The following is a 142,956-nucleotide window of genomic DNA, read 5'->3' on the forward strand; positions in this document are numbered from 1 at the left end:
AAAAAATAAAATGAAGGTGAACATTGAATTTAACCAGCTGAAAGTCATTCCTGGTTTCTTATCTGCCCATGGCAGCAGGAACAGTCACTCAGAGCATGCCTCATGTTCTCCAAGTCCGCCCACTACCAACGTTTTCCCGCACACGGTGTCATAGCTTTGCACAGTACTTGAGGGCCTACACGCTTTTCAGGGGCCATAAAAAAAGTTTGGGCCGTGAAAAAAAACCCTCAATATCGCAAAAAGATACTACAGAATCTAAGTTAACATATACCATAAAAACCACTTGAAAGCAATTTGTAGATTTTCTTGCTTCCTAATAATTCTCAGAGATGCCAAAAAATAAAAATCACAGCCAACAGGAATTTAAATGACTTCCTTATAGTCAAAAAATCCAAAAGTAAAATAAATATTCCTTCAAATGCAATTTTATAGCAAAAAAAAAAAAAAGATCCTTTGTGCAGAGGGGGGTGATTTGCTGTGTTTGGCGGCCCCCCAATAAACGTGCAGCCGAGGTCTGCAGAGGGTCCTTACAGGCCCTGGGCGCAGGGCTGCTTTCTGCAAGGGCCTCGCCTTCAGGCTATCTGCGTTCTCCAGGCGGGCAAGCCCCTTATCAGACCCGCAGGAGCCAGGTTTCTGCCCAAAGCGTGCCCTGAAACAGCCGACTCCCGACCTTGGCTTACTTGGCAGAGTCAAGGTTTGCGTGGGCGAGCCCCTGCCTGACTCTGCCCAAGTGCTCTGCAGGCTGAGCTGGGTGCTACAGGCTGGATGCCAGGTGCTTGGTGGGTGCTGGGTGCCAGGTGCTGGGTGCCAGATGCTGGGTGCCCAGTGCCGGGCATTAACCGGCGGGGCGGTAAACGATGAACTCCGGTGGGGAACTGAGCGCCCACAACGGGGCGGGCGCACCTGCACCGCCCGGAGCCCGCAGGAGGGGAACAGCCTCCGCGCACCCGCCGCAGCTGCGCTCACCCTGCTCCGCGCCGCCTCCGCCCTGGGGGCGTGGCCTCAAGCTCCGGCTCCGCCCACCCCGCCCTCAGCCTCAGGCCCCGCCCCCGACCCGCCCCTCGCGCGCGGTCCCCTCCCCTCAGGCCCCGCCCCCTGCTCCAAGCACACGGTCCCTTCCGCCTCAGGCCCCGCCCACCCCGCCCTCTGCCTCAGGCCCCGCCCACTCCCCGCCCCTCGCGCACGGTCCCCTCCGCCTCAGGCCCCGCCCCTCGTGCTCCGTCCCCTCCGCCTCAGGCCAGGCCGACTCCCGGGCGCGCTCCTCTGACGCGCGGCGCCTGTCAGTGACGTCACCCCGCCCCGGCCCCGCCCCGGACGCGCAGCGCCCGCCCTCCAGCCGAGCGGCGGCTCCTGAGGCGGCCGGGCGAGCGGTTCTTCCCGAGGCGGCGCTGAAGCGGCGGCCGTGGTCGCGGTCGCGGTCGCGGTCGCGGTCCCTGCCCGGCCGGCTGTCGCCCTCTGTGGTCCCGGCTCCGCGCGGCGGCCGCCCAGCCCCTCGGGCCGCCGGGCGATGGTGCGGCGGGGCGCGCGGACGCGGGCATGAGGCAGGATGGAGGCGCAGGACGAGGTGTCGGCGCGGGAGCAGCACTTCCACAGCCAAGTGCGGGAGTCCACGGTGAGCCGGCGCGGGCTCTGCTGCGGCCCCCCGCGCCCCTGCCCCCCGCGTTCCGGGCCCCCCCCGGCCCCGTCCGCTCCCCTCAGGCCCTGCCCCCTCCCAGCCGGGTCCCCCCACCCTCCGCCCCCAGCGTTCCAGGCGCCCCCGACCCCGCTGACCCCCCGCGCTGTCCCCTCCCCTCAGGCCCTGTCCCCTCCCAGCCCGGGCCCCCACCCTGCGCCCCCAGCGTTTCTGGCCCCGCCGACCCCACCGATCCCCCGCCCTCACTGACCCCCCGCCCTCACTGACCCCCGCCCTGTCCCCTCTCCTCAGGCCCTGTCCCCTCCCAGCCCGGTCCCCCCACCCTTCGCCCCCAGCGTTTCTGGCCCCGCCGACCCCACCGACCCCCCGCCCTCACTGACCCCCCGCCCTCACTGACCCCCCGCCCTCACTGACCCCCGCCCTGTCCCCTCCCCTCAGGCCCTGCCCCCTCCCAGCCGGGTCCCCCCACCTTCCGCCCCCAGCGTTCCAGGCGCCCCCGACCCCGCTGACCCCCCGCGCTGTCCCCTCCCCTCAGGCCCTGTCCCCTCCCAGCCCGGTCCCCCCACCCTGCGCCCCCAGCGTTTCTGGCCCCGCCCTCACTGACCCCCCGCCCTCACTGACCCCCGCCCTGTCCCCTCCCCTCAGGCCCTGTCCCCTCCCAGCCCGGTCCCCCCACCCTGCGCCCTCAGAGTTCCTGGCCCTGCCGCCCCCCGCCCCCCGGCCGCCCCCCTTTGCCACCTGCGCCGCCTTCCGCCCCGCCCCGGCCCCGCCGCTCGCCCACCAGCCTCCCTCGCTCCCAGTGCTCGGGGCTCCGTCGAGTCACCGGTCGTCCCACGGGACGTGCCGCGGGGCCGCCTGCGCCCGCGCGGTCCCCGCTCCTCCGGGCCCGGCGGTGGGCAGGTGCGCGCGCAGGTCCGTCGGGGCCGGGCGCTCGCAGCCCAGCTGCCGCCCCTCAGCCGGCGGCCTCCAGCGCCGCGCGTGTTACGGCCGAGACCTGCTGCCGCGGGTGGGACCACCGGCCATCGGCGGGACCGCGTCCCCTGCGCTCTGGAGGCGGCGTCCCCGGGAAGCCACCGTTTCCCGTCCCGCGTTTGGTCTGCGCTGCCGCCGGGGCCAGGCGCCGGGGCGGCCTCGGGAATCTGCCCCGATGCTTTGACCTTTTCACGACGCGGAAAACAAGGCGCAGTGGCGCTTCTTTGTGTCTGCAAAACGGCGGAAAACACCCGGACTTGATGCGTTTGCATTGACCCCTCCTTGTAACCTCGCTCAGATTCCCTGGGGCTCGGGTGAGGCGGGACGTCGCGGCCGACGGAGGCCTCACGCGGGCAGCCCTTGGTCTCGAAAACTGAGACTCACTTTCCCAGGTCACGCGCTGGAACCAAGGAGATACAACGTCTCAGCGGCTGGAATTCGATACAGCACGTTTGGTTTAATTTTTAAGTTGAAGCTACAATTACAGACAGGAGTGCCCCGCTGTGCGTGCACAGCTTGAAGCATTTCAGTGGGATCTGGAGCCCAGGCCGAGAAAGCCTGTGAGGGCACCCCAGAGGCTCATGCCGGCACCCCAGAGGCTCCCCCGCCCCTTTCCAGTTACCCTCGCTCCTGGACAGTAACCCGTCCCGGCTCTAATAGGTTGGTCTGCTCAGTTGTGCGTTTTTGGTACAAACGGGCCCTGAGGTGTGCACTCTTGCGCCTGCTTTCTTTCCTGTGGAATTCCTCCAGGTTGTGTGCGGCTGTAATTCATTCTCCTGCTGTAGGTGTAGCTGTGTGATTGTAGCACAGCCCATGTTTGTTTCACGGTCGGTGGGCGCTCCAGGAGTTTCCAGGCTTTGGCTACGAATGTTCTTGGACATGTCTTTTGGTGAACATGTGCGTGCGTTCCTGTTGGGTAGGTAGGTACCTAGGAATGGGACCACTGGGTTATGGGCTGTGCATTTAGTAGGTGCTTTTATTTATTCATTTTATTTTTTTAGAGAGAGAGGAAGGGAGAGGGAGAGATAGAAACATCCAGGAGAGGGAAACATCGTCCATCGGCTGCCGCCTCCTGCTCGCCCCCTACTGGGGAACTGGCGGCAACCCAGCGTGTGCCCTGACAGGGGATCCAACCGTGACCTCTTGGTTCCTAGGTGGAATCACTGAGCCACACTGGCCAGGGCTTCTGCCCTTTTAAAATTTTAGCTACTCTAGTGCGTCATAGTAATTACTGCATGAAAAATGTTACTTGCATGATGATTAATGCATTTGATCACCTTTTCATATGCTTATTGGTCATTTGGAAATCTTTTGTGAAGTGTCTTCAAGGCTTTTCCCCATTTTAAAATTAGTTTGTTTATCTTTTAAATAATGATTTGCAAGATTCCTTTATTCAAGATATACCTTGGTCAGATATATATATGATATCTATTTTTTCCATTGTGTGGGTGCCTTCTCACTTATTTAATGATATCTTCTGATAAGCAGACATTTTTAATTTTAATATAGTTCATTTTATCAAAATTTTTTCTTTTATGATCAGTGCTTTTATTTTTTGTTTTGTTTTGTTTTTTTAATCCTTATGTGAGGATATTTTTTCCATTGCTTTTCAGAGAAAGTGGAAGGGGGGAGAGAGAGAGAGAGAGATGTGTTGATTGGTTGCATCCCGCATGTGCCCTGACTGGGGCCGGGGATCGAGCCTGCAGTCGAGGTATGTGCCCCCTTGGCTGTAACCAAACCTGGGACCTTTCAGTCCTCCGGCCGATGCTCTAAACACGATGCCAAACCAGCTAGGACTGATCAGTGCTTTTTTGATCAATCCAAGGTTATGAAGATGTTCTCTCGTGCTTTTCCCTAAATGCTTCATGGATTTCCTCTTGCTGTTGAGATCTGAGTTTACCTGCAGTTTATTTCTCATGTGTGCTATGAAGTCGGAGTCATACATGTTTCTTCACGTGGATGTCTAATTGCTTAAGCACCATTGTGACCTTTGTCACAAATTAGGTAACTATATTTGTGGAGCTTAAGTTTGGACTCTATGCTGTTCCATTGGTCTGCTTGTTTTTGGCTTTATTTTTAATTAATTAGATATTCTGTCATTTGGATTGAGATCCCTTGACGTAGTAGCCAGGAGCTTTATTACTTTGCCCTCAGCCACCCCTTAATGACCATATCAGGCAGGGTTTTGTATAATAATAACAAGGAATTACAGTCAGACTCTATTTAAGAAGGAGTCTCTAGAGAAAACCAAAGGCAATGGGGGTGGTGGGAACAAGGACACTAGCGGAAATTCTAGCCTCTGACACGCACAATGACATCAAGTAGTAAACACGGCCTAACTCACAACCGGATACATAAAGTCTCACACTGAAGGTGTATCCACCTCACTTCTTTTTACCCTACACATAATGTCTGACTTTCAACAAAAACAGTACAAAGTACAACAAGGGCAAAAAACACAGTCTCAAGAGACAAAGCCAGCATCAGAACCAGACTCAGGTATGACAGAGATTTGGGAATTATAAAGGCAGACTTTAAAATAACTGATTAATATACTAAGGGCTCTAATGGAAAAAATGCATGACATGCAAGAACAGATGTGTAATATAAGCAAAGAGATGGAAACTCAAAAGGAATGGTAGAAGTTGAATAAACTGTAATAGAAATGAAGATGGGTTTATTGGTTGACTACACAGGACCAAGCAAAGAATGGGTGAGCTGGGAGGTATGTCAATAGAAACTGTCCCAACTGAAAAGCAAAGAGGAAAAAAGATTTAAAAAAGGAACAGAACAGCCAAGAATTGTAGGACAATTACAAAAGATGTAACGTACATGTATTCATGTATTGGGAATGCCAGAAAGAGGTACATGCAGAAAGGAACAGGAGAAATATTTGAAGCAATAATGGCTGAGAATTTTCCAAAAATTAATATAGACACCAGGCCATAGATCCAGCAAGTTCAGAGACCACTAAGCAGAACAAATACAAAAATAAAAATAAAAATCTACATCTAGGTACGTCCTCCTCAGACTGCAGAAAATTAGATACAAAGAGAACAGAGGAAAGGAGCAGGGCAGTAAAAGCAAACAGAGGACCAAGAGTAATATGTCAGATTTCCCTTCAGAAACCACGCAGGCAAGAAGAGAGGTGTGAAATATTTAAAATGGTGATAGAAAAAACACAAACAAATCCAGCATCCTAGAATTCTGTATCTAGCAAAATTATCATTTAAATGTAAAGGAGAAATGAAAACTTTCTCAGGCAAACAAACACTGAAGGAAGCTGTTGCTAGTAGAGCGGATGCTAAAACAAAGACATGGCAACAAAGAAAAACTGCAGACTGGTATCTCTCATGAATGTAGATGCACAGTTCTGCAAGAAAATACTAGCAAGTGGAATGCAACAGTGTATGACAGGAGTTACACATATACCAGGGGGATGTATCCCAGGTGTGCAAGGCTGGCTCAACATTTGAAAATCACTTAATGCAATCTGTCACATTAACAGTACCTCTTTATTTGTACGTACTTGTGGGGGTGTGCACATATATCTGAGAGGAGTGCGTTCAGCCACTAGCAACTCAGTATCATGTGTTTTATTTAAATCAAATAGGGGCTTGTTTTTCCTGTAGAACTCTGGAGCAATGAAGTACTGACACATGCTGCAACACGATGGTTCTTGAAAACGTGATGCTAAATGAAAGAAGCTAGACACAAAGGGCCGCATTCTGTATGATTCATTTATATGAAATATTCAGAATAGGCAAATCCATAGAAACAAAGCAAATTAGTGGTTGTGAGGGACTGGGGCAGTGGGGTGGCAGGATATGGGATATATAGGGGCATAGAGCGTTGAGTATGAGAAACACACTTATTTACTAGAGGAATATCGTTACTTTTAAAAATGCATATTTATTGCTTTGGCCAATTTTCCTCAGTGGTTGGAGCATCAGCTTGTGGACTGAAGGGTCCCGGGTTCGATTCTGGCCAAGGGCATGTACATCGGTTGCAGGCTCGATCCCTGGCCTGGTCGGGCATGTGGGAGAGGCAACCAATAAATGTGTCTCTCTCAAATCGATGTTTCTCTTTTTCTCTCTCTCCCTTCCACTCTCTCTGAAAAGCAATGGAAAAAATATCCTTGGGTGAGAATTAAAAAAAAAAGTCTTTTATTCATTTTGAGTTTATTTTTGTGTATGGTGTAAGTTGGTGGTCTAGTTTCATTTTTTTTTGTGTGTGTACCTGTCCAATTTTCCCAGCACCATTTATTGAAGAGACTGTCTTTACTCCACTGAATGCTCTTGCCTCCTTTGTCAGATATTAACTGACCATAATGGCATGTGTCTATTTCTGGGTTCTCTGTTCTGTTCTACTGATCTAAATGTTTGTTGTTGTACCAATTCCAGGCTGTTTTGATTACAATGGCTTTGTAGCATAGTTTGATATCCAATAAAGTGATCCCTCCAACTCTGTTTTTCTTTCTCAAGATGGCTTCAGCTATTCAGGGTCTTTTTTGGTTCCATATAAATTTTTGGAATATTTGTTCTAGCTCCATGAAATATGCTGTTGGTATTTTAAGAGGAATTGCATTGAATCTATAGATTGCTTTGGGCAGTGTGGAATTTTAATGATGTTAATTCTTCCAATCCATGAACATGGTATATTCTTCCACTTGTTTGTATCTTTCTCTATTTTTTCAGTATCCTGTAGTTTTCCGAGTACAGGTCTTTTACATTCTTGGTTAAGTTTATTCCTAGGCATCTTATTTTTTTAGTTGCAATGGTAAATGGTATTTTTTTTTTTTTTTTTTTTTTTTTAGTTTCTCTTTCTGAGAGTTCATTGTTGGTGTATAAGAATGTCATTGATTTCCAGATGTTGATTTTGTATCCAGCTACCTTGCCGAATTCATTTATCAAATTGAGTAGTACTTTGGTGGAGTCTTTAGGGTTTTCTATGTACAATATCATGTCATCTGCGAATAATGACAGTTTTACTTCCTCCTTTCCAGTTTGTATACCTTTTATGTTTTCTTCCTGTCTGATGGCTGTGGCAAGGACTTCCAGTACTATGTTGAATAAGAGTGGTGATAGCAGACACCTGTCTTGTTCCTGTCTTTAAGGGAAATGGTTTTAGTTTTTGACCACTGAGTATGATGTTGACTGTAGGTTTGTCATATATGGCCTTTATTATGTTGAGGTATGTTCCCTCTATTCTGACTTTGCTGAGAGTTTTTATCAGAAATGGGTGCTGGATTTTGTCGAATGCTTTTTCTGCATCTATTGATATGATCATATGATTTCTGTCTGTAATTTTGTTTGTGATGTATCACATTTATTGATTTGCGGATGTTGTACCATCCTTGCATCGCCGGAATAAATCCCACTTGGTCGTGGTGTCTGATCTTTTTAATGTATTGCTGGATCGGGTTTGCTAGTATTTTAGTGAGGATTTTAGCATCTATGTTCATCAAGGATATTGGCCTGTACTTTTCTTTCTTTGTAGTGTCTTTATCTGGTTTGGGGATTAGGATCATCAAAAGAGTTTGGGAGTCTTTCCTCCTCTTGAATTTTCTGGGATAGTTTGAGGAGAATAGGTGTTAATTCTTCTGTAAATGTTTGGTAAAACTCGCCTGTAAATCCATCTGGTCCTGGACTTTGGTTTGCTGGGAGTTTTTTGATTACTGCTTCAATTTCATTTGTTGTTATTGGCCTATTCAGGTTTTCTGATTCTTCCTGATTCAGTAAGTGGTGAAACCATAAAAATCCTGGAAGAAAACATAGGTAGTAAAGTCACAGACATCTCACGTAGTGAAATTTTCACTGATACATCTCCTGGCACAAGAGAAACAAAGGAAAAAAAATAAACAAATGGGGTTGCCCAGCAAAAGAAATCACCCTCAAAATACAAAGGAACCCCACGGTCTGGGAGAACATGTTTGCCAAGGACGCATCTGATAGGGGGCTAATTTCCAAAGTGTACAAAGAACTCGTACAACTCAACGAGAGGAAGACAAACAATCCAATTTAAAAATGGGCAAAGGACCCAAATAGATACTTCACCAAAGAGGACATACAGATGGCCAAGAGACACATGCGAAAATGCTCAACGTCGCTAATCCTCAGAGAGATGCAAATTAAAACCACAATGACATATCACTTCACACTTGTCAGAATGGCTACCATCAACAAATCAATAAATGACATGTGCTGGCGAGGGTGTGGAGAAAGGGGAGCCCTAGTGCACTGCTGGTGGGAATGCAGACTGGTGCAGACACTATGGAAAACAGTATGGAGGTTCCTCAAAAAATTAAAACTGGAGCTGCCTTTTGACCCAGTGATCCCACTCCCAGGAATATATCCTAAGAAACCCGAAATGCCAATCAGGAAGAATACATGCACCCCTATGTTCATAGCGCAATTTACAGGAGCCAAGATCTGGAAACAGCCCAAGTGCCCATCAGTAGATGAGTGGATAAAAAAGCTGTGGGACATTCACACCATGGAATACTATGCAGCTGTAAAGGAGGATCTATTACTCTTTGGCATAGCATGGAGGGACCTGGAGAGTATTGCACTAAGTGAAATAAGCCAGTCAGAGAAAGACAAGTATCACATGATCTCACTCATATGTGGAATCTAAAGAACTTAGTAAACTGATGAACAGAATAGATTCAATGACATGGAAGCATGGATCAGACTGACGAATCTCAGAGGGAAGGTGGGGGTGGGTGGGGGGAGATTAACCAAAGAACTTATATGCATATGTGCAGAACCCATGGACACAGACAATAGTGTGGGGAAGGCCTAGGGTGAGGGTGGGTGTGGGGTGGAAGGGTCAATGAGGCTAAAAGGAGGGCATCTAACACTTTCAACAATAAAGATCAATCTAAAAAAACTTCCAAAACATTAAAAATGCATATTTACCTTTATTATGCATTTGCTTTGGGTTTACTTTTTCCTTTGTGGTGAATTAGAATCTCCCATCTAAAGCTGTGTTTTATTTTTCCTTGCATAGTCAGTTTAAAACAGTGTCTTTTGGTGCATGAAAGCTCTTTCCTCAGTGTGGGTTACACCATGTTCCTAAAGTGCCCGACTTCTTACGTCACACCGTTTGCCTTAAACTCAGCCTCGCCTGAGAGAAGAAATAAGCGGACGCTGAACTTTCCCTCTGTTATCATCTGCCTTCTAATAGTTTGTCTCATTCACGTTATGATTTTAATATATTTCATTTCTCATGTTTTTGTGTTTTCCTGTCTTTTACTACATAGATTTTCTTTTATATTTATTTTCCTGGTCCTTAGGGTAATTTGAAAGAATTACAATTAATTTTTTTTAAAAAAATATATCTTTATTAATTTCAGAGAGAGGAAGGGAAAGGGAGAGAGAGAGATAGAAACATCAATGATGAGAGAGTCATTGATCGGCTGCCTCCTGCACGCTCCTGACTGGGGATCGAACCCGCAACCCGAGCATGTGCCCTGACCGGGAATCGAACCCTGATTGCCTGGATCCTAGGTCGATGCTCAACTGCTGAGCCACGCCCGGCTGGGCTAAATTTTTAAAAAAATTTAATTTAAAAATTACAATGGACATGCAATATTAGATTAGTTCAGGTGTACAACATAGTGCTTAGACATGTGTAGACCTTATGAAGTGCTCATCCTGATAAGTGTAGTACCCACCTGGCACTATCCTTAGTTTTGCAATATTACTGACTATGTTTTTTTTCAGTTTATGACATAGTGTTTATTTACTTATTTGAACTTTTTTCACCATCACCATTTATCCCCCCATGCCCTCTATATACCGTATATATACCTGACTATGTTTTCTATGCTGGACTTTACAGCCCTGTGACTATTCTGTAACTGCCAATCCCTTCACTTTTTTCACTCATCCCCCAACCCCTGCCCTCTGGCAGCTCTTAGTTTGTTCTCTATGAGTTTGTTGAAAGAATTATAATTTTAATTTCAGTTATTTTAGTGGTTAGCTTGTAACTTTTAAAGGATATTCAACATCAGTCTCTATTTTTTTGATTTAGCAACTTTAAAATAAAGCTTCATCTCTTGGCTGTACTGCAGGATGAGGTTATTGGCTGACTTATAGCTCCCGTGTCTTCTTCTAGGATTTTGTTAGAAATTTGTTGGTGGTTGCAGTTCTTGAGCCCATTGACACCTGTCACTCTTTTATGTTACTTAATCCTTTCAGTCACCCTAAATGCGTTGAAGCCCATAGGCCTTAAATGAAGAGCTGAGAGCACAGCTTGATTATAATGCACTAGCTTGAATTTAGGTTCAAGTCTTAACACCTGGAATTTACAGATATTACCTTTTAACAACATGTTGTTTTTTTTAATCCTCACCTGGGGATGTGTTTATTGATTTTAGTGAGAGGAAGGGAGAGAGAGACACACACGTTGATGTGCGAGAGAAACATCGATTGGTTGCTTTTAGTACTTGCCCCGACTGGGGATTGAACCTGCAACTTAGGTATGTGCCCGGACCGGGAATCAAACCTGCAACCTTTTGGTGTATGGGATGACACTCCAACCACTTGAGCCACCTGGCCAGGGCCACAGCATATCTTAAATGTATTGTTAGGCTCATCCGGCGTGGCTCAGTGGTTGAGCATTGACCTAGGAACCAGGAGATCTCGGTTCGATTCCCTGTCGGCACATGTCTGGGTTGTGGGCTCGATCCCCAGTGTGGGGTGTGCAGGAAGCAGCCGATCAATGACTTTCTCATCATTGATGTTTCTCTCTGTCTCTCCCTGTCCCTTCCTCTCTCTGAAATCAATAAAGATATATTTAAAAAAATTTCTCTAAATGTATTGTTAGGTTACTTGTGACTGGGTAACTCAGTTCCGAAATGCTTAGGAGCCTGTGATCAGCATCAAGAGTAACGGGGCCCCAGAGAAAACCTAGTCACCTGTCCTCTGGTCGGCTGGCACAGATGGCACGCTCCCCGTATGGCTTCTGCTGGTGAGCTCCCGTCGCCTCCATTTTCCCTCCCCGATCAAGAGAGAAACCCAGGCTCCTCCAGAACCACAAGGGGCCCTCCTCTCCCTCCTCATGATTTTCTCCCTTCCGTGGTTAGAGATTTCCTTTTGTCCCACCGGACGTAGGAGGACAGGAGGTGTCATTACAGCTTGCTTTCACGTCATGCACCTTGTGGATCTGTCTCTGCTAAAGATGCTCATTTAGGGAACTGAGAAAACAGTCCAGCCAGGCCTGTGACTTTTGTTCCAGTCTGCCACAGTTGTCCTTTTATTTCCAAGTGGGTAATACATTTGCTTCTGTAATTGCTAATCTTCCTTCTGCTCTTGAACGGCTTGCTTTCCACTACTATTTTCATTCCATGCCGTGCATTTTGGTTCCTTGATTTCCTCCTGTTCATTAACTTTCATGCCTCCTCACCCACCACTTGTGCACCAACTCCCCGGAATCCCTGAAACTCCTGCTCTCCATCTGTAAGTACTAATTTGAAAAACCCTGAAACATCCTGAAGCCCAGCCTTCTGTTTGTCCTGCTTCCTTGGGCAAGTTTGATTGCAGCTGCTTTTCCACCGGGAGCCTCTGTTCCCCTCCACCACTGGTCCTGGTTTCACTTGTCTCCCCATGTACTTAGGATTCATGGCCAGTCATTTCACTCACTCTTGCTAACTCTCTAAACCAGTGTTTTTCAAACAGCGGTCCAGGGATTTCTGGGTGGTGGTGATTAAATCCCTGGGGCAGAGGAGGTCACCTGTGAAGAGCTTGTGGAATGAGAATAGATTTCTGGCTCAGCCCAGGAATCATAGAGAAGGATCAGTTTAAAGGCTGGCAAGAGAGGGAAGCCAGTGACATTGCCTGGGAGAACAGTCAGATATGGAGAAAGCAGGCAGGGCTGGGAGAACAGTCGGAGGAGGAGGGAGCAGGCAGGGCCTGGAGAACAGTCGGAGGAGGAGGGAGCACGCAGGGCCTGGAGAACAGTCGGAGGAGGAGGGAGCAGACAGGGCCTGGAGAACAGTCGGAGGAGGAGGGAGCAGGCAGGGCCAGGAGAACAGTCGGAGGAGGAGGGAGCACATTGCATGTGAGTTGCTGTGTGGAGGTCAAGTGAACTTGTGAAAGTGTAGCTGGGCTGTTGGGCCCTGCTGACCCCTGCCAGGGCATGCGGAGCTGGATGGTGGGTGTGAAGTCAGACTAGTGGTGGGCAGAGTGAGCTGAGGTGGAGTGTGGAGTCGCGAGGTATAGGCTGTGAAGGGCAGGAGAGAGTAGGGTGTCTGGTAGAACCAGGCCTTGATGTTTCCTGGGGACTCTACCTGCTGGGCTGCAGCATCGGAGAACCAGACTGTGTTGTGCAGCACCTTTGGGCCCCCGGTGCTGCTGGGAGTTCTGGACTGGGTTGGCCTGGACTTTAAGGCTGTGTCTCTCACCTTGCCACTCTTGTCCCTTTTCTCTCTGCTCCACTTAATCCCCCACTCTCCATGAACTTGCCTCCATTTCGTTTCCTTGACAACACAGAAGCCATTAAAAGAGAATGTCTTGGCCTCCACCCCTCCTCTGCTTACCCACCTGCAGCGACATTCAGCTGTCTGACTTCGGCTCCTCTGGCTCCTCCGGCTCCTCCTGCTGCTCCTTCTCACAGGTGGATTTGGTACCTGGCCCTCAGTGTGGGCACATTTCTCAGCAATTCTGTTTTCTCTCTTGCGTCAGCAGTCCTCTCTGCTGGGTGTTCCTGTAACCACTGTGCTTGTTCGTGACTGCACATTCCCCTCAAGCCTCCTCTGCTTCCCGTTATTGTAAAACTCCTGGAAAGTTCTGCTGCTTATATTTGTTTCCATTTCTTTCTTAATGCACTTCGGTCAGGGTTTTGCCTCCACCCCTCTGGATATCTGCCTGTCTTGCTTCCTCTTCTCCCATGACCTCCCTCAGATGTCACCTTGTTGGTGAGGCTTGCCCCTCACCCCGTTGGCACCCTGTTCCCCCACCCAGCCCTCGGCATCATCTGTCACACTGTAGGTTTATGTATTTATTATCTGTCTTGTTATTGGGGTGGAAGCTCAGTGAGGCCTGAACCTGGTTGTGTTTCTGCTGTGTTCTCGGTTCTGAGAAGAGCGCCTGGGGTGTAGTAGCCCACAGTGGGTACCTACTGAGTGAGTGACTTCTAATCACCTTGTCACAGATGTTAATTCCCTCGGGCATCTGATCTGCCCAGTCTGACTTCCACCTCACCCTTCACGGTGTTTTTGCCCAGTCGGTGTTTTTGCCCAGTCGTTCTCTCTGCGCTGCTCTCCCACCTTCTGGGACTTCTGTTCCATTGTAAACAGTGTCCCCTGACTCCCTTTATTTAAATCTTTTCACCAATAACTGCTTTTCCTTCCTGAGCCACCTCCCTCCCTGGAGAGGATTAGGGAGAAGGAGGTGATGGTGTTAACCTCTTACCTGTCAGGGTTCCCGTGGGCTCCAGCAGCAGGCCATCTTCCATGCCTTGATTCCGCTCCTTTGAGTAACTGTCAGGTTTGTCTCCTGTTCCTGTCCCACATGTGTCAGGAGAACTCTGACAGGAGGCTCATTGTCGTCTGCTCCACCCTCAGCCTCTCAATCCCTAGATGACACTGTACAGTGGGCGTCCAAGGCCGTTCTCAGTCACGTGCTGTCCACCCTCTCTCAGAAATCCACTAGTGAGTGCTCTGTGGACTTGACTATCACCTGGAATGCTCTTATGTGAGAGTCTTCAGAATCTTTCACTGAGGTCCACAGCACTTATAAGCCGCTATTTCCACCATACCTGGGCTTTGACTGCAATGAGATCTCTTCCTTGACCCCCTCCTTTTTGCCTGTCATGCCCTCAATTTGATAGAAATTAAATAGAATTTAATATTATAGTTTCTTGTTCAACTGGTGTTTATTTTGATAAGTGGTATGTTTATTGAATAATTATTATCACATTAATTAGTGATGCCTCTTGTATGTCTAACCATGTTACATACATTTTCATACAATAGACTGTTTTATCCATCCATCCGGTATTGCGGCGAGCACCCTCTTTCCATGTGATTGAAGCTTCATGTATGTTTTAATATGTGGTGGGGATGGTGGCCTCACACTGACTTTACTTTTCAGAATCGTTGGTGATGTTCTGTTCTGGTTTTTACACTTCCATATGATTTTAGAAACAATTTGGTCAAATTATGAAAAAAAATCTCCCATCGGGCTTTTTTTCCTCCCTCGGGAATGGTATTAAAACTAGTTCATATAAATTAATATTTCACCCAAACTTTGTATTAGCAAATTATTTAAAATGTTTTTAATAGATTAAGTCCTTTTTTTCTGTAAATACCAAGGATGTATCTTCTATTAAAAAAAAGATATGCAAAAAATGTGACCATTTGTTTTGTTTCAGATATGTTTCCTTCTGTTTGCCATTCTCTACATCGTGTCCTACTTCATCATCACAAGATACAAGAGGAAGTCAGGCAAGTAGAAACTAATGAAAACTTTGACTCTCATGCCCAGTGGTTTTGGCCTGGTGCATGGGCTCCTCAGGCCGTCCATGTGGCGGTGTATTCAGTGTGCCTGTGACTGAGGCAAGCAGTTGCCCAGTACTAAGAGCACTAAAAATAACCTCTGAGGAACCTGACTACTGTAGAGCCATCCTCTCAAACCTGAGCCCTTGTCCGTCACATTCTTAAGCCCAACTAAGAATAGTGCGGGCTCTTCAGTATCTGGGAAATTCCCGAGTTTGTGAGGATATTTGGTTACCTGTGCCTGGCTCTGAATTTGAACATACTCCCCCCCATCCCATCCTTGGCCTGACTGCCAGAACATCTCTCTCTCTCTCAGGTGATACAGAATGTGGAGTCTCCCTAACACCCTATCTTCCAGCATTTCATATATGAAATATATCCTGTCTTGCCAAAGGGACCCACTATGGCTTTATTCTTTTTAAAGAGAACTTTGTGCTGATTAATCAATTCACAGATTTTGTGGCAGGGTTTTCTAAGCACCTAAGCAGTCACCTCACTGCCTTCTGTTAAATGTCAACTGTTTTCTGAAATCAGGATTTCCTACCTATGATGTTGGGCTAACACTAGGTGCCATATGAATTCTTAGGGATTCTGTATATTAAAGATTCCTTATGTTGTGCTAGCACATCACAGTTGTCAGACTTTTGAAAGCAGTCAGGAAGTCCTCTGCTCCAGTGCATGACTTTAGTGCTCTTCCTTGGCTCTGTGGCTGCCCTGAGATACTCCTTGGGTTCTGTACTCTCAGAAATTTTGCAGACCTGGATCCAAGACAGTATCTTAGCTAGTTTAAAAGATGTTTTGACATCAGGTTTCATAAATTATGGATATAGAAGGAGGAGAGAGGGAGAGAGGCAGGCAGGATGACTGAATGAATGTAAAGCATCGTTTTGGGGGAAATTAGGATGAAGAGCAGGAAAATTGGTGATTTATTAGGTGCTTTTAGAGTAGTCACAGGGAGTGGCGATGGGGGTCTGGATGGAGCTGGTAGAGTGTTGAGATAGAATCGAATAGAGCACTCTCTAAGGTTTGATGGTTGATTGGATGTGGGCACAATGGAATAAAAGTTCATTCTGACTATGTTATTTTGTGTCCCTTTGGTTGTAAAGCAATTCTGAGCAGCCTCTAATTAAGAATGGAGAGTAGACTGAGAATGGTCCAAGTGCAGCATTGGCAGCGAGGCAGGTGGGGACCTACAGAGAGAGCCTTTGAGGACAAGCCCAGTTAGGCACTGGGGGGGGGGAGTATTGTGCAATGTCCTTGTAATTGGGTCAGAGTTTCTTTGGCTGGTAAGTTTACGTGGGAGGACAGGAGGTGGCTGACAGCCAGGAGAGAGGGGTAGGGGCTGAGTGAGCACCAGAAACAACACTTTCTTGTCTGCACTTCAACAGTGATGATAAAGTGTGGTGCAGGTGGGACCCAAGGTGGTCAGGGTGGTCCAGGAGCATCCTCATCACTACCACTGCTAATGACAAACTCAGATTACAGAAAAGTACACGAGTCCTAAGATTCTCAGTTTTAATTTTATAACAAACATTTCATTCGCTTTTATCAACCAGAAAATTTCAGTCACTAGCAACTTCATTTACATTGTGTTACAATAAACTTGATAGAGGCCCTAAGGGCCTATTAAGTTTTATTCTCTTGAGCACTGAATCTTTGGAATATTTTAATTTACATGTGGTCATTTTGTTAATAAGGATTTTCAGTTAATCAAAACACTATTCTCTAACCATATGCTATCCTATCTGACTTAATGAAATTTAAACTTAGATCTGTGCTGAAATAATCACAGTGCTGTTTAAAAATTATTTCCATTCAATAATTGCTTCTTTAAATTTATGTATTTGTTTTTCATAAATTAATAAAATGTTTTTTGGAAGATAAAATAACATTACTACCTTAAACATTTTTGCAGATGAGCAAGAAGATGAAGATGCCGTAGTCAACAGGATTTCGTATGTATTTTAAAGCTTCATTATTTTGTTTTTAATTCTGGAGTCATAAATTCTCAAAATTCAATTCTACCCTTTGGGCAGAAATATGGAAAACATTTACCTAAAGTGTTGCAGCACCTTCATCAATATTACTCCTATCCTCAGAAAGCACACATAGGCTTGGGTAATGGCAGGGCAATCACCTCCTGTTACGATTGGCTTACGAAGGATCCAATGGGTTTTATCTTCAGAAGATTTAACCAGGATACGGGGTTCATTCTGGGAAGTGGCTGGGCCCTGAGAAAGCCTCTGGCTGTCTGGGTGGTCTGCTGGGGAGCCTGGGTGCCAGTTTTGGAGGAGGGAGTAGACGTCTACTCTGGTTAACTGATCTCCTGTGAGCAGGGAGGTGGTCCTTTCAGGGCCCCAGAACTCTTTTCCTGCTTATGGACACTGATGGTACAGGGTGGAAATACCCTTAATTTTTCTGAGGAATCCAGCGAGATGGAGAGTAGTGGGTTCCTTTATACCAGATTTAGCTCGATGGGAATTTGAAGTCTCGCAGCCATGCCCACTGTGTAGGAGAGAGTCTCTTCCAGGGCCGTTTCCATTGACACTTTGAGCTGTTTTAGAATAGTCCCAAATGTACAGGGAAGTTAGAAATAGGATACAGATTATCTCACGGGGCCCTCGGGGAGAAGTTGTGGACTGGCTGCTCCATTTCCGCTGGGTACCCTTATATCTAATTCCTATAAACTGTGTGTTCTGCGAATCCACTGTACAGCCATCCGCATCATGGTCAGCACCGCTGCAGTCCCAGCTGTGCTGCCTCTAGTTCGCTAGTTGTCCCATTAATGCCCCTTGTAACCAAAGGGTCTAGCTCAGAACCCCTCACATCAGGGAGCAGCGGTGTCCCTGTAGTCACCCACAGACTGAACTCGGCTTCAGTATTTCCATGACTCCCTGACCTTGTCAACACTTCTGCACATTGCAGGCCGGTCATGTGGATTTGTCTGTTGTCCCTTTATGATTAGTGTCCGATTACCCAGCTTCTGCTGAGGTGCTGGGAAGAAGAGAAGAGGGGGAGGAGGGAGAGAGACGGCACATACACAACTCACACACACACACACACACACACACACGCACACACATAGCCATGGAGGGGAATGCAGACACCTCCTACCACTGCATGAACCCCAAAATGATGCAGAGTGAGAGGAGCCAGTCACCACAGGTCACACAGTGTCTGATTCCATGCATCAGAAATATTCAGAATAGGTAAATTCAGCGAAAGCAGGTGGGTGTTCACCAGGGGCCAAGGGGAGGGGAATGGGCGGCTGCTTACTGGGCTTGGGGTTTCACTTTGGGTGACGAGGTTCTGGTTGCACAGCACTGACTCGTTCACATGCAGTGGTTGATTATATGTGAATTCACCTCAGTAAGACAATGGCTTCAACTCACAAATGACTTGATTTGTAACTGAGAAGTGAGTGTGGCAGGACCCTGCTGTCCTGGATTCAGATCTAAATTATTTAAATGCCCAGGGAGCAGCTGTATCTCCACACTGGGCACTCTCCGTATGGCTTTAAAACTTAGGCTCAAACTTTATGGTTTAGCTGGGCAGGATTAGGGATCTTGTGTCTTAGTCCCAGCAGAGTGATGTTTGGGAACATTCTCTGTCTCAGTTACTGCCCCTGGGGAAACACATCATACATGTCACTTACTTTAGAGACACAGTGGATCCCAGGCCGACCACAGTGCAGACGGGTTTCCAGCAGAACCCTTGGGTCGAGGTTCCTGTGAGAGGTGTGCTCTCTCCTGTGCACCTTGTCTCTAGTCCCCTTCAGTGGTACAGTTACTGAGGTGCATCTGTACATCAATAACTTATAAATAAACAAGAACACGTCACTTTTTTTTTTTTTTAAAATATATCTTTATTGATTTCAGAGAGAGGAAAGGAGAGGGAGAGAGAGATAGAAACATCAATGATGAGAGAGTCATTGGTGAAGCCCGCAACCCGGGTATGTGCCCTGACCGGGAATCGAACCCTGATCGCCTGGATCCTAGGTTGATGCTCAACCGCTGAGCCACGCCCGGCCAGGCTAAGAACACGTCACTTTGGCCATTACCCTTGCAGTATGTTTTAGGAAAATGTGCCGTTTCCTGGTGATGAGGCTCAGGAGCGGCCCCTCCTCTACCTGCTTCAGCCAGGCAGCGCATCCGAGGGGTTGGGTCTTGCCCCCTCCCTTCCTGAGGGAGATGGCTGTGCACTCACTGCAAAGTCAGGGGGGCAGCATGGAGGAGGAGGCCACCCAGTCTGTCCCCCTGGTCCCACCACCCACTGTTCTCTTTGCCTTTCACTGTCTTTTCTTCCTCCCATGATGGACTGAGTGAGAACTCAACCTGGTTCAAATTCTGAACCAAGATTAACCTGAGTCCAGGAGAGATGGAGAAGCAGACTCGTGTTCTCCACATGGGAGCTGATCTGCGCCTGCTGTGTGGTGCTGCTGTTTGGATAAATCTCAATGTACAGAGGCTGTGGTCTCAGGGTCATGTCTTCCTTCCTCCCTCTGCAGGGAGCTCTGTGGCACTGAGGGGGGAGAGGCAGGGCGAAAGGCTGAGCTTGAGGAGGACATGTAGAGGTGGTCAGTGTTCTGAAAATTCAGGCAGCTCTCTAGTGTGGGTGACCACAGCCCCACCTGCATGGAGCCCTCTGCGTCTCCCACCTCGCTCTAGAGCCCACCTTCCCCACCTTCAGTTTCTTGTTCGCTTCTCAGGGGCCTTCGTTCTGCCCTGTCTGTGTCTGTCTCCTCGAGGCCCCAGATTCTCTCTCTCTGCTTTCCCGACCACAATTACACTTCCTGACAGCGACTCTTCGTAGTCACTGGGTTTGAATTGAAGTGTTAATGTGAAAATCAGGGCCTCCTTGGGGAAACTGCCTGTGAGGAGGCCGCTGAGCCCACGCAGGGGAGGAAGCTTCCTTGCAGGACAGGGCCTGGCATGGTGTCCGAACCCCGGAGGGTGACCTGATGGGGGCTCTCAGGATTTGAGGGGAAGAAGGGACGTCCCCCTGCAGAGGGAAATCCCAGCATGGGGTGAAGAGGGACACCTCCACGGTTTGGGGGGTGCTATGTCACAGGAAGTCAGAGCCCATGCAGGGTGGGGAGGGCCTCTGTGCAGGACGGCGGAGCCCAAGAAGGATGGCCTGGTGTGGGTGAGAACTCAGGTGGGGAGGGAGGGTGTCCACGAGGCAGGGCAGTCCAAAATGGGGGTCGCCTTATCAGCTGGCATCTCTGCATAGGGTGGGGTGTCAGCATGATGAGAGACTGATCACACACGGGGGTCAGTCCACTAAAGATGATGGGAACCAGTCCCAGACGGGAGGGAGACGCGCAAGAGAACACCAGGTTGTCGCAGTGGAGTGGAGGTGTCATGTGGACTCATGGTTTCAGTACAGAGAAAGTTACCAGACCCACGACAGCTGTGAGTGTGGGTGTATGCGTGTACACACAGTGCACATAGGCACCCCTGGGTGGGCCTGGCACTGAGTTCTGGGAGCACACCACCACCAAGAGCAGTGAGTGTCATCAGCACCCAGATCTTTACTTCTGAGCATAGCTTCCCCCTAAAGGGAGCCAGGACTCCTGAGGAAACTGGCTGCAGGGCTGGGTACGAGCGTTCCAGGCTCGTTTCCTCACCTTGTGCTGGGACGTAAGGAATGCTAGAAGATTGAGGGGTGTCAGGAAGGCTCAGCCCTTCCAGGGCTTTCTTGCCAACCAGGAGCAGTCTGAACATCACAGTAATGGTTGTGATGGATGCCACACAGCATGAAGCAGGAGAGCCTGGTCCCATACTGAAGGCAGTCATTGGATGAGCAAATTGTTTGACAAGGAACAGGATATTCTCGCAGTTTCACACTTAGCTTCCCCACAGTACATACTTATGATTAAAGGGAAGTGTGACTTAGATTGGAGGCCCTGGCAGACCACCTTGACCAGGGATCAGAGAGAACGTGACCAATGGGGCAGACAGAGTCCAGGCTACCTGGAGAGATTGCTTCTGTGACGCACAACTGGATGTGGCGGCTGCACGTGTCCAGAGCTGACTCATTTCGCTCTGGCTGCAGCCTCCACCACAGCTGAGCAAGCTCATCATCTGCATCCTCAGGGTAAACACTTGGAGTCGTCCTTGACCCCTCTTATCCCACAGTGGGAATCCTGTGGTTCTGTCTAGAAGGGGGCATTTCTGAACTGTCTTCAGCTTCGAGGGCACTTTTCTGTGGTTATAGAAGCAGCCACCACTCTGTCCTTTGCCCTGCCACTCAGGGCCTTACCTTAGGGACCCAGTTCCAGCCCTTACCTCCTCCCCATCAGCTTTTTAGGGGCACTCTCCTCATAGCCACCCCAAGGCAGTCAGGGAGGATGTGTGTCTTTTTTGTGTCTCCAGGGCCAGTCACAACACTGAAGATCCAGTAGGTTGTAGAGTCTTGTTGAAGAGCCCACATTACAGTCTTGGTAGCCGTGTGGTCAGGAATTCTGGGTTGTGTGATTTCAAATACTTTTATGTGTTTGCCCTCAGAAGCTGATGACTCCATCACATTACAGGTCCCAGGTTTTGATTTGGAGACTGGTTGGCCTTCTTGCTGAGTTTGTGGTCTGAGTGTTGTGGGAGCCAAGAGGAGGGGAAGGGAGGTGCCAAGGGATGCTTCACAGGCCAGTGATGTACAGAGGGACCCTAGTGAGAGCTGACTGTGGCCCAGGCGTGGACCCGTAGGACCCACTGATGTTTGGGGGACAGGAGGTTAGGTGACTGTAACTGTGGACTGTTGTGGCATGAGAGGGGCTTGGAAAAGCCACTGGGTGGCCGTGCAGGCTCTGGTAAGGTGGCCGAATTTGGTCTCAGTTCTGGTATTGGGAGGAAGTGATGGAGCCAACAGGCACTTCCTCACTGACTGTGAGGTCAAGACTGATGGCGCTCGAGTGAGGTCGCTTGAGGTCACCAGCTGGTCACTGCTGAGGTGGGCGGTGGACCTAGACGAGTACTTGTGCTCTGCTTTGACCAGGAAACAGGTCCAGTCAGAGGAGCCTTCAAGGACGTCTCCCGTGTCTGGTTGGGATTTTGTGTTTGGTGTGCATCACATGGTCTCATGTAAAATTGATCAGTGATTTACTGTTCTAAGGTTTCCAGTGGCTTTGGCTCTTAATAGGAAGACACTTCTGTGGGTTGCCACAAGATGGCATTGGCTGCAAGGTTATGCCATTAGATGTGGGTTTTGAATGTTTAATGTGATTTCTCCCCCCTTCTATCGTCTTACATTTTCCCATATTTACTTTAATGGAATGAATATTAAATTAAGTTTCCCTCTCCAATGTTGGTTAGACTCCCGTTTTCTTTGCCATTAAAAAAAATCTTAAAAAAATAGATATAAAAATTTAAACATTTCAGACATGTGACTGAGAGTGAAAGCCCCTTGTAACCACTCTACCCTGGGATTGTTACCTACTGTGCTAGGTTCTTACCTCTATTGTTCTGTGTGTATATATGTGCTCTTTGTGGGGTGTGTGTGTGTGGCATGTTTTCTGTTTATTGTCTGCGTTTTCCTTCAGTTTCTGTTTTCGACTTGTTTTAGACACCTTTCTAAATTAGTACATATTGGAGATATCTTATTTTAAATGACAAAATAGTGTTTTGAATACTGTTTAATAGTATAACATTGTTTACTAGTATAATTTATTTACACTTTGCCCATTTTAAGGGGTAGCAGACCAGTGGCTTTGTAAGTTTTTCTCCCCGAAATAATTTGTTTTCGTGCTGCTTTCACAAGTATTTTTTCCTCCTGAAACAGTTGTTGCCTTGCGTGTAGCGTAGATTGTCAATGCTGTGAATTAGATGCAGTATGAAATGAACACCTAAAGGTAAAGGAGGGACAGGGCTTAAGTTGACTTTGTGTGCGTGTGAGGCCTTCTGTCTCCAGCACATCGCCCTCGTTAGATCCACTGGTGTCCGCAGAGTGAGGAGTCCTGGAGTTGATCCAGCGTCACTTCCAGGATAACACGTATATCATTTGTCTTCAGAATACGTAGATTTCATGATATTCTTCTATAATTCCTTTTAGATGAAAATGTACGAGTTTTTGTTCATTTTGAGTTATGCCCACGCTCCTTGCTTCCAGACCGCTGGTGACACGCCTCTCTTCTCTTCCAGGTTGTTTCTGTGCACGTTCACCCTCGCGGTCTCCGCGGGGGCTGTGCTGCTCTTACCCTTCTCAATCATCAGCAATGAAATCCTGCTTTCCTTTCCTCACAGCTACTACATTCAGTGGTTGAACGGCTCCCTGATCCATGGTTAGTATGTGTCACTTAATTCAGTCACCGTCAGTATTTAATTTGCATGCGCTGCAGTTTAGGTTTCTTTGTTATAGCTGCTTCTTAATGTGCATGTCCTTCAATAAACCGCTCGAGTCCTTAATGAAATCGGAAAACCAGGTTTCACGCCCCATCCCTTTCTCCTGTTCGCTGTGAAAGGCTTAATCAGGAGCAGTTTTTATACTGACTGTGATTCTGATGAGTAAATTTTCATTTAAATATTTAGCAAGAGAGTTTTGGTTCATCTGACCATGTCAGGAGAACTCAGGCTCCACTGAAGACCTGAAAAAGGAACCATAGTTTCCATTGTATTTATTTGCTGTTAGTTTCTTTGGCCAGTTCAAAATGTATGAAGAGGGAGGGGCTCTTTTATCAAGTACAAACTTTAAAATGGATGTGGCTTTAAAAATAATGACTGACTTATTATAGGCAACATGGTATGTTACTTTGAAGCCAAATAGACCTGCATTCCAGTCTTACCTGTGTCATTTTCTAGAAATTTTTAGTGAGGTAGGACACTTTAATTTATAACATATATAGAAAGGTCTAATGTGTATATTTTTATATGTTTCATAGTCCCTTCCCTCTCCTTTTTCCTGTGTTGACTTATGTGATCTCTTTATGTGTCAGACAGCTCTTTTTTATAAATGTTTATAAATGTTTTTTTCTAGTTATTTTGCTTTTGGATTTTGTTTGCTTTTTTTCATTTATAGAAGTTTTATATTTTTACGTTGTCCAGTCTTTTTCTTCCTTTGGTTTCTCTAGTTGTTTTTGTGTTTAGAAGATCCTTTCCCTTCCTGAAATGTGACAATTACTCCCTTTTTTCCTCTTTTTAAAGGAAATGGTTTTGTTGCCCCAGCCGGGTGGCTCAGTTGGTTGAGTGTCATCCCATGTACCAAAAGGGTTTCAGGTTCAATTTCAGTTGGGGTGTGTATAGGAGGCAACTGACCCATGTTTCACTCTCACATTGATGTTTCTCTCTCACATTGATGTTTCTCTCTCACATTGTTGTTTCGCTCTCTCTCTCTCTCAAAACCAATTAATATATCCTTGGGTGAGGATTAAAAATAATTAAAAAAAAGGTTTTGTTTACAGTTAACTATTTAATTCATCTGGAGATTATACATATACCTTTTCTCTTATCCCTTTGTGTGTGCTAAAGAAATTCATGTTTGTTGTAGAAAATTTGGAAAACAAAATTTGTAGGAAAGAACATTATTATTCACAATCCTATTACATAGAGAGTACTGTGGATACTGTGGCCTGTAGCCTTCCAGTTCTCTGTGGTTGTGAGCACACCAGATGACCAAAGGGAGCCTGTTGTGCTGCTGTTACCTTGTCTCCTCCCTGTTGTGCTTACTGTTACTTTGTTTCCCGCCCTGTTCTCACTGTTACTTTGTCTCCTCCCCCTGCTCACGGTCACTTTGTGTCCTTCCCCATTCACATATGGGGGATTCCCTGAGGGTCAGTAGTTTTCTACACTGTTGCAGTATTAACTAGAGCCATTATAATCATGGATTGTTCCCAAGTTTTTAATTAGAAAGCTACATTGTCCATCTTTATAAATAAATATTTGTGCTTAGGATAAATTCATGCAGCTTACTTTCCAGGGAAGCATACTTCACAAGTTTTTGAAAATGGCTTTGTTGCCCCAGCTGGTGGCTCAGTTGGTTGAGTGTCATCCTATACACTAAAAGGGTTGCGGGTTCAATTCCAGTTGGGGCATGTATAGGAGGCAACTGATTGATGTTTCTCTCAATATCTTGAAAAGGTATTTCTCCATATTCCTCAGAAAAACTGTATGAATTTTGCGGGCAGTTTGGCTTTCATGGGCAGGATGCAAGTCTCCATTCCCAGGATGTGTCTTTACCCACTTTGGTTGTTGGTTAAAACAAAACCTACCAATTCAATAGATGAGAAATTTCCTCTTTAAATTTACATTTCTTTAGTTACTTGTGCAGGTGGAGATTTACAAAGCACCTTTATAGTTCACTCATATTTATTTTTTAGTAAATTGCCTACCTGTATTCTCTTTACCCATTAAAAAAGTTTTTTTTTTATTTTCACCTGAGGATATTTTTCCAGTGCTTTATAGAGAGAGTGGAAGGGGGAGAGAGAGAGAGAGAGAGTGAGAGAAACACATGGATTGGCTGCCTCCTGCACACACCCTGACCGGGGCTGGGGATTGAGCCTAACAACCGAGGTACATGCCCTTAGCCCAGATTGAACCCAGGACCCTTCAAACCCAGGGCCAGTGCTCTCACCAGAGACAAGCTGGCCAGGGCTTCTCTTTACCCGTTTTTGCAGTGTTTTATTTTAAGTAATTTGCTGTCTGTCAGGTTAATTGCAGGTATTCTTCTCCCAGTTGCCCTTTAATATTGCTTAAGCTTATCATTTTAGTTTCCTCTCTAATGTGAGTGAGGCTCCTGTTTGTGATGAAAGGTGATAGATTGCTAGCGTCACAGTTTTGTATAGTGTATTTTGAACTATTTTGTGAGTCCAGCAGGTGGAGCTAGAAGTCAGTGCATCCTGTGGTGACCTGGCGTTCCGTCTGGTGTGGTTTAGTTTGGTTTTAAACTGAGTATTTGGGGATTATTAAATAATCTTTGTTTAAATTCAGATGCTTCTTTCAGGGATAGGCATTGGCTGTCTTTCAAAAAGGTTGTCACTGATACTGATTTAGACAAACTATGATGATTCTGAATTTTTAAGATTCTACTACTGTATTGGAGCATGTAACTTTAACTTTCTGAAGTGGAGGGATTTGACTAATATTTTTTATTATTTTACAAGTTGATATGTAATAAAATAAAGGCAGTGATAGCATGCTATGTGTATTAGTACTAATTTTTAATTTAGGAATGTTTTATCAAAGTTACAGAATATTTGTAGGAACATTTATGTGTGTATGTCTGACTATGTTTGTAAGATGCTGGAAATGTACTAAGTCTTTTGTTTTTCTGTTTTTTAATATATCTTTATCGATTTCAGAGAGAAATTTTTAGACGATTGCTAAGAATATAATTACTATTTAGGAATGTATGACATGTCTGTTATTTTTCTGTGTATTAGATGTTCTCACAGTAACTTTATGTTGCAAACTCAATAACTGTCTAAGACTCACATTTATTTATTCTGGTTAATGAACTTTAATGTTTTTCATTTAATTACTTGGGACTTTGAAAAAAGCTTTTTATGTGGATGATTGTCCTGTTAGGAAGGATAAAATAATCAATTCTCAAATCCTTTGGGTTAAGTGAGTATTTCTTGCAAAAGTAAAGTCACAGGCAGCGTCACGGTGGGGCCGTGCTGAAGACGCGCAGGTGACTGTGTTTGCGGACACAGCGCGCACCTAGACAGCCCGCACGCGCAGCCCACGGCGCCCCTGGGCGCCCGCCCGGCCCGGCCCAGGCTCCGGGCTTGCAGCCCGTATTAGGGTAAAACGATGCCGGCGGAGACGCGACGAAGCAAATGCGAGCGTGAGAGGCTGCCGCGGCCTCACACAGCTGCTGTTTTACAGCAGGCGTTTTACTTAAATGTTGAAAGAGCGCGCTCTCAACTAGCAGCAAGAGCATGGCCAGCGCGAGCGGCGCTGCGGCCGTGCGCCATCACCAGGACACGCCCTGGGCGCGGGCGCCGTCGGTGTGCCCGCCAGAGCCGCGGGACGCGGGGACGCGCCGACAGGCCCGGGCGCGCTGGGTCGCGCTGGGACGTTAGGACGGCGCCCAGGTCCCTAGGAGGTGGGGTCGTTCAGCTCCAGTCCCGCGGGGGAGGGGCGGCGCGACCGCCGTGGTGGGTACAGGCCGCTGGCCCGCGCGGAGACGGGCGCCCGGCTGCCCCGTGGGGGTCTGGAGCACGCGCCTCCCGAGCGCGGCTGTCGGACCGGCGGCGGCACTGTCTCCCGCAGAGGGCCGTCGGGGAAAGCAGCCTTTACACTCTCTAGGCGCGTCCCAGCCCCGTGTGGAGGAGGCGCGGGTTTCCCCACGAGCTCGGGCCGGTTCAGACCTTGCTCCCGCGGCTGCTCCCCGCCCTGGACGCCCTGCCTGCTCCCGGCGCCCGCGGGCAGAGGCCCCTCGGTCCTGCTGGCGGCCGCCCGCGGCCTCGCTGGCGTGGGGGCTTCTGCCCGGCGGGGCTGCCTGTCCTCGCTCGCGCCCGGAGGAGCCTGGGCTCGTGGTTTCACAGCGCGAAAGGGCGCAGGGCCGGGAGGAGAGCTGCGCGCGTGCACCCGGGGCCACACCGCGGGCGGGCGTCTAGTCCCGGTGGCCACGCTTGGGGCAGTCCCCGAGCGCCCCCCGCGTGGTCGCGCGGTCTCCGGAGCCCGGGACCAGCGAGCCGTCCGGCCCAGCCCCCACCAGCCCGGCTGCCCTCGGCCCTGGGCTGGGTCATGGAGGATGTTTAGTTTCACAAGAGGTTTTAATATGTTTTGTGGTTTTTAAGGGTCTTTATGGCCTTAAAGGAAACAATATGTAAAAGCAGGAAGAACAAATCGATAATTTTACTATGGTCACATTGTTAATAGTTTGGTGTATTTCTTTGCAGTTTGTTTTCTATGCCAATTTTTGGGTTGTTTTTATATATTTTTAATGTCACGTATACAGGTTTTTGTTGTATAAGCTTTTTTTGGTGTAGTTAATGAGGATACTCCTTTAAGGAAAGGGTTGGGAGCTAATTTGAGCTGCTGGTCTAATTGCTGGCGGGCTTTAGAATTTTTCAGGTTTTTGGTGGGTGGGGAAGGGCTCATTCATGAGTTGTCTTACACTGGGCCCATTAAGCTCCATTCCTGCAAAATTCATTTATTATCCATACCTGCACAAAACTTTAAAAATCTATAAATACCTATTTGATGCCTTTTGTGTGCCAGGCATTAACCTGGAAGATGCAGGGGTGAGTAATACAGGTTAATTCCTGAATCCGTCTCAGACGTGGAAATGCTACTAACGTTCTCATAAATACAACTCTAGGCTAGGAGGGCTTCACTGTCCTACAAACATTTAAGGAAGAAATAATGCCCATTTACACAGACTTTTTCAGAAAATTAAAATGAGGGAACACTTCTAACTCATTGAAGCCAGTGTCACCCTGATGCCAAAGCCAGCCAGACAGAAGACATCCCATGAAAACTACAGACCAATATCCCTCATGAACATAGATGCCTAAGTTATAGGAAATCAAGTGTAACAATATAGAAAAAGGATCATTGATCGTGACTTTTGACAAAAATCAATGAACATAACTTATCATATTCACATGCTAAAAAAGACATATGGTCATCACTGTATATGCAGAAAAACCATCTGACAAAATTCAAGTGTTCATTCCTGATAAAACTCTCAGCCAGCATGAAAAGAAGTTTCCTCATTCTAATAAAGAGCATCTGAGAAAACCCTGCAGGTAACTTGTACTTAATGGTGAAAGATGGGATGCTTTTCTCCCAGGGTCAGGAGCAAGGCAGGGAGGCTCCTCTCACCACTGCTGTACAGCATTGTTCTGGTGGTTTTCAAAAAAGAACATTCTGGTTAGAAAGGAAAAAGGAAAACTATTAACAGATGATATGGTTGTTTATATAGAACTTCTGATGGCGTTTATTATAAAAAAGCTATTAGAACCAATAATTTTGCAAGGTTGCAGGATACAAGATTAATATACAAAACTCAATCGTATTTCTGTATGCTGGCAATGAAAAATTGGAAGTTGATTTGAGAACCAATGACATAAAAAATATGAAACACTGAGGGATATGTGGGCCTGCATGCTATGAAACACCACTGAGAAATATTAATGAGCACCACTATAAATAGAGATACAGCGTGTTCATGGAGGAGAGGACAGTACTGTTCAGGTGTCAGTTCTCCCCAGACTGATGTGTGGGTTCAACACAATCCTAGTCAGAATCCCAGCAGGCCTGTTTTTGTAGAAATTGGCAAGCAGATCTAAGATTCAAAGAACTAGAGTTGACAAAACAGCCTCCAAAGAGAGCAAAACTGGAGGCCTTCGTGCTTGACTCAAAGACAGTTTTAAAGCCGTACTAATTGAGTCCATGCATATCAGCATAAAGGCAGACAAATACATCAGCCCAGTAGGATATGGAGTCCAGGGATGCATCCACACATGCACTGTCAACTTACTTTCAGCAAAGGTGCAAAGGGGATTTGATGGAAAAAGGGTGTTTGAACAGTTGGATAATCATGGACAAAAAATGAACTTCAGTCCATACCTGGCATCACCTGCAAAAAGCGGTTCAAGACGATTGTGGATCTGGATGTAAGTTCTAGAACTGTCACCCATGCAGAGTAAACTTAGGAGGAAGCCTGTGATACTGGGCCAGGCCACAGTTTCTCGGGTAAGAATTACCCATTAAGCATGAGCTGTAAAAAAAAAAAAAATTTGATAACTTGCACAGACTGGCAGAAAATACTTGCAGGTCACATCCCTGATATAGGACTTGCATTCAGAGCAGGTAAAGAACTTGCCACACTCGTGACAAGTGAACAAACAACCCAGGGAACAATGGGCAGCCGATCCGAAGAGATGTCTCCAAAGGCCATGTAAACACATGGCAGGTGAGTGTATGAGACGACATTCACAGCCTTACTCACTCATGGGGGAAATGCCCACTAACGCAATAATGGGCTACCACCACTCACTCACTAGAATGGCAGAGACTGAGAAGACTGCTCATGCCATATTTTGGTAAAACTCAAGTGAAATTTGAACTGTGCTGCTGGAAAATATACGACCGCTTTGTAAAACAGCAGTTTCTTAAAGTGTTAAACATCCACCTACATGTGACCCAGCCACTCCACGCCCCTGAATTTACCCAAAGAAATGAGAGCACATGTTTGTATAAAGACCTGGACATGGGTGTTCACAATGGCTTTTGTGGTGAGAGCCACACACTGGGAACAGCCCAGGTTTGCAGGTGAACAGCTGCAACCCAGTGACTGGATTCAGTCTGAGTCATATGAAGGGACAAACGACTAATATACGTCACAGTGCTGAAAAATCTCTACTGTGTGAGGTGACAGAAGCCAGACAAAACCAGGAGTGCATATTACATGTACCGCATGTATAAAATCCTGGAAAATACGGTCTTCTCTGAAGCACAGGCTCGGTGGCCGTCAGAGGAGGGCTGGGGGGTGGCAGGCAGCAGTGATTGTGAAGTGGGAGGGGAGACAGGTGGGTGTGTTCATTACCTGGATTACAGTGATCCTGTCACTGGTGAGCGCTTATGTCAAAATGTATGAAATTATACTTTGAGTGTGTAGTTTATGCTAATTATAACTTGGTAAATAGGTTAAAGGTAGTATTTTTACTTTTCATATGTGTTGTGATTGCCTTCATTGTGCACTGACAATAGAGAATTAATTCTCAATCTACTTCCTTAGCATGGCCCCTGAACCTTTCTGAGAGGGCGTTTCCTTGTTGACATTTGGGGTATGGAGCGTCATGTTCATTCTGCAGCTCGGACAGTTCCCAGCCCTAAACCCAGTGTTGTGGAGGTGCGTTGCCTGCCCTGTGGAGCTCAGATCTAGAGAGCTACTCCAATAGAGTTGCAGGCATCTGCGAAGAAGACGAAGAGTGTAGGGAATGTAGGCCTTGGTATTGTCTAGAATGTGGCAGCACGTTGGGGAGAGTGGCTGCTGTTTTTCAGCTGTGGGCGAGGGTACACATCTGAACTTGAAGGCTGCCTGTAAACTGGAGGACCTGCCTTCTCAGGAAGCATTCGGGATCATGCCCCAGAGCATCCTGAACATGCCTGACGTGTTAGGGACAAGTGGTAGATACTGTTTTTCATAGTTTTCTGAAGTATTGTGAAATGTGTCATTGGACTAAAACTCTCTTGTGTAAATTGAATACACTAAGTTTTATCTTTTTACCACAAATGGTTTAAAACTGGAATTTCCCTGTTTTCCACTGTGCCTAAACAAAGCAGTGTATTACAGTCATGGTTCTCCAGCCCAAAGAATGACTATGTGTTACGCAGTCATTTAGATAATACTAATTACAACTGTACCTCATATCTGGAAGTAGCCTTCTTGGAAGCCATGTGGAGGTAAAGTGCTGTTGAGCAAAGTAGAGGCCACAGATGTGCATGGGAGCTTGTGAACTGGACTGGAGGACACAGCTTTGATCAAGGACGTTGACTCTTAGGCATACTTGTGTGGATGGTGCCTGTACCTGGCACCTCTTGGGGGAGGGGGAGATTGTTGTTGGACACGTGAAAACTGCTGGTGACATAAAGCACGAGCTGATACACCTGGCAGAAGGGAGATAGGAGAGTGAACACGGTACTCAAAAAGTTCGGTGCAGGAACTAATCCCGCTGTGTTAGCCCCTTTGGAGCTAGGACTGTTACTAAGAGCAAAAGTCACTGAGTGCTTTTTTGTGACAGGTGTTGTGCTAACTGTCCTACATGCATTATTTCACTTAGTTCTCTACTCCACCTGTAATCGGGGTCCTCGCCTCGTTTGTAGCTAAGAACCTGTGGCTCAGCAGGGCTGTCACGTGGAAATGCAGGTGGGCTGGAACCCAGTGTCTCTGAGACTCCAGTGGTGCCTGTGAGCTCTTCTGGTTATTAACACAGTAAAACAATGGACTGTCCTCATGACCCCTTTGGGTAAAGAGAAGGGTTAGATGTCGAAGGTCTGGGAAGTAGAAAAGAACTTAAGAACAATTTTTATTTTAAAAAGTTCAAATTAAAGTTTTTCCACTGAAAGATGTAAGATGTTTTCTAAAACGTTTTGCAAAACATTTTATTTCCTGCTAAGATAAGTATAATGTTGTTTTCATCAAATCTGCCTACATTTTTGAATAAGAAACTGTAAGTTGATTTTGTTACATCCGCCGTCTTATCTACTAGAGGAGTCAGTCTCTCTAGGTGACCTGCGCAGGTCCCACATCGGCTCTTTGTACTCTGTGCTGTTCTGAAAGGGTTGGGGCAGTTAGGAGACACGGATGTTAATTTGTAACCACGGAGTTGGCTCCTGAGAGCTCACGGGCAGAGCCTGGAGCGGGAGCTGCAAGCGCAGAGCCTTGTGTTTTGCGCGCTCGCTGCTGTGTCTCCAGAGCCCGGCCCCCCACTCCTTGGAAACAGGGCACAGTGATAACAGGAGCTGACCACTTCAAAAACACTGAATTCTAATCATAGCATAATTTTTATCTTTGACTCTGGATTTCATAAATTTTATAAAGATTATAGCCATTGTTTTGAAAATCAGTTTTAAATTTTAGTGTTTTACCTTTAAAAAGTAGGAGATGTTAGGCCAGGTACTGTCCCAGGGACATGCCTGAAGTTCTCTTTTTCCAATCTATTCCTAGTTGCTTTTTTCTGTGGTTTTCTAAAAGAGCGAGGAATATGCAGGAGAGGGAGAAGCTTATGTGAGCTTGCCTGCCTCGTCCCCTTTTCTTTCCCACTTGGGATTGCTCACTGAAACGTCTGTGATGTGGTGCTTTTTAAAAATCCCAGGAGTTGCCCAGCTGGCATGGCTCAGTGGTTGAGCATCGATCCATGAACCAGGACGTCACAGTTCGATTCCTGGTCAGGGCACATGTCCAGTTGTGGGCTCGATCCCCAGTAAGGGGGCGTGCAGGAGGCAGCTGATCAATGTGAGTCTCTCATCATTGATGTTTCTCTCTCTCTCCCTCTCCTTCTCCCTTCCTCTCTCTGAAATCAATAAAAACATATTAAAAAAGAAAAATCCCAGGAGTTGGCTCTGTCGTGGGCTGGCTGTGCACCCTCAGCCTGTTGTGTGACTGGCCTCTGCTGCAGTCTTGTTGGGCGGCCGCTGTGACGAGTAAATGCGTTTGCATCATATCTGTAAATCACTTAGAATAGTGCTTGGCACATAAAGGGCTCAATAAATGCTAATTATTACATTTAGGGTTTTTATGAGGCTTAAATGAAATGAGATTATGCATGTAAAATGTTTAGTAGAGTATCTGGCATTTATTAAGTGCTCAATAATGCTAGTGGCTCTAATTTAAATATTCAGGGGCCCATATGTCTAAAGAGGCTGTTTCTTTGGGTGTCTGAATATGTCATATCTTTAGTGAATTTATTTAACGGCACGAGGAAAAATTAATTTCTATATTGTTTTTTACCAGTAGGTACATGTAACAAAGTTGCACAAACTTTAAATAGGTAATTACTTCCTGATTTCTAAGGTTAGGTGGTTTGTTAGGCCACTCTCTTCAAGTTTATTTTTACTGTTGAAAAGCACAGCTCTCTGACTCATAGCACAGCCTAGTGTGGTCACTTCTCTGGTGAGGCCTGTCAGGATCTCTAACCTGTCTCCGTGTGCCCCCTCTAGGTCTGTGGAACCTCGCTTCCCTCTTCTCCAACCTTTGCTTGTTTGTCCTGATGCCCTTTGCCTTCTTCTTCCTGGAATCAGAAGGTTTTGCTGGTCTGAAAAAGGTGAGTGAGCCGTGTCTGGGAATTAAATTCATTAAATGGAGAAGTAAATATCATTCATGCTGAACTATAATATATTGGTTTAAACAACCATTTGATGGACTATAAAAGTTTAATAACAACATCTTGTTAATGTCATTAGTAATATTAACAGTGAACTTAGTAACATTGCTTATGGAATGGCTCTGTGTGTCCACAGGGTCAAGGCTGTCTTTGACCTCTGAGTGCCCCATAGGAGGTGCAGACCTAGAGTGTCTGTGTAGTGGTGTCGGTGGACCCGCCTATCTGGTTTCCAGACCTTCTTTCACTCAGTCTGCAGCTCACAGCTTTGAGTAGGTCTCACGCTTAGCTGTTGCACTGGGATCAGAGTGGACGGCTGTGCTGGGCAGTCACACCTGACGTCTAGAAAACTGGCTGTCATATATTGGAATTGTTTTTATTATGATGTATTTAAGTCATCTGTGTAATGTGAAAAATTACAGTTTCAGTTTGAAAAGCACCCTGTTCATAATTTCTTGAAGAAGTTCTAAGAAGTGTTGTTGCTGAGAGGGAGTTAGTTCAAGCCCTCCTTTTATAAGGATATGTCTGAGGTCCAGTGACATTGAATGTTACTGAATTGTCCAAGAACCACATACCTGCAGTTGCAGAACTAGTGCCAAACCCAGGGGTTGCTCCTGAGCTTCCAGGGTGTTTGTATTGTTCTCACGTCAGTGCTGTGGAGAACACAGTGAAGGCCCTCAGGTGGGGAGACAGTGGGGACAGTGGGATGGAGAACAGGCTGTGGGGTGAATGCTGGAGAGGGGAGCAGCGGGGATGCCTCTGGAGCGTGGTTGGCATGAGGACTGGGGCAGAGTGGTCTCCTGGACCACCACAGGGTTGCTAGAACGGCATGTAAACTAGGATGTTCAGGACCAGGAAGAATGAGCATCGAGAGGAAATACGGCCATTGGTAGAATTTAGGAGCCTTTTGGTGGATATTCATTCATCTGACAGTTTAAGCAGGTACTAAGTAGTAATTACCATGCTGTTATAGGAGCCTGCTGGGGACAGAAATGGAAAGATAGGTCTCGAGCCTGGAAGGGTGTCAGGGAGAATTAGAGGCAGATGGGCACACGTGGAGAGACGTGCTTGTAGACCGCAGGCCGCATGGAGGTGCAGAGGAGAGCAGGTCCTGGTTTCCCAGGTCCTGGACACAGAGGCTGACTGCTTGGAGCTGGGACCCCACAGAGGAGCAGGGGGAGGAGGGGGGGAAAAGGGGGGAGCAGGGCGTGGGCTTCCCTGAACCTTGGTAACAGCTGGTGAAAGGTGAGCTGCCTGAGTCCTCCACTGGTCGTTGGGATCTTATCCATAGATGGCAGGGAGTGGGCACAGCATTTCTGAAAAGGATTTTGTATCTATGTTTTATTTAAGTATGTTTTGGGATAAGCACACATGTCAGAGTGGAGACATGGCATCAAGGAAAAGTAAAATGCAGTGTTGTGGAGGCGCCACCATACCAACATGTCTCACAGCCTGGCCCTTGTCACACTTGTCACCAGCGCTTGGGCACATGTCCCTACAGTCACTGTGTCCGTGTTTGCTTTGAATATACGGTGCTCTCTCTTCCTGTCTCTGTCACATGTGAATCTGACCATGTGCAGAAAACAGCTGGGAGAGCTAAGCGTTAAATATATTTCCACACTTGGTCTCATGGGTGTATCTGCCTAACTTATGTTTTTTTATTAAAGTGTAGTGATTAGCCCTGGCCAGTTTTGCTCAGTGGTCAGAGCGTCGGCCCGCAGATTGAAGGGTCCCAGGTTCAATTCCGGCCAAGGGCATGTACCTGGGTTGCAGGTTAGATCCCCAGCCCTGGTTGGGGCTCATTCGGGAGACAACCAGTTGATGTGTCTCTTTCACTTCCATGTCTCTGTCTCTCTGTCTCTCTCCAGCGCCCCCCCCCCCCTTTCCCTAATGGAAAAAATATCCTCGGGGCAAGGATTAAAAAGACAAAACAATAAAAGTCTAGTTATGGGTTAACTAGATTATTTAAAAAAGTGTGCAACATAGACAAACCCCCCGCCTCCGAATTATTTCCCCTTCTTGTGAACTAACCAATTAGAAAGGGACTTGGTCTGATTTATTGGAGAAGACCTAGCAACTATCTTTAGAATTAAAAAAAAACACACAACACAAAAACTGACATGTCACTATTCTTGTGGTCAAAGGGAAAATCAGCTTGAGGAGGATTGCAAGAAGGTGGTTATATATATCTTGCACCCACAATTGTACAGCATTCTTTCCTGTAAACTTTTCATTCCTGATCTCTACATGATTGAAAGAACTTTCTTTTTGAAGTGCATCTTTCACTCTATTGCTCTTGTCAAAATCCCTCTGGCCCACCTGCTCCACTTTGGGACCGCAAAGGGGACTGACGCGGTGAGTGACTGACTGTAGGGTTTGACCCCCCATTAATTCCCAAACTGCCAGGAATTTAAAAAGGGGGAGACGGCCACACTCAGAATGGTCACCGTTGATTGGACTTGGGTAGTTGTGGGATGAATGGGGGTGTAGGAACCAAAGTAAAGAGCTTGGTCCTTAGTGCTGATAAGGGGAGGAGGGTGATGGGCTGTGGCCTGGGGGTTGTGGGGAGGATGTGAGCGCTGGGAAGGGGCACCGGGAGAGAGAACCAGGCTGTGGCGGGCGGGCGCGCGCAGTGACCATACAGGATCGAATGAGAGGAGGTCTCAGGGAAGGCCAAGCCCGCAGCTGGGACCTGGCCCAGCGAGTGTGAGCTGTCACTGCCATCTTCCTAGAGCTGGGCATTTGACTGGTACGTGCTCTAGAGGATGCCTGTGGTGTCTGGGTCACCGAGAGTCATGTGCACAGTCAGCTCCTCATTGTTCCACAGCTCTGGCGGCTTTAGGTTTGAAATCACGATTCCCACTTTGGAATAACAGACAGACTGAAGCCAAATCAGAGCTGCTGGAAGGTGGGCTTCCAAGCCTCGTTAGAAATGTTTGTAAGCTTCAAAATTAAGGTGATCCCGACATGTTATTTAAAATATTTATAGTCTTTCAGTTTTAAATCAGTTACACAAAAGTTTCGAGGGCTGTCAGCATTGTACAGGGAGGTGTGACTCTTTGCAGGACTTGGGATCCTTCTGGTCACACTTTTCTATAGTGTAAGGTCAGCGGTGTGACTGTGCAGGGTTCATGTGATGTGAAGCTCTGTCGTTCCTTACACAGCGTCCGTTGTAGGTTGTGTCACAGCCACTAGCTCCGCTTCATGGAACTGTATCGTGTCCACACAGCTGGCTGGCAATGTTTGCGTTTCTGTGTGTTCCTTTGAAGCCCTGTGCTCACTGGTGACGTTTGACACATCAGTTCTCAGCGATGCTGGAGAGAGCTTAGGAAACACCTCTAATTGGTAGATCCAGCGCAGTAATTTGAGTAATGACGAACCTGTAACACGGTTGAGTTAAAGTCACTTTATGCTCCGAGGCCACCCTCCTGGTGCTGTTTTACTGTGTCTCTGTCTGGTGGAGTCCCCAAGCGAGCGGCACATGGCCCTGCCGTCCTCCCATGGATTCCCCTGGGCGATCGATTTTAAAACAGCCCTCGCAGATTGTGCCGAGACGCGGAAATTGGCCACTCGCCACGGGCGGATGCAGAGCTTGAATTGAAAATCAAATTAAGCAGAATTCTCTACTTAGTTTTTAATTAAACCACTATGTTAATTCAAACAGGACATTTTAGGCCTGGGGGGCTCGCCATGTCCTTTTAAGGGCCTGGAATAGCCTTTCTTCTTTCTCCTACATGGCGTATGTTTCTGTTTTAGTGGCCATCTCCTTGCCGTTCCTGCTCTTTATAATTCTCAAGGGCAGGAGAATGTAAGTGGTTTTGATAAAGCAATTTTTTCAGTGAGAAGGCAACTTTTATCTTGGACCTCTAACTTATTGTTAGAAGCGTAATGTTTATCAAATTTAGATGGTTTCTCTGTCACCTACATGCATCGTATGTTCGTGAGTGTTTGAACCTGACCCCATACCCACATCTTAAGTTTCAACTCTGATAAGAAGGTTGTATTCTGCTGGTTTTTGTTTGTTTTGTGGGAGAGACTCGTTCTCTGCAGTTTTTATCTTGGTCACTCAGACATATACTGAGTGTGAGGGTCTTGAGTTGAGAGTACATTTCCCTGTCCCCTGCAGATAGCTGTGTGGTTTTCTCTGCCACTGCACCTCAGGGAGACCTCACGATCATCTGGGTGATGTCTGATGTCCGAGGTGTTTTCCCTTCGCATAAGGAACCCTGAAGGTTGACCCTCCTGACCCTCCGGCCAGGGTTGGAGTGGGAGTGAGGAATGTGTTTGTTTTATATCGTATTTTAACATCTTACTTTGAATTAAAATGTTAGTACAGAAAAATTCAAAAACTTAATGAAAGTGAAAAAAACCCTCATGAATGACAGATGAATTCAAAACCAAAGATGTTTGTGGGAGTAACTTTACACGATACCTCACCTTAATGCCCAACTTTGATTTGAAGTCATAGCATAAAACTTAACATAAGTGACAGCAACATCCTGACCAATTTCCAGGCCTCACAGACATCCCCCGATGTCCAGAGCAGAGCGCGCGGTCTGTGGGATTAAGAGGTTAACTCCTGTAACTTCAAACGGAGCGCTTGATAATAAAAGCAGAAAGTACAGAATTTGGGGGGACTTCCTCTCTTAATTAATTGGACTGGCCAGGTGGAGCGCAGGGCTGGGTGCCGAGCTGGAAGTCCATAAAGCGAGCGCCATGACAGCCGTGCACGAGGGCCAGAGGTCGCTTTAATATGCCTCTATCCTGTGTCACAGTTTGAAATTGTCCTGGTTTATGTCCCTTTTGGCAAACTTACATAAAAGTGACCCTGTACTGTATTTTATGGCCAGATGACTCCTTCCCCCGAGTGGCTAATTTGGATCAGGCCTCCGTCCTCAGGAGACGCAGCAGAAACGAGTAGGAAGTCCGCACGGGCGCGGGCAGCTTTCATTGTGCGCTTTCATTATTTTTGCTCGTTTTTGCCACTGATCATCCATAAATTGTTGGAAATGAGTGATTAAGGAAGTGCTGCTTAGTGTTAGTGGCACAGTGCATATTTGGCTGGCTTCTGCGGGTGAGAGGAAATCCGTACAGAAAGGAAAGCTCCTGCTGGGAGCCTTTCAAGGACATGCACCCAGGGTCGCGTTTTGATCTCTGGGTTTATTACGGAAAATGGAGTCATATCTCACTAACTATCGTTATGTGTTAATTTGATTTTCCCAACACCTTCGAGAAAAAAATCATTCCATAATTTATTAATAGAATTCCTCTGCCCTCCCCCAGTGGGGAGGACTGTTTTTTCCCAGAGAAACAACATGGACAAGAATGATAACTTTAAGAATATTTGATTCTGCTGGTGTTGTTACACTTGGCTTCCTTTTGCAATCGTTACACTGCTGTAGAAGGCATGGTTATAGCAGTAAACTGCGGAGGGGGACAGAAAAGTATCATTGTGAGGAGAAGATTACACTTGTTTCATTTAAAAATTATTTGAGTTTATAAAGGTTTTAAACTAAGAATCAAGACATTAATTTTGCCACTCTTCTCAGTACAGTTGGATGTTGAGGGAGGGAGTAACAACCTCATGACTTGTCTGTTTTGTTGGGTAGCAGCTGTGTTTTTATACCACGCGGTCCCTGTGCTTGGCCATGGTCTGACACACTGAATTGGACAGTTATATAGCACTCCCACCCTCTCCAGTTATCAAAACCGGGAGATTCCACCTTGAAGCCAGACTGTCTCTTTATTTGCATAGTAGTGTAGCGGCAAAGTCCTGAGCTGTGGCTTTCAGGAGACCTGGACCTAAGTCCTGACGCCTCTTCTTACTGACTCAGGTGTGTCCCATGGTTTCTACATCTGTGAAACGGGCCGGCAGGTCTCACCTCAATGTCAGGTTGCTGAGGGGCATGGTTGCCTCACCTGATCTGCTTGCAAAGTACCCACTGCAGGGTAACAGGGCCCTGACTGTTAGGGGCTCAGGTGTGTCAGCTGTGAAAGTTGGTACCGCAGCACCAGGAAGGTGTGTGTGGGTCCCTTCTTATGGTAGCGAAGAGATGTAAGAACTTAGAGCGGCACCAGCACAGGCTGTAAACATGGGCATTATGTTTAATAGGGAGCTGAACTCCAAACTTTATTTTATATGATGATTAAATTACCAGCAAATGTCTCACGATCCAGGGCTCTTTGTTAAACGAGGAAAGGTTTTGGTAGGGAGGAAATAAAAAATCACCAGGTCAGATTTTAAAGTAATTGTACTTTTAACTAAACTGGCCCTAATACTTCCAATATTCATGAAACAGTTTAATGAAAGAGTCATTGTCAATTAGAATCTCTTTTCTAAACATTTTTTTGGTGGGAATTGAAAACTATCCAATACCTTTGGTTAGAAATAACTTTATTTGAAAGTAAAATTAAATGTCAGGTTTAATGCTGACTAGAGAGCTTTTCCATAATTATGATCCACACCGCAGACCTGTAGTTAGGACAAGGGCTCACTCAAGAGGCTGGCGTTTGGATTGTTAAAGTCTTACATTTATTTGGCATTTAAGCTCATATTTATTCGTCTATAAATTCATTTATTCAGCATTCACAGTGTTAGTCTTCTGGTCTCTGCAATGTTGGCCAGGGCATAGCTTAAACCTGGTCTGTCACTTTACGGCTCCCACTTGTGCTGACATCCGCGCTTGTTCTTTCTCCCTACCTGTTAGTCTTAGTGGCCCTTCACCTGGGACTAGTAGTAACTCAGTTATTTGTCAGTTTTGGGCCTTTTTGACCTGTTTTCCAGACCTGGGAGGCTTTGTGGTCCCTGCTGGAGTCTGCTCTGATTTTGTCAGCAGGGTGGGGCCCATCTCTTCCTGGGGCCTCTGCTTATTATAAGCCTTGGAGCTGCTTGGGCTCCTCACAGCCTTAATGTTGTTTCAAGAAGAGCTTTCCCAGTCTCGTGGTCAGAAATTCCCTCCTGAGATTCCAAGGTGATTTCTGTATGTGTCTGAGTCCTTCCGACTCATCTGCCCCCGGGACCCTTCACGTTTGGCTTGCCATGTCTGACATAGCTCTGTGGGGCATACGGGTGAGGCTGCTGCTTTGGGCCGATTTTCCTGTGTATCTTTACTTCTATTGGGTTTTCATTAATATTTTAATTTTGATTGAAACAATTTTAGAGAAAGCCAGTTAACCCCACATTGTATTTTATATCATTCCAAATTACCTGCCAGTACCTGTGCTTGGATTACTGTGTATCATGATTAGTGTGTACATGTGGTTTATGCCCCTGCTTTAACAATTCATATACATAAACTTCCAGGTGCAGGGAAGTTGTCCAAAACTTGGGAATGAGCACGGGAGACTCTTGCTGGGTGCTCTGTCTGGGGTCCTTGGTGCTCTGCCTTGGGTCCTAGGCGCTGTGTTTGGGATCCTGGGTGCTCTGTCTGGGGTCCTGGGCTTTGTGCAGTGGGACCCAAGCTGCTTGAGCTGTTTTCCTGCTGACTCAGCTGTTTTATGTCTCCTCTGGGAGAGAGATGGCCTGCCTGTAGGAGACCCAGGGCTATACAGATGAGTTCTGTCTGACAGAGATGTCATCAGTGTCCTCCCTGTACATGAGATAGCCCCCAACATTTCATTTGTCCTATCGGATATTATCCAGTTTTGCATCTATTGGCAAGTTGATTTTAGCATTTCCAATTGTCTAAGTATATCTGGATTCTTCAGCTTTTCCTCTGATGTGGTTTTAACAAAAACTGAAACCTGTGGCTGAGCTACTGAAGGGTGTGAGCCAAGAGAGAACCAGATGCTGAGGGGCCACAGTGGCAGCAGCAGACACTTGCTTTGGTGGAAGCAGGGAAGGTGGGTCCTGGTGTGAGAGTCAGGTCAGCACTCACAGGTGTCCACGAGGGTGGGAGCCATTGAGACACCTCACCCCAGACTAGATCCACTGTCCTGAGAGGCAGGAGATTACAGAGAACACACCGGACAACAGCTCTTACATGTAAAGATGAGAGGCACTCTGAGAACAAGCAGGTGTCTGGGAGAAGCCAGCACTGCGAGGGGTACCCAATGCAGCAGGCTCAGAGTTAGTAGACAAGCAGCAGATTTCAGGGGGATTTAAAATATTCCATCCAGCATTCCAGGTGTATTTTGGCAGAAGGAAGCAAGGCCGTCTCATCCTCAGTATTGCCAGAAAGGAAAGTTCTACAGGCTTGTTCTGATAGAAAGAAAATCAGGTACAGATAGTTTCCTGGACACTTCTACCAGACGTCAGGGAACAGAGAACTCCAGTTCCATGCAGATTTGTCCAGAGACGTGGAGAGGGAGCACTCACAGCTCTGTTTCATGGGACTAGTGTAATCTTGATCCTGAGAACAGATGGGTGGTGTGAGAAAGGCACGTGGTGGGCTGTTCTTCACGAACACTGGGGATCTGAAGACATGAAGTCGAGTCCAGCCATGTGCACAAAAGATCCTCACTGGGCAGCGTAGTTCAGGTGTTCCAGTTTGTGTAACATAGAAAACCAGGGGCTGGCATTCACGTGGGGACAGTGAATGGGAATAAAATCAAGTGAGCGCCTCCGAGGGGGCCGAGGCACGCTCAGTGAGGTCAGTAACCAGCTCACCTGATGAGCCCCCCCCCCCCCCCCCGAGCCTGCAGGTGACATTGTGCTTCATGGAGAAACGTTCAAGTGTTTACTTTAAAATTTGGGAGTCACCATAGATATTTTTATTTGTAATCACCACCATGGCTGTGGTTGACCCCGGTGCAGTCAGAGAAGGGACGGGAAATGGAAACAAGCAGTGTTCACTATTCACAGGGGGTATTGCCTTTTGAAAATCCGTAGAACCTAAAGATAAATTATTAATTCAAATTAAAAAATGTAGCAAGGAAGGTGGACATAGAATTAATATAGAAAATCAATAAATAACAGCAACAAACAAAATCTATTAAACATACCTTTTATAATAGCGAGATAGCCTAAGGCATGTTGAAATATATCCAGCAAATGATATGTAAAACCTTTATGGAAATAATATATGGAAACAAAAATCTTACTGAGGGATGTTAAAGAAGACCTAAATAAATGGGTAGATATTTCTGTGTTTACCAATTTCTTTATATGGTGAAAATATCTGTTCTCAAATTATTTTGGTGATGGGCTCCCATTACCCAAACAGAGGCTGATGGGTAAAACCAAAATGCCAATTTCCTGGTCTTCATGGAAAACTATGGGGTACTCATACATGTGTTCCCACCCGCCCACCCCAAGTGGCTGTTGTTGAGCATGGGAGGGAGTGTGGAGGTTGGGGAGATGGGCTGGAGGGCAGGGTCTGGCTGTAAGCTGCACGCGCGTGTGTGCTCGCGAGCGTGTGTGCGCGCGCGTGTTCTCCAGTGGTACTTTGCAGCTCCTAGTGCTTTCTGTATAAATGCCTTCACCACATAAGCAGTGTGACACTATTACCTAAATTGTCGTGTGGCATTGCTGTGTATTCTTTTGCTCCCTAATATCCTGTATGCTTGGCTGTAGCAGTGTGATGGGTACTAACCCCAGAGATCCTCCTGCTGCTGTCTCGTTGGAGCTTGTGCCTGGGTTGTGGGACGAGCAGTAAGGTGGCAGCTGCGACAGCCTCCTGGGTTAGAAGTGCCTGTAGGACTGAGCCTCTGGCCTCAGGATGGTCTTGCTGTTATGGAAAATTAATGTTCTAGTAGAATCCTTTGTGTATGTTGTTTGATTGTTACTAAAATGGTAGATTTGTCTGAAGTGTGTTTTAAGCATTTTCCCTGCTCCCTACTTCCAGGTCCGTTTGTCTTTTGTGTCTTATTTCTGAGAGAGAGTGGAAGGAAGGGGGAGAGACGGGGTGGGGAGAGAAACTTGGATGTGAGAGAGAGATCTACTGGTTGCCTCCTGCACGTGCTCCAACCGAGGCGGGGAGAACCTGCAACCCAGGTATGTGCCCTTGACCAGGAATAGAACCCATGACCCTTTGGTCCATGGCCTGATGCTCTAACCACTGAGCAAGACCTGCCATGGCATGTTTCAGATTTTTTTGTTTTGTTTTTTAATTCTCACTTGAGGATACTTCTTTTTCCATTGCTTTTCAGAGAGAGTAGAAGGGAGGGAGGGAGAGAGAAACATCAATGTGAGAGAGTCACATTGATTGATTGCCTCCTGTGTGGGCCCTGATGAGGGGGCGGGGAGAACCTGCAACCCAGATTATGTGCCTTTCCTTGACTGGAACCGAACCCAGGACCCTCTAGTGTGCAGGCTAATGCTCTAACCACCGAGCAACACTGGCCAGGGCTGTTTCAGATTTTTGTATAAAGTCCCAGCAGTCTTTATACAATTCAGTTCTTTCATTTACATGTTGGAAACTTGCTGTATTAATTTACCTACAATCGAGGGTTTTTATTTGGCTAATATCATGAAAAACTTCTTCCTGTGAATTTGGATACAGTGCCCATCTTTGTTCAATGAAGTAGTGATGTTGGTGTTTTTATTTTAACTTAGCCTGAAGTATTTTCTGTCAAGTTTTAGTAACTTGAGCGCCTCCTCGCTTTAATTATTCTACCTGTATAGACTATATTAAATGAATATGTATATAACAGCGGCAGAAAATATTACTATTAAAAAACATTTTACTATAAAATTTGACGAAGCTTTCTATAAAGCTCTTTTTTTTTGACTTGGGACCAAAATTCTGGGTACCCTACTTTTATGATGCCTTTGAAAGCAAAGGGGGAAAGGTTTGGCTGTCCGGAGGTGCTCCTGTGAAGTTCCTCGTGGTTGACGATGATTCGTACCTGCCTTTATTCTCTGTCCTTTATTAGAGCTCCTATCCATCTTCCCAGATGACTGCATGTGCATTTGCTGCATCTGCGTGTCATGCTGAGCAAACCCAGTCTTCATGTTACTAAGAGACCCTTTTTGTTCAGTGAAAACAATGGCTTGATATTTATTTTAAATGTCCTGTGAACGCAGAAATTTTTCCCAGGCTTTCCTGGTGGGTGGAGACATAGTATATAAAGTGGTGTTTACACACCTTCTGAGGGGTCAAGCTGTCCAGGCAAAATCTTGTTTAAATGTTCATCACCATAGAAACATATCAGCGTATTGTTGGAGCTTTTGTAAGTAGGTTGTAGTTTTTACTTTATTGATGTTCGGCACAGAGCAATTAAATGTGTGATTGACCAGCATGAAAATCTCAAGAAGCAGTTACAGTGGTTTTAGTGTTTTCGCTTTGCACATTCAGCACTTGTTTAAATCCAGAAAGAAATTTACGATTCTACATGTATTTAATCTTTACTGGCTTATTTAATCTAATTTAATCTGTTCCAATGTTGAGATAGTTGTGATTTCCAAAGTAATGGTACAGAACCAGTGTAATTAACTATGCAGCTTACTTTTATTGTTGTGTGGTATCTCACTGGCACACAGTACTTTGTTTCGAGCGTGCTTTTTACTGGTACACTGAGTGCTTGTTGCACTATGATTGTAATAAAAGGGATGGAGTTTCATTACAGAAACTTGGGTTTATGGTTTTGTGGGAGGGGTCAGGGTGAGTGTTCAGACTGGGGATAAAAATGTTATGAAGTTCGTGGAGTCCTAGTGATAAGTGACGTAGGTGAAGCGTTCACTGTTGTGTAGGGGGTACAACTGTTGATGGTTAGGACAGTTCTTCTAGTTCTGTGACCTTATATTCAGGAGACTCTTGCTTTTTAGGTAAACAGTGGAACCTCCTTCCTCTGACAGCTTTGCCACTCTGTCATCTGCAGGATGTTTCAGGGAGTGACTCTGACATCTGGCCATCATTTAGCTCCATGCACGTCAGGATGGAGTAGATAGGAGCCTTCCCCTTGGGGCCTCCTTGCTCCCGATCCCGATCTTAATGGAAAGATGAGCAGTGGGCATATTTTTTGCTTATATGCCGTTCTGCTGGTGATTAATGGTGGCGATAAAAGCTCTCCCAATGCTCTTCACTCCTTTGCAGACAGATCCACATACAAAAGTTTAAAAACCTCGCACTCTACGTGCCGTAAAGCCCATGTTCTGGAGGCTTTGTGATATTTTTATGGTCTCAAGTAGGGCACTGGTAACAGTTGCCGGGTTTTGGGTACGTCAGGGAGCCAGTTGGAGCTGAATTAACAGACGGAGTTTCTGGTTATCTGTAGTCCCATCACTCCTTTCTCTCTGTCCTGAAATTGTTGAAGGTAAAAATGTGCATTGCATATAATGAGCCAGTTTATGTTTTTCTGTTAGTTTAGCTACAGCTCATACATGCGACAGTTGATTTCCAGTTGAGCTGATTTTGTCTCATTTGACCACAAAGAGAATAAAATTAACAAAAGGAAAATGTAACTGTCCCAGCCTCCCAGTGGATTAAGTCAGTATAACAGTCATTTCTCACTGCAGTTACCGTCAGCATTCCTAAACCGCACGATCCCTTTTAGCAACGGGGACGGACAGCCTGCTCAGTGGCAGCTTTTCTGTAACTGTAGATTCTCATTTACTTGTTTTAAATGTAGGTTGATAGCTGAAAACGGACAGGTTTCCTTCTGTGAGTTATTACTGTCTTTCAAAAGGAATATTAATCAATTTGAAGGAAATTTTTGAAGTGTTTATATGATTTGCCTGCAGAGGGTTTTTGTTTTTTTTGTTTTTTTTTGGTTAAGTGTTTCTTATTTGACCACTTAAGCCTGTGAATATACATTTTAGACCTTTCTTCTTGGTATTATCCATATGTCTGTAACAGCAAAAGCCCCCCTGGAGTTATATAGCTTGTTTCTTTTTAGAAAGACTGTTGTTTACATACAAGTTTTTCTAACACATACAGGGGTTTTTGGGGGGGCTTAGTTTGTAAGTATGTGTGGACAAGTATGTGGATATTTAACTCTGGTGTCACTTTCAGATAAGTTTATCGTTAGGTTGCATTTTAAATACTATCAATTTTTCTCGAGGAGAGAATATACTTTTTCTTAATATAAACAGAAGGGGGTAGTTTTTGAATTTAGTAGAGTCCCTCTTTTTAACATAAATTCTACTTAAAACTCTAAGTAGAGCTATAGCTTGTTAAGTGAGGAGGTTCCTTTAAGCAAACTGTTTGCCAAAGAATTTTATATCAAGATTAAATTTAGAAAAATGACCAGAAAGCACTTGAGAACACTGGGTATTTTATGAGATTTTGTTAGAAGCAGGCTTTTTATAGTCCACTCTGACCAACATGTTCACCACCAAGCACGTGGGACTGAACAAACATAGAATAATTAACATGAAATGAAGTGAAAGATCAGTTCCTCAGCCACAGGAGCCATGGTCTCAGGGCTCAGCCAGCGCGTGGCTGGAATGGGGTGTTTCTGTTGCCACAGGACGTCCGTTGCCAGCGTGCTCTCTGCTGTCGAATCATGAAGACTGTTTTCTGTCCCTGTAGTTACCTTGGGCACTCCCGAAGCCACAGAAGGAGGGGCAGGGCCCGCTGTACAGGTTCACATGTAGGGCACCTTGGTGGTGGGAGTGGCACTCAGGAGATTGGACGGTTATGTGTTGTTGATCTGCCGTCTGTTTCCCGGCTGTGACTGAGTGACGGGGTCCGATTTGCATTTTAGAAAGATCACATTTGCACTGAGATGTGGGCAGCAGGTTGGAGAGAGAGGGTGCAGATGCAGGACCACCAGCCCTGAGGCCAGGGGGCAATAGCAGGGGCAGTGGTGGGGGCCGTGGCAGTAGCAGGAGGAGCTGTGGCTGAGTTTGCATCTTGATTGCTCAATGGGATCAGAAGGACCAGGGCGTGTGCATGGGCACCTGCAGCAGGAAGGGGTGGCAGAGGTTCCCAAAGTTTCTTGCAAAAACAGCAGAATGGATAATGGTGGTGTTTATTGAGGCCTGTGCCACTGAAGGAGGAGCAGATTAGGGGTGAATGGTGAGTGTGGTTTTAGAGAGCAGCTGCAGGTACCTGTGAGACCTTTAAGGGAAGTGGCAGTTGGGTGTATGCATCTTGGCCTCAGTGGTAAGATTTGGACTAAAGATACGGAGCAGGAGTAGTCTGTCTGTGGAGCATCCTCATTAGAAGGGATGCAGGTGCTGCTTTGGGCTGGTCTACAGGGACTGGCGAGCCCAGGGGTAATTCTGGTGCACGCTGGAGTGTGAGAGGCACTGGTCCAGCTTGTGTGGGCATGAGCATCTAAGGCTGAGCCATGGGAGAGGGACCTCATTGAATGAAGAGGGAGAAGCTGAGTGGGGGGGCTGAGGGCGTGTAGGCTGCCAGCTGTCTCAGTGAGGCAGAGGAAGAGGCAGAGGCGAGGTCAGCAGCAGGTGAAGGAAAGCAAGGGTGAGATTAGGGTCTTGGAGCATGGAGAAATGAGTTGTGAGTCAGCCAGGGATCCGGGTGAGGATTGCTGGGGAATGTGGGGCCCACTGTGGAATGTGGTAGCTAATATTTCTCACGGTTGCGTACGTTTCTTTAACAGGGCTGGGAAGTCAGGAGTGAGCCGCCAGTGGACTCAAGAGGGTCTGGTAGACGTCAGGGGGACTGGGAATCCTAGGGTATTATTGATACCGGATTGTCATTAAAGTAGTAGACTAGTTCACTGTAGGGTCAGGCAGCTGAAACAGGCTGGTGGAGGGCACTGGGCCCGGGACGTAGAACAGGTTAGTGGGTGGACCGTGTCAGAGAGGGGGAAGTGTAGGGCAGTGCACATGGGGGCGGCAGGAGAGTGAGCTTGTGTCACTGGTGATGACTGGAGGTGGTGGGAAGGATTTGTCATCCAGGTACTTCTGTCCTGAGAAAGATGGGGCGGTTTCTATAGGTCTGTGCCTGGTGGGTGACAGAGATGGGACATGGGTATACGCCAGCATTAGAAGGCAGTATGGATTTAAATTTTTACTTTATTATTTTTTAAAATATGTTTGTATTGATTTCAGAGAGAGGAAGGGAGAGGGAGAGAGAGAAATATAAACAATGAGAGAGATTCATTGATGGGCTGCCTCTAGCACACCCCCTACTGGGGATCCAGCACACAACCTGGGCATGTTGCCCTGACCAGGAATCAAACTGTAACCTCCTGGTTCATGGGTCGACACTCAATCACTGAGCCACACTAACTGGGCACAAGGTGGTATAAATTTAATTCCAGAACACACGTGACAGGTACACTCCCCAGCCGTGGAGACTCCCAAGGCCAAGGCAGTAACTTGAGTCAGTGCGGCTCACCTTAACATTGTGTGTTCTTGGCACCTGACCCTGTGCTCAGCACGCCACAGATATTAACTCATTTCATCCTGTAACAGCCCGGCCAGGCAGGGGTGTTGTTAAATAAACCCATTTACAAAGGGGAAACTGAGGCACACAAGGTTTAGTAATTGCCCTAAGCTGTGCTGCTGGTAGTGATGGAACTGGGATTTGAACCCTTGCCATCTGCTGCTAGAGCTGGGGCTGTTCCCAGCTCACTTACTGTCTGTCTTGTAAACTGAATGGGGATGCTTTTAAAGGTTATCCTTGCGGGTGTAGTATCTTGGAAGTTAATACTTTTACAAAAAAAATAGAAAATTAAACATAACAGTTGTTCTTATATTGTCATATGCGTCCACTCTAGAAAATTTGGAAAATACAGAAAAGCACAGAATACAGAAGAAACCTAGTTCCTTGTGGCTGTGGTCCTAGCAACAGGACAGTCCCTTCGGCTGGCCTCTCAGGCTTGCTGCTCCACAGTCACCAGGACACCCTTCCTGCTTCTCCTCAAGGAGAGGGATCTGTCTCTGAGCCCGTGGGGTGTCTCAGTCCCTTCATAGCTCACCCCTTGACCAGGGTCAGCATTCGCCGGGGACCATCCCTTCTCCCACCTGCTCGAGCATGTTCACTGCCAGACCCTGGAGCCTTCTCATGGCCTCACCCACCCTGCATGGACCCTGTGTCTCCACAACATCTTTTTTGCTTCCCACCCTCGTCACCCACACCGTCCCAACTGCAGAGGCCCCGAGAAATTGGGGTGTGCACCTGCGAGCTGAGAGGTTGGCTTGCCAGGTGCTGGTTGTGATGGCTCCTGGGTCAGAGACAGAGGACCTCACAGCATGGCAGGCGCGTGAGTGTCTCAGTCCTGTCAGATCCCTAGATCCCAGCCTTGGGGGCTGCTCCCACAGTGGGCCCTTTCCGTGCTGAGGAGCCCCGAGCTTAGGCAGCCACATTATTAGAGTGGGCTGCCAGCAGACCCACTGCCCCTTGCTCTGTAGGCAACATCATCTTTGTCACACTAGACAGTAGCAGACCTGCCCTGCTTCAGAGGACGTCTGTCTCCAAGACTGTGTGCTGTACAGATGTCCTTGGAAAGGAGGACATGAGCTGTGCTGAAATGGGGGAGTCTAGGGAGCCTCTGCTCGTGAGCTGTGCAGAAATGAGGAAGACCATGAAGCCTCTGCTCGTGAGCTCTGCCGAGATGGGGGAGACCGTGGAGCCTCACCCCCGACAGAGACTAATGCTTGAAGAAAAACAAGCTTGACTGCTAAAAATGTCTCTTAACAAAATATTAGAGGAAATGTGTAAATCTTATGGAGATTAATTCCCTATATTTATCGTCATCATCTTAACACACTACACTTATGGTTACATTAGAGTAATTGTTTAATATAATAATAACATACTATAAAACACTTCTGCTTGGGCAGCGGGTCTCAGGTGTTCTGACAGCACTTATGACAAGCGTGTTACAACCAGCTCCTCTGGGCTTGTCCAGGGCCGGCAGGGGCTGTGAGCATGTAGCACACACCAGAGCACTGCTCCTTCTGTCTTATTCATAGGCTTTCCACCCAGTAGTTAATGCGGGATAGAAAGATTCTTACTTAGAAAAAACTATTGCCTAGAAAGAGAAAGGAGGGAAAATAAATCTCTGTTGAGGAGTGGTGGGGGCGTTTTGGCTCCCTGCTCGGTGTGGAAGTCAGGAAATTCAGAGTTGTTCCAAGAAGTGGGGGGCATTTGTGACCATTCCTACTTCATTTCACTGAGAAGCAGCTGCAGTTACGTGAAATGCAAGCCCCATTCACTCTGGCTCTGCAGCCTCCATGCCCTGGGCACTCGGGGAGCGCCAGCTCTCACCCTTGAGCCTGTGGTCTGTCCTGCCAGGGCTGCCCGTGCTTGGACTGGGCCACTAGGAACAGCCACTACAACTCGGAGCCATCATTCAGGGCGAGTAGTGCCCTCACCCCGGTCCTAGGACACGCCCTCCCCTCTGTCCCACGTAGCAACCAGAGCGGTAAGATCCAAGTGCAACCTGCTCCTTTAACCCGGAAACTGGCAATAACACTCGGGGCAGAGTCGAAGCAAGTGTGTTTCGGGTCTTTATTTACAACTCATACCTTTAAGTCCTTTTTAGGGCAGGAGGAAAGATTGCATGGTTTACTGATAAACATGGACGTGCCTGTAATCGTGTTGGTCGTGGTAGAGGTCGTAGGGTAGTGCATCACAGTCTCTGTGCATTTTTACAGTTCGCTACAGCTTCAGTCACTTGGGGACTTTTCAGGAACGTAAGGCTGTTTTTGTTGTTGTCTTGTCCAGTGGGCTTCATTTTAAAAGTCTGGCCTCTAGTTTGGCCCTGAGGCCAGAATTGTTTTACATTTAAAGCAGATTGTGCAGAACGAGTCTTCATTACATTCCAGCCTCATGGGGTTGGGAGGGTCTCCCTGGCGTGAAGGATGCTCCGTCTGTGGTTGGTGTACGAGCATCCCTCTCGGTCCCGCCGGCGGCTCGTGGGACTCCTTCACTGCCCACTAGAGGGCGCCGGAGGCCGGGAGCGGCGGGCTTTGCGCCCCTAGCAGCTCCGAGTTCGCCCTGCGCCTGGCTGTGCGCCTGGCTGTGCGCCTGATGGGCCTGCGTTCCCTGACTAGAACCACAGATACAGGTGGGTTAACCTGCTTCCTCGTGGAAGGTGTTAGGAAAGTAATTAGTTGTTTAGGATGATTCTGCAGAATGTTTTTAACGAACAACTTTCTTGCTTTCTTTAGAGCTAATGGTACTTTACATAATTATGAAAAATCAGTCTCAACTTTACAAACTAAGCATTTAGTGTTTTTGTCCTGCTGGTAAATGTAAATTTCCTCCCCTTCCTGAGAGATTTTATGCTTTCTGTCTGTAAATAGAGACCTAGTTGTTCATGGGATGTAATAAAATATTAAAGTCCTATCTCTGTTTATTTTTCAGGGAATCCGAGCCCGAATCTTGGAGACGCTGGTCATGCTCGTGCTCCTGGCGCTGCTGATCCTGGGCATGGTGTGGGTTGCCTCCGCACTCATCGACCAGGACGCGGCGAGCAGGGAGTCTCTGTACGGTGCGCTTGACAGGCTGGGCTGTTCCTCCCGTGGTGCCTCCAGTCATACACTCACCCTTAAACATCTGAACAGTCCTCTGTACAGGGAGCCCTTGTTAATTTACAGCATTAAGGAGTCTTTACTTACCTTTAAGGGAAATGAATGCTCCTGTGTTTCCTGTGTGCGGGCATGTAAGCAGCTTCTCAGAGTATCTTCTTGTGGTTAATTAGTTTCTGTTCTTAAAATTCCATGAGACTTTTTTTTCTCCTTCCAGACAAGTTCTGCAAAGGGATTATTTCCTGTTTTTCTATTTTAGATCTTTTTATTGTACTGTTTAGAAATTACATGGTTTAGACTCAGATAGGCAGTTAGGATGTTTACTATATATTAATTCACAGTTAGCCCCTATCTCAATGTGCAGCATTTTGGATTTACTAAAGTGCACTTACATCTTCTGTAGATCTCTGGGAGTTCTACCTGCCCTACTTGTACTCCTGTATTTCACTGATGGGATGTTTGCTACTTCTCTGTAAGTATTTTTCTGAGGTAATAGTGATAGAAAAGAGAATTTTTTCTTCTTTGTTCCAGAGAATTATGAGAAGTTTTTCTGATGATATTCCTTCACAGCTTGGAGAGTTTTAAAAAGTTGACCCTTAGCTTTTTTTCATATTCAAGATAAATTTTGATAAACTGAAACCTTGAAATAATAAGACACTTGTGTTCTTCAAGAAAAGACTCTTCCACAGGGTTGGGAGGCAAGTGGTGGGTGGGTGGGGGGAGATGCACACATGGGTGCACACAATGTGTACATGCTGAGACATACACAGACATACACAGACACACATGTGCACATGTGTAGACACGCACCCCCCCCACCATTACAACACTAGACTCTACTTTTTTTTAATCCCCCCTGAGGATATTTTTTCCATTGCTTTTCAGAGGGAGTGGAAGGAGAGAGGGAGAGAGAGAAACATCATTGTGAGAGAGAGATATCGATTGGTTGCCTCCTGCACGTGCTCCGCCTGGGGCCAGGGATTGAGTCTGCAACAGAGATATGTGCCCTTGGCCGGAATCAAACTTGGAACCCTTCAGTCCTTGGGCCGATGCTCTAACCGCTGAGCAAAACTGGCTAGGCTTAGACTAGTTTTGAATGGTAATGATAGAATTGTGTGATGAGTTTGTGGTCTTTATTTCAAAGTTTGCTTAGTTTCACAACATATCTCAGGGGTAGTATAAACAGATACATGTGGTTGAAAGGATTTAAGATTACAGTTGTCACTTTTAGATATTCTTGTCTGCTTCTCAGTTTCACTAGTACTTGAAATTCAATCTTTTCTTTAGCTGTTTTTTAAGTGAAAATACTGTTATCACTCAGCTGCTAGAGGCTCTCATGTCCTCAACCATTAGCCGTCACCTGTCCCTCATCAAGTACAGGAAGGTAACCCCCCCCCCCCCCCCGCCCCTCATTGGCAAGGCTGAAGAGCCTCCAACAGACACCAGGAGAGTCTAAAGCTGAGACAGAGCTTTCTTAAACCGTAGACTGAGTCAGCTGGGTCTTTGGGCTGGTGGTCTCTGCCTGTTCTGTTGTAAATGCTCTTTGTCCCGTCTCTCCACAGTGTGCACCCCGGTGGGCCTGTCTCGCATGTTCACCGTCATGGGCCAGCTGCTGGTGAAGCCGGCGGTGAGTATGCCAGGAACTGTGTGCCAGGACCCGTGTGTTTGTTGAGTGACTGTTACATGGACAGCTTTAGGTGTGAACCAGCCTCAGAAACAGGAGAAGAGTACTTCTGTGGGTTTATGACCCAAATTGTCGTTGTGTTTATTTTAATCTTTTTCATTTTTGGAAGCCACATTTATTTTTGCTTATAAAATATTAACTATAGGTACTCAGGTAAAAATTCTGTAGTGAGTTTTAAGACAAGATTTAGAAATATTTAAAGGTATTTTAGATGTTCGTTACTTTATATCAAATAATAACTTTTGTTTCAAAATTTACCGCATACATTTGGTTTACAAACCAGTTATGTTTTTGAAAACTTGTTGCATATTAGATCTTGTTCCTTTAATCTCAGAAGTACTATATATTCATTTTCAAATGATTTTCAGTGAGCAGTAATAATTTGTCCTTAAGTTTTTTTGGCCTCTAGATATTTTGTCAGATATTTCAAATGTGAAGACAGTTCTTAGCTGTATCTAGGAAATTTGTCACTCAAATTGCTTGCATGGATCTTCACCCCCTACAAACTCTAATCTACTAACTACTAACATGTTAAAAGACCTTTCAGAACCTGTCCTTGCCGGGTTTACCTGTAGCTACTGCCCTCCTGCCCTCCCTGCCCCCCCAGGTGACTCTAATTCTAGACTCAGCTGACCTGCTGTGTGTAGAGATGCCTCCTACCTCTCCAGCCCAACAGCGTCCTTCAGGCCAGCTCTGATGTCAGCAGCCTCCACTGCCTGTCTCTGAGCCTGGCCTCACTTTTTAAAAATATGTTTTTATTGATTTCAGAGAGACGAAGGAAGAGGGAAGGAGATAAAAACATCAGTGATGAGAGAGTCATTGATTGGCTGCCTCCTGCACGGCCCCTGCTGGGGATCGAGCCTGCAACCCAGGCATGTGCCCTGACCAGGAATCGAACCTCGATCTCCTGGATCCTAGGTTGATGCTCAACCACTGAGCTATGCTGGTCGGGCTCTGGCCTCACTTCTTTAACTAAAATAATCAAGTGTTAGCACTTATTGAAACCCTGGGAATTACTGGGTTGCTGTAAATCAATCTTATGTGAATTCTGCAGACTTCGTACCTGACGGAGTACATGGTGGGAGACTTCAGAGGGAGAGAAACAGCCGACTTTCCCTCCTCTGGTTTGTCCTCACTCCTCACATCACTGCGTTACTGGGAGAAGTTGTGGGTTTGAATTACACAGAACAGTGACACCAGCTCTGGGTTCCTTCTGGGTTTTTTCCAGAGCCAGGTACACACTCAGGTCATTTCGAGCACAGCCATGTTAGCAAAGCTGGGATGGGACAGTTGAGGGTCAGCTTTGGAAATGGTGCGGATAACGTCCCATGTGACTGTTATTGATCAGTGGTTTTGTTGTTTCTCCCTCACGCTGTGTGACAGGGAGGGGTACGTGTCAGCCCACTGTTATCTAGGTTCTGTCTGTAGGGTGATTTTAATTCACCAGTTACGAATCTTTGTGGGAAATTTCTAGTGTACAGGGATGATGTCAATGGGAAAGATTGCCTGGTAGTGATTCAGTTTGTGGATTTCTTGTTTTAAACATCGTGTAGAGAAATAGAGATGAGAAACCCATGTTGGATGAGGCGATCCTCCCTCCAGCTCTACAGTATTGGCTGGTATAATGAGGTGCTACTGTATTTAGCTTTTCTGGATGTTTAGAGTTTATACATTTGTTTGCCATTGAGAGCTGCAGAGTAATTTAATTCTTTAAACTTAAAAAATACCCAATTTAAATACATGTAGATTTTGTGGTCATCAGCTTTTGATGTGCTTAGTTATACAATGAAATATATTTATTTAATCTGTAAATCAAGTAGTTTGAGCATTTTTATTTTAGATTCCTAGTAGTCTGAATGCTAATCTGAATCACAGGCCAGAGCGCCTGCACGTTCTCATGAGCGCTGGTTCTGTGATGCCACATCATTCAGCAGCTTGCTCTTTACGTTTAGATCCTTGAAGACCTGGACGAACAGATTTATATTATTACCCTCGAGGAGGAGGCACTGCAGAGACGACTCAATGGTACGTATTCGTTTATTACACATTCAGACCAGAAGAAGCAGTTATTAATTCAAAGAAGACAGGTAGTTGAGGGGAAACACAGCTTCTCACCGCCCAGTGCTGTTGCACGAGGCCAGGACTTGGAGTGACGTGAACTTCCCAGTGAAGAAGGTTGGAAAAGATGGGTGGCATTTTGGTCAAATTCCCATGACTCCCTGACTGATCAGTGGTTATTGAGCCAGGTCAGTTCAGTTCCGGGACCTGAACTTGGCAGCTGTGCCTACTGCCAAGCCCTCCTGTGTGGGGAGCACGTGACTCCGGCTCCCGAGGTTGGCAGAGTGGCCTGCTGTCTAGTGACTATCACATTGTGTCATTTCCCTCCTGCTGACTCCGAGGTAGAGAGCAGGTGTCTCTGACCCTGAAGTGCTGACCTTGACTCTGAGGAGTGTATGGGACTCTGCGGGCATGTGGGGACCTGTTCATCATCACCTGGTGACCAAGGGTTCAGTTTTCAGTTACATGTCATTTTTGGCTTGAAATGAAGAACCAGTGAGGAAAAGAGTAATGATACACAGTGAGAAGTGACATAGTTTGTGTAAATTCGCTTTGATTTTACTTGGACGATTTTCACCTGCACACTTTTCTCTTACAAAGTGTTTTTTAATGTTGAAAACCTGCCACCAAGATCAGCTTGTTAACGAACAGCTCACTGTGTTTCAGAATCATAGTTCAACGGTAGGTATGAAGAGGAAGGTTACTCTAAGTATGAAATGTTGAGAAAGAGGAAGAAATAGACCCACTTTCTTTAATTACAAACAATTTAAATCTTCAACCCAACAGTGCAGGTGCCATTCAGAGCTTTGTTCTTGGGTGAAGGAATTCCAGGTTGTACCCGTTCTGGAGAATTCCTGTCGGTGATGCTGTGCACTTTGATGCCAATGGTCTTTAGACTGGAGCTACAAGGAGCTTTTACCCTCCAACTTTACTAAAGCTACTTTAAAATTTAAGCCTATTTAATCCAGAATTGTAACTCCAGGCAATACTGTTGGCTTTATAACACGTCATTAAAGTGGTAAATATGATGGTAAGTCTGTCTCATTTAGATAATCATGTGGTTATGTCGTAAACACACCAGATTCTAAGGAATGGAGTCCAGCAGATACCTGTGTGCGGACTGTTCCCACCTGAGCTCCCTGCTATTCTAACCTACAGCCAGGAGGCGAGGACCCAGGCAGGTAGATAGAGTGCTTCTTGAAGTAAAGAATTAGAGTCAGGTCTAATCAAAACCAAGCCAAACCAGAAACATGGCCTTTTCTCATGTTGTGGTCCCTAGTAGGAGAAAGGTCACTCCGGAACCCTTCTGGGTCCTTCGGTTCCTCCAGTGGAAAGTGGTTCATTAGGAAACACCTGCCGAGGCTAATGTGTTAGAAAGGGAGTGCAGCCAGAATGAGCAGATGACCCAGCCAGCGCAGAGGTGTCACCGAGTGGGGGTTGTGGGTGATGGGAGGCTCACGATAAATAGAGTCTTGTTTGCCATTGAGTGAGCTGGGCAGCACGCTGACTGCGCTGTGACCAGTATTCCTGGCAACTCTCCAACCAGCTGCTTGGCCAATTGCTGTAGTTTTGCTGTAGTTTTGCTGTTTGCTGCTGGTGGACTGTTTGAGGTGGGAAACAGGCCTGTAACATAGATAGTTCTAGGGCAGGATGGACGTTTGGACTAATTACATGCAGAACCATGAGCCTCAGGGCATCTGTCAGAGCTGTGCAGGGGAAAAACCAAGGGACACGAAACAGTGTTTTACGATTTTCTGTTTTAAGGAAAGTGTAGATGACAGGTTAGTGATGACGCTGTCCCCATGGGTTTACTTCATCTAGTGCTATGGGAAATTTGCTGGGCTGTAACTTACATTTTAAATTATTTTTAAAGAATGAAGTTTGAATTTTTTTTACTCTGGGCTACTAAAAAGAGTTGTAATATAATCAGTGTAAAAACATTAAAGAAAAAAGTATGACAGCAGTGACTTACCCAGAATGCACACGGAGCAGGGGACATGTGTCACGTGAGTCCCTGGGACATGTGCGTGGTTTGCTCTGAGCCCTCCTCTCCAGTGACCTGAGAAAACACGATACTTAGTGTCAGGATGCGCCTCCCTGCAGGACTAGCTCTGTTTCCTTCTGGGAGATACTGGGACTTGTTTTGGTAGTCACCGTGTCCCTGGAGTTGAATTATCGCGCTTGCTTTTTAGATCTCAGCCCAGCTTGGAGGGCACGCTGGCCTGAAGTGTTGCCATGCTCCTGCTGGCCACGTGCTGGTGCCAGAGGCTGTCTTTTTGTTAGATCGTCACCGCTTCATACAGTGTCAGGAGGGTCAAGCTAAGCTGTGTGCTGGTGCCGGTCGGCGTCCCAGAGCAGCTGCGCTGCCCCCCCCCCCCCTTTCCCCTTTCTGTTCATTGTGCATCTCCTTCCCAGTAGCACACGTGTGCGGGTGACTCAGACTCTGTGTCTCAGGCTCAGGGACTAGTGGACTAAAGAGGGGAAAGGGGGAGAATCTGCGAGAATCTATCCAGCGCTGAGACACTTGAGGAAACACCTCGGGGAAGTGGTGTGTTCCCAGAGTGGGAGGGAGCCCAGCCCCTCTGTGCCTGGTCCTGTGATGTCACCAGACAGAGGAGATGAAGTCGTGTGCTGGGGGTGGTCCTTTACCACGGAAGTGAGGAAGGAAGGGCACAGTGTGGTGATAGCGTGAAGGACAATCCCAAGGACAGAGCGTCCAGGAGAGCCCATGGTAGAGACCCCTGAAGAGGAAGCAGAAATACAGTGGCTTCTCCCTGTGGCTAAGCCCTGGAACATGAGCAGTCAGATCCCTTCTATTCCAAGACCCTGGAGAGCAGCCCGGCAGAAAGCCCGTTGCTCTAATTGCAGGGGGAGCCCTCTGTAACTCCCGCCCGGAGGAGGGTGCTACGTCATTAGCATGTTCAGTGTTTAGGTGAGGCAGGAGCATAATTGAAATAATTAGGTTTTGTGCACGTAGCCTATGGGTGTAGGGGTAGCTTAGAAGTACCCTAATGAATAGGAATTAGTTTTTGTTGTTTAAGTTCAAAACCTTCACAGTTCTTTTAATGTAATTTATTTAAAAATACTGTAGGCTTTGAACTCAACAATTTGAGGCAGCTTTGCTAGGTACTGTTTTTACCTTCGTGATAAAGTTACTGTGCCCCACTTGGTAGGAGTTTCTCTCCTGCTCGGTTCTAACCACTTTTAAAGCCTGGTCCTTATTATTAAGGGTGGATAAGATGCACGTGTTTCATTTTTGCTGTCCAGTTGTAGTACCTTTGTGTTCTGAAAAATAAAGGATTTTAAAAACCAGCACACTGACCTGTTCCTGGAACTCAGTGACCTCCTGGAGCATGTTGTCCTCAGCAGTCCCCAAGTCTTGCTGTTTACAGCTACATCAGGTTTGCCTGGTAGTTTTAGGACAATGTCAGGATCTAGGGGGTGCCTGTACTGCTCTGGAGTAATGGGTCCTGTCAGAGCACCTCCTGTCTTCACGGGCAAGACATCTTGCCAATTTGGTCATTGCTTATCTGACGTCTTTCTCCTAATGCCCTTAGCAACGTAGGAAACAGGTCAGATTTATATTATATCTGCTGCCTCACTTTCGACCTGACTCTAGGTAGTTCTTGTACAGTTGGCAGCAGTGATTCCAAAAGCACTATCTACCGTGGGCCATGTCACTGGAGTGAAAGACCTCACCTACGCCAGCCTCTGGGCCACTCAGAAAGGTTTGGGTTTGGGTGGGCTGGAGGTGATTGAACCTCAGCTTTCATCAAGAACACACGTAGCAGCCATTGTTGACAGTCGTCCACCCCTTCTTTGGCAGTCCTGTGACAGAAGAAAGCGTTGAGTAATATCTTGACTTCCTGAGCTCACAGAAAGAATATTAATTCTACCAGTAAAACTAATTAAGTGGCTTCTTCCTAATAAGATACCGACATTTGGACTCAAGGATCTGAAACAGAGAGATACTTTGTTAGAGTTTATTCAGCTTTTTGGGTCATGTAATCACTTTCTAGACAATGAAATGTGGCCCAGACAGATTTTTTGTTGCAAGGTAAGAAGATGTGACACAGAGATGTAGCTAATGCATGGTATCAGTAGATGGGGCGACTTTGGAGTAACCAAGTATAAACCAGTTTTGAGTCAGGTATTGTGTAGTCTCTGAGAGAGGGAGAAAGAGAGGGAGACTGCTCTACATAAATGGTCCAGATGTGTTAACAGAAGTTGCACTTCATGCACACGAGTTACTTGCTCAACCACAGCCTGTTTGGACAGCGGTATTCTCAGTAGTAACATGTGTAGGTATGAAGTTTGAAAAGCAACCCAGGCTGAATTCTACCAATAACTTATATCTAAAGTAGAAAAAGCCAAACTGCTACTTTAATTGTACGTTTGTTTAGTATTTTCTGTCTCGTTGTCATTTGGAGTGAAAGTACATTTGCATTTTCAGAGTTGTGCTGGGTGTTGAAAGCTTTATGTTCCTTGGTTCCTACTTGGCCATTTATTTGTGGATATGTCAGAAGTAAAAAGATGCTCTTTTTTTTTTAAAATATATCTTTATTGATTTCAGAGAGAGGAAAGGAGAGGCGGGGAGAGAGAGAGAGAGAGAGAGAAACGTCAATGATGAGAGAGTCATTGATTGAGCCTGCAACCCGGGCATGTGCCCTGACCGGGAATTGAACCCCGATTGCCTGGATCCTAGGTCAACGCTCAACTACTGAGCCATGCCTGGCCGGGCAAAAGATGCTCTTATTGTCACAAATATTAGGGTCCAAATGGAATAGGAGGAGAACTGGAGCTTCTCAGTACATGGTTGTCTCCGCGGTGGCAGTAGCAGTGTCTTTCTGTCCTGCCGGGAGGTGCTGGGGAGATTGGAGGGTCCTGGCTTTGGTTTTCACAGGCCCTCTGGGGTTTGCCTCCTCAGCCAGGCTCTGTGCTGGGCAGTCCTTGGTGTTGGCGTATGGGATAGAGACTTCACTTTGAGTTATTGGGAGTCTTGGGATTTAACAACAAAATTGTTTGCCTAAGTGATTCGAAATAATTAAACATACTTGAGTGACCTCACATTCTAGGTGACGGAGATCACCTTGGCCAGTTTAAAGTACCAAGTATAATCAAAATTTTAAGGAGTTATTATTTAGATAACAGATTTTCTAATCAACTTTTCTTTTTGGTTATATGCTAAATTAAAAAGTTAAATGAGTAAACGTTCTATTTATACTGGAGGTATCTACTTCCAAATTATGATACGAAGTTTAGGGCGCCGTGTGGGTTAGGGTGCTGCATGGGTTAGGGAGACCATTGTATTGTGTCACAGTTTTGGATTGTTTACATACCAGGCTGGAGACTTATATTTGTTTTGAGAAATACAACATTGTATAATATTTTTATTTTTTATTTACTTTTTTCTAAAGATTAAAAAAAAATGATTTTTAGAGAGGAAGGGGGGGAGAGAGAGAGAGAGAGAGAGAAACATTGATGTGAGAGCATCGATCTGCTGCCTCCTGCATGACCCCTACTGGGGATCAAGACTGCAACCTGGGCATGTGCCCTGACTGGGAATCTAACCTGCAGCCTTTCAGTGCACAGGATGATGCCCAACTCACTGAGCCACACCAGCCAGGACACAACATTATATATTTTAAATTAAATAGTTAGTGTCTGCCCTTGAACATATGAATGTCAGCCAGGGCTGTCTTGTGTATTAAGAAAACATGTAAGGACAGCTCAGTTACTGGAGAAATGCTGGACTTTGGGAAATGCTGTTATCTTGGAAGCAAAATATGAAAACATTTTCAACAGCACACTAAGTTTTCAGCTTCAGAGTAAAGCTGGGAAAAGTTGCCTTCAGCTATTAGTTTTCCTGAATCCAAAGAGACGGGTGGGGCAGGATCAAAAATACTTACTTGATCAAAGTTATTGGCTCTGAAGTCACCCTCCCCGTGTAAGGGAGATGAAAGGCATTGTTTTTATTGCACGCAGGGAACAGTGTAATTTTGAACTAATTGGTGTTGAACTGCCAGTCACCTGGGGGAATGCAAATAGATACTCTTACAGTTTCCTTTGAGGTAGTGAAATCTTGTGTGGAGGCTGGGAGGAAAACAGAGTAATACCGTTAAATTGACCTTGAACGAGCTGCCTTGTGGTTGTCCTGGAGAACCCCTTCTTACTTCCCGACTAGCCCAAACAGGTTTTGTCTACCAATTTGACTTATTGACTAGACAATGCTGACGCTGAGCTTCTGGATTCATTCTGAAATGAAGTGTTGATGATACAGTTCTGCAAGATATTGTAGGGATTTCGTTGGCGCAACTTAAGTCTGTGTGACATTCCAGGGTTTGTTTGCAGTTACCGTGGTTCCTCTGACAGCCATCATGTCCTTTGGTCACTGATGAGGAGCTTTCTGCCCAGAAAAAAGGCCCTGTTCTCACGTGGTGATGATGGGTACAGTAGGGTGGGGTGGTTTTGAAACGTGTTACTCCAGGTGAAGCCAGTCATTTAACAAAGGCAGGATTTCTCGGAGGACAGTAAGGATGTTTTCTTGATTTTAGTAGGCAAGTCAGGATTAATTACCTGCCTACTGTGTGTCTCATATGTGTCACCCAAAACAAGCACACAGCATTTCAGAAACACCGCTTTCCTTGGGAAAATAACACACTGGTGGGCATGAGTATCGAGGCTTGTAGACATCATGACCACCAGTAGGCATTTGTGTCTCTTTTCTTAATTTTAAAGTGGCAGCAGCAGTACAGTCTGTTTGATGCCTGCCCCCTTTCAGAATTCTGGACACTCACCAAATGATTTTTCTGACCTGAACTGGTTGCTGGAATCACATCCTCTATAGGTACAGGGAATGGGATGCATTTGGGTTGTATTTGTAATTAATCAGACATAGAAGCTGAATGAGCGCTAACAACAGATGCACACCCTGTAACAGGAAGAATGATTTACAAAGTAAAATGTACTGTCTCTAAGACTACTACATTCAGAGACACTTGAGAGTCTCATACCACTCTGCCACTTACTGTCAGTCTCCTTGTTATGTGGAAATATCCATTAACTTTGTAACCTAATTATTTCCCTTTTTGCTTTGGCTCCCAGAAACTCTAAACTAAATTTGTAGTTAAAATTGAGTAGTTTTGGGACACGCTACCTGAATATCTCTGTATTGTCTTCACCCCCATTCTCTTATAAATTGTATATTGACAAGTAAAATGATTAAACTCCTGTGTTCTGGGAATACCATGTAACATTCCCGGGCATTCAAGACCTCAGGCTCTCCAGGCGAGAGGGTGTTGGGTCTTTGTCTCCAGTGATGGATGGAAGGGCAGGTCTCACTTCTCCTAGGAACCTGGGCAAGACTGAAGGCTCAGAAAGGAGGCCCTGAGTTTCCTAGTCCACACTCAGCTGATGCCTGCGTGGGGGGGCTGACTTCTCCCTCAGCCTTTCCCGTTGCAAAAGGAGTGCTGCTTGCACCCTGAGAGACTCCTTAGCACCGAGGCTCCTTCCTTCTGAGTCTGTGTGTCTGTCCAGTCCATTCCCTGTCGCCAAGAACAGAAACTGCTGGGCCCTCCAGCCTGTTTGTCACTGATTGAGGGACCATCTGACCTGACTAGGTGTGCAGGGGGTAGGAGCATCACCACTCCCATGAGTTCCTTTCCTGTTTTAATAGAGTCCATTCCAGCAGCTTATAACCAGTGAACACTGACTGATAAAGGCTAACCCACAAAATAATGCCTCTATAACTTGAATCTTTCCCTTTGTTTCTTATATGTAAGTAAGTAAGATAGGTAAAAACTAGAGGAAAGTGGAACTTAAAGTCCATAAAACAGAATTTTAAGTTGAAAATCAGTAACCTAAAGAGGGTCATTATGTACTGATAGAAATTGTGATTCATAAGGAAGATATAACAGTCTTGCAGGAACAAAACAAAAAACACACAATTACAAACATAATAAAAAAACGAAAACTGAGAGTGCCTCCTGAAGCACAATTGCAGTGGGGGTTTTAATTGTTCTGTGTCAGAATTAAGCAGATAAGAAAGAACATGGAGCTGGACAGACCCTTAGAGAAACAAGCAGAAAACTGGAGTAGGGAAAACCCCCGTGTTGGGTAAACATGAAAAGATGCTCGACCACATTTAGGGAAGCGCATGTTAAAGTAACAATAAGAAATGTGTTTACAAATCAAATTGGCAAAACTTCAAGAGTGACAACATCCAGGGCTAGGGAAGAGATTGGGAAATAGGTATTTTCAAAGCTGTTGGTAGAAATGTAAATTACTATGATAAATTAAGCTGTTCCAATAAATTATAGTATTTGAGGAGAAGTAGCCCTTAAGTACCTCTTATATGTCAGTGCTCACACCCTTTTAATCAGCAGAGTTTTGGGAATCTGTCCTTCAGAAATAACAAAGCCAGAGTGTACTGGGTGTGCATTCAGGACTGTGAACCACAGCGTTGTTTGTATGGCATAAAACTGAGGGAAACTTGGCTGTTCATAAATGGAATGACTTTGAATAAAACTGAAATATGTCCACACTCTGGAATATTACTTAGCTGTTGAGGACTCGTCACTAGGAGAGCAAGCGGCAAAATAGTGCGTCTGATTGGACTGATTTTTATCCAATAAATGATGAAACCCGCAGGTAAAGTGTATTTGAATGTGTGCTTGCATCTGACTGTGGGGCAAGATGTGGGCACATCGACCATACTGTCAGCCATTGTCACTGTAGGAAGGTGGGATGGCGAGAGGTCTGGACTTTCTTTTACTGTATAATAAGCATATGATACTTTTATAAGTAATACAAAATTAATAATAGATCAAATTAGAATTTTATCAAAGTAATACGTTTTCTAGGAAACGTAGTGTTTCATCAGCAAGAGCTTGGAAGTTTTTTTTGTTTTTTTTAAAAATATATCTTTATTGATTTCAGAGAGAGGAAAGGAGAGGGAGAGACAGAGATAGAAACATCAATGATGAGAGAGTCATTGATCAAGCCCGCAACCCGGGCATGTGCCCTGACCGAGAATCGAACCCTGATCGCCTGGATTCTAGGTCGATGCTCAACCGCTTAGCCACGCCCGGCCGGGCAGAGCTTGGAAGTTTTAAGTGATAAAAAATGGATATACTTTTCTGTGAATCACAGCAGCATTTTTTTCGTTCTCAATGACCAGGATTTGCAGTGTGTTATCTTTATATTTTAATTGAATGTGAGGGCCACCTGTTCTATACTCTTTAGGGGTTCTGTTGTTATACTTCTGAAATATTTTTGCTTTCAACAGGACTGTCTTCATCAGTGGAATACAATGTGATGGAGCTGGAACAAGAACTTGAAAATGTAAAGACTCTGAAGACAAAATTAGGTACATTCCCTCCCTTCCCCTTGACTTGTGTGCTGGCCTTGATTTCTTAATTATAGACTTTCCTGTAGTCTGAAATATTAAAGAAATTATGAAATCTTTAGTTTATGTTACAAGCTTTCAATCTGTCCAAAGCCATCGACAAAGACTGTGCTTTAGTTTGGGGAGAGGATACGAATGTATTGACTTACTTTTTGTTTTTTTGTATGTGTACAAATTGACTTTTCAAAACTTACTGATGCGGAAAGGTGATGTTCCATTGTCTTTTCACTTGCATTATTTCAGACAAGCAATCACCTGTCATCCTTGTCCTTCAGTGTGTCTATCTTTTCAGATCTCCTCTCCATCATTGATTTAGAACAATTTTTTTGTGATGCGCCTTTGAGTAATTTTATTTATGTTCCTTGTCTTTTGGGTTCATTGTTTTTTGTTTGTTTGTTTTGTTTTTACCTGGGAATGTGTAATTTTCATCTAATGTGGAAAATTTTGCCATTACTTTCCAAATATTTTTTCTTCTTCCATCTGTGCCTCCCTTTCCAAGGACTCTGATTTCATGTACATTAGCTCATGTAAAATGGCCCCATAGCTCAAGGATGTTCCCTTATTTTCATGTTTTTTTCCCCTCTGTGTTTTTCATTTCAGATAGTTGTATTGCTGTGTCTTCATGTTTACTAATTTTTCTTCTGAGTGTCTAGTCTGCATTTAATCCCACCTACTGTATTTTTTTCCTCAGACACTGGAGTTTTTATCACTAGAAGTTGTTTAGGCCTGTTTTATATCTTCCATATGTCTGACATCTTTAATTTATGTACTTTAACTTTTTGAAAATATGGGATACAGTTACAATAATACTTTTATGTGTTTGTTCTAAAAAAGTTTCAATCAATGGACTTACTGTATTTTTGTGCTTTTTTGCACACATGGCAACTTTTGATTGGCTACTAGACACTGAATCTTACACTGTTTGGTGCTGATATTTTTGTATTTCTGTAAGCGAGGAACTTTGTTTTGGGATGCAGTGAAGTTACTTGGAAACAGTTTGATATCATCAGGTCTTGCCTGGAAGACTTGTGAGGCTAGGCCAGAGTGACATTTCGTCTAGGGCTAATAGTTCCCTGCTCCTGAGGCAAGACCCTTCTACGCACTCTACCCAGCACCCCAATGTCTTGGGGAGCAGCATGATTCTTGGCCCTTTGTGATTGTTGGATACTGTTCCTTCTACTCATTTTGGGTGGTTTTTCTTTATCAGCCACTGGCTGTTCTTTCTTTACATACCTGGGCTGATCATTACCCTGCTCCAGTCCTTGGAGTTCTTTCTTTGTGCAGCAGTCTCTTCTCTGGCGCTTTGCTCTGCAAAATCCTGCTGACTTGGTCTTCCCCAGACTCCTATTGTATGTCCTCAACTCAAGGAATGAACTAGGCTCTGCATGGGTTCCTCCTCCCTGCACTGTGGCCCAGAAGCTCTCTCAAGACAGTGAGCTGGGGCCGACACAGGCTCACATTGTTTGTTTCCCATCTTTCCGAGACTGTTGTCCTTCAGTGATCAGATGGCCAAGGTCTTGAAAACTGCTGTTTCATGTACGTGTTTTTTTTGGCTTCTTAATTATTTCAGGCTGGACAGTAATTCTGGTCCCTGTTATCACTCTGTCTTCAGAAGTGCAAGTCCAGTATTGTGTTGTTGAGAATCATACGCGCTATTCAGTCGTTTTCATGTTCGTAAACGTTATGTGGCCGGAAGTTACTTTCTTTGTCCTGCTGTTGGTGGTGGATGTTTGATGTGTTTCCAGCCTTCTGCTGTTGTGAATAACATTGGTATAAACATTTTTCTACTGATTCTAAAACTTTTATTTTTCTAGTTTGTGGAGGAAAATTTTAAATAATTTCTGTTTTAAAAAAGAACAAATTATGTAAAAATAATACCTACTGGTTATAGTAGTGAGGAATGACAATGTGAGTCTGGAGAGGATTTTGGCAGTTACTGGAATCTTTTGCTATGTTGTTTCTCCTTCCACTAGAGAGGCGGAAGAAAGCGTCGGCTTGGGAGAGAAACTTGGTGTATCCTGCGGTCATGGTTCTCCTTCTCATTGAGACGGTAGGAACTGACTTGCCCGGTTACATAAAGCAAATTATTTTATATTTACTGTACCATCTGAGTGTGGCCACTCCTCTCAGCTGAGTGGTTCCAGGTAAACTGGGTTCCTATCAGTAAGACTGAAATGCATCTATGCCTTTATAGAAGCTGGAGAGAGCCAAAGTAAAAATTAATGGTAGGTTTTTAAAAGTCCTTGAAATTATCTATTTCTTCATGAAAGCAGGAAATTTGTTTCATTGAAAATTAATAGGAGACAAGGTGCTGCAGAACCTGCTTCAGACTCTACGAGAGGATGTAAGAATTATGTTAGGAAATCAGTTTTGAAAGCATTTTAACCATTTTTAAAATCTGTGGAGTTTGGATTTCCAGTTGGTAAGATCAGTTAGTAAATGGATCTGTGTTATTAGCGCTTGTCACAAGCCTTGAAATTATAATTTACAGAGTTTTTTAGAGTTTATTCTAGGGTTTTGTAGATAGTCTGATGACATTAGGTTTGTATGTAGAATTTTGATCCGGACCACTTTTCCTCTCCTCTGAAGCATGCAGTTGGTTGTTCATTTAGGTTTTAATGTATGTGTATTGGCCAAATGTCTCTGAGATGCAGAACTGACAGCTTTCTTTCTTTGTCCTAGTCCATCTCAGTTCTCCTGGTGGCCTGTAATACCCTTTGCCTGCTGGTTGATGAGACAGCAATGCCAAAGGGAACGAGGGTAAAGAATGTTTTAACACGTCTTTCTCTTGCAAAAGTATTCTGCTTGCGTATGCTAAAGCTGTATGAATTTCTTTATGCAAGGGGCCCGCACAATTGGTATTTATAAACTATGGTTTTTGTTTCTGATATTTTACTTTGGATTGGCTGGGCCTTTTATCAAGAGTCAGATACACTTCATAACAGAGTTTATCTTTGTCTTACTGAAATTCATTACTTGCAATTCTTTAAGAAAATGTACACTCTGAAATAGTGACATAGGAAGACTTTATTAAATGGACTCATTGGGTTTGCGAGAGATGCAAAGGTGTGGTTGAAGGGAGTCACACGTCTTGTGACACTGAGTCAAAATGTCCAGTTACTGGCGGAGAGTCAGAGGTGCATCTTTTTATGAGTTAACTTTGTTTTCTCTCTTTTAAAAAAATTGTTGATTTTATTAAATTCTGTCAATTAGCCGATTTGAATATATTCTCCATAAAGAAGGTAGTTACCACTAAATATTCATATTTGGCATAGTTTTTCTAGGTGTCTCTATAAACTTTTGGATACTTAAAGTAGCATTTAAGTTTTGATATTTTATTATAGTTTCCTAAGTCAGCCGCTTTCCCATTCCCCATAGAAAGGACTTCAAAACTCTTTTAGACTTTTGATGCACTTCTCTCTCCGAATCAGGTGACATACCTGTTCTCTTAAGCCTAAGTCCCACGGCACATTTTTGTACCATCCCTTTAGTGCATAGTAGAGAGGGTCTTAAACCTGGTAGGGTCCTTGCATGATCATGTAAATAAATCAGGTCACCTTAATCCTGCCTGTAGGCCCCTGAAGGTACAAAATATTTCCAAAATGTTTTCCATCCCAGTTGTTGGGGAGGAAAAATTTTTTCTTCCACCCTTCTAGGTTCTTTTGGCTGGTCTAAGAATTAAATTGACCCAAGACAGAAAAACAGGAGAAAGTCGAGTTTAATTATGTATGTACATAAGGAGGCCCCATAGAAATGAGACTGCAAAAAATGACCAAGGCAGGCAGTATATATATATACCATTTTTATTCAAAGAGACAGTTGTTTGTGGAGATTGCACAAAACAAAGGGTTTGCATTTGGGTTAGCAACGTAATGAGAAGTAACAAGTTTGTACTGAGACCTCTGTCCTGAATCCCGTGCCTCTGCCATGAGAATGCCATGCATCCTCTCTGCATAGAGATTTTTGTTCCTTGTGTTTAGGGGAACAGAGGAGGCCAGAGTGTTCTTCTTGCACTGACTCTTTCTCTAATAGCTAATTAGAAGTAACCAACGTGCCACATTGGCATGTTTTGGGGTGGTCTGCACCGAGCCCCATCACAGCCAGTAAGCTTGCTATTAGCATGAGTCCTTCCTCTTCACAAAGTTGACAAACGTCGATAAAGTCTTTGCCCTTGTCTTAATTATATGTGACATTTCCATGGGTATTCTTACTTCATTATGCCTAAATTAGAATGTCTATGAAATAGTTATTATTTATTGGTTTATTTTTTCTTAGTGTGACTATAATTCTAAATTATCTTGGTATTTCTGTTAGATGTAATAGAAGCTGATAGTAAAATAATCGTTCATATTCATATGGTTAGTGCCTTTAGTGAGTGAGCTGTGGAAATACTGTTCCTGCTTCACTAAGAAATCGTTTTTTATTGTCTAGCCTCATTGACAAATCCTACTACTTTTCTGTTTGTTGTTTTGTTAAGTCCTAGTGTAAAGACATGTTATAACGCTTAGGAAAAAACTTACAGCATTACATTAAAAAAATCTGGGTTAAGTTATGTCTTTTAAAACTCTGAATTTCCAAGGAAGACTTGGGGAAAGACTTCCAAGGGTCAAAACAGGACATGCACATTCGCCCCTTCCTGTGCTTAGCTTACGTTTGACACACTTTAATTGTGCAATTTTTATATGTCGCCTCAGGGTTTGGGTAATTATATACTTTATTCCTATTGTACTATTACATTTTTCAAAGATTTCTTCCAAGCATATTCAGGATTTCACAGTAAGCATAATCATATTATTTTGATAAGTAACTTAAATTTGAGATAAATCAGGAATGTTTTGAGCTTGTTAAAATTGTTGATGTGTGGTTGAATTAGTTGATGAACTCGGTCTAATGTCACATTTTATAGTCCTTTAAAGTCTAGACATTATTCCAGGGCATTAAACATCCCTAATTTCAACTGTCCTCTATTTGTGAAACCACAGTTTTAGGGAAACCACATATAATAGTGTCATTGAAATCTGACAAGTGTTTTTCCCCCCAGGGGCCTGGGATAGGAAATGCCTCCCTCTCTGCTTTTGGTTTTGTGGGAGCTGCACTTGAAATCATTTTGATTTTGTATCCTTTCTTTCACCAAACGTCTGTCTGTTAACAAGTTTTCTGCCTGGTTTTCTGGGACGGTGGCAATTTACTAAGACACTTGCCTGGAGGAAAAACAAGCCATTCTTCCACAGGCACTCCAAGTGGCTTTTGGTTTTGTTTTGAGTTTCCTTTGGGCCTTAGGACTTTCAGAGACTACTGAGAACTTAACGCAGCCCACATTCTTTGGAGGTTTTTCCCTTGATTCTCACAGCTATCTGATGGTGTCCTCTGTCGTCGGTTTCTACAGCCTCCGATTTTTTGGAGACTTTATTCCCAAGAAAGATGACACAACCATGACAAAGGTAAGGTAAAGTTTCAGGCGACTGTGCCTTCCCTTGGCCTTCCAAGCCACACCGATTTTCTTATTTAGTGATTGCCCTGAATGGTTTCTCTGTGGCCATAGGTATTTGTTTGTGAGTTGCGTAAACACAAACTGGGAGATTTTCAGAGGCTGACGGAGTGGGAAAGGATGTGCTGTGTAATTTGGACGGCGTCCATTCACTTGTAAATGCAGAGGACAGAGCTTGTTAGCTGGGTAGAGGCCCTGAAAGGAGCTTCTCTTGCAAAGAAAATCTCCGCTAATGAGCCACTTCGGCGGTGCTGACTGCACTCGGAGAGCTCGCTTGAGATCTGAAGCACCTCATTGCTACAAGTAGCGGAGACAAAGTGTTTCAAATTTGAATAATTAAAGCAAGAAGGAAGAGGTCTATTCAGAAACATTTTGCAGTCTGAGGCTGATTTGACTTTCTACAATGTGTCCTTGGCTTGGAGCAGCTCAGGCTGTTACACAGTGGCTGCAGCTCTGTAAAGCGTTCCCACAGGCTGACAATGAAGGACAGCTGCACTAGTGGCTGGCTTCTTTTATTTTATTCCATATTCCATATTGTTGTCCTTTCTAAAGAGAGAACTTATTTCCTGTTTATCATTTGTCTGTCTATCGATGTATCTGCCTAACACCCTGTGAGTTCCTGAGCTGCATGGATCTGGTGTAAGTGATGACAGGTGTCCATCAGCATGTCCAGCTCCTGTTGACCATGAGAGAGTGAGCGTAGGCACACGGAAAGCGGATCACTAGGAATTGTGCTTTGGAGTTGTATTGTGAGCAGTAGTTGGCTTTAAAAATAGTCAGAGATAGTAAATGCATTAATTCTTGAGGGCGAGCGTAACCGCCTGTCTCCTTGTTCCTCCTGCAGATCATTGGGAACTGCGTGTCACTGCTGGTCCTGAGCTCCGCCCTGCCCGTCATGTCCCGCACCCTGGGTGAGTTAAGGGAGATCCCAATCCCCTTAAGTTTCAGTCTCTGAAGGTCCCCCTTCAAGATGTGTTACTCCCCCCCGTCCCTTGATTTTACCCCTTTACTCCTACACTTCATTATATAGATGGTTGTACCAACAAGTCCTTTCATCACGTGAAGGCCATTTTTTTTCAATATTTAAAAATATGTCTTCTCTACACAGTGGAATTTTTCGTTCACTGACTAGTTAAGCTTTTGAGTCTCTAGTGAGGAAACTGATTTTTATTTTTAAAAAGTGTTTAATGTTTATAAAATATTAAACTAATTTTTCTTATGTGAAATGTTTTTAAAACTTATAATTTAGTATGTGGTTTAAAAATTGAAAATCTGTCAGACTTATTTTCAGCTGCGTTGTGTCCATGGAGCAGGCTCGACGGCTGCGAGGTCTTGGAGAGCTGGCAGGGATTTAAAGGGCAGCCTGTAGTCAGGATCCCCGTGCCTGTCGTTTGTGAAAGTTTTTTAGTTTTTCCATTTACAGAATTTCGGTCCTCTTTAAAAGTAAAGTGTTTCCTCTTTGTTGTAGGAGCGGCTGGAAGGTCTTCATCTGGCCTTTTCCCCCATGAGGCACTGTGTGGACCCGATGCTCGGGTCTGGGCTGATGCTGCCGCAGACAGGTGTACAGTAGGAGTTTGGTTTCCTAGGCTTAGGGTTTGACCTGAGAGTGTTCACCGACAATCAGGAAACATCCCGTCATTCAGCCTCAGCAACTTGCTCACAACAAAAATGACTAGTAACTGGAGCTGCTTTTGTTTTAGCTCTTATAGCACATCATTATTTATTTAGGACGCATGGCCATCAGGGCTGCGGCTGCACCAGGAAAGCACACACTTTATCCTGTTTTTATAGTTCTCACAAGGAATTTCACATTTTCATAAAAGTGAAATCTCAGTATAAATATAAAAAATCTCAGTCTGCTCTTCTGCAGACTGACACAAAGCTTATTTTTTAATTCTTTTGTGTTGCTTTATTGGACTTGTGATTGTTTTGACATCTGCTTATGGTGTGCCAACCTCAGAAGTGCCAAAAGTAGGCACTTTTGTAACTCGATTTATAGCTAAATGTTGTCGTATGTATCATGACAGTCCAACAAATAATTTCTGTGATGGTACAGCCACCCTCCTTTTGTCGTTTATGAGACTCACTGTGTTGTGTTATTTAAAATTGTTCATAGCAACATACTGATTTTATGGAACAAAATTACATGCTGAATATAGTTTTAATGCAAAGAAAGCAAATTAATTGCAGAATTTGCTTTTTGAAGATCAACACATTAGATTCCTAGTAGTTTGCCATAGAGATAGATAAAAAGGAGAAAAGGAAAGATGGAACAATTAAAAGGCAGCTAACAAATGCTGGGCCCAGCTGTCCAAACAGGATTAACTGAGGGCATTAGGGTGCAGTGGTCCCGTGCGCTCTGCCCAGCTCCAGCACACATGCACTACCTGTCATGCCAGCGGCGCTGAATAGATGAAAAGCAGCAAATGCGCCAAACATCCATAGAGGCCTGTCCCGGTGCTGAAAAAGCAAATTTCCCGGCGCGAGAGGGAGCTTTAGTGTTATGGGAAATGCAGACTTGGGGGCTACTTTGTAGTTCCTCAGTCAACTCTTTAAAAGTGAGCCTTTGATTTTAAGAAGATAAAATTGTCAGGACAATTATCCTGCTGTGTAACGGGACTTAGATTTACTGGCTGAAAAGCTTATCAGACCAGAATAGAGGGTGTGTTGAACCACCGAATTCCAGGCTGCGTGTCTCCACCGCCTCACCCCTCCCAGAGGAGAGCTGACCTCCGGCAGCCGCCTACCACTCAGTTAACTGAGAAACAAAGTGACCTGGAGCACGATAGTCTCCTGCGACATGCAGCTTTCTCTTAGTTTAATAGTTTTTACATGATGATTATAGCTTTAATTATAAATTGAAAATATATTGAATCCCATATAAAAAACTAATTTGGTGTTCTGGGAGGTTGTTTTTTAATTTGCCAACTGCCACTGTTGCTGCCTGGTAAGCATAAACTGTAGTAGCTTAAGACATAAGTCTGGTGTGATATAACACATTTATTTAAAAATTCATTTGGAATAGCTTCTTATATTTGACTGGAAAATTTTGTACTAATTGAAAAATTAGTACTAATTATACTAATTGAAAAATTACCACTAAGTGGATTTTATAAGCATATCGCTTGCCACAAAGGTATGTGGGAAAAATTTTGACCATGTCCTTTTAGTCAAATATAATTACTATTGATAGTTTTGTTACTTATAGGGAACACAGAACATCTGTGCCCTGCACTTTTTATTCAAGCTCTCTAAAGCCCTTTACAAGGAGTAGTGCCGGTCCAGTGGCTGGCGTCCAGACCATGGCTGGCTGCCTGTTTGGACTTCGGTTTTGAAGATCCAACATCTGAGGGATTTGATGTCCATACTTTCAGTCAACAACAGACTCTCAGGTGATTAGAGGAGATGGTTGGCTGGTGAAAGTAGAACAGGACCAGGTCTAATAACTGACCTATAATAAACTATTTTAAACGCAGCAGAGAATTTTGTAAACAGATTGTGTCTGGCTGCTGACATGCTCTTTATTATGCTTAATCAAGGAACAACTGAGGGGCTGACGGTTTTTTATATTCTTTATTTAATTTAACCAGAAAATGTTTCTCAACCGTAACCAACAGACCTTGCAATACTTTTGCTAATTTCTATTTTAAAATTACTTTTACAGTTACTTTTTTCATTCTGAGATTCCTTCTGTGACTTGTTAGCTCTGCAGGGCCCAAATGCAGATATAAAAATGTGCCTGTGTTAGGAACACAAAAACACTTACTTTCTAAATCAGCTGGATTCACTTGTGTTTGCGTATTTCTCTTCAGGGCCCCGTAGTTCATCATCCCTGCAGGAGGCAACACAGAATGTTCTCCTTTGCTCTTTGGTGAAGGTTCCTTTTAGTTTCCATCCTTTCTGGAGACGCTTCCAGTTGGGATTTTGTAAATATACTGCTCATCTTTTCTCTGGGCTCTCCCTCCCAGGTCCCAGTGTGAAATAGGAGCGTAAGTCATCACATATTCCCCTAGTCATGACTTTGATGTAAGATACTTCCAAACCTCATGTTGAAAAGTTCTCAGCAAAAAATGTGTGTATGACTTAATCAGTTTCCGTTATTTAGTGGACAGTGATAAATGGGTGGTGCTGATGAACGCTTTACTAATCACTGATGTTCTCATCTCTAAACAGTCTGTGTACCTAGTTAGGATTTTTAATAAAGGGGAAGTATTCTGAGTCCAATGCCTGAGAATTCAGAAAGTGACCAGTGCTCCCCCTACACGCCCTCAGTCCTGGCACCTACTTGTCATGTTCTGATGCTGCCCTGGCTTCAGGCTCACAATCTCACCTGAGAAGATGTCACGGCCACACATTATCCAAATGACTTAGCCATCTGCTGACACACATCCAAACATCTCAACTTCTAGTTTGTTATACAATGTTTCTCATATGAAAGTAATCCCAGTTAGGATCATTCAGCTGGAAGGAGCCTTAAGATACAGTTTTAAAATGTTAACAATGAAAACATTTTAATTGTTTTTTTTTTTAATATGTCTTAATTGATTTCAGAGAGAGGAAGGGAGAGGGAGAGAGAGAGAGAAACATCAATGATGAGAGAGTCATTGACTGGCTGCCTCCTGCATGTCCCCTGTGGGGGATTGAGCCCACAACCTGGACATGTGCCCTGACCAGGAATTGAACTGTGACCTCCTGAATTATTGGAGTCATTGATCGAGCCCACAACCCGGGCATGTGCCCTTGACTGGGAATCGAACCTGCAGTCCTTAGGTGTGTGGGCTGATGCTCTACCACTTAGCAACACTGGCCAGGGCTTGTGTGTTTTTCTTATGAAAAGATCCATGACTCCCACCACATTCTCAAAGATGTCTTTGGCTCTAAAGATAAAATATCTCTTGGCTGAAACCACTGAAGTTCATGTGGAGGGGACTGAACAGGACCTGCAGAGGGAGGAGATACGCAGAGGGTGGGGTGGGGCGTCAGGTGGCTTTTTCATAATGACTCCCAGGGTCCTGGGTCAGTGCGCACGTGCCCCTGTCCCCCGCGAGCGGAGGGCGGGCTCCTGACTGTGAGTGTAAAGTACGCGTGAGCGGCGCTGGGTGAGCAGCAGGGCCGGCTGGCCGGCCGGGTTGGACGAGGCAGGGTCCTGGGTGGAGGTGGGCTGTGCACAGAATGTGAGCTGACTCGGACTGTATGCTGTGCTGTGTGACCACTGTGCCTGATTGTCAGGGCTGCTTGTTTGTTTCTCACAGGAATCACGAGATTCGATCTGCTGGGAGACTTCGGAAGGTTTAACTGGCTGGGCAACTTCTACATTGTGCTGTCCTACAATTTGCTCTTTGCGATTGTGACCACACTGTGTCTGGTCAGGAAGTTCACCTCTGCGGTGCGGGAGGAGCTCCTCAAGGCCCTAGGTAATCGAATGTGCTGCTTGTTTTCCGCTCTCTCTGCTAGTTAGTCACGTTTACGTTAGAGTTAACTTTCAGTCTTCACTTGAGGTCACGTGCCTGACCCGTGTGACTCGCCTATTAAGCCCCACCTTCCTCACCTGTAAGGTGGTGCTGTCTCCTTATTTTGAGTACTGTTGTGATCATTAACGGACACAGTTCCTGTAAGGGCCTGCGCATAGCCCTGGCGCATAATAGGACTTCAGGAAGCATCAGCAATTTTGTTGTGATGATGATGGTAATCCTGGGAGATGAGGAAGGAACGTGCTGAAGGCTTACATTTTGGAAACCCTGGTACAGTGTAAAGGACCCCACACATCTGCCCGGTGGGGTGTGGGCTGTGAACTTTCGTAGTAAAAGAGGGAGAGGCCGTGGTTTGTGGTAGGAAAACCTGATGTGAGCTCACGCGCCGGAGCTCTCGCTCGCCTCTGCTGTGGATTTCACTCTCGCACAGGTGGCGTGATGATGACGACCTGAGGTCCTGTGTGCAGGTGACAGCTTTGTGAGCGACAGCAAAGCTTGGCTCCCACAGCTCTCTAACCCAGCGATGGAAGGGGGACCTGGGGGAGGAGGGAGGATCTCAGGTTATCTGTTCGTTTGTGTTTTACTTTATACCCACCTTTGAGGAGGTGGCCGATGGAAGACGGGCCTGAAAGGGAAAAGCGACATCTCACTTCAGCCGCAGCACCAGAAAGTAGGTGGATCCCAGGCCCAGGTCTTGGGATGCGGCCGTGGCATCTGCACGATGGCAGGGGTGAGACAGTCCTTCCAGGCAGGGCCCAGAGTTAAAACTCAGGACCCCTGGGCCGTAATCCTAGCTCAGCTCCCATGTGGCATCCGCTGGAATGGGCGGCTGCCTGTGAGCAGCAGGGCCACTGGGCTCAGCGCTCTGACCTCCTGTCAGGGCGTCTGCACAGCGGACACAGCTTAGCTATGAATGGCGGTGCCTGTGGCGGCTTCCTCACAGACACTAGTTCCCAGAACCTCAGCCCGAGCGGCACTAGAGTTTCATCAGGAACTGACTGAAATTACCTCCCAGGAGGGGGTGCTGGGACAGCCAGGGGTCTCCACGCTCCCTCCCCATGCCCCGCAGCTGGGCGGCTGCTGTAACTCAGGGGTCGCCACCCCTGGGACCAGAAGTGCTGTGTTGGACTGATTTCTCTCCCTCTACCCGTCACAGACAGGCTGTTCTACCTTTACTCTCCCCAGGTGTGCAGGTGATAGAAATGCTATAGTTTGGGGTGCTGTGTGGGTGTAAGTGGTATAGCATTGCCAGAAGTCAGTGGATACCCACCTGGATTCTGGGGAATCGTCTTACCAAGCACAGTTTTCAGGGTCACACAGGCCTGGACCTCATAGACATGGTTCCTCAGAAGGGCACAGTGATGTTCTGTGTTGGGTGTTTTATGTGAGTGGTTGCTGTGGTGACACGACACAGGGATGTTACTGTAACTCACACAGTGACACTTTCTATTCCCTGAAATACTGTGTTCAACTCATTGCTTTGCCGTTTCTTTCTTCTTTTGGGTAATGTTTTCCATTGCCTTTCTTCTTAAATACATGCTTGATACTGTGCTGTATCTGTCCACACGTTTTCCTGTGTGTTCTTCATATGTGTGTATTTTGAAATAAAAGTGGATCATGCATATCTGGGGTTGGGCTCCCTGAGACGTGCCATTTGGGGTGGGAACAGGCTTGCAGGAGGGTTGGCACTGCGGGTGCTCTGCGCAGGGCAGGCCCAGGTGTGCAGGTGATAGAAGTGCTAGGGGAGAAAATCCTGGGGGAGGTAGGACTCTGGGTACTGGGAGGCTCTCTAGCTTCCCTGGGGGGGGAGGGGTCTGGCCTGCACCCTGTGTCCACAGTAACACTCCCACTCCCCCTCATTAGTGACCCCTGTCCCCTGCCCAGCATCTACCCCTCCTCTCACCATTTCCCATTTTCCTGAAGGGCTCCACAAGCTGCACCTGTCCAGGGCTCCTCGCGACTCAGACACAGCCAAGCCTTCGGCGAACGGGCACCAGAAGGTCCTTTGAGACTCGGCCCCGTGCAGTGCAGGCAGAGACCAGGACCGACTCGCAACATTCCGCCGGTAGGGGTGCTCACGGTGGCCGTGCTCACCTTTCAATCGTCTGCTGAGGATCTGGCTGCCGTGGGGCCCCTTATACTCCATGTGGCCCTGCTGGTTCCAACCAAACTCCCACGTCACCTGGCGCCAGTCGGCAGCCACCATGTGAGACACCGTGAGAACCTGTGGGCTCTGAGGATTCACTGAAACCCATGATCTGGATCTGTTTATGCAGGATCAAGCTGGGGGAAGGTGACCCTGCTGCTGGGACCTGAGAGGGGAGGTTGAGGTTTGAGGTCGTGCAGGAGGTGCGATGGCCCTTGGGTGCTGTGGGCACCTGCGGTGCTCTCCATGTCCTTGACAAAGGAATGAAGCACAGTTGTGATGTATGTTACAGATGCTGGTGGGACTCTGGGTCCAGGGAAAACTGATTTCTTTACCCCTAAGACTCGTAGTCCTGGCATGACCAGCGGTAGGGAGTGTACCAGCCCAGTCCCCCCCCCCCGCGTTCGTGTGTCAGTCAGTGTCGCCGCTCACGACACAGTTGCCAGTGTGGAGACACTGTGACCTAGGCTTGCCTTATGGCGCCTGTACACTCCGTTTCTAACCCCTTTTTCCAAAGCTCCCTTAGCTCCTTCCCCGGGCTCATCATGAATCTAAACACTTGGGTAGAGACCCCTTTTCCCACACCTTTCAGGGTCTGGCACTTTTCCCAGTGTACACCTCAGACCTGCAAAAGTGGTCAGTTTAGCACCAAAAGCACAGGATTGGGTTCATGGCATGAGTTTGGCCCAGGGTCGTCACCTGATAGCCATTCAGTGCTACGCTAAGCCTTAAATAGTTCTCGGGATAGTGTCTCAACCCCAATTCCACTGAGTAAAATTGTCCTTAGCCATCCAGGGACCAAGCCCCGAGACTGTGGGTATAGAATCTGAGGGCTACCCGCACGGTTGGTTGCATTCGGTCTCTACATACACACACACGTGTTCACGTCTGTAAATACATGTGCCCTGTGTGTGTGGACAGGTCCTGTGTGCAGACAGCTGTAAAAGGACTTTTTTCTCAAATCGTTGCATTTAAAGCTTTTTGGGGGAGGAATAATGAAAGCCAGGCTGTATATATTGGACATAAAAAATTTCCACTTGGAGCCGAAATGAGGAGGATTAATGTGTGTTGTGAGCCCCACGGGCTGCACCTGCCCTTTGTTTACACCCCCCCTTCCTCTGAGCCTCGGCTGACACACAGCTTACTTTCTAAAGGAGCATTTCATGATTGTGAGCAACGCTCAGTGAGCCACGCGTTCTTGTTGGTGACTTTGTCAGTGTAAGATCCGCATATGAGAAAACTAATAAAAGTTGGCTGCTTTCTAATCTCTCTGGTTGTCGTACCTGTTTAAGTGTTGAGTGCAGGCTTTGATTTTCACCGAGACTCACCTGATTCCGTACTTGGAGCAGAGCGGGTCCCGGAGAAGAGAAGCCCCTTTCAGTAAAAGGGCATCTCTTTGAGGTCACACCGAGGTCAGGGCACGTCCAGAGGAAGGTCCTAGGCATTTGTGAGATGTCCGAGTAAAACGGTGAACTTTGTGATGTGTGTAGCAGGTCTGTTCACTGGCCGTTTCTGTCTGAGGACTGAACCCCGTCTGGATCTGGAGGCAGTAACGCCATCATCACTTCCTGAGCCTCCTGGCCATGCTCCATGGGAGGCCTGCTGTGGACACTAGCACAGGCTATCACACACTCTGTGTCCCGCATGATCTGGCCACGCGAGGCTCTGCAGACAGCGGGCACGTTCTGGTCACAGGGTATACATGCAGGGTGTTAGGGACATGGGTTGGCTGCAGGACCTGTGACGGGTGAGAGCTGGTGGGGAAGGCACCTGTCCCAGCTCCTCACAGTTGTGTGGCTGGTGCAGGAGCAGCCACGTTGTTTATCCGGGACAGAGTGGGGGGCGGGGCAGTGCATCGACCACAGGCCGTTCAGAGTCTGCTCTGAAGGGGTGAGGCCCTGGCGGTACAGGTTTCCTGAGGAGACTCAGCCAACTCCTATCATTGATTGGTTCTGCATATTTAAATAGATCATTTTAAAATTATAAAATGTACAGATGATAACACTTGTAATGATTTTCCAAGGTGGTTCTCAGGCTTACTGTTTACTCAGCTTTATGAACCTTCTCTATAAGATAGACCTGCTCTGAGTACATGCACACACGTTAGCTCTCAGTGCCACCCTGAGGCCGGGTGGTGGGCGAGATGGAACCTCGCTGTGGTCCTGGTTCCCAGGTGCATTACAGGTGCGTGCACATCTGGTCTTCGGGGCACCACACCTGCCTGACTTTGCTGGACCACAGTGGTCCCCCTGTGGCCTTGGTCTCCCCAAATCTGCCCACAGCACAGGCCTATGTGGTCAGAAGCCCCATATGGCTTTGTTTGCACAGTATATAATGAATAAAGGCAGAATTCTTACAGTAATTAAAAAAAAAATATGATGGTACATACAGTACTGACTCTAAACTTTAAAAAAGCTGGTATCATGTTACTTAAAAATAATGTTTGGAGGCACTGGCTTGTTTACAGGGAGTTTTGTTTACAAACTGTTGGTCTTGTTGTTTCTATGAGATAGTGTGACCTTTTAAATGTCAGATTAAAGTGCAAAAAAAAGTTCAAAATGGAAGTTATACAAAAATGAGTGCTTGTAAGCACTGAAATGTGTTTTAAAAAATATATTTATCTTTATTGTTGAGGGTATTACAGATGTCCCCCATTTTTTCCCCATTGGTACCCTGAGGCCTTCACCACACTGTGTCCCCGGGCTGTGCATAAAAATTCTTCGGTTAACCTCTCCCCACCCCCTTCCGAGTCCCCCCCGTCCGCTCCATGCTTCCATGCCTCTGGATCTATTTTTTGTTCATCGGTTTATTGTGTTCATTAGATCCCACATATGAGTGAGATCCTGTGACACTTGTCTTTCTCTGACTGGCTTATTTCGCTTAGCATAATACTCTCCGCTTATGTGTGGAACTGAATGAACAAAAATAACCCCACAAACAAAATAGGTCCAGAGACAGAGAAGCATGAACAGCGTGGTCGTGGCCAGCAGGGACCTTTCGTGTGTGACCGCGGGGGGCAGGGATTCGCTGGGGATGGGTTACTGGGTGTGCTGTAACGTCTTTCCCTTTGAGAAGCTGTTAGCGAGGGTGCTGCTCACCAACAGTGGCAGCCGAGCAGCAGGGACATGGTACAGTGGTTGCTGTCACAGTGACGCTGCAGCTGTGGAAATCTCAGTTTTCCGTATTGGTGAACGGTGGGCTTGGCCAGCGGACCGTCAGGTGAGAGGAGCTCCTGCCGAAGCCAACGCTGTCTCCCCCCCAACCTGCCCCTCGGTCCTCAGAGTGCTTCTCGGACTTCTCTTGGCGTCGGAGCAGTGGCCCACCTCTCCTCCTTATCTGAGTCCCCATGATGTTGAAGTGGCGCCGGGCCGGGCAAGCGCTCACACCACCTCCATGGGAAGGTGCGTCACCCATTTCACAGGTGAGCTCCTGACACAGTGTCAAGACATGTGTCTCAGGTCTCAGCTTGAGCGCAGGCCAGTGCCACGCGGCCTTGCCTCTTCCTGGTTCGGGGGTTTTGGTCTAGTGACTTCCATCCGCGGGTTTGGAACTTTCAAATAGCAGGTAACGAATCTTCCATCGCAAAGTACAGTAACCCCTCGATTTTGTGGACCTTGATTTAACAGACTTCGGATATGACAAACAAAATTTCCGGTCCGTATGTCATATGTGAAAATTAACATCATGTTAATTTTAAGATGCTTTTAACCAAGATTTGCTTATAATTAAAATTAGGTTATTTTTTGTTATTCACTGTCACTTTTAACACATTTTAGCGAATAGGCCGTATGTTGGAAGACAGACTGCAGTGATTCGCCCACGTAAATGCGTATCACATACCTACAACTACAGTCTGCACATTTAAGTCCAAGAGTCACCGCTCGTAAACAGTGTTCGGCGAATGATTAGCACGTGGTCGCACCGCATGGGGCGCGGTAACTGCTTCTGCTGTCGGGGGTGACTTTCTGCAGCAGTTTTAACCCCTGTGGGCTGTTCCCAGTGGGCTACGCCCCGCCCCAGCCAGGTGCATCTGCTTACTCGGGGTGACGGGCGCATGTCCGCGTTTACTAGACCTACTCAGTATAAATTTAAAATCACAGCGACACGTTTAGAAAACTTTTCTGTGACATTAAGCTTTTCATACGTAATTTTAGTTACACACAAGTGTCTACGTAAGTAAAGGCAGGTAAACTGTCAGTTTTTTGACATACACGTTCGGAAAACCTGTTTTATTCTGTCACGGACTTTCAGCTTTGACGACACCCCTTCATCGGAATTAGTCTGTTGCATTGAGGTTTTACTGGACAACCACGTGTTTGCACCCCAGTCGCCTGGGGTGCTGAGGGGCACTGGAAAGCAGGGCAGAAGCCCGGTCTCCATGAACTCAGCAAACCTGTTTCTTTCCAGATTAAATGCTGCCAAACATTGAGCAGCGCGGCTAACATCAGGTTTCCAAGGTGAGGTGGTAAAGTGAGGCCAGTTTTATACACGTGGCTTGGAAAAGGGGCTTCCTGCTTTAAAGCAGCAGTGAGAGTACTAGCAACAGCGACCACCTGGTGCTCCCGTGCCGGGCACTGTGACATCTCACCCCCGTGACGGCCCTGGGAGGTGGGCACTGTTAGTGTTGTCCCCACGTTGCAGGTGGGAAGCTGCAGCACAGACAGGGTGAGTAACCTGCCCAAGGGCCCACGGGACTCAGGGTTCAAACCCTGGGCCGGCAGGCTCCCTTGTCCCCACCCTTAACCACTTCATGTAGGCGGCTTCTCCGATGTACTTTACTCATCGGTTACGGCCCATGAGAAGCAAGCGCCCGTTTTCAGACAGGAGCCCCCCTACCCCGCCCCGTGATTGGATGGCAGAGCCCTTACTATCAAAACATCAGTTCCTTTAAACCAAAGTTGTCACCTCTGTCTCGATGGGGACAGTGAACCAGGTAGAGAACACGTGTGAGGTATTTGGGCTTTAAGAGTGTGGCCTGATGGCCTTGAGAGGAAGATGGTTTCGGGGAAGTCCTTACAGGCCACGGTTCTCTCCGCTTGGTGTCCCATGGTCCAGCTGCTCCATGTGGGGAGGGGGCGCAGATCCATTGGTGTGGCCGGTTCAGGGCACAGGCCTGGATCTGGGGACCTCCAGCCCCAGGGCGAGCTGGCGGAGCCTCACGCCTCCCAGGCCTCGGTTTCCTCACTCTTTCCCCGTGTAAAATGGGCAGAACCTGGCTGTGTGGGAGGCTTAGGTAACAGTATCCACAGCTCTCTGCACTCAACCGCAAGGGCAGAAATGGGACGTGGGAGGGTTTCACGTCCACAATTCACACACACCTGCCTGCCTGTGGCTCTTGAGCCTGAGCAGCAGGCGCCTGACCGGTGTTAGCTGTTATCAGGAAAATTTAAATATTCTAATTGCTCGATATCTCTAAGGTAATGTCGTAATTAGTTGTAGCAGCTCCTATAAAGGCATAAAATAAGCCTTTTCAACTTTTAACATCAGGCTGTATAGAAATAACTGACAACTGTTTAAAAGTCCTTAAAGGTCTTGCAGCATTTGTCTTTGGTGTTTCACGATATTGTGTATAAAACTCTGTCATGTGAATATTAAATATTTGTCAGGTGTGTTGTAAATATTTTTCCTATTTTTTAACTTTAAATTTATTCTTTAACTTTTTTATTGTTGACACTTATTACAGATGTCTCTATCACCTCCCCCCTTTGTTTTTTGCTGTAAGGAAATTTAAAATTTTGAAGCCGTCAAAATCTGCCATTTCCCATAAGTTTTGGGGGCCTTGTCTGCTGCAGCAGCTGGGTGTGTAACCCGCACAACTGTCCCTGGTCGTCGTAAACAGCCAGGTCCCAGGGAGAGTCCAGCAGGGTCAGGGCACTTCCTGTCAAGCTGTTCATGGGGTTTGTCAGGGATGAGCTGAAACAGGGTGGGTGGCCCTAAGTCACGAAAACGGGACTGACCATCTTCCGATGCCGAGTACCACCGCGTGCTTTAGTTTCACGAATTCAAGGGCTGAAGTGCAGAGAGATTTATCACATAACGGCAGCCAGTACAAAGCGGTGTGAGGATGGCAGAGGGGCCTCAAGGCACCTGTTGGTCAGACACCAGCCACGTGCAGTGACCACGCCTCGAGGGTGCCAACCAGAACTTCGTGGAAATAGGCCAGGTGAACGCACAGACTGCCGGGAAAGGGAGGGGCGTTTTACTGTGCTGAGCAGTCTCCACCGGTCTAGATGTACAGCACGTCAGTGAGTTATAGGACCTCAGAAGCTACATCCCTCACTTGTTTCAACTGATTAAACCCATAAATTTGAAATGCTTTTTATAGACTAATGACTAAAACTGGGTGAGTTGTCAGCTTTAATAACAGGTTTCCTATGTACAACTACTAAGGGTTTCTCCACCCGAGAACAAATTACACTGTAGTACTTAACCCCAAACTCCCACAATTTGTCCAAAATTAAGGCAGACTTTGCCCCAGAATGATGTAACTTTTTCCTGACTGTGAATTCAACTTTCGAGAATTTTCTTCTGGTAGCAGGAGCGGCAGAGTGGACAGGCATGGAAGGGAGAGCAGCCCCCCCAGGAGAACTGCTCCAGGGCAAGGAGACACGCGTGGTGGAACATGTGTGAGCAGGACAGGAGCACCGTCTCGCGGGGAGGCTGGCCACCACCCGGCCCAGTCCCTGAGGGCCCAGGGGGGCTGTTGCTGCTCACGGACAGGGGCGTGAGACAGATGGAGCATTCGAAGGTGTCCCGGTGCAGGGCCTGCAACACAGGAGGAGACGTGAGCTGGTCCTGTGGGCTCTCAGTTTTGTCCAGATTTAAGGGAGACGTTTCATCCTGTGTTAAAATAACACTAAACGTATACTAATCATATATCCATTGTTACTCTTGTGGGAATGAAGGGATAGTTACCTGCCTGCGGTAAGAAACTTAAAAGCAAAAATTCTTTATAAAATGCTGAATATTGACAACATAGATTTCTTTTTAATTAGCAATAGTGGTGTTTTTTCCCCAGAAAATGGACTCTGTAGCTGCTAAATATCTTTGTAATTTTTCCTACTTTTACGACATTCAAGTACGTCTTGCCCCTGTTGGGTTCCCAGTCACCCTGTCCCCTGTGGCCCCCACAGACCCCAAGGGGAGCGGGGGGCGGCAGGAAGCGGCGAGGAAGACGACACCCAGGGCGGCCTGTTCCCCTCGGGTCACAGGGGCGTTTCAGTCACCGGGCCGCGTGGCTAAGGTCCAGGGTCCCCGCGGGCCCGGGGCTGCGCCGTTCCCGCCGCCACGGCAAGCCTACCTGGGTCTGGATTCTCCGCCAGTCACCGTCCGTGAGCCGGCGGCCCCACTGCCCGCCCAGCTGCTGCAGGACGCCGCGGTTCACGGCCAGGCAGCGGTCGATTTCCGCGAGGAGCTCGTCGACGTCCGTGCGGTAGGAGCGCAGCAGGCGCCGGCTGATCGCTGTGAACTGAGGGCGGCGGGCGGCTCAGCAGCGGGCGGGGCCCTGGCGGAGGCCGACCCCTCCCCGGCCCCCCGGACACGGGCGGGCCGTGCACCTGCTAACTCCGTGCCCGGGCCGTTCGTGCCGGAGGCGACCAAACGGCCACCTGGCTGTGGGCCTGGGGCCCGCCAGGACCGCACCGAAGGGAACAGCGGCCTGGCGGAGCGCGTCCTGCCGCCTGCCCTGGCCGCCGTTCTAAGCGAGGGGCACAGCCGCGCGAGGCCGGCGCCCCGAGCGCGCGGGGCCGGGGCGGCCTCCGGCCGGGGCGGGGCCTCCGCCTCCAGACGCGGCCGGGCCGCGGGCAGGTCAAACCCGCCGAGGGCGCGGGCGGGGGCGCCCCGCGGGGCCTGGACGCGCTGGGCGTGCGGCGGGCTGCGGAAAAGCGGCCTTGCGAGAGAGACGGGTTTGCGGTGGAGCCCGCAACCCCAGCGGCCTCCGCACGACACGCGGGCGCCTCGCTCTACGGCGCGTCGTGAGGGCCACGCACGACGCCGGCTGCGGGCCCGGGGCACGTGGGCACGTCCGGCACGTGCGGCACGTGCGGTCACGTGGGGCCCGGCTGCCGGCGGCCGGCACCTCGCGGGCGTCGCGCCTCAGGCCGTGTCCCGGGACGGCGCGGCGGACGGACGGAGCGAGGCAGGTGGGAGTCGGGGTGCGCCGGCGGGGGGAGGCTTGGGGGGCCGGCGGGGGCGCTCGGGTGGCCTGAGGCGCGGCTGAGGCGTCGGGAGGCCCCCGCGCCGCGCGGGTGAGGACGGGCTCGGGCTGTGCCCCCCGCCGGGCTGAGCCGACGCCCCGGGGCGTGGCCGCGACCCTGACGCTCGTGGGAAACCCGCCGCGGTGCGAGCGCCGGGCTGCGGGGCTGCGGGGCGCGGCTGGGCCTCCTGGGCTCGGGCCCGCATCCCGCCGCAGGCCCCGCGCTGGCTCCTCAGCGACTCCCGGAGGGGCGCCTGCTGGGCGCTCCGCGCGCACGTGCTCGGGGTCCGCGGGGGTGGCCCCTGCCCCGGAACGCGCGTGGGCTCCGGCGCGTCCCGCCGAGCGCGAACAGCCCCGGGGGGCGCGGGGGGGCGCAGAGGGCCCGGCACGAGGGGAGAGGGCGGGGCCTCCGTCCCGCTGGAAGTGCTTCGCGCCCGCTCCAGCGGCTCTGGGGCTTCCGGCGCGCGGGCGTCCGCGGGGCCTGGCTGTTGACAGTGACTTCCGGCCTGAGCGCGGCCACGGAAGACGCTCTGGCGCCCGCGCCCCTGAGCTGCGGCCGCTTCTCCGGCGGCGGGTTTGGGCCTGACAGCGCGTGGCGGCCGCAGGGGCCGCGCCCCGAGCCCCGCGCCCCCCAAAACAGAAGCCGCGGCCCCCGCGTCGCGCGCTGCCGACTGCGCGGCCCCTGCGGCCCGGTGTCACGCGCGGCGGCTGCGGCTTCGGGGCGCATCCCGCCCAGCCTGCGGCGCCCCCCGGCCGTCCCGCCAGGGGCGCGGCTTCCTCCCTGCTCTGCCGCCGGTTGACGTTTCCTGTCCCCGTTGGTCTCCTTGCTGCGTTCAAGGTGGAGCCGCCCTTTTGCTCTGTTCGAGGCGCACCCTTAGGTTACTGCGCCCTGAAGCCAAGGCCGCAGCCCGCGCGCAGCGCTCTGAGCGAGTCTGGCCCGGGCCCTGTCACTCCTGCGCGGAGGGTCAGTGTCGACTCGCCAACGACGCATGAGCGGCTTCCTTAGTTGAAACTGCCATTTAACCCTTAACTATAGGACGTTTCGTCAGTGAGAGATAGAGCGATTCCCTTCACGCGTGATGGTGGCGAAAGACGATTGAGTTGCAGTTTATTCCGTGTCTGCCAAATAATTTTAACTTCAGTGTTTGCGCGGCGAGTGGGCAGAAGGCCCGGGACAGCCTGATGCAGCCTGTCCGCAGCCTGGGGACCGCAGGCGGCCCCGCGAGCCTGGGACGCGCCGCCCACGCACCTGTCCCCCAGCCGCAGGCCCGCCGGGCAGGACGGCGCAGCGGACAGGCGGTTCAGGAGCTGGGAGGGGCGGGCAGGTGCGCCCCCGACGCGCCTCACTGGCACCCCTCCCACCTTTCGCTCGACCCAGCTTCCCTTCCACACCCTCTGGAGGCTGACAGTTCGTGGGCCTCTCCCGGCCGCCCCTTCGTTGCTTTCCCACGTGATTCCTCGTGGGTCTTCAGGCGGGCAGCCGCCTTCCCCGGGCGCTCGGGCCGGCAGTGAGCTCCCGCGCTCAGCTCTGGCCCCTCCCTCTGACACTCATCATGCTGGATGCTGTTACCGTCCTCCGGTGTGTACTTCTTATCTGCTGGAGTGAGCTCCTTAGATGGGGGAAGTACCTCACTCATCTTGGCGAGGCCCTCAGCATTCAGTACAAATTTGACTTTAAGTTTGCAGTAGGTTAGAAATGAGGACACACAGGCCCTGTGCACATATTCTGACGGGTGCTGGACAGTTTTCTTTTCAGGGTTAAAAAACAACATCTGTGTGCAGTGCTTTTGAAGTTAACTGCCAGTTTCAAGATTCTGTAAAAGATCAGTGTTTAGCTTATAACCATGACATTGGCATTAGCTTGTTATTAAATGTACTGAAAATCCTTCAGTGTATATTTAAGGCAAATTTCAGAATGTGAGCTGGTGTGACTGTCTTCATATATTTTAACTTTTAAGTCTCATATTTCAGATACTTGATAAGTAATTAAGAGTTCAGGTTATTGATATGTAAAGCAATTACTGGTCATTTACAAGTAACGTACCGGCTAAACATTAAAACAGTGTGCTCACAAAACTACCCAGGTGAACTCTGTCTGCCAGGAGGCCTCTCTGAGTGATCCATCTTGATGTCAGCAAATTGCTTACTAATGTGTTGACTCAGGGCCACCCTCAAAAGCAAAATGAAAAGCCTGGAATTTACAGCATATCAATGAATCAGTTGATAAGCTTTTACTGGTTTAATATCCTCGCAGTCTTGCTGCTTGGAGCCACTTCAAGTTAGCAACAGAATGTTTGCCATCTCTATGTGATAAAGGAACTCAAAGGACTAAACAAACTTTCAGACCATTATGCTGTTTGGTGAGATGTAAGTGAAAAAAGTAGGAGAAATCTCACGCGGGAGGGTGTGGGAGCGGCAGCCCCTAAAGTCAACCACAGTGTCTGACAAATCACTAACTTCTTACACAATGGTCAGGACTTTCAGCCTGGGTGGAGATGATATAGTGCATTTGAAAAGTTTTAATTGTGGCCATAAAAGGCCCTGCCTCAGCTATATGACACCTGCTCGAGGAGCGTCCAGATAAGGATCAAAGGCGTTCTCCTTGGCCGCGGGGTCCGGGCATCGCTTGGCCTCTGGGTGCTGGCGGCAGGCTCAGCGCTGCAGCTTGGGGCCTCTGCAGGCAGCTTTGATCTGAGCTCTGGGTGCAGCAGGCCAGCCATGCTGTCCTCACAGCTCTGCGCCCTCTGGATGGAGCATGCTGACTCAGGGTCAGTTCTGACACTTGCTCATGGCCAGAGCTCAGCATCTGACCTGCTGGTTCTTACCCCAGGACACCGTCTGTCTGAAAGAACCTACGGGCAGCACATTGGCACTCTGCTCGGTGTAGTCTTGTTAGGAATGCGCAGGGACATCTTGAGACCAGGCTGGTCTGTGGAGAGGAATTCTTCGTGTGTGAAAGCATGAGAGTTTGTAGGAAGACGACCTCTGTACTTTACTAAGTAACACCCAATAGGTGCTTGAAAACTAAAGTCCGAAGAGAGTTCATTAATAACCCTGCAACACAGGAGTGGAAATGCAAGGCCACAGTTCTTTCACAGGAAGATAGATTGACTTATAAAAATAGAATGGCCAAGCTAATCTAATCTAGAGTGTTAAAAACATATCCATCTTCCCAAGCTCTTGGAACTTTAAAGGAAACAAAACTTCCTAATTTATAATTGTGCCTAAAAATACCCTGGTCTTGCCCTTCTCTGCCTTTCTTGTCTATTGATTAGACTTCGTTTTTCCTGAAGGTAACTTATCGTTGGTATAAGCCAGTGGTTCCCAAGTACAGCAAAGATGTTTTCACCCACTTGCCAAGGACGTAAAAACTAACTTCAGTGGAGTGAAATGTTTATACAGCTAAATGTCTTTGCTGTAAAGAAATCTCCTTCAGTGTGTGGCCAACTACTCCTACTTTTCTGGTGTTGAAATAGAGCTGACTCTAAGGGTGTATGGTGTTCCAATTCCACCAGTCTGGAGACTGGGTACAGCACTGAACGGGTGTTGGGAGAGGAAGGAGAACCCGCCGCTACCTCAGGTTCATTGGCTGGTGGGGGCCGTGGAGCTGATGTTTGCCACCGTTGACTGTGGGATGTATCATAGGACTGACTTCTAGTAATGTGCAATTTCAATTTTTAAGACTAAAATAAAGTGAATTTGCATGAGTTTAACATTCATCAATGGTCAAAATGGAGATAGAGCCTAGGAATGTGGCTGCTGGGTGCACACGTCACCTCAGATCAAAGACTGGGTGCTCCGCAGGTGACTAAGAATTCACTGTATCTGGTACTGGTGGTTACTGCACAGTTTGCTTTGTAAACTTTCCAGGTTCTGAAATTGAAACATTAGAACTCTAGTGGTTCTGTGCACATGTAGGCTATGGGGAGGGTGACGAGGTGAAGGCCTGTGGAGAGACAGGTGTCAGAGGCCGAGCTGAGAGGCAGGCCTCTGCAGGAATGTCACTGACTGTCACAGAGCTAGCCTCCCACCCCAGGAGCCACAATAAAGCCATCGTTTGTTTTGGTGGTGGAATTTAGTTTTTAAGTGGGAGTATTCACAGGAAACCTGCAAACACTGGTTCTTCTGAAGCTGGACTCCAGTACATGTGCTAGTTCTGGAAAACGGGGATGAATATTGAGAAACCCAGACTAAGAGTTATAGTTTTAGTTTAAATAGTTAGTCTGTGGTTTCTAGATTTTAACTAACATATAACATTGGGTAAATTTAAGGCACGCAATATGATGGTTCAATACACTTACATATTGTGAAATGATTGCCACAGCAGGGTTAGCTAGTACTTCCGTCATCTCACATAATTTTCTGCAGTGAGAGCGTTTAAGATTTCCTATCTTGGCCACCTTCAAGCATATAAGATGTTTTGTTAACTACAGTCACCATGCTCTATCTTAGATCTGCAGAACTATGGAAGTTTGTACACTCTGACCAGCATCTCCCAATTCCACGGGCGCCACCATTCTCCTCTCTGGTTCTGTGGGTTTGACTTGCAGATTTCACATATAAGTGCTACTGTGTAGTATTGGTCTTTCTCTGATTTACTTTACTTAGTGTAATAAACTCAAGGTCCATCCATGTTTTTGCAAATGGTAGGCTTGCTATCTCGTGGCTGAGGAGTATTCCATCTTCCATCATGCCTGCCTGCCCCATCTTATTATTTTTATTAAAAATGTTTTTATTGATTTCAGAGGGAGGGAAAGGGAGAGAGAGAGAAACATTAATGATGAGAGTCATTAATCGGCTACCTCCTGTGCGCCCCCTCTTGGGTATTGAGCCTGCAACCTGGGCATGTGTCCTGACCAGAAATTGAACCACGATCTCCTGGATCCTAGGTCAATGCTCAACCACTGAGCCACACCGGCCAGGCCCCATCTTCTTTGTCGTTCATCTATGGATGGACCCTTGAGTTGTTTCCACATCTTGGCTTCTGTGAAAGAGACAATGAACACGAGGTGCAGATATCGCCTTGAGATCCTGATTCCATGTCCTTTAGGGTAAATGCCCAGAAGTGGAATTGCTGCGTCATATGGTGGTGCTGTTTTTAATTTTGAGGCACATAATGCTGTTTCCACAGAGACTTCACCAGTTTACATTCCCACCAGAAGCACATGGTGTCCTTTCCTGTCTTTGCCAGCACTGGCTCTCTCTTGTTTTTTGGATGACAGCCATCCTCATAGGTGGGAGGTTTTTGGATGACAGCCATCCTCATAGGTGGGTTGTAGTTTTGGTTTGAACTTCCCTGATGACTATGATGCTGAGCACCTTTTCATGTGCTAGTTGGCATCTGTATGTCCTCTTTGGAAAAATGTCTGTTCAGGTTCTTTGCCCATTTTTCAATCAGATGTTTGTTTTTTTGCTGTTGATTTGTATGAGTTCCGTATATTTTTTGGATATTAACCCCTTATCAGATACATGATTTGCAAATGCTTTCTCCCATCAGTAGGCTGCCTTTTCACCTTGTTGACTGTGTCCTTGCTCTGCAGGAGCCTTTTGGTTTGACTTAGCCGCTTCTATTTTTTCTTTTTCTTTTTCATGTTCTATCAAAAAATTCGTTGCCAAGACCAATGTTAGGGGGCTTTTCTCTGTATTTTCTAAAAGGAATTTTATAGTTTCAGGTCTTTAAGTCTTTAATCCATTTTGAGTTAACTTCTGTTATATACTCTTGATGAATTGACCCCTTTATCATTATATAACGATCATTGTCCCATTACAGCATTTGAGTTAAAGTCTGTTTTGTCCGATAGAAGTATAGCTGGAAGTACACAAGACTGCTCTTTCACTTGCGTGGAATGCCTTTTCCATCCTTTCACTCGGAGCTTGTGTGTCCCTACAGCTAGAGTGAGCCTCTTGTAGGCTGTATGTGGTTGGGTCTTGTTTTTTTATCCATTTACACCCTTTGGTTGCATAGATCAGTCTATTTACATTAAGAGTAATCATTGATAGGTAGGACTTGCTAATGCTGTTGTATTGTTTTATAACTGTTTTGTAGTTCCAGGCTTTTTATTCTAGAATATTCCCAGCCTTTTTTATTTGTATGGCGCTGATGTTTTATAATCACAGCCAGCTCTTCTGCAGAACAGACCTCCTTTTGGATTTACCTGATTACATGTTTTCTATGACTGGGTTTGGGTTAAGCGTTTTTGGCACAAAAGTGCACAGGTGATGTTTTGTCCGCGCTCCTCTGTCACATTAGGGGCACATGGTGTCAATTTGCCCAGTTATTGGTAATTGTGTTAATTGGGTTTAGGAGCTGTCTACCAGACCTTTCCAATGGAAAGGCTTCTCTTTCTCTTTGTAAATTGTAAGTGATCTGTGGGCAGTACTTTGAGACAGGGGGAGTACCCTATTCCTAATAGTCTTCCACCTGGTAGCTGACAGTAATTTAACTTACTGCAGAGAAGACTGAGGCAACGAGCAGAGGTGGCGGGGAACCTAGAGTTCATTAGGAATAGAAAGCAAAACATACACAGAATGCAGAGGCAATTATAAAATACCTACAAAATGTGCAACAAACTGACCTCACTAAATAATACTTTTGGAGAAGAAAGATCTAAATTACAGCGTGTGTGTGTGTGTGTGTGTGTGTGTGTGTAGTTATACAATCAGTTGAGTCTCATGACTCTTCTTTATGTGGAAGCAAAGTGTAGCCTGTATTTTTAAAAGTTGTAAGACAATATGTGCAGATGAAAAAAAATTTATACACATAAGGTAAAATGACTGTCAAATCTGTAATTGAAATTTTGTAATAGAAAACAGTGAATCATCTCTGACTGGAGAGCCAATGCTATCGCACTCTGGAAGTCCTAAGAGTAACTCGGGGCAAGAGTGGAGCAAAGCCTGGAGAGGAGTCGGAAGGATGAAGAGCGGGCGTGACCTGAGTGAGGGCAGCATGAGATGGCCAGTCTCTGGTGGAGGAGGAAAGACGTTGCTGAGAAGACAACTGGCCAGAAAACCAGGTTACCTGCAGTGAGTGAGTGTGAGGACTGCAGGTTGAGCTGAAACGTCATGGTGGTCAAGGGACAAGGACTTTTTAAAAGTAGATAATAAACTAAATGGGGCTGAGATGCAGAGCGGAGGTAAGCGCACTGCTTTCTGAGCAGGTAAAGAGGAAAGGCTCACGGTCCAGGAAGAGTGAGGGTGGCACGCGCTGTTTTTATCCAGCCGCTCACCAGGAGTTTAGCTGGTTTGCTGTCCTCCTGCAGAACAGGGATGTTTGAGAAAGAGCGGGACGTCTTTCCCTAGGACTCTGTCCCTTTCCCTAAATAAGGGGCATGACTGACTTGGACATATAAGTGTTTCTCAGAAATGTAGAAAATGTGCACCTGCAGCTCCTCTGTCCATGGCCTCTAGGCTCCCTCTGCTGTTTACCTCTCTCCCAGGGATAAGATCCCTCCTGCAAAGCCAGCCTCCCCCCACCCACAGGGGGACCCCTCCCAATGCTGGGACAGGGATGGCACTGTGGCATCTCAGCCAGTGCTCAGACACCCTTGCCAGAGAAGCTCCTCTCTCCACTCCCTGGCTCAACGGCTTTGTCATCAAGATAAACAGTATTTTAGGTAATTTGCTCACGTACTGCATTGCATGTTGTCCTACTGCTGAGGGCAAATCTGAGGCATAGTGACATCACAGCAAGCCATGATTCTGGTTTTCTTTTGCACATTCTGGTACCTGCATTGCTGGGACAGCTACCTGAGTGACCAGGAAAGGGACTGGGAGGACCCTATTGTGTACTGCGGTAAAGTGACAGCCAAGGATTCCTGCAGGATTCTTGTGCAGCTCTGGGACACACTACTGTAAAGGACAGTGTGAGGGCGCTGGGATCAGCTCCTTGGCCTGAGAAGGTCCGACCCAGCATCTGAGGTAACCAAGGCCTGTGTGTGAACATCACCTCTCACCTAAGCACAAGGTGGGCACTTAGGCTCCACGCTCAGGACAGGATAGTGAGGGGACAGAGGGTCCTTCTGCACAGGAAGGAGGAATTCCTGTCACTCATTACTCCACATGGAGGGCTGGGGAAACAGCAAGGAAGTGCAGATGGATCTAAAACCCATAAACTGATCCAGGAAGTGACCACGAGGCTCCACCTGAGGGTCTGAACTAGTATCCTGTCCGAGCAGCTGCCTCTCTTACAGTACTGTGATAAAGACAAGCTTGAACAACATAGGAGCATTTGTAACTACACACTTCCAAGTGCCTAGGCCTTTGCAAACATTAATTCTTAGAACAGCTCTGCAAGGTGGAAGGTCATTCCTTCATGTAACAGATGAGGAAACTGAAGCAGCGGGCAGCTGTTACTAGCCTGAAGCCACAAAGCCGACGAGGGCTGAACTGGGATTGCAACCCAGGCTTCATGGCTCCCTCCACTCCACCTTGTCTGTCATTTTTGTCTGGGGCACAGTGATGGAACACCGTTAAAACAAGCTCCCCCTCCCCCCCCCCAAAAAAGTATAAAGGTAAAAAGTAGCTAAAGGAAAGGGTAGAAACTGAAATTTCTGGAGAAAGGCACCTACCTTTTCTTCAAAGAATTTTCTCCTCAACTTGGCATCTGTGGGCGGCAGGGTCCTCCTCAGGTCTCGGTACCACTTTCTAACCACGTGTCCCCTCCAGCAGGCTTGGACCCTAGGACACAGTGTTAGAGAAGGACGGTCAGGTGGCTGTCCTGTGTAGGGCCCAGGGTTGGGGGCCAAGGGGGGAGGGAAAGCCTCCAACTTGTAACAAGCTATGGGGCTGGACCTCTAAGTGCCCTCCTGCCGATTGTGGGTGTCCAGGGTGGCGGGCCCTTCTCACCGTGTGGCGCACTCTGTTTTGAACAGCCGAGCTGCGTCGTGAATCACTCGGGTTTGGTACTGGCTCTTCCTGCAGAGGGGACAGGTTTTCTTGCTCGTGAACTTCTCAAAGGCCTGGAGGCATGCCTGGGGAGAGACATTTCACTTGAAACCTCACGAGCAGTTACTCATAAACAACGTTTTCACTCCTAATGTAATTATAGTGTTCTTTTCTCTCATAATTATGAGACTCAGTCCAATTTAGATCATGAAGAGGTTTCATCAGATGTTAACACCTTCCTCGTGTAACTTGTTCCAAATGACCTTTTACAAGAATACACATGCACATGCATCAAAAACCTCTGGAAACCAGTCTCGTGAAGGTAGAGGGGGCCGTGGGCAGGGTGACCCTGCAGTGAGTCACAGGGCGCCAGCTGCCATTTAAGCTGATGGACATCACATCTGCCATGTAAACGTCTGTGGCTTTTGTCACATAAAATTCACGACTTTCTAAACAGGAGGAACTGTACTGTAGCCCAAAGTCATATTTATAGCTATAAATGGTGATTGTGGGTAAAACAAATGGGCCCCTGAGGAGACTCAGTGAGCAGGATAAGGCCTCATCTCGTGAAGCCATGGGTGACACGTTGCCCACGTGAAGAGAGGAGAGGCTTACCCTGTGGAACACGTGGGAACATGAGAGTAGCACCTGTTCATGGGGAGACAAAAAAAAATGTTTGAAGTTTCAATTAGTGTAAAAGCAGCAGCATAAATGTGTTAATTAAAAAAATTCTGAATGCTTGAAAGGTAAGCTTGTTGTTTCTTTGAAAAATTAAAAAAGCAAATTAATAAGCTTGATATTCATCATATTTAGTGTCTAAGTTTAGCAGAGCACAGGTATATAATCTCAACAAGAAAAGCTAAGCTACATCAAACACACATGCAGTTCGCTATTAAGCCATTAAAAAGATGTATATTTAAAATTGAAACAATTATGAAGTGAATGCATTTCCTGGGTAGATCCTGGAAGGGAGAGGGAGAGGAGAGGAGCTGAGAGAGGTAAGCAAATGCCTGTTTCAGGGCTGTGTACAACTACACTAGACTCTTAAATTTTTTAATGTATCGGCTTTATTGAGAGAGAATTCTGACACTCAAATAGCAATAAGTCCTAGCTACATACGAGTCATTTTCTGTTTTTTAAATGCAGGGAAAGTGTGGTCACAAGAAAATTTCCCTTTCTGTGGGTCAAATTCCCACAAAGAGTGACATTCTGGGTTGTGACAGACAGAAGCTTAGACTAATAAAGAGAAAGGTAGTTGGTTTTTCTGGAAGGGACAGCAAGGAGAGGTGAGGCCAGGATGACCCAAAGGCCATGCTCGGCAGGGGGCGCGCTTCAGCCATGGGGCTTCTTGGTGGCAAAGGTGTTTCTCCAGCACTTGGGATGATCTCAGATACCCAGGCCGCCTGACCTTGGGAAAATTTTCCAGTTTTTAAAGTCACCACCCCCCTGCCTTCCTTGAATGAAAGAGCGGAGGAAACACTGGACATACACACAACTCAGAACCAAGCCCTTCCCTTGAAACTCGCTGCCAACAAACGCCTGAATTGGAAAGACCCAGCAATATGGGTCCTTTTAAATTATTACTATTTAATTGAATAGCAATTTTTTGTGTATTTAATACTAATTTTTAATAGAATAGTCTTTTCATAGTGTTTTAGCAACACATATTTGATCTGTATTGAATCGCATTATAATTCTGTATATTTAAAATATACTTTTAAATGTCTGTAGATATGTGTTCTTGGCAAACATTCTCTGAGATAAAATAAATGATTAGGTGGTGGAAAATACATGAAAATGTCCTAGAAATTAGGGTTAGATTCCAGCTGGACCAGAGCACACTTCCTGAGTTGTCCTCCTGTAGGTCATTTGAATTGTTTGCTCCTCACGTGTTAAACGGGTAATGCCTGCCTCAGAGACACCTGAGATTAACCAAAGCCCTCTGAAATCTTTAAATGGCAGCAAATGCCAACTGTTGCTTACAGCTAAGGAAAACTTAAATACGAGAACAATAGTGAGAAATGCAAAATGAACACAAGTGTCTACATGTATAACCAAACAAAAAGATAGAATTTAGTGAGAAATTTATAAATAGAATGGAAGAAATGGTGGCATGATATGTGCTAACCCTTCCCTTTATGATAGAACAGGCTGTTTACTGCCTACAGAGGCAAGAACATACAACAGGGTAAAGATAATCTATTCAATAAATGGTGTTGGGAAAATGGGACAGATATATGCAGAAAAATGAAACTAGACCACCTTCTTACACCACATAGAATAAAATCAACATGGTTTAAAGACTTAAATGTTAGACTTGAAACCATAAAAATGATAGAAGAAAACACAGTAAAATCTTGGACATTTCTCATATCAGTATTTTTTCCGACATATCTCTTTGGCTACGGGAAACAACAGCAAAGGAAAGCATCAACAAATTGAAAGGGGAACCCACTGAATGGGAGAACATACTCACTGATACATCTGATAAAGAGTTACTATCCAAAATTTACAAAGAACTTATAAAACTCAACACCAAAACACAAAAAATCCAATTAAAAAATGGGCAATAGACCTGAACAGACTCTTCTCCAAAGAGGACACACAGATGGCCAACAGACATGAAAAGATGCTCAACATCACTTATGAGAGAGATGCAAATTAAAACCACAATGAGATATCACCTCACACCTGTCAGAACGGCTCCATCAACAAATCAACAAGTGCCTGGCTGGGTGTGGCTCAGCAGTTGAGCATCGACCTAGGATCCAAGAGATGGTGGTTCGATTCCCTGTCAGGGCACATGCCCCGGTTGCAAGCTCGATCCCCAGGTGTGCAGGAGGCAGCTGATCGATGACTCATCATTGATGTTTCTATCTCTCTCTCCTCCTCTCCCTTCCTTTCTCTTAAATCAATAAAGATATATATATATATATATATATATATATATATATTTTTATAAAATCAACAAGCGTTAATGAGGAGAAAAGGGAACCTTTGTGTACTGTTGGTGGCAATGGTGACTGGTGGTGCAGCCAATGTGGAAAGCAGTATGGAGTTACCTCAAAGAATTAAAAACAGAACTGCCTTATGACCCAGTGATTCCACTTATGGGAATTTATCTGAAGACACCAGAAACACTAATTCAAAAAATATATGCCCCCCCATGTTCACTGCTGCATTATTTACAATTGCCAAGATTTGGAAGCAGCCCAAGTGCCAGGCAGTAGATGAGTGGATAAAAAAAGCTGTGGTATATTTACACAATGGACTATTACTTGGCCATAAAAAAGGAGGAAATCTAACTCTGTGTGACAGCATGGATGGACCTGGAGAGTCTTATGCTAAGTGAAATAAACCAGTCAGAAAAAGACAAATACCACATGATTTCAGTCTTATGTAGAATCTAATGAACTAACCATCAAAATAGAGACAGACTTGTAGATAGAGAGCTGGCTGACAGGTGTTGGTGCTGGGCAGGGTGGTGTTGGGTGGCTGGAATGGAGGGATTGAACCAAAAAGAAGAAAAACAAAAACTCATGGACATGGACGACAGTGTGTTGATTGCTTGGGGGGTGGGGGAGATGGAGCAGGGTCTTGGGATAAATGGTGATGGACAGAGACTTGACTTCGGGTGGTGAACACACAATACAGTGAATACAGTGTACAGATGATATAGTGTGGAATTGTGCACCTGAAACCTGTATAATCTTGTTAACCAGTGTTACTCCAGTAAATTCAATAAAAAGAAAAAGAAAGAAAGCAGTTAGTGACCTACAAGGGAGCTCCCATAAGACTGTCAGCTGACTTCTCAACAGAAACCTTGCAGGCCAGAAGCGAGTGGCAGGAAATACTGAAAGTGATGAAAAGCAAGGACCTACAACCAAGATTGCTCTACCCAGCACAGCTATCATTTAGAATCAAGGGTCACATAAAGAGCTTCTCAGAGAGAAAAAGCTAAAGGAGTTCATCACACCAGACTAGCACTACAGGAAATGCTGAAGGGTCTTGGAGGAGGAGGAAGAAAAGATAAAAAATACGAACAATAAAATAGTAATAAGTACATCTATCAACAATTGAATCTAAAAAAAACTAGCAAGCTGAACAGAAACAGGCCCATAGATACAGAGAACATTTTACAGTTGCCAGAGGGGTGGGGGTTGGGGGCTGGGTGCAAAGGTGGAGGGATTGAGGGCAACAGATCGGCGGTTATGGAACAGTCACGGGATGTAAAGTCCAGCACAGGGGAGAGTGTCAGTGATATTCTAATAACTATGGATGGTGCCAGGGGGGTGGGAGATTTATCGGGGTGATCACTTAGTATATAATTTTAATCACTGGGGTGTACACGTGAAACGAATGTAATGTGTGTCAACTGTAATTGAAAAATAAAAATGATTTAAAAAAACTGGAAAAAAACAACAAAAAACAAAAACAAAAGAGGTTGCCAGGGCCAGAAACCTTTTTGGCTTCATTAACTCTCTTGTACACTAAAATGCTAAATTATCCCAGATGGTAATCCTGTGGTTTAAGGGCTGAAATCTTTTTGAAATATCTAAGTTTCACAGATGTAAGGTTAGGTCCCGATAAAGAACTGGAATATAGTATGTTTAAAACAAGTGGTGAATTCAAATTAGTAAAGACCAAGAGTTTTATTGTGAACTATTTAACAGTAAAACAGTAAATAGTAAAACTATTTAACAAAGTAGGTTTGAGAGTTTATGTGCCAAGGGGGTAAATGAAGCCTGCTTTTAACTCTATTTGCTGTATTTTCCCAGCAAACGTACGAGTGCCTGCTCTGTGGGAGGCTTGATGCTACCATGTGAGAAATTGTTGGGTGGCCATTAGCCCAGAAAGAAGAAAACCCTAGAAAGAAGTGTCCCTGACTTGCAGATGACAGTTAATCAGGCAGTCTGTGCAGAAAAAAAACCTATGACAGAGCATGCGTAATCTATAGTATGACCAAGTTTCACGACTAAAGATGGAGTTTACTTAGAGTCTTCCACAAATGATTTACAGAGATTTAATCCTAGTTTTTCTTTTATATTTCACAAAACAGCTTTAAAATTCCTTCTTGCTTTCACCCTTCCTCCATCCGGTCACTAACACTTCTCCGCCTCTCCCCGTTGGTGTCTGGACTGCTCAGCTTTCACGGCCAGTGGATGGAGCTTTCTGTGTACACACTTTGTACTTGAGAAATGATACCCAGTAAGTGCACATAACTGCTTGCGTACAGGGCTTAGCTCTTCCTCACACGTGTACCTTAGTGGAGGGAGCAGATGTAAGTACCCGAGGTCCACAGGAGGAGGAAACTGGAAAAAAGGAGCCTGGACGTTTTTTCATTCCTAATGCCGCACATTAAAGTGCATGTGGGAGAACATGGATGTTAAGCCCCAGCTCAGTGTCTCCCCCGACGGGCCCTGTGCTGCTCATCTCATCCTCTGGCTACACACCTGGGGGCGAAGCTGGAATTCCTCCTTGCATATGGGGCAGGGCTGCATGGAGTCCCCCTGTGCGACAGACCTCTGCTTCACTTTCTCCCACTCATCTGATGACAGTGGCAGTGGGGGAGGTTCAAACAGGCCCAGCCTCTGCGCTAAAGTTAAAACAATGAGGACTGTGGGTTAAAATGGAGTTTACTGTGTGGCGCTCACATGATTTTAACGACACTGAGCTGTGTCCTTCTCTGGAACACAGCCAGTGCTGTTTGTGGTTCAGAGTAAAACAGGCAGGTGTGCGCTGGGCATTGTTGCGGCAGCTGGTTCCCCCCACGCTGTGCCCTCTGTACTCACACTGGGACAGTGCCCTGGACGCAACTACGGGTGTCCCCCAAAATGTATACACACTTTGAATGATTATTCCAGTGGGTTAAGTCTGAAAAGAAACATCAATTGAGCCATCAGCTGTTAAGTGTGTATACATTTTTTGGGGGGGACACCTTGTATCTTGTAAAATGTGGCATTTTAAAATCTTCTATTTCTAACTTCCAGTTTAAAATAATTTCAGACTTGCAAAAGGTAAAAACAGTCTTCATGTGTCTTTGGTCCAACTTCCCCAAATGGTAACGTTTTACATAAACCTTGTGCAGTGGTCACACGGGGCAATTAATGTTGCTAATGCTGTCCTGCTCCTTGTTGGATTTCATTCTTGTCTCCCTCGGGGCCCTTTTTCTGACCCAGATTCTATGCTGCACTCTCTTGTCATGAACTCATCGTCGCCTACAACCTGGGGCAGTTCCTCAGTATTTATTTGTTTTTCTGGAAGAGTGCTGTCCAGGTGTTGTGTGGAACGTCATTCAATTGGGGTTTGTGTGATGTTCCCCAGGATTAAACTCAGGTGTGCACTTTGGTGAGAATACCACAGGAGGGACGCTGTGCCTTTCCAGAGTGTGGGGTTGGGAGGCACTTGATGTGGGTTTGTGTCACTATCGGGGACTGTTGCTTTAATCACTTGGTAAAGTGCTGTCTGCCCCATGTTACCCCTGTAAAGCTATGGTGGTGCCCTTGCAGTGCATACGTGAGTGTGGGGAGGTACCTCCGAGTGACAGTGTCTCAGTGTGATCTCCCTGCCGATGGGTGTTGTCGCTGTTCTGTTGCCAAATGGTGACGTTCCTGTTCTGTCCCCACTGCTGGTTCATTAGCTGTCATTCTACTGCAAGAGCTTTCTCTGTCCACCAGTTAAGTAATTATTTGTTTACATGAGCACAGATGAGCTGACACTCATTTTACTCCACTGTTTTTGCTGATTGTGCTGATCGTTACTATATTTACTTGCTTAAGTTGTCCCCATCATCATCTTTAATCTTCAGCGCATACATATCTTTCTATAAGATCATAGATTACTTCTGTACCAGAGACAGTGATATTAACCTCAACCTAGTTCTTTAGATCGAATAAGCCAAAACATGAATGGCGAGGTCCACTCACCTAAAGTTAACGGTGGCGGCTTTGGATCAAGAACATACTCTTTTTCTGGATCTTCCTCTTTGGGGCCTTGGGTGGTCTTTTGAAGTCCTGTATCTATCACAGCTTTCACATTTCTTTTTAGAGACTTGGATGTGTTCTCTCTCGTCGGCAGCTTTGTCTTGCAGCTATGGGCTACTGAAAGACCTTGCAGTTGAAGGTCATGTAAAATGTGATCTTGTAGAGCAACTGCAGTGACTGCTAAGTTATCGTGTTTAGATGAATGGCCCTGAAAAGTAGGAAAAAAGCCATATAGACACAACATTATGTAACGTGTCATTTAGAAGAAAAGTGAGGCTTTCATGCTCCACCTAGAAAGACTTCGAGACCAAGTGTACCAGTAAAGAATGCTTGACCCATTGTTAGCTGAGTGGGAGCAAAGCCCAGTCTCCTCATTTATGGTGATGACATAGTAATATCTTTTCATTTAGTCAGTCAGGCCTTAATTACAATGCGAATAAGTTCATTATGACCTATAAAGGATGTGCATGCCTGAACACATTCTGTTTCACTCTAATTAAATCAGGCTGCAGGCGAATCTCACTCCGGTTATACTAAAGAGAGCCTTGCATTTTAGTGTATGCTTTTTTGGTGAAAACTTGTAATGGATAAAATTGCCATGCAGCTGAGAGGCGCTTGCTGTGAATTCGTAGCTGACAGTTCCTCATTCAAGCAAGACTTGTCAACTATTTTTATACTCTTACACAGCTGAAGTACTACATATTGGTGACTAAAACCACGTGTATGTTTCTGAAAAGAATCGTGTACCTTATGTTTTAGCATGCTAAGTCAGGAAGCGTTGTCTCTTCTGTGGCTCTCTCAAATTATGTCATCATATTGCATTCTTTTCATTCTTTTACTGTAGAAACATGATCAACAGAAAGGGTTAGACTGCACATAAGCACAAGAACACCCCATTGCACAGCAGAACGATGTTACACACAAGTGCAAAACCTCAGGCCAAAAGACCAGGGACTGTAAGTGAAACACGTCCTCAGAGAGAACACTCACACTGGGATCCGAAGGACAGGGAAATGAACTGTGAACACGCTTTGCCGCAGCACACCAAGGGCAGTCACTCAGGAGCTCAGCACCGGGAGAGGGAGCAGCGAGTGCCCTGGATGGACGGGGAATGCTGGCTCGCGTCAGTGTGTCCACCAAACACACACAATGCGGGGACACTCTTGGGACCCAGTCTTGCTCTACCTGTTTGCTGGGCAGTTTACTTTGCATGTCTGAGTTTCAGTTTGTTCACCTTAAAACGGGTATAATAATACACACACCTTGCAGGGTTATTGTTAGGATTAAATGAGACAGTCTTTGTATTTTCCACGGGACTTCACACGGAGGATACTTTAAATGGTGGTTATTGCTCCACTCCCCTTCAAGGCTGCGGGAAGAGTCTGGAAGTGGCCCTTTCAGAAACTTAAGCCTTGTCCAATATTAAGAGCTAAAATTAATAGGAATATTCTTTCTTTGTAAACTCTGGTATTACCAAGAGGTGGGGCTTGGTAACAAAAAATACTATTGCGGTGCCAAAGTAATTAGTTACCAATTTGTCTAAGTGACCTTAAGCTATTAACATGCTCATTAAAAACATGCACACAAGAGATATAAACATACAGTTTTAAAAGTACAATTGGACACACTGTCTTCTGTCTCATAACTTGGAATCTGTTTGCCCATTTTTGGTGAGATTACACCTGGGGTGGCCAGAAGCCATGGACAGATGTAAGATTAAATCGTTAAAATTCTCTGCAAAAACTTGGCTGTGCCTTTGGACTCGGCTCCCTTTTAAGTAATGGGCAGCATTAGGTTTCAGAAGTCACCGACTTCAGATGTCGATGTTTTTAGGCCCCACCGAGGCATGTTCACCCGAGGCTGTCCTGGCGACAGACCGCCTGCCCGCCAGGCGGCGTCCGAGGGGGCGGGGGCGTGGGGACAGGGGCCAGCCCGCCCCGCCCCTAACCACGCTGGGGACAACCCCTCCCCGCCGCTCCTCTCTAACTCGGGGTATCGTGCAGGTAGGTAACCGACCCCAGTCGTCCTAGCACCCAGCTCGGCCTGCGCCCCGACCTCCGTGACCGCTTGCCGTTGCCTAGCAACCGCCGCCTCCGCTGTCGCACCCCAGTGCGCATGCTCCACGTCCCAGTGGTTCCTTGCACACGGTGACGAGTTCCGGATGCGGCCCGGGTTCCGCGGTGCCCCCCCTCCGATTGCACACGGCCCCACCGCGCATGCCCGCCAGCCCCGCCAGGCACAGTCCAGCGCGCATGCGCCTGAGGGTCTGCGGCCTTCCTATGGGGTGGGGTCCCCATCCCTGCGGGTCCCGCCACGCTCCCTGAGACAGCCTTGTGCCGGGAGTTCACTAGCTCCTTGGATCTGCAGTTTTCAGCACATATGACAGAATTTCAGCCGTTTATTTTATTTTTTTCCAAATACGTTTTTATTGATTTCAGAAAGAGGACGGGAGAGAGAAAGAGAGAAACATGGATGGGCTGCCTCCTGCACACCCCCTCCTGGGAGTCGAGGCCCAAACCGTGCATGTGCCCTGGCGGGGGTGGGGGGGTGAGCCAGCGACCTCTGGGTGCATGGGCGATGCCCACCAACAGCCACGCCCGCCTGGGGAGCCACTTCCCCGCGCAGCTGTCTCCGGCCTCCCCGGGCCTCCCGCCCTGGAGTCGGTCAGTTACGGCGCCTTCCGTGCGCGCACATGCGGACGCCCCGACGCGCCCTTCCGGCGGGGCGGCGCGGCGGCGCGGCTACGGACGCACTTGGTAGAAACCACACTGCTGATTTCGGATTTTTAACTTTCGCCGGGCCGGGGATAGGCAGTGAGATACCCTCTGTGGTGCTGGACAGCGTCCCTAAGTCACAGCCCCCGTCAGCCACCCCACCGGAGGGTGCGCACCCGCGCTCTACAGTGTAGGGTTAAAATTCACTTTCCACCGAAGGCATTTTCAGCTTAACGATGGGTTCGTCAGGATGTAACCCCATCATGAGTCAGATAGCCCCAGGGATTCTCCAGTCCTGGGATGAAACACAGGACTGGCCTAAGGTAGTCAGAAAATCACAGAGCCCTGGCCGCAAGGACTTGGTTGGGATGGGCATCTGACCTAGATAGGCCGATTAGATGGAGCTCCTGGAAAATTCCTTTAATTCTTCATCCTGAATGTCCAAACAAGAAGCGACGTGACAGTACAGTGGTGCTGGCTATCTGGTCATCACAAGGTGAGAGCCTGGAGCTGTTGAGGACCGTCCCATGACCCTCAGAGGGCAGATTACGCAGCAAAACGGTAGGTACTGGGACGGAGTCCAAGCCCTGGTGATGTAGTATCGGCCCTGAAGGCAACCCTACTCTTAGTCTTTTCCCTTACCTGAGTGAAAAAATTCCCTTCTTTCTTTAGCCAGTTTGGGTCTGTTTTTCTGTTCCCTGTAACAGGAGGAATTCGAATGATAATAGGTGTACTAGTATCACCTTATGACTGCGGTGAGAGGGAAACCTCGTATGCGAACTGCTTAGTACAGTGCCTGCTACTCTTTATATACATCTTAAGGTATTTTTCTTAAAGTTCTAAGAAAAGTTCCCATTAATAAATTCCTATTTATTTCCTCCATCCACATATTTAAGATTTCACGACATTTTTACTACCTGCATGTTTTCTATCCAAAAGAAATGATGGGTGCTCCCTCCCTCCCTTTCTTTCTCTTTCTCTCTTTCTTTCTTTTTGTTAATTTTCATCAGGGGACATTTTTTCCATTGTTTTTTTAAGAGAGAGTAGAAGGGAGGGAGGAGAGAGAGAGAAACATCAGTGTGAGAGAGACACATCCATTGGTTGTCTCCCACATGTGCCCCAACTAGGGCTGGGGATTAAACCCTCAACCCAGTCACCTGGGAATTGAACCTGAAACCCTTTGGTGCAGGGGGGCTGATGTTTTAACCACTGAGCCACACAGGCCAGGGCAGAAATGGGTGTTTCTTGTTAGCTACACAGAGTATTTTCCTGCAGGCTTTCGTTTGAACATTTAACCTCATAATTATCGCTTTGTAATCCCAGACAGAAGCATGGCTGACGTGGTGGATGTGTGATGGCCATGCTGTGAGGGACCCTCCTCAAGACACTGTTCCATCCTGGACTCGGGCTACACCACCAGAATGCGACATTCTTGGACAGGGCTCATGGACACGTATGACCCCCCCCCCGTGCTCTTAGCGATTTACTTTTCCATGTTATGCTTTAGTTCTTTTGCTTGTTTGAAGAGGGGCCTGGGGAATGGTGCAGATGCAGAGCGTGTTGTGTCTTCTGAACACCCTCCCTGAGCACATTGCGGCCCCGCCTAGCGCCGTGTGCAAGCACTTGCACGACCCCTTAGCTTAGGATTTCATCACGATTGGGTATTCTGGTGATGGTCTGAGGAGAAGGACTGGAGAGGACTGAAGAGGAAGTTAGAGACAGTGGACAGGGTGTGCCTGGCTGCTCTGCTTAGTTGCCCGGAGAAGGACCCGGATGTGCTTAGAACGAAGAAGCCATTCCCCGCGGTGCTTAGAAATGAGCTGTCATGTGGGACTGTATGTAAGAGCTGTGTGTAGGTACGTGTGACAGGAAAGGTCATCATGCCCGCATATCTCAAAGGAGGGGTGGCCAAGATGGGGAGGGCTGGCTGTTTACATGGGCAAGTTTCGCATGAAGGGAATCTTACTCTTTTTTTTTTTACACTGTATCTTGTTTGTGCAGAAGCAATGCAGGAATGTGTCCAGATACTGGACGTAGTGTTAGAGTTAGTCTCCTGGTCGAGGACGGGGCTTTCCCACTCTTACACTAGAGACAAGTTTTTTTTAAAAAAAGAATAACTACTTTTTTGTGTGAAGTGATAGAGACTTGTTATAAAATTTCTAACACTATGTAATGGTACAAAGAAGGAAGTAAACGTATGTATACGTGCTTAAAATTTCAGGACCCAGGAGTAATTCTCATGAATGTATTCCCAGCTGGCTGGTGAATGTTAACTCAAGCAAAGGAATCACACCATATGTGCTATTTTTAAAATAAGAAGCATCCGAGTCTTATTTTTAGATATAAAAATCTTTCACTACCAGTTTTTGTTTCTGAAAGATCTTCCTAAAATGTAGGGAAAATCATGAAAACATTTGAGGCACTGATACCCCAGTTTCAGGATCACATTTCTCTGCTGAACCGTTTATAAAATCAGCTCTGTGCAAACACCCTTCCCACGTCTTGCTGTCCTGTGAGCCTCTCACAGACAGAGGGCACCGTAAACTGTGAGGAACACAAGGCAAACAGATCGCAGAGCTAAAATGACAAGTCTTGTGAAAGACTTGGGATTTAGTGCAGCTGATGAAAGTGCCGGGTGGACCCCCAGGTAAAGCCATTACCGACTGGAGATCTGGGAGAATTAAGCCAGGTGATGATTTGACAAGGGCGATGGCCGAGAAGGTGCTTCAAAAGACCAGGTTTACCAGGGGGGCGGATTAAGAGGAGCTCTTGAGAACACACGGGAGAATTTAAAATTGTTTGTGAAAAGAGGCTCTGTTTCAAGTCAAAGTCGAAGTGAGTGAGTGTTACACTCTGGCTTTCGATCTAGTCCTACTTATTCGTGTAACCACAGTCGTATCCTGTGACCTCTCGACTTGGTTTCTGGTTGTGTGTCTGGTGTAGCCTGTAATCACACCCGCAGTTCTCTACTCGGTTCATGCTGTGGAGACAAAGGCCAGCCAGACGAGAACACACGGGCCATCCATCGGAGCTTGCTAGAGCCGGGGAGTCAGCCACCGGCACTCGTGTTCAGTGGAGATTCCAACGGCAGGGCCTGGGGAGGCTTCACAATGGAAAAGGGGGGCAGGTGTGCCTGATGGAAGCTGTAGGGGTGGGTGTACCTGGCTTTCCCTGAGTCTTGAAGTAGGGGTAGGATGTGTAGAGGCTGCAGGTGCCGTCCTTTGGGGCCAGTTGCTGCAGTTGTGGTCGCAGCTCTGTTGTCATGTATGGTCTGGCCACCGTCCATTTGTGTATTCCTTCCCTCTGTGTTTCCGTGCTGTGTCAGTCATCTGTTATTAGTGGTTTCAAACAATAGACTTCACTTGGCTTATGAGGGGGCCAGCAGGTTGGCTGAGCTGAGCTGACATCATTTACCTTCCGAATGGGCAGTTCACAGAAGCAGCCAAGAGGAGATACCATGCACATGGGACTGGGGCTGTTGACTAACCGAGGCTGACCGGGCAGCACAGCTGTTCTGCGTAAGGGTCTCACTCTCCAGCCGGCTGGCCCAGGCGCGTTCTTCGTGGTCGTGGCAAGTGCTCGGTGGGGGCTAAGCCCCCTGTGCAAGCCTGTTCCAAGGCCTTGCTTGCATGTTTGTTGTCATGCTGTTAGTCAGAGCAAGTCACGTGGATGAACTCAGAATGGGAGGCCCTGCAAGATTGCCCGGGTGAGCATATGGGTCCAGGGAGAGGTGACGAGCTGCAGTGTCTCTGCCTGGGACTCTGAGTTAGCTCCACCCCTCAACCCTGTGCTTGGCCACATGGTTCCCTTTGTTCAGACAAGTGAGATGTTGGGTGTAAGAAAACAGAGGAGTTGATGGTTGTTCAGATTCTCAGATATGAAATGCGTCACAGTGGCTTTATAAATGAGACCTTCGTCCACGAATCCAGAATGTGTTCATTCATAGATCAGGTGTTTAAAATGAGACCATCACACTGCTCTTATGCAGTTCATGTGTATTTTTTTTTACAGCATAAATACTTTAGAAGTGTTTTTGCAAAAGACTTTGTGTCCTATGTGTCATTGGTGCAGTGTTCTCACCATTGCTCGTCCCCTCCCTCCTGTCACGGAGCCTCCGTTCCTTTCTCCTTGACCAGCTTCCTTTCTCAGTCAGGAGCCTTTGGGTAGCAAATGTCTTGCATGTTGGTTATACTTTCATTCACATTAAGTCCTATTATAGCAACTGTCACTATCTCTTTATTTCCCTTAAAGCGAGTCATCAAGCAGAGGGCCTGGGGCGCGATGAAGGGCAGCAGGTGTGTGTCTTGGGAAGGTGTCAGCACATCTGTGTACACAGCAAGGCACGGGGCTGGCGAAAGGGTCCAGCTGCCTTGGCCATGACAGCATCCTATTGTGGTCACCCTGAAATGCTTTATTACCCTCGAAATACTTACTCAACAGGCAGTAAATGTCATGAAGAACTCTTACCAAGTTTAACCTTCTTTAACAGAAAGGGTTAGTGTGACGCAAGTACAAACACAAAGAGAAAGTGAGAAATAAAAGGGAAGACGTGAAAATCAGGGCTTTCTTTTTCTAAAATTGTTCTGTTTTAATCCTCTCAGTGCTTTGGTGTGGGAGTATTTTCATCTGCATTTAAAATTTTTTCTCCTTTTTTTTTAATTTAATTTTTTTCAATTACAGTCTACATTCAGTATTACTTTATATTAGTTTCAGGTATACAGCATAGTTTCCATGTGTATTTTAATTGATGTCCATTTCTGTATTGTTCTTAGCCTGATTTAGGAGAGTGGGTGGCCATGTCTTTAAATCCATGTTGATTCATTTACTCAACTAATATTTATTAAATGCCCACTTTATGAAAGTACCACTCCGGGACCTACAGAGACAACCGAGTTAAATTAGTTAAGAGCCCTGCTCTCGGGAGACTACAGTTTAGGAGGAAATGTGCACTTGAACTGTTGTTGGGTGACAACGGGACGCATGGCCAGTGCAGGGAGACACATGGTCAGCACTGAACTGTGACAACACTGAGCTGCTGGCAGGGGCATAGTCCCTGGAAAGGAGCATGGGGCTGGGCAGAGCACTCCCAAAGGCGATGGAGCAGGGTTAGGGAAGGAGGTGGGGAGGAGGGGTTGGCCCAGGTGCTCTGCATGGTGGGGCAGTGGTTCAGGTCCCCAGGAAGAAGGCAAAGGGGCCTCGGAGCATCAGAGATCAGGCGTGTGGAGGGGTGAGGACATTCCTACGTCGACTCAGATGACCAAAACTCATTAAGAATAGTTTCAATGTGGCCCTGGCCAGTGTTGCTCAGTTGGTTGAGCATCACCCAGTGCAGGTCACAGGTTTGATGCTTGGTCAGGGCACATGCCCAGGTTGCAGGCCTTATCCCCTGTAGGGGCGTGCAGGGGGCAGCAGATGGATGTTTCTCTCTCACGTTGATGTTTCTGTCTCTCCCTCTTCTTTCCTCTCTCTCTAAAAATCAGTAAAAAAAAATCTAAGAAAAATAGTTTCCTTGTGAAAAGGGTTTTAGATTCCTGATTGAAATTTTTCTTTTTTTCTTCTGTAGGGATTTCTATAACCTTTAAAAAAGATGTTGATAGTCGTGAGCATAAATATCACTGAGCAAGTCCAGTGGAGGACACTGAGCTTTGGCTCAAGTACTGAGGATTCCTTTGCTGTCACCACTGGCGTTTGGGTTAGCAGGTGCTCTTAGACGTTTGGTCACCTGCCTCACTGCTGAGCAGACAGGGAAGGGCCTCAGCTCTCATTCAGCAGTGTGCTCTTTTCCCATTTGGTTTGGCGGTTACCAGTTCCTATCCCAGTCACACAAAGTGTGTTTCCAAATTACTCTGGGTGATTGTAGGGGAGAGATGGGTTAGTGAAAGTTTGGTTACTTAAATTTTGTATTTACCAGTTTGTAGTTTCTAGCAGGACACCGGAATCCAAAAATACATTTTTCAAATAAATCCAGAACACACTTCTCACAGAATTGAAAATAACTCTTGCTTGTTTCCTACCCAGCACATGGCTCGGCACCCCGTCCATACCTAGTGAATTTTGCCGCACTCATAATTTTCCATGTTGGGATGCCCGTGTCCTTTAAACCACTCAGGAGTAGGTAACATAGGGGAACTCTTGGACTCAGGAAGGAGATTGAAATAGGAGATCAATGCGCCAGTTCTTAAGCCATTGTCATCACTCGTGTGTTTGTTAGAATAAACGTACTCCCAGCGCAATGACGCTTGGGTTTGAGAAGTAGAGCCTGGGTTCCAGTCCAGGCTCTGTCACTTACTAGACGTGTGTGCTCCAGGGTGAGTTATTTAACTTCCCTGTGCCTTAGTTTCCTTGTCTGGAAAATGGGAATAATGACACATACTCACAGGACTTTTGTGGGGATTAAGCTACGTAGTATGTGTAAAGCGCTGAGCCAGTGCCCAGCCGACTGCAGGTGCTCAGTGAACAGGCATGGTCCTTGCTGTTGGCAGTGGTTACGGACCATGGCATGTGAAAGCTTTGTCTCTGTCTCAGTGCTACTTAATCACCTGCCATTCCCTGTTCAAGGGTCCCTGTGGTAGAGCTGCGCACGGGAAAGGTGTAGGTGGTTGTCGTGTTGCCGAATCACACTGACGTCTGGTTGGGTGCAGATACACTGCAAATTATTTTTCAGCCAAGAAAACCAGAGACACTTCAACATGTCTTATCTGAACGTGTGCTATTTAGTTTATATTTTGCAGTGCGTTTCAGACAAGAAGGGATTGAAACCACAGGCCTTTGAACAGGGAAAACCCTCCCTCGCTCATAGCATGTGGGTTTTATTTACGTCTTTTCCGTATTTAAAGCTCTCTGCTCTTTGAGAATGTGGTGAAGCCCTGTCATTTCAGACCTCAGAATTAGCACTGAAAACACGGGATTCTTTACCTGGATGGATGAAAGTGATTTATTGTTTGCTGGGTCAAACACAGCATGCTATTTGTCACACTGTGGTTTGTGTATCTTTCTAGAAGCTTTCAACTTTGATCTGAGTCAAAGTACACTCAGTAGCACAGATGACAGAGTTAAAAAAAACAACACCCAGGGATGTGCATTGTCACTCATAGAAACTCTAAGTCAACAAGTACAGAGACGCGGAGTCAAAACCCTGTTCCTTTAAAGAGGCTTGTACGTTCTTGTGAGGCAGCAGACCTCTGCCTTTCTCGGGCGAGACAAAGGTGTGGGACAATTTATTAGTTAAAGATTGAGTTCACTCTGTGCAATCAAAAGGCGCCTCTTCAAGGCCAGCTCCTGGCCCTCGCCTGTATTTTTAGGTAAACACCCGCATTTAAAAGACCTTGCAGAGCAGGGCTCCGTGCACATAAAAGCGGCTTTCTTAAACTGTCATCAGAGTGGGTTTTAGAGCGTGCTTTTAATACTTACAAGGTTGATGTTTGCCTTTTAAAAAATGCTATTCGAGATAGCTTTTTATTTAACTTTCCCCCCGGCATGCCTTTTACCTGATTCGCGGCAGCATTAAGGAAACTTGCCTTGTTGTGAGACCAGACAAAGATTTAGGGAAATGTCGTGCATGTGACCTTTTGAAAGTCAAGGCTTCAAAAAAATAAAAAAATAAAAATCCTTGTTTAAACACTGTAAAAACTGGATGGAAAACAAAGGCATATACTCTTCCCCTGGACATGCGGTTTCAGATTCTTTTTATTGTGCTCGGGTCGATGATACCATGAGATAAATTAATTGTTTTCCAGGATTGCTCAGTCCTTCATTTCCTCTCTGGCTTTAACAAGCCATGACTCAGATCAATAAAAAGGTAAAATAGAAGAGGCTTGGGATATAGGACATTCATATATACGTAAGTCTTACATTATGTTTCTCTTAGAAGAACTGTGATTGGTAGGAACTTCAAGCTTATTAGTAATATAATACATGGTATGAATGTCTATTTATTTAGGATGCCTGTATTTATTGGTATACCCTTTGCTTCCTGTTTTGAAACAATAACTTTCCTATAAATTTATATTTCTATACCTAATACATTAAGTCAAATGTATTGAGGTAAAAGGTACATACACCTAAAAAAACCCAAAACTTTATTATTTCAGAGAGAGGAAAGGAGAGGGAGAGAGAGAGATAGAAACATCAATGATGAGAGAGTCATTGATTGGCTGCCTCCTGTGCGTCCCCGACTGGGGATCAAGCCAGAAACCTGGGCATGTGCCCTGACTGGGAATCTTGATCTCCTGGATCCTAGGTCGATGCTCAACCACTGAACCGTGCCAGCTGGGCCATACACCTTTATTTTAAATCCTCACCTGAGGGTATTTTTTTAGATTGCTTTTCAGAGACAGTGGAAGGACTAGAGGGGGGCGGAGAGAGAGAAACATCGATGTGAGAGAGAGACATTGGTTGGTTGCCTCCCCCTGCGCCCCAACCAGGGCCAGGGATCGAGCCTGTATCCGAGGTACGTGCCCTTGGCTGGAATCAAACCTGGGACCCTTCCCTCTGCAGGCTGATGCTCTAACCACTGAGAAAAACCCACAGGGGACATACACCTTTTAAATCATACAGTTTCATGCATTTTGAGCAATGCAGATAGTCACCTGCCACCAAAATGAAGATTTACAAAACACCCATCATCACAAAAAGCTTCCCTGTGTCCATTTATAATTTACCCCATGCCTACCTCCTCAGCCCCTGGCAGCCACTCATCTGTTCTCCATTCCTATGATTTTGCCTGTTCCAGAGGGTCATGTGCATGAAATCGTACAGTATGGGACCCTTTGAATATGGCTTTCCCCTTGGCACGATGCATTTAAGGGTCAGTCACGCCGCGACTCGCGTGCGGTGAGACCTGTTCCACGGTGAGTGTGCCCCACTTTGGTTTTCCGTTCTCAGGTGGAGGGACATTGGGGTGGTTTCCCGCTCTTGGCAACTGTGAATAAAGCTGCTGTAAACATTCACCTGACGCTGTGTGAGCATGTCTTCACTTTCTCAGATAAATTTTGAGGGGGTTGTGGGGTCGTGGTCAGTGCTGAACTGTAAGGTGCTGTCAGACTGCCTTGTGGGCATCATGGGTGTGGCCTGGGCCCGGGCGCCTTCCTGCACATGGTGGTGTGAGGTGTCCCCTGCTCCTGGGCCCTCCTGACGGGGCCTGTGATGCCCTCGCGTGGCGGCCTCAATCCCCCGAATGCAGGTGGTCCCAGGATTCGTCCAGGTGCTCTCATTCTCCATCCGTAGACGCTCTTCCATGAAGTGTTAGTTTAACCCTTTCTTTGCCCATTTATATTTTTTATTGGTGGTTTGAATTCTGTATTTTCTGGACACAAGTCCTTTGTTGGATAACTGACTCGCAGATATTTCCCCCAGTCTACAGTGCATCATTTTGTTTTCTTAACAGGGCCCTTGCAGAGCAAACATTGCTCATTTTGATGAAGTTCGATTTGTCCACTGTAGTTTTTCACGGATTGTGCGTTTGGCTGGTCATAGCTGAGAATTACCCACCTATGTCCAGGTCACAGGGGCGGCTCCTGAGTTTTCTTCTGAAAGTTTTACAGATAAACATTTTATGTCAGATCTCTGGTGCATTCCGGGTTAATTTTTGTAAAAGGTGGGAGGTTTAGATCACAGTTACTTTTTTTTGCATATGGATGTCCAGTCGTTCCAGCAGCGTTTGTTGAGAAGCTATCGTTTTCCCTCTAATGGCCTCTATATGTTGTCAAAGATCGAATGGTCCTATTTGTGGGGGTCTGTTCTGAACTCTGTTCTGTTCCATTGATAGGTGTCTCTGTTCCTGTGCCAATACCATACCGTCTTGATTGCTGTAGCTGTATAATAGTCCTTAAAATTAGATAGTGGGAGTCTTCTAGCGTTGCTCTCCTTTTTTACAGTTGTTTGGCTGTTTTGGGTGCTTTGCAATTTCTTATCTGCTTTGGAATCAGTTTGGATGTGTACACAACAGTCTTGCTGGGATTTCTATCAGAACTGCACTGAATCTGTAGGTTGGTTGGGGACAGTCTTCAATCGAAGAGCGCCGTATGTCTCTGCACTGAATCTGTAGGTTGGTTGGGGACAGTCTTCAATCGAAGAGCGCCGTATGTCTCTGCCTTCCATTCATCACGGTTTCATAATTTTCAGAATATGTTTGTGTTTACACCTAAACATATAACTTTTGGAACTACCGTATGTGCTATTGTTTTCAGACTTTTTCTTTCTCATATTTATTGCTTATATATAGAAATGCGATTTTTTTGTGGGTTGACCTCGTGTCCTACAAACTTGCTAAACTCAGTCATTTTTAGAAGCTTGTTTGGGGCATTCTTTGGGACTGTGTACCATCGTATCCTGTGAGAATGGCAGGTTTTCTGTATGCCATTCTTTCTTTTTTTTTTTGCTTATTGAACTGGCCAGGACCTCCAGCGTGATGTTGACCAGGAGTGGTGGGTGGTTTCCTCGTTTTAAGCGAAAGCATTCAATCTTTCATTATTACGTGTGATGTTAGCTCTGGGTTTTTGTAGGTGCCCCTTATCAGATGAAGGGTGTTCCCTTTGCTCCCAGTTTGCTGAGTATTTTATCATGGGTCGAGGTTGAGTTTTGTTAAGTGCTTTTCGGCACCCATTCATGTGACTGCGTGGTTTCTTCTTTTGTCTGTTTATATGATGGATCACTGTGATTGATAAGCCCCGTCTATAGTGGAGTATTACCCTTTTCTTTATGTTGCTAGATGCAGTCTGCTGGTGTTTTGTCAAGAATTTCCACATCTGTGTTCATGAGGGACATTGGTGTGTGGTTTTCATTTCTTATAGTGGGTTTGCCTGGTTTTGGTATCAGGGTAGGGTAGAGTAGGGTTCCTTTTTCATATCTATTATACATAAGTATGCATGTGAAAGTTTAATAAAGTAATATTTGCACCCACAGTGGCAGTGCTGAGACTTGAAGATTACAGTCCTGTCCTGTGAGCTCCTGTTCATGTCTGTTTTCTCTTTATCTAGGATCAAGTACCTTTTCCTAGTGTATTTATAGGTGGTACTTTATATATTCTGAATATAGGTCCTTTGTCAGATGTGTTGCTAGTATCCCAGTGTGTGACTTATTTTTATTTTTTTTATATTACTATTTGATGAAGATACGTTCTTAGTTTTAATGTAGTCTAATTTATCAAACCTCCTCTTTATTGTTTGTGCTTTCTCTGTTTTGTTTAAGAGTATCTCTCTGCCCTGAGATCATGAAGAGATTCACTGAAGTGTCTCTGACTGGCCTGGCATAGTGTTTGTTTATGAGGTAATGTGGGGATCCAACCTGATTTTCCCAGTAGAGATACCTAATTTCCCCAGGACCAGTTAATAAATAGCTGTTCTTTCCTTAGTGGCTTACGGAACTGCCTCTGTTTTCATTTCACTTTATTTATTTTATGTTTCCGGCACCATTGATCTGCCCTACGCCTTCTTCCACCTCCAACCCCACCCCGTCACCACACTGTTGTCTCTGTCCAGTTCCACGAGTTCTCTCTCTTTTTCTCCTTTGCTCACCCCCCGCCTCCGCTGGCTCTCATTCTATGAGTCTTTAGATTCTTGCTCAGTGTTAGAAACCTGTCAACCTCACCAATCACGTCAGAGAACAAGCCTTTGACCTTTAAGCCTCCTTATTGGATGTTTGTTTTTATTAATTCATTTCAGCTCTTTATTACTTCTTTCTTCTGCTTTCTTTGGTTTATTTTACGGTTTCTCCCTTTTTGAGATGGATGCTTTGCTCCTTTATATTTGGCCTTCTTTTCTAAATACATTTAGGACTACAGATTTTCCATTTTTATTGCTTTCGCTGAAGTCTACAAATTTAATATGTAATATTTTCTTTATGATTCTTTCGCTACCACCTTTACCTTGACTATTTTATATTGTACATATTATCAGCATGGGGTCTAGGGGTTCGGGCAAATCCATAGTTTGTATGCACGTGAGGACTTTGATGGGAGTAGGTGGTGCTAACACAGAGACATTTGGGGTCAGGGAGAAGCTAGTTAACATCCTGATTTTGACTGAATGAAGTAGCAAGGTGAGGTATTAAACAGTTATCTGCCTGGTGTTTATCATCTTTTTGTGACCACTACAGAATTGTCTATAAGTCCATTGTTAAAGCATAAATATTATAAAACTCATATGATCGACTTAACCAAATAGTCTTTGAATGTCACATGTGTGGCAGGCTCCTTGCGAACTTACTGGAATACAGAAATGGAGATCATACTTATAACCCCCTAATCCACAAATTAGCAACAACAGTGCACAATATTGGGAACATATTATTCCAGGTCTGCAGTGAAAAAAAACCACCCAAAAAATGACTTCCATCTCTACATGGATAAGCATAACGTTGGCACAGATTTTTTTTTAGTTTCCTGGTTGAATGTCGCCATTTTGCCCTGGAATCTAGTTACAACGAAGAACCACTTTGAGATGAGGAAATGGGTCCTCGCTCTGTGGCTGGCATGTCCCCACTACCGAATGCCGGATGGTGAGCAGGGTTGGGACTTCGCACCACAGGGGTGCTGCCAAGTCAGGGCAGGGTTTGAGTGTGTATCCGAACCTCATCTTTAATTACAGCCGTGTGAAAGGGATCCTCACTCCGGCAGCAAAGACGGAGACACCATTACTTAAATGTAATTTTTATTATTACAATTAAAGACTGATTTGATTTTATGAGATCATGCATTCTTATTTTATGAAAGCCCTATAGGTAAATTCAATTTAAAAGATGGCTCTGGGTTTAAAGTAAAATATAAGCAAGCGCGTTATTAAAGATATACTCTACTTCTTCTGCAAATTTGTTGTTAAAGTTTCCATGCAGCTGATGACCTTGGCAGGAACAAATCTTTCCTGTTATAATGGCGTAAAAGCTAAAGAAAAACAATCTTTGCTTATTCTGTTTGTGAAATTACAAGCAACTGTTTGCTTATTAAATGTATCAAGTCTAATTAGGCATCTTGTTTTTCTGTGGAACATAAATGTTGCTCTCCTTTCAGCCGATGGATCCAAGTGAGCTTTTCCTGCTATTTTATTGTGTGCGTGGCGCAAAGCGGTTAAAATGGAGACCGGCCACTCAGAACGCCGGCTTGGGTCCCCGCATTCCACAAAGGGAGGAAGTCTAAGGAACCTGAGCCCTGCGTAGTGATCACGTGGCTGGGAGGGCCAGCTTTTGACTTCCAGAGCTTGCGTGCAGTATTTGCAGGCTTCCCTGTTTTGTTTTGGTGGCAGAAAAGAATGTCAAAGAGTATTTGCACTAAATAGATTAAGCTGTTAGTAAACATGTCCCCTTTAAATTAACTGAGGTGGGGACAAAGAAAGTGCTTTGTCGTTGTCAGCTGGGTTTGTCTTAAGTCACAGGGACAAACAAGTGGAGCAGGGACCCTCTTTAAACCCTCCTGGGAAGGGAGTCAGGCTAACCGAGAGGGTTTGTGAAACGAGGAAACTGGGTCGGGTTCTCCCTCCCACTCGGGGTGGAAAGCTTGCCCCTCTTTCTCTCACCAGCCTTTCTTGGGAGGGAAACCTGGGTTTTCCAAAACCACATTAGCATAGGGACAATGTGCGCTCTTTTCAAGGCCTCAGCACTTGGGATGGATCAGTCCTGCTCGGTAAGTGGCTGATGGCATGTCCCTGTGGCCGCCCCAGCCCTGGCAGGGTGATAATTAATCTCACTCTCAGGCCGGTAGACAGAGGCCACTTGTTTCCTCGAGTGATGGTCGGGGCTGGTGGGTGGGCTGGGCCATGAGAGGCTGTGCTTGAGTGGACACTCACTTCCTGCGAGCACACTGCTCAGTCACTCGCCCTTCACGTGTTCAAGAAAGGACTGGGGGTCGAGGGACCTTCGTTGGGATGGTCGTGGGAGGAGATGAGACGCTGAAAGGAATCCTTAAGAAGGAGAGATGGCCCAGACCCAGGGGAAAGAGGTGACTTTTCCCAGAATACCGGTGTTTGGGTTGAACATGGCAGGTATCTCCGATGTGGGAGCCACATTGAAAGTTAACATGTGGACGCTGAGTGTCTCCTCCATTCAGTAGTTTTTGTTTAAGGAATAATTATTTCTGGTGACTAAATGAAGTTCAGGTTGTATTAGCTGCCCAAAGTTGGGGGTTCACCAAAAAGAGTTAAAAGGAATGAAAGGAGGTGTCCTGGGCCCCAGCCACCAAAGACCAGCCACCAAAACCCTGTAGTTAGACGAGAGCAAGGGCGAGAGGCACTCGGGACAGTCTCTGAACTGGCTCAATCCTGGGACAGGAAGGGACAGCACTCGCTAAGCCCTGTCACACCCACAGCCTTGTGCCACATGTCTGGCGTGTTATTCTGGTTAACACGACCACCCGGTCAATTCAGGGCTCTGTGCCCGTTTGGGGACAGGAGAACCTGAGACAAGTTCCCGGGAAGCCTTAAAAGCAGGAAAGACGTGGTCCCGTCTCCCAGGCCCTGCACTCGGATGGGGGCTCCCACTGCCACGCGGGAAATGAGCACAAGTCAGACCCCAGGTGCCGAGGCCTCAAAACCAGTGGGCACACCTGCGTCCAAGATCCACGCCTTTCCACAGATGCGTGGCCTCGGGGCTCAGCGAGAGCCACCAGAGCAAGGAAGTCCCTGTGGGGCCTGGTGGATGTAAAGGGAAGGCTGCCCTGTGGTACTGGTGAACCCTTTAGATTTAACAGGCTGCCGGGTCCCTGACCACACGTCTCACTTCAAGATGGCCTGTGGAGGCGTCTCCCGAGAACTGTAGGAAAGGTCAGCACCCTGCTGTTAACCAGAATAACACGCCAGACACGTCGCACAAGGCTGTGGGTGTGACAGGGCTTAGCGAGTGCTGTCCCTCCCTGTCCCAGGATTGAGCCAGTTCAGAGACTGTCCCGAGTGCCTCTCGCCCTTGCTCTCGTCTAACTACAGGGTTTTGGTGGCTGGTCTTGATGTCACAACATTCTCACTGCTTAGCCCTGGTGCCAGATTAAGAACGCCTGAGGAGTCACCTATCACCTGTGATTCTGTGATCTGAACACGACATATGATCACTGGGTCACTGCTCAGAGCACTGTCCTTTCGGCAGCTTCCCTGCCCTCTGTAGTGCTGACTCTGGGTGGGGGGCTTTGAGGGTCCCTGACGCCTGCCTAGCATTGATGGGGGCAGAGTCTGCCAGCGCACGCTGGATTCACTGCACCCTCGTCCTAGACTCAGGGAAGGGCCATGTGTCCTGCTTCCTGTCACTTAGGTGTGGTCACGTGACAGTTAACCAATGGATTTGAGCAGAAGGGCTGTGTCCTGCTCCTGGTCTGGCCACAGGGGGTGTCTTCTGTCTGTTCCCCATTTGGGTGGATGGGGGAGGAGCCAAGTCCTAACAAGAGGTGGTGGCAAGGCTTGTGGTGGGCTGGCTTGAGGCCCGGGGAGCACAGCCTCCGCCGAGGTGCTTTTCCCCAGCTGGCCCACAGCACCCTGGGACCACCCAGAAAGCTGGGCTGGACGGAGTGAGAAGCATTATATGTGCTTGTTTTCATGCCAACGGAAGGCCAAGGGGAGATGACCTTATACACAGGTCATTCCAGGAGGGCAGATGTGGGCGCAGTGTGCTGTTTGGACGGACGTCCAGCTCAGCCTAGACTGGAGATGGAGTGGTCAGAGAGAATTGCAGTTCTACTGTTTTAAATCTAATTGAGCTAAACTGGAAACACAATTCCTGCACATTCCTTTAAAAAACAAAGTTGTCAGTGCTACTGAGGGAATCACTCAGCAAATAGAAAATAGTTCAGAAATTGGATTCTATGTGTTTTGATGCTGCATGAGCAATGTATGTAGAAAACCCCAGAGAACCTGCAGGTCCACTGTTAGAATTAATAGGCAGAGCTTTTAAGGTTGCAGGACATAAGGCTAATAATAATTGCATTTCTGCAATGTGGTTAGACAATTAGAAATAAAGTTTTAATAAATTACCTGTAATGTCACAGACATGAAATACCTAACCATAGGCCTAGGGACAGACGTGCCTGAAACTTACAAAACATCGCTGAAATAAACTACAGAAGGCCTCATTTGTGGAGGGACATCTGTATCGCCCAGGAGTTGGAAGACACATTTTTGTAAAAACATCATCATCCCCAGTACATCTTGCGGATTCAATGCAGGGCCAATAAGAACCCTGCAACGCTGCATGGAAATGGGTCGACTCTGCATCTATGTGCAAATGAAAAGGGCCTAGGACAGCAAAGGCAGTTTTGAAGGAGACAGAGAATGACCTATCTTGTAAACACCCAAAGTTATAGATTAAAACTGCCCAAGAAATTCACGGAGGCCATGTGTCGTAAAGCACACAACACCCCTCCGCCCTGCCGTACTCGGGCAGCTTTTCTCTTCAGGCTCCTGCACGGGGCTCAGGCCCAGCTCCCTGCTTCAGGCCTGGGCTGTGTGTTGAGAGGCTGGTGGCCTGGCAGCCTGGCCTCCAGTCCCCCAGGCCTGGGGTGTCACCAAGTGTCCGTCGGCACACGCCTTTCTGGCTTCTCTTTTTAATCGCAGCCTCCAGGGTTTTCTGTTCTTTTTGTGAGCTCAGCTATGTTCAAGCACAGTTTGTGTGTGTGGGTGTGTTTTTTAAAGTAAAGGACACCCCTTCAACTGGCCTGGACTGAGTGAGCGAGTCTGCATTAAAGAAAAATTAGTTCGTACAGTTCACTTAACCTATGCTTTCCCAGTGAAAAGTTGAATCAGCATTAGCATGTCCCCTGCTCGGTCAAGTGTGGCTGTCACTCAGGGACTTGGCACTTTGAATACAGCTCGTTGAAGAGGGTGAAGCTGGACATGTATGCTGGGGAAGTTCCCTTCTCCCCGGGTGACTCAGGCTTGTCCTCACGTATAATCTCTCTCATTGTCTAATAATTCCATTGTGCAGCTGGGCCTTTGCTCGTCTGTGGATATTTCATGCAGCCCCGTTTCCCTTCAGATGCTGGTTAAGCTGAAAATTCATCAAGGACCAACTAGTTTTGTAGCAAAACTAAATTCTTAAGATATCTCGGGAATCCTTTGGGAAGAAATGGATAACTGTAGAAATAAATACGTGCGTATATTAAACCATCTCAAGAAGAGTGTTATGGGGGCACCTAAAATTATTCAAATTCTCTTCCTTTTCTGTTTTGTTGAATTACATAAAAAGCCCAAATGATAAAAACAAAGCAACTATCTTGCACTTTGGCCGGCTGCCTGGAATTGTTTTAAATTGGATCTTATAAATATTCCATAAAGTTCTAGGTAATGGAACTGCTTTTTCCTGGCAGTGCGCCTGTGCGGACGGCATCTTAAACGTTTATGCCATTTTTGCAAAACTTGACAAAAACATTTCAGGCATTAATAGTTGTGTTAATAAATTACTCAGCACCAAAACTATATATTATTTAAGAAAATCCTTGGAACCAACAACTCTGCTGTTTTATTTTTGACACTGGGTGAGAGACACCACAAGCCTACAAAATATCAGGTTAGCCCTGCACCTCAGAGGGGAGCTTTTAAAAAAGCACTCAGGGCAATATTGCTGTGATGTCTTCCCAGTGAGGAGAGGAACCGGTCAAACAAGGCTGCTGCTCGCTCGAAGGGCTCATTTCACCCTGACTGTCCTTTTGGGCACTGGGGGTTATATAGTCCTCTGGTCCCATCAGGAGTGACCCCAACAACAGCAAGGCAGTGAGCATGCGGACCATCGATATGAATACATATTTTCATATGGAATTTAAACTTTTAAAAAATAGAGGCAGACTGGCTGGTGTGGCTCAGTTGGTTGAATGTCATCCATGCACCAGGAGGTCACCAGTTCGATTCCCGGTCGGGGCACAGGCCTGTGCTTTGGGCTCGATCCCTAGTAGGGGGCATGCATGAGGCAGCCCATTGATATTTCTCTCTCTTCCTTCCTCTCTCTGGAAAAAATAAACCTTAAAAAATAGAGGCAAAAATAACATCCTCAAATTGCATTATGTTCCATGTTTTAACACATTGGGAAATATAAAGTCATTAAGATGTTGGTTCATGTTTCTAGATTAATTTCTTTGGGGAAAACTTTGAGGTGAAGTCCACCTTGTCGTTTGGGAGCACTTACCTAAACCTTTTATAGCTTTGTCATTAATTGGAAAAGTTACTGCTCTTCAGTGACTGTTTTTGCAAAATAAATAGAGTAGTTCCTACTCGCATCGAATTCGATAAAAGATTGTGTGTGTGTGTGTGTGTGGAGGGGGGGGCTCTGTGAAGACCATGTGTGTGTCTGTGCCGTGTGCATCTATGTCTGTGCCGTGTGCATCTATGAAGTGTGAGGCAGCTCCGGAGCGTTTACCAGGACGTGGTCTAGCGATGGCCTTTAAGTTGTGTAGACACAGGGGAACCACCCATCTTGGTGCCATGCTCTGTGTTTTAGATAAATGAAGCTGGCACTGTTGTCCCTGCTCAGAAAGCGGGGACCAACACAGAAGGGATGTAACTGGTCCAGAGTTGCCAAGAGCAGGGCACCGAGGTGGAAGCTCAGCTCTCCGCTGCCGTTCTGGGCCCTTCCCTGCATGTGCTCCCGCCCGCCCCGTGACGTCTTCTGCATTGCTCACGCCTCAAGCGTGTACGGAGGTTTGTGGGATCGAGGTGCGTTGTGTATGACAGAATGCGCAGAACGCCAGGGCTTGCCTGGGGTTTTAAAACGTGTAAATATCTGTGTGCTCCCCGCCCCACACAAGGTACAGAACATTCCCCTCACCCCAGAAAGTCCCTTCTTGACCCTTCTTAGCCACTCCCGTGTCCTCCCTCCCCTGGGTCTGGCGGCCGTGCTCTGGGCTCTAGTCTCCACAGGTTAATTTTGCCCGCTCTTGGCATTTGTATACATGGAAGAACATACATGCTTTCTTGGGTCTGGCTTTCACTCAGTTTAATGCATTTGAAATCGATTCCATTGGTGCCGTTATCAATAGTTTGCTCCCTTTTTATTGCTGAACAGTCGTCCATCATATGCACATATCACAGTTGTAAAAATCACCTTTTCCTTTGCTTTGATTTCTTATCTAAATGGACACGAGCCTCTCGCTTCCCAAGTAATGGAGCAGAAATGCTCCCAGGGGACCCTGTGGACTCTCCCTCATGGTTGATTAATAAATCACAGCCTGACTGACAAAGGCAGGAGCGTTTGACTTAAGGGGAGATACACGGTTACCAAGTTTGGTCTTCCCTACATGGGAAGGTGGTGCAGAACCAATCCCTCAGGATGAATTCTTAGATGATGTGTTTTTAACTTGTCGAAAAGGGCGTGGATACCAGCAGTTGGTCTTGGGTTGTTTCTGTGTGACATGGCTCCCCGCCTGCTTAATGTGAGGACGAACCCATGAGGAGGGTGTGTGGGCTTCTTGCAGAAGGTGCAGGGGCCGCGAACCCAGAGGACAGGCTGGTGAGGACCTGGGCACCTACCCCCCGGGAGGGGGTGGAGAAGGCGTGTTTGTACCCCAGGATTTTGGAAAACTGGTGACCGCTCAATAATAGGAGCCCTCGCTTCTTCAGCCAGTTACTCCATTGCCTTCCTGATCTCAGACATTTAAAATTTATTTTCTCACACTTTTTTTAAAATCTGGGATTTTTTTTGCTTGTTTTTCTTCATGTTCCTTTGTTTTTCCCCTTACATTACTATGTGTGTGCGGGTGTGTATATGCATGTATATGAGTGTGCATACATGTATGTATGTGTGCACGCATGTGCACGCGCACGTGTGTGTGTGCTTGCGTGCGTACATGTGTGCACGCGCATGTGTGTATCTGTGTGTGTGTGTGTTTTTAAATTGCCATGAATTGAACCCCAATGAAAAGACTTATTACCCTACTTGGTTAAAACAAATGAACAAACAAGCATACACCTCCTGTTTTCTAACACTCTGCTATTTTATTTTATTTTATTTTATTTTATTTTATTTTATTTTATTTTATTTTATTTTATTTTATTTTATTTTATTATTTTATTTTATTTTATTTTATTTTATTTTATTTTATTTTATTTTATTTTATTTTATTATTTTATTTTATTATTTTATTTTATTTATTTTATTTTATTTTATTTTATTTTATTATTTTATTTATTTTATTTTATTTTATTTTACTTTATTATTTTATTTTATTATTTTATTTATCTTATTTTTCTTATTTTTTAATATCTGCTATTTTAGAATCACTTCCTCTTAGGAGGCATATGTAGCCACCTGAAACTTTCCCAGTAGCCAGGCTGATCACCACACCTCCATCGAACGGTGACCTCACCCTCTGATAGATTACTTAATAATAATTACATGGCACTTGCCGTGTAATTAGGTGTTTATTTGCCATGTAACTTTTATATTTCATCAAAATGGTGTGATTTACACAGCGAGGATAATTATCCCCTGATTACGAGTCTGTCACCTTGAACCGTACCTTAGTAATTAGTTATAGTTTCTGGTGTAATTAAATCATCAAGCCAGATCTTGTGGGTGAGCCGGTAGCTAACTCTGTGCACGTGAGGACTCAGATGCAGAGGAGAGTCCCTCGCTCATAAAGCCTCAGCAGGTGGGGTGCTGACTGTGGCCCCCTCTCCCGAGCCCCGACTGGGAACCTCCCTGTGTGTGCTCTGAGCTTGTTGGTATCAGCCGGCGTGTGCCGTCCCTCAGATATGCGAGCCATGGAGCATCAGCCCTGTGTTTTGGAAGCCGACCTCAGGTGTGGCCCTGACTGAGTGAGCCCCTGCGATTCCATGCACCTCTCCACTCATTGGTTTGGGGGGGAGGTGACCTGCTTTTGCCAGTGAGACTTTGGGGAAGTTTGCTGGGTGCTTAGGGGAAGCTCCTCCCACTTTTAAGAGAATCATTTACGGTCTCTCCTCTCATGGTTTTCTCAGGAGCATGGAGCCCCAGTCCCTGCCAGGACTCCTCTTACAACCCCAGGAAAACCAGCCTGGAGTCAGGACACGTTGTCAGCCGGAGGAGGGACTTGTTGGGGTTTGTGGTGTTGTCTTTGAGCCCTGCGTCAACCTTTGCAGCCCAGGCGACTTGGGCATTTTAAACCTGTTGCAGGGGGAGTTTTATCCCGTGAGGGCCAGGGCGCGCTGATTGATAGAACTGACATGCCCACACCCAGCCCTTGTCTTCTGGAAGCTTCTGAGGGTGCGGACACCCCCTTTGTTCCTCAGCCTGAGTGTTTGCCCCACTCGATGATGTGGGATTTCTGGCCAGTCCTGCATTAAACCGAACTGTGAATGGAGAGATCCAATGCCGGCGACGCTATCAAATTGTGACCTTCTGGAGGTCCCTTCAAAAGAGGCTTTTCAGATACATGCCAGCGAGTGGCCTGAGGTAGACAGAGCAGTGTGCCAGTGCCTGTGGGGCGGGTCTCTTGTGAACAGCGCGTCCCTGCCTCTGTGGGATCACTCCTGCTGGCAGCTAGTGGGAACGAGGCTCTTTTATCTCGTTCATCAAACATTCCTGATTTTTAAAAAAACTCACAATGTAATTGACCAGAAAGCATTATAAATATCAGAACTTCCCCAGGAAATTCCTTTCTTACAGTTAAGGATCTGTCACCTTACCTATTAAAAATGTTCTCTACCAGTTGTGGTCACGAACTTTATTAAGAAAATTTGAGAGGCCATTTAAACCCTTCATACAACAGGGGTTGGGGTATGTCTCAAGTGCGTTTTCTTGTCATTCCAGTGATTGACACGGAGGAAAACTTAATCCCCTCCGACTACTAGTTTGTAATTACTTACAGTTAGTTTGTTTCCAAAGTTAGGAAGACTCTGTAGCCCATCTATTTGATTGGGTATATTGTGATAATATTGCTCCAAAGATTAATTTACAAAACATACCATTTGACACTTTTTATTAATAGCCTGTCTCAGTGCAAAGTTCAGTAACGTAACCCAATGGCCCGGACCTACCAATTATGAACGATTAATTCCCCATTAACTCATTTCCCCAGCGACCTGTTGATCTGTCGGCTCCACTGAGAGTCGAGACCTCCATGATCTGAAAAGATATTTTATATAACTTCAGTAAAATTTCCAGGAAAAGTTGATCCTCGTGTCAAAAAGAGAGTGGAGGAAAAGTTCATTAATTTCTAAGGCATCTTGTTTCCTCCACCATACCACTGACAGGCCACCACTAAGCAGCGTCTGCTTTTTGTAATTACTCCCCAACACCGGGAAGGGACATGACTGGCTCTCTCTCTTTTTTTATTATTATTAAAAAAAGGAGGGGGCATCAAAAATGACTTTTCAGATCCTTGGAAAGTGTGATCTCCTGCATCAGTTTTAATTGGGCTTCATTTACTAAGTGCAGCATTACCTCATCTGCAGTTTAACTATGGATTTTCCATAAATCTTCCTACGGCCAGGCATGATAAACTGCCCGCACATCACGGAGCGAGGCAGCGCTTATTAGCGCTGGAGAAGTTATTGATCGCTTGTCCTGATTAATCTTCCATGGGCCTCTGCAGTATTAATTCCGGGGACAGGACCGTGGCTCCACTGCATGGGGCTCATTCAGCGTTTCTACTTCAACTACAAGGTTCTCCCTGCCCATGGCTATTAGTCTAATTATGACTTCTCTAACAGTGACTTTTTTTTTTGTCTCTATGAACAATGAACGTTTTAATTTTCAAGAGGTGCCAGTAAGATGAAAAGTATGGCCAAAAAAGTGTGTTTTATAAGTAAGGGTGAAAAGGAAACTTTAATGTGTGCTTTAAAAGAAAGTTTACTTGTCCTGGCCGGTGGGGCTCAGTGGTTAGCGCGTCAGCTCAAGGACTGAAGGGTCTCGGGTTCGATTCCTGGTCAAGGGACCTCCCTCAGCTACAGGCTCCACCCCCAGCCCCAGTCGGGGCGAGTGTAGGAGGCAACCAATCGATGTGTCTCTCACGTCGATGTCGTCCGTCCCCCCCCCCCCCCCCCCCCCGCCTTCCACTCTCTCTAAAAAAATCAGTGGAAAAAATATCCTTGGGTGAAGATTAACCAAAAAAGTTTACTTTTCTCCAATACCTAAATTAAAAGAAATATCTTTTTTTGATGAGTGAGTTGGTTTTAAACAGAGTTTTTAAAACGAACAGTCGGTGGTAGTTTGATGCTGACTTTTTTTCGTAGTCTGGAAATTCTTTAAAATTCTTTTACTTTTTTATTTTTCAATTGCAGTTGATACACAGTAGTATATTAGTTTCAGGTGTACAGCATCGTGACTGGACAGTCATATACCTTACGAAGTGATCACCCCGTGGTCTTGAACCTACATTTGCAAAGCACTCAACTTAAGACTTGGGGGGCGGTAGGGGCCAGCCGGTGTCCCCACATTTCTGCTTCACACTGTCCCAGAAACAGATGGCTGACCTCACGGGAGGTGTGGGGTGCTGGCCTGAGGTGGCACTGGTCAGCCGGGGCCAGGGCTTCATTCCTCAGAGCCCAGTGTTTTCAGATTTCCGTAAAGAGCAAATCCCCTCCGGGGTTCCTTCAGTTAACTACGACCGAGTCTGTGCTGCCCGGCACGCAATACATATTTATTTAACTCAGTGGAGCCAGCCTCAGAGCAGTTAATTAGTGAACCCTTGGCAGGAGTGCCTTTGGTGAGGTTAGCGCAGGGAGAGGGAGCGGAGGCATAGGCAGTGGCGGGCAGGGCAGAGTGCCCCTCGCGGGACTGGAAAGAGCGCCAGGATCACCGGGCGGTTGGAATCGCAGCCGTGGGTTCACCAGGTGAAAGGTGATGCGATTTATGACAGTAAACTCACACGCAGCAGATACTGGATGGGTCAAAACTCTGCGACTCTCGTTTCCAGCTCCCATTAAACCACATTCACTCAAGAAGGGCCACGGTAAGGGAACTTTTCGGGAATGTTTGCCAACAGATGTGTCAATGTCACGAGTCGGAAACGCCTTCTGTCTCCATGTTGTTACTTGACGGGTGATGGAAATAGGGCGAGATGCAAAATACATGCCCCCGTCCTGAGGACCCAGCCTGTAGGTGCAGCGCACCGTCTCAGATCGGGAAGGGGTTGCGTGTGCTCTCAATGCCGCTTCGGGACCTGTGCTTACTGTTCAGCTCAGTTAATTTCTGCTGGTTGGTGTGCCCTGGGACCGGGGCGTCGTGCTTAAATGACTGTTCTGATTCACTGAGCGTTAACCAGCAGAGGTCATTCATCTTTGTTACCCAAAATCAGAGAAAGATCTGATTGGAACACCGTTTCCATCATTTACCAGCTCTTTGAACTCAGGCAGATTACGTAATTTCCTTTTTTCAGTGTTGTAATCTGCGCCCCAGAAGGTTCCTGCGAGGATTAAATTAGGTGAAATGGGCCCTAATACCCAGGTGATGCTCAGAACGTAGTAGCTCTTATCTAATGACGCAAAGTTCCCCTGAAAGGCTCTGCCGGGTGCAATAAAGGTAATTGAGCCCTTTGATGATGACTGGTGTCGGATTAGCTGACGTTCGTGTGCCAGGAATCGGGAGATAAAGATAGAAACGTCCCCACACTCTGGGAGCCCACAATCGATAGGTTAATCTTTTCCTGAGCAGTGATTTCCCGACTAATTCCTTTTTTCAGGATTAACGGTGGGGACAGTGAAGCTGAGGGCCAACTCCAGGGTGGTGAGGAGAAGACTGTGAACTTGAAATTCCTGTTCCCAGTTTAGTGTCCTGCCTCTTCCTGGAAGAGGCAATGCCCTTGAGAAAGGTGAAGGTGGGGTTTGCCGGCTTTAAGCACGTGTGGTGTTGAGATTTGGGAAGAGGGGGTGGAAAGCTCCACGCAGAGGAACTGGCACCAGGAAGGCCCAGAGGTAGGACGTTTTGGGAGTGTTTCTGGGACCACGAGCAGGTCTGGAAATTCAGAAGTAAATTCAGGTCGGTGAGGAACTGGCTCAGAGGATTAAAGGGGAGACTGGGCCTAACGAGAACTGTGCCAGTGTCTTGAGTTCCGTCGGCAGCGAAGGGAGAGCTGCTGGAACCACCGGTGAGGCAGCGCACCTGCCGCCTGGGCCCGTAGGTGTCTGGTGGGGCTGCAGGATCTGTGGAAGAGGCTCCCCCCATATTCCTTCCTTTTCCCCGGCCCTCTCAGGGTCCCTGCTGGGTCTCACAAAAGACAAATGAACAGAGAGAAACACACGTTTATCTACTCTAACCCTAACCCCGAATGAGCATCTTTAAAAGAGAAACCTTTCCCAGCTTCTCTCCGTGGCCGTTGGTGGTTCGGCTGTGATCACTTCATCCCAGCTGTTCTTAATCCACACACACTCTGCTCCCGTCACCTCCGAGCCCATGAGTTGAGTCAGTGGGGTGTCTGTTGGGCTCGTGGGAGTGGGGGTGCACCTGGTGGGATTAAGATCAAGGTCATGAGGGAGGAGATGAGGGGTCAGAGGTAGAGCAGGAGGCATAATGGGGCCATCCGCTCTCCGCGGCACGAGGGACCGTGGGCAGCCATTTTCCAGGGCAGCCTTGTGTGTTTTGACCGAGCAGTTTAATTACTTAGTCCCGGGGAGCCCGAGGGCCCACACGAGCTCCTTGGAGGACGGGGTCGGGCAGGGTCTGTGCCAGGGACCTGTGCCGTGCAGAAAGGGTGGGTCTGACGTGAGCTCATGACTGTGGTGGAATAAGAGAACAAGTCTCATCTACACCGGATGTTGGCATAAACCACGGGCTCAGTGCACCCTCTTCCTGAGTGTTTTAGGGGAACAACTGAAATAGATCCACTTGGGGGCATTTACTTGACCCCTGAGCCAGCCTCCCTCCTCTGAGTCCCTGACCATCCAAGGGTGTTAATTAACAGACGCATTGTATGTGGCTTGACCACCGTGGCCCCAGTGGACTGGACTAGGGTAGACACTGACCCGGGCTCAGCCAGTCAGGTTCTCTGGGAGATTTGAAATTGGAGTTGGCTTCTGTCCACTGTGTAGGAGGAGCTTGTGAACTGAGTAAGGTCAGAGGAGCAAGGAGATGGGGAGGGGGTAAAAGGGGAGGAGACTCCTATTGTCACTTCTCTGCACAGGGGTGACTTTGTGTTAGGAGATGGAGCATGGTGGCTTCTCTGTCACAACGACAGAGACGTGTCATTTGGACGGAAAGTGCTCTTTTCATAGGAGAGGACTTGGGCGAGAACCACAGAGGAGGTACCTTTGGATGCCTCACACTGATTTTCTCCTGAGAGGCCCGCTCCCAATTCCCATGGGCTTTGGTTGGCTTTAATGTTTTCCTGTCTTCTAATGGGCGGCCATTGAAATGGATTTATTGTCTGAATTATTCCTCAGTTCAGGATATCACTGAGAAAAATGGGGCCATAAAGTGGGGTATCCACGGGCCAGAAGCCGTCTGTGGGACAGGCGAGTGTCAAAGCAGCCGCCTCCCGCCCGGTTCCCCCTGTGGAATATTAAGTCAGTCTTCAAATTCAGAAAATTTATCATATTGTAAATTGGGCAGAATACCTTTCTTCACGTCATTTAGAAAGATCGTCAGGAGAAGATCCGTCTGATTTTACAGGCCATTTCAGACCTGGTGCTTTTATACGAAGGAAGGGATCCCTGGGAACGTGGGCCTGGCATTTCCTCTCCCTTCTTGTGGTCACACTTGTAACCTCTCTTCCTTCCCTGGAGGTAGCCCCTCCCCAGCCCTCCTTCCCACCTCTCCCCTCACACACCTGCCTGCTGCGAGGGCCTGGGGGGTCATGGGTGTCACCAGGACAGCCGTGCCCCTCCTCTTCCCACAGCCCACAGGTAGACACCTCCTGGGCCCTCACCTCTCCTCCTGCTCCATGCTTGGCTCCTAGTGTGGAGAGAAATCCCAGGAGACTCACCACATTGAGGTTCCCTCTGAAACAGGCAAATCTTACTCCAGCTCCTCATCTGGTCTTTGACAAATGCTGACAGGAGCGTACTTAGTAGGTTGTAAATCCAGGGGATCCAAAAGTTAAATTATGGAGGCCCACCGTTCATGGAAAAGCAGATAAGCCACATGTCCTAATACAATGATCCTTGGAGACAAACTCTGAGGAGGGCTCCCTGGTGGCCTGGGGGAGTCGGGGGGTACGACAGGGAGGAAGCAGGTCACCCACATCTGCAAGCTGAGGGAGCTTATGAGGTGCGTGCATGCACATGCGCACACACACACGGGGGTACAAGTAGCTGAGAAGTGCTCAGAAGCACAGTATAAGAAAGGACGTGAAGGTGGGGGGCTGGGCCGGGCCAGGTGATACGACCATAAGGGAGTGTGGATCTTACCCCAAGAGAGCTATAGAAATTCAACATGCTCATAGCCATGCGGCCGTGTTAAGGGGATGGCCAAGGAAAGTCCAGGCAGCCGTCTCCCAGGACGTCTTGTGGGATGGCATCATGGTTTCTTGGGGTTTAGGATCTAACCTTAGAGTCTTGCAAGTCCCAGGAGTGAATCTTCCCTAAATAAATCTGTGAGACGTGTGCATAAAACCAGAGTGCTGCTTATTAATTTATAATGCAGAGCAGCAGTCGGAGGGCTGCAGTCTAGAAACATCTACACGGAGAGCATGCTTTCTGCCTATGGGCAGACCTACTGTATTATGGTTAGAGGGGTGCTGAGCAGATCCCGAGGGATCGGGAGTGAGTCCTGTCTTCAGGGGACTCGCCCCTGACAGAGGTGATGGTGTCACTGGGACAGAGCTCCGGAAGGAAACCCATTTCTATAACCCATCGCCCGGCTCACCTCAGGAAGCTTTACCAGGAGGTCTGGGATTCTCGCCGCTTTCTCTGCCCTGGATAGTGCTGGGCTGGGCTTGGCCAAAATGCACATCTGAACATTTATGTGGACTATGTGGTCAGCCCCTGTGGGGATTCCCAGGTGCTTCCTGTAGACGAGTGTGTTCTGTAAGGTCAGAGTTGGGCTCGGTGAGCTCCGAGAGGCTTTCTCCCTCACTCAGGTAACAGTCACTAAGAAGGCAGTCACCTGGGCATGTGGGCCACATAAGAGGACAGTGGCATGAATTTCTGTTATTTTAAAGGACCTTCCCAAGATGTGTGGATGTGAGACTGACCAGCGTAGGCTCATTGCTGGGTCAGTCGGTTTTAGTTTGTTGTTGTTTTTAGGCTATTTTTCTTTTTTTAACGTTGAATTTATCGGGGTAGCATTAGTTCATGAAACCATTGGTTTCAGGTGCACAACTCAACAAAACATCGTGGTTATAGTTCTTAACGGGAAAGCTGGTTGTGTCCAAAGCCAGTCATCTGTGCACTGGAGCCCGTCTCCCTGCAGGACACACCGCCCCCCAGACACACTCTCCACTCCATCCGCCAGAAGCCACCTGCTCTTCAGCCACCCACCTGCCCAAGGCTTGTCCCACCAGCAGCAGGCCTGTCACAGGCTCTTTTGCCCCCAAGATCCAATCAGAGACACGAGAATCTGATTCTGACAACTACTTATGTCGTTCAAGGATCCAAGTTTAAAAATGATAAAATTCAACACTTCTGTGACCACGTCGTGCTGACTCTACAAATACCTGTTTACACCGGGCTGGTGTGGCTTAGTTGGTTGCATGTCATCCTGTGTACCAGCAGGTCACAGTTTGGCTCCCCATCAGGGCATAGGCCTGGGTTTTGGGCCCAATCCCCAGTAGGAGGTGTGCAGGAGGCAGCCGATCGATGTCTCTCTCATTGATGTTTCCATGTCTCTCTCCCTTTCCCTTCCTCTCTCTGAAATCAATAAAAACATATTTTAAAAGGAAAAAAACCAAGAAAACAGTAGCTAGTTGATTTAAAAAAAAAACCACAACAAAACACTCCCCCCCCCCCAAATATCTGTTTACTTTTTAACACAACATTCCCAGACGGATTCTAAACATAAATGGGGTCACCTTTAGATGTTTCTCTTTTTAGGGAGGGAAAAAAAATCACATTTTATAGGAAACCTAATATATAACCTGCCTGGCACCTGCTTCACCTTACTCCCAAGTTTAGGCCCTAAACAGAACTTCAATGACCAGCAGAACAATTGTCATGGCCTGTGCCGAGCAGCTCTGGAACGCTATCACGGAAAATTGCCATGCCACGCGTGCCCTTTACAAGTTCTTCCTTCTCCCACCCCGACTTTCAGTGGCCCAGTGCCTCCCGCCTACTCAAGTATGCGTGCGCTCTAGCTATGATATCACAACTCATCAATCAGGCGGCGGCCGCCGAGTGAGATCAGTGTGGGGGATGCCAGTGTTCCCATCTGAGTCACCAGGTGTTTGATGAGCGTGGCCACGAAGGGATGGCCGGGGGCGGGCGGGGACTTCTGCTAACACCAGTGCCTCTTATGTCACCAGCGTCTGTAGGGAGCTGCTGTGGGGAAGGCGAGGGTCAGGCACACTCATGTGCGCCCTTCAGTCTGTAACTAAGGCTGCGGATGGACAATGAATGTGTGATCATTGTGAGAAAGCTCAGAGAGCAGAGATGGCTTTAAAGGAAAGGAGAAACACTCAGGTCTTACTACCCATTAATAATCATTTTAAAAATCCTTCCAGTTTTTTTTTTTTTTTTTGCCATGAAAACATTCAAAGGCAAGCTCAAAGAACATGGAATGTTTATACTGGGTATAGTGTTTTATAGCCTGTTTTTCATGTTATATTTTGAATATATTTCTAATTCAACAAACACAGACCCATATCATCATTATCGATCACTGGTCACGCCATTGTCTGATATAATCTAATTTTTTATTTTAATTTTGGTATTTTTAAGTTTTGATTTAAAATTTTTAAAAATTACAGTTGATTTACAACATTGGGTTCAGGTGTATGACATAGTAACCTAATTTATTTAGGTACAGTTTTAATATTCATTTAATTATGTTATTCAGATTCCAGTTTTTGTTTCAGCAGATAATAGCCACTTAGTGGGGGGTATCTGTGTTTTTAAATTTATCTTTATTGTTGACAGTATCACAGATGTCCCCTTTGCCCCCGTTAACCCCTCCACCCTGCTCCTGCCCCCTCCCGTTCTTGGATGCTCCCGCTTGTCCAGGTTTGGGGTTAGTGGTGCGAGGCGGCTTGGAGAACATCCATACTGGTCAGACTAGTGCGAGGTGTAGCCGTGGCCAAAGGTTACGCAAATTTTAGACGTTTGACCTACCTTGTTAAATTTCCCTCGAGAAAGCTTGATTGGTCTGCGCTTCTCACGGCAAGAGTGCCAGTTCTTCCAGCTCCGTCCCACACTAGGCAGCATTTTAGGAGACAGTTCTACAGGAAGTTCGAAGTGACTCACTTAGCTTCCTTTATTATTATTATTATTATTATTATTTTGCATCTCTCTACATTTTTTATTTCTCCAATTGGTAGTTTGTGTATTTCACAGAATTCATCATTTTTGCTTAAATTGTTAAGTCATCGTCATAAAGTAGTTCATAATATCTCCCTATTATCTTTTATATCCTGATTTATTGTGATTTCTCTTTTATTCCTGATACTGGAAGTCTGTGTTTTCTCTCTCTTCCTACCTAAAATGTATTATTTTATTAATGGTTCAGAAACCAGCGGGTTTTTCTATATTGTTAGTCTATTTTTTTTTTAAATTCTCACCCAAGGATATTTTTTCCATTGCTCTTCAGAGAGAGCGGGGGCGGGGAGAGAGAGAGAAACATGGATGTGAGAGACACATCGATGGGTTTCCTCTCGCATGCACCCCGACTGGGGCCAGGGATGGAGCCTGCAACCCAGGTACGTGCCCTTGGCCGGAATTGAACCTGGGTCCCTTCAGTACACAGGCCGGCGCTCTAACCACTGAGCCACTAAACTGATCAGGGCTGTTAGTCTGTTCTTTAAGTTTTATTTTAGCTCTGGATTATGTTTCTTCTACTTTGGGTTCAATTCAATCCATATCCCTTGATCAACTAAAGTAATTTATCTTTTGCTTGTGTCATGATATGGCACTGTAAGACATCTTCATTGTAAAACATTAGAAGGAAACGCTCAAGGAGGTAACTTCCCCCGCACTCACTCCCCCGTGATGATGAACCTCAGCGTTTGATAGACCCTCGAACTCACAGTGTGTAGATGGGACCCTTTTGCACCCTCACCCTCCCGTCCCGTCCATTCCTCGCCTCAGCACCCTTCCGAGGTCCTCCCTGGGCCCACCTCCACTCCCAAAGTGTACGATTTCATAACCAGCACATGTTTAGGCACATGTATCTCTTGGACCATTGTTTGTTTTATAGAAATACACTTAAGTTCATTTGCTTACATATTGATTGTATACTACTTGTAATCAATAAGTAATAAACACAGTAATCCTTCCAAGTCCATTGGTAAAGTTCTATCTCATCTTTTTTAATAGATTCCCCAGGGTTGTGCCACTGTGTGTACACCCTGACCCACTGTTAGTTTTCAGGTTTTTTTTAATTCTCACCCGAGGATATTTTTTTCATCACTTTTCAGAGTGGAAGGGAGAGAGTGAGAGAGAGAAACATGGATGTGAGACACATCAATGGGTTGCCTTCCGCATGGTCCCCATCTGGGGATCAAGCCTGCAACTGAGGTACTGGAATTGAACCTGTGACCCTTCAGCCCACGGGGTGACACTAACCACTGAAAAAAAAGGCCAGGGCTTCGGTTCTTTTTTTTGGCCACGGAAAGCCAGGCTTTCAGTAAGGCCCTGTGTGTCTACTGCGGTTACATATTGCGCTTCTTGGTCTTTGGGTGGGACCAGGTAGAAAGAGCGACAGACACCAGCATGAACATAAAATCTCCCCTGCGTTGCTAGATTTATTTCTCCAGTTGGTAGTTTGTGTGTACCATCTCCTGTCTCTGCCTACAGCCAGTGCGAGTTCCTTTCCCAAATCCCACTCCATAATTTACTGCACTTCCTTGACTTAGCAATTTGGACAGTGTCCGTGATTTCCTTGTAAGACCGAAGAAGATTTAATTTCAATATAGTTACACTTCTGTTTTCACTTTAACCAGTAAATAGTATTTTTGGCATGCAGATACTGTACGTTCCATGTCGTCCAACATTTATGGTTTCTGCTTAGATATCAGTCTTCGCCTCTGTCCACCTGAAGATTATAAAACAGTCATCTAATTATTCCTATTACCTTTACTGTCTTATTTCCTCCTTTCATCTTGCTCTACCTATAATTTAATGTAAGATGTGAGAGTGGGATCAAGACATTTTTTCCCCTCACACTGTTGTTCTAAGAACCATTTCTTGCCTAGGCCGACTTTACCCCGGTGACTTCAAGTGTCTCCATTATGGATCTAATCCCCGTGTGCACCAGGGTCTATGCTTGGACCCCATTGTGTTCCACTAATGCAAATAACCGTTTCTTCCTCATGTCCTGTGATTACTGCTTGTCTGTTTTACTAACTGGTAGTATAAGTGCCCCTACTATTTCTCCTTTTTGTATATACATAAGGTTCCTGATGAACTGCAAAATCAAAATTTCAAATGCCTACAGTAATCTCATTAAGAGTCATATGGAAATTATGTTACTCATTTAGGGAGACGTGGCATTTTATAATGCTGACTTTTCTATTCGGGAACAAAAAACTATTCTATTGATGTCTCTTCTCACATCCTGAGTGGCATTTATGGTTGTGTGATGAACTGACTGCCTCACCTAGGGGTGTCACCAGAGCTTAGGTGTGGTCACGTGTGTGTATGCATGTATGTGTGAATGTGTATGTGTGTGCATGTGTGAGAATGTGAGTGCGTGCATGTGTATGTGTATATATGTATGTGAGTGTGTATGCGTATGTATGCATGAGTGTGCATGTGTATGAGTGTGTGCATGCATGTGTGTATGAGTGTGTGTGTGTGTGTGTGTATGAGTGTGTATGTGTATGTGTGTAGATGGAAGATCTTGCCAGTTGCTTGTCTTTGTGGACAGAGGCAGGAGGCTCCCTTAGAAGAAATTCTATTTGTTCTGCAAATCGACATCTCAGTTATACCCCTACTTTGGCAAAATTAGCTCTCAGGACCTTAGTTTGACACGTTAGTTTGCTTTCCCCCCAGAGTGCAGAGTGGGGAGGGGGTCCTGGGAAGACGTTTGCAAAGTTATTGCTGGAGAACCTGGAATCAGGAGGCTGATCCAGACTCAGGGAACCTGTACCTCTGGGGGAAGAACCTTAGAAAAAATAAAGGCTCTGGTGAGTGCTGGTCTAAAAGCATATCCAAAGAGTAATAAAGACTCTCTTCCTCCTGTGTGTCAGTCATGGTTAGGGCTTGGCCGCATTTGCTCACCTCACTCTGTGCAGATAGTCGCCCTCCTTCACCAAGGTTTTGCTTTCTGAGGTATCCTGGTCTGAAAACAGTAAATAAAACCATTCCAGCAGTGGACAGTTCCTAAGTTTTGAAGTGCGAGCCATTCCCAGTAGTGTGATGAAATCCTGCGCCGTCCAGCGTCCTCCCTCCCGGGAGGCGAATCCTTTCTCTGTCCAGCGTCTCCCTGCGGCCAGTCACCTGGCAGCCTCCCAGGGTATCAGACTGATTGTCACGGTGGTGTCGCAGAGTTTGTGCTGAAGTCCCCCTTGCAGTAGCTAACCCCGCATCGCCATGCTTGCAGGACTCACCTCGTGTCACCCCCTCACACTGTCACCTTCTCATCTCACGTGGTCACGAGAGGAAGGTGCGTGCAGGACAGCAAGGTGTTTTGAGACAGAAACCACAGTCACAAAGCTTCTATTACAGTCTGTTGTTATAATTGCTCTATTCTATTATTATCGTTAATCACTCCCTGTGCCTAATTTATGAATTAAACCTTATCATAGGAATGTACGTAGATGGAAAAGCCGTACGTGGGGTTGGGTAGTATCCTGGTTTCAGGTGTCCACTAGGGGTTTGGAGTGTGCCCCTGTGGGAAAAGGGGGACTGCCCTTCACAGTTTCTTTGCTGAGGTACATGAAAGTAAATTCAGGCTCCGCTCACTTTGCTCCCTAACACTCCAGCACACGTCTCCATGAGGGGCTTCCAGAGCTTCGAGAGAAACCAGCCCTTCGTGGATCACAGACACGGCTCTGCAGCCCCGGCCTCCCTCACCGCTGTCAGTAACTGTTCCTAACTGCTCCCAGGATGGCAGTTACAGCAGAGGGACAGACCCAAGTTATGGGGAAGCCAGCACCGCCGTCGCTCCCGCCCGTGCCTCATTAGCGCAGATCACTGATCACCACCAGTGTTTCCTTCACGAGACCGCGAGTGTATCTTGTTTTTCCCTTGTCTGCCAGCACTTAACACTTCAGATGGTTAAATGTTTTAATAATGTGTTTTCCCAGGCCCCTCACAAACGGACACAGAGTAACTCGGCATAATTCACAGATGCGCCTGTATGAAAACACCGTAGGCTCGGAAAGGAGAGATGGCTTTAATCCCAACAAATTAAAAGTAACTTTGCTTCCTTACAATTGACTGAGTCTCAAGTCTCTCACACTTAGGTTTTTATTGTAATGTCCTTTTTAAAGGGACGTTTTCATTTTTAAATTCAGATTTGGAGCCCACCCGCCTTAGCACTCACGTGTGTTTTGAATGTGTGCTTTGGAAGGGTTGCTGGATGAGGCCTGTGTTGCAGTTGTGTGTGTGTTCCTGGTGGTCTGTGTAGCGAGGAGGGAACGTCTGTTCACCCCGCACAGGCCCATGGGGCCCGGGCGGTGAGTATACACGGACCTGAGTTCAAGGGGTAAGGAGGTTGCTGAACCAGACCAGCGATTCTGGCCCAACACCAGGTCTTGTTTAGACGCAGTCGAAACAAACACTCATTAAATCTTAAACTAAATAAGTGGATTCCTGTGGCTCGGCTGGGCGGTGTGCTTGCTGTGCAGGGAAGCTCGGGACCGTGGACTGGACGGCTGCCCGTGGACTCACCTTCCTCCCGGGTGTGGGTGTGTAGGTGGCGGTTTGCCCTACATCTTCACTTCTCTGTCTCAGGTGGCTTGTCTTGTGAATTTGCAGTTCCCCCATTAGAAGGCCGACTTACCTCCTGCCTGTTGACTTTGGGCTCAGGCACGGACTTGCTCAGTCAACGAGGGCAGAGCAATGTGTACAGTTGCAGGCAGCCATGAGGGGCTGTGTGTTTTACTCCCACCTGCACCTCTTCTCGCTTTGGGAGCTGGCCTAGGACGGCCGCTGGTCCCGGGGGGGGGGACTCTTGGAGCAGAGCTGAGCCGCTCTAGCTGGACCCAGCCCATACTAGCTGACCTTCAGATATATGAGGAAACACCCACTCATCTCATGCTCGTGACTTTGTGGTATTCGTGATGTGGCGTTATCGCGCCTGCAGGTGGCCGTCCCGATTGACAGCAGCCGAGCAGGGCTGCATCTTTGTCTGAGCTCAGCGTGGTACAAGACATGGTTCTTAACCGTGACCTGTGTTTTCCCCTTGTTGACGGTGTTTGTAATAAAAACAGACCAAGAACTGTAAACATGCAAGTGTTCCTGTAGTTGACTTCGGGCGTAAGGCCTTTATATGCCAGGAGGAAGCAGCACAGCCAGTTATTACTCATCAGAGCTGGGGCTGGGACCCGGGCCTCTGGGCTTTTGGTCCAGCGCTCTTTCACATCCAGACAATTTTTTTTTTTTGGTTAATCCTCATCAGAGGATATTTTTCCATTGATTTTTTTAGAGTGGGAGGGAGGTGAGGGGGGAGAGAGACAAAGATAGACACATCAATTGGTTGCCTCCCGAACTTGCCCTGACTGGGGCCTGGAATTGAACCTTCGACCCAGGTACGTGCCCTTGACCAGGAATAAAACCTGTGACCCTTTGGTGCGGGGGCTAATGCTCTATCCACTGAGCCCCACTGGCCAGGACGAGACATTCTTAAGTGATGAAAAAACCTACAGGACCCCGCGTTTGTGTGCTGTGTATGCTAAGTGCACCACCACCTCCCCCTCGGGGCTGATCCACAGGCCGAGGCCGTTGCCGTTGCCGTGTTTGAAAGCAGGTCTGGTCCTTCGCTTGTATCCAGGCAGCCCTGTGCTGATTCGTCAGGCCCCAGGTTCCGGCTGAGAAACGTCAGGGCTGCTGGTAACTCTCGTGGCGACAGGCCCAAGATGTCGCGCTCGTGCTCGCCGCGCAGATCACACTAGTGCTGAAATTTTAATGCCATTAATGGTTCGCCTTTTTAGCCCAGAGTGAACTAATCAGACAGTCTGTGTGGAGACATAAATCTGAGCCACTTCCCGGGGGACCTCAGGTGAAATAAATCAGGATTCCTCCTTCCATCAGCTTCTCATTCTCTTCAGCTGCACAGAAAATACGGCCGGCGCTGTATTTACAGGGTGATGGTAAGGAGATGTTTAACATCAGTGTGGGAGATTAAACATGACAAGTTATATGGTTAGGAGTGTGACAAGGTGTTTACACTGACATGTAATATCTGGGTTGATCTACTACTCAGTAATAGGTGCCATCGATCTAGTGGCAGGCCCGCCGGTCTGTGCCTGGGGTAAGCTAATACGGCCGGTCCCCTCACACAGGGCACGTGTCCCGCGTGGAGGAGAGGAGGGTGCTGACCGGCCCCTGGTGGGATGTGCGGGTGAGTGACCAGCACTGTCCTCTCTTCGGGGTAGGCTGCCAGCACCAGGCTCCTCTCCCCGCTCCGCATCCGCCGCTCCTGACTCCTGTATGTATCGTGCCCGACACCCACGCACCCACTCGGTCTTCCCATTCCAATAATTAAAACATGTTTTCCTGATTTATGCGAGTGATGAACAAATCCAAGAAAATGATGTTTTTATTCCGCTTCTGGTCCCAAACACATTATAACTCCCACAAGAAAATCGTGGAGGGCAGAGGTTTTGGGGATTTTTAATCTCAAAAATGAAACTTTTATATCTTACGTAAAGCATTCCGTGTAAAACTAGGCAAAGAGCAAGGTCATTAAAATTATATGTAAAGTAAAAAGTGGACTTGTTCTTAGTGGAAGCCCAAAGAGCTCTCTTACAAGTTTTATGCTTTGGACGTGCAGGGGCTGGCTGTGCTTTTCGCATGTCTCCATTTCTCTCCCAAACAAACACAGAAATGAAAGCCTGTGGAGCAAAATCGACATTTGTCTGTCCTTGTGCACACACGTGCACACATGCGCACGTGCAGGCGTACACACGCACGCACACACATGCACGCGCACACCACATTCCCTGGTTCTCAGCTTTGTTACAGGTTGATGGTTTTCAAAGTGGGATGGATGATGGGTTTGTACCAGTCTATTTATACTCATTTGAACTCGACTGTGCCTGGTACCAATAGGAAGTATTGATGAGATAGTCACCTGGGTTAGCCGTGGGATCCCTGGATGTCAACAGCTTTTGACGAATTTTGCTTATATGTAGTAAGCGTTTATTAGACGCCTATCACAGTTATAGCAGAGCGTAGCTGCTCTGCAGACTGTACATGACGCTTAAGTCGCGGCTACTGTTGCAAGAGCATTTTACTTGGAGAGACAAGAGAAACATATTACGCCAATTAAATCTTGTGATAATCAATTGAACTTGCTCAACCCCATCTAGAAAACAAAAATATTTGACCATAGAATGATAATGACTATAAAAAAGAAAGAATTTTGGCCAATAGCCTGTTGTTATTTATTTTTTTTTTGAACTCCGTTTCATGTTAGTTACATAATGCAAGGATTTCCATGGCAGGGCAGTTATTTCCACAGCGTATCATTCTTATCTTTCCCAAACTCCCTTCCACCTGTGGATTTTATTTACAATTACTACGGTTGGTGAAGCCACTGTGATACCAAGGGCCGGCTTCCTGCGTTCATCTCTCCGGCCTACCTGTATGCGAGGGGCTC

At 46.7% G+C, this 142,956-nt stretch overlaps 2 protein-coding genes and 1 long non-coding RNA gene across 5 annotated transcripts in view; 2 read left to right on the plus strand and 1 right to left on the minus strand.

Moving 5' to 3' along the window:
* The first annotated feature begins 1,312 nt into the window (after positions 1-1,312).
* Positions 1,313-79,726, plus strand: LMBR1 (limb development membrane protein 1). Of its 3 annotated transcripts, none has more exons than XM_081147781.1 (17): positions 1,313-1,612; positions 14,984-15,056; positions 17,023-17,062; positions 23,243-23,382; positions 33,713-33,816; positions 52,041-52,167; positions 52,608-52,676; positions 53,767-53,831; positions 55,841-55,913; positions 65,233-65,313; positions 67,326-67,402; positions 68,035-68,112; positions 70,394-70,467; positions 70,703-70,793; positions 71,685-71,751; positions 76,093-76,254; positions 78,235-79,726. In XM_081147781.1, the coding sequence occupies exons 1-17, from the start codon at positions 1,547-1,549 to the stop codon at positions 78,318-78,320; spliced, it is 1,473 nt and encodes a 490-aa protein (XP_081003907.1). In that variant the 5' UTR covers positions 1,313-1,546; the 3' UTR covers positions 78,321-79,726. The 3 variants fall into 3 exon arrangements, with proteins under 3 accessions (XP_081003907.1, XP_081003909.1, XP_081003908.1); XM_081147782.1 differs by having other exon boundaries at positions 1,335-1,612; positions 23,345-23,382; XM_081147783.1 differs by lacking the exon at positions 23,243-23,382.
* Positions 79,727-84,801: 5,075 nt separating this feature from the next.
* RNF32 (ring finger protein 32) lies at positions 84,802-104,707 on the minus strand. Its single transcript, XM_081146828.1, has 9 exons — positions 104,534-104,707; positions 103,265-103,355; positions 102,461-102,725; positions 100,988-101,130; positions 96,150-96,182; positions 95,496-95,620; positions 95,219-95,327; positions 85,758-85,925; positions 84,802-85,222 (listed from the first exon to the last, which is right to left on the minus strand). The coding sequence occupies exons 2-9, from the start codon at positions 103,277-103,279 to the stop codon at positions 84,965-84,967; spliced, it is 1,116 nt and encodes a 371-aa protein (XP_081002954.1). The 5' UTR covers positions 103,280-103,355; positions 104,534-104,707; the 3' UTR covers positions 84,802-84,964.
* A 25,249-nt stretch (positions 104,708-129,956) lies between these two features.
* Positions 129,957-142,956, plus strand: part of LOC308561704 — a 192,872-nt gene continuing 179,872 nt past the window's right edge. The window contains exon 1 of the long non-coding RNA XR_013999545.1: positions 129,957-130,019. This is a non-coding gene — a long non-coding RNA (uncharacterized lncRNA). The remainder of the gene's footprint in view (positions 130,020-142,956) is intronic.

This window comes from Miniopterus schreibersii (assembly GCF_964146895.1).
Source record: "Miniopterus schreibersii genome assembly, chromosome: 9".
Classification (NCBI taxonomy): domain Eukaryota; kingdom Metazoa; phylum Chordata; class Mammalia; order Chiroptera; family Miniopteridae; genus Miniopterus; species Miniopterus schreibersii.

Bases quoted from the DNA above. Each gene is read 5' to 3' on its own strand.
- LMBR1 (XM_081147781.1), top strand. From the start codon at position 1,547: ATGGAGGCGCAGGACGAGGTGTCGGCGCGGGAGCAGCACTTCCACAGC. The intron at 15,057-17,022 runs GCAAGTAGAAAC...ACATTTTTGCAG, and splicing joins AAGATACAAGAGGAAGTCAG to ATGAGCAAGAAGATGAAGAT. The intron at 52,168-52,607 runs GTGCGCTTGACA...CATCTTCTGTAG, and splicing joins GAGCAGGGAGTCTCTGTACG to ATCTCTGGGAGTTCTACCTG.
- RNF32 (XM_081146828.1), bottom strand. The intron at 95,328-95,495 runs GTGAGAAGGGCC...ACTGTGTCCTAG, and splicing joins AAAACAGAGTGCGCCACACG to GGTCCAAGCCTGCTGGAGGG. The intron at 85,223-85,757 runs GTAGGCTTGCCG...CCTGTGTTGCAG, and splicing joins GGCGGAGAATCCAGACCCAG to GCCCTGCACCGGGACACCTT.